Source organism: Jaculus jaculus, chromosome 16 (assembly GCF_020740685.1).
Source record: "Jaculus jaculus isolate mJacJac1 chromosome 16, mJacJac1.mat.Y.cur, whole genome shotgun sequence".
Lineage (NCBI taxonomy): Eukaryota > Metazoa > Chordata > Mammalia > Rodentia > Dipodidae > Jaculus > Jaculus jaculus.
In genome coordinates, this window is record NC_059117.1 from 10,042,808 (window position 1) to 10,164,703 (window position 121,896).

General features: G+C 39.1%; 2 protein-coding genes across 3 annotated transcripts; one reads left to right on the forward strand and one right to left on the reverse strand.

Annotated features, from left to right (window-relative positions):
* Window positions 1-16,260: 16,260 nt before the first annotated feature.
* On the reverse strand, window positions 16,261-54,565 carry Spata48 (spermatogenesis associated 48). Its single transcript, XM_004652712.3, has 9 exons — window positions 53,620-54,565; window positions 51,171-51,268; window positions 43,809-43,885; window positions 42,139-42,277; window positions 40,545-40,612; window positions 38,307-38,348; window positions 37,262-37,369; window positions 23,249-23,356; window positions 16,261-16,384 (listed from the first exon to the last, which is right to left on the reverse strand). Exons 1-9 carry the CDS (start codon window positions 54,185-54,187, stop codon window positions 16,261-16,263), a joined length of 1,332 nt encoding a protein of 443 aa, XP_004652769.3. The 5' UTR covers window positions 54,188-54,565.
* A 2,149-nt stretch (window positions 54,566-56,714) lies between these two features.
* Window positions 56,715-121,674, forward strand: LOC101611450 (zona pellucida binding protein). Of its 2 annotated transcripts, XM_004652711.2 has the most exons (8): window positions 56,715-56,850; window positions 59,260-59,340; window positions 75,516-75,641; window positions 81,670-81,819; window positions 88,281-88,499; window positions 93,077-93,153; window positions 109,065-109,242; window positions 118,979-121,674. In XM_004652711.2, exons 1-8 carry the CDS (start codon window positions 56,730-56,732, stop codon window positions 119,071-119,073), a joined length of 1,047 nt encoding a protein of 348 aa, XP_004652768.2. In that variant the 5' UTR covers window positions 56,715-56,729; the 3' UTR covers window positions 119,074-121,674. The 2 variants fall into 2 exon arrangements, with proteins under 2 accessions (XP_004652768.2, XP_044991380.1); XM_045135445.1 differs by lacking the exons at window positions 93,077-93,153; window positions 109,065-109,242; window positions 118,979-121,674 and adding an exon at window positions 97,626-98,167 and having other exon boundaries at window positions 56,730-56,850.
* The last annotated feature ends 222 nt before the right edge of the window (window positions 121,675-121,896 follow it).

Below are 121,896 nucleotides of genomic sequence, written 5' to 3' on the forward strand. Positions count from 1 at the left end.
ACCGGGCCCCATGGTGGATGCGTGAGACAGAGAGTTCCACATCGGGAGGAAAAAACCCAAGGACCACCCAGAGAAGGCTGTCTTTGACTAGAATCTTATAGCTTGACTAAGAACTTGCCAGGTGGAAGAGAAGACATGAAGTTCTGGCTGAGGAAACGGTATGTGGCTAAGTCTAGAGGAGATCGAGGTCATTTCATGCTGTGGGAACCACCTGTGGTGTTACTCAAGAAGTTCCCGGGAGGGTGAGGGTGGTGAGGAGCCAGAGAAGGGAAGTGGCAAAGCTGAAGTTGGTGCATGTCCCAGAGCGCTGTGAGGGCTGTGCACAGGCTAGGGATCTGGCCTGTTGCTAATAAGAGCCCTTGAGACCCCTCAGTTGGGAACCTAACTCTCAGGGGATGGCAGGGGGCCGGCTGTGGACAATAGTCCTGCGTGTGAAAGGAGGCAAGATGAGAACCTGAAAGAAGCAAGGGCAGGAAAACAGGTCAATTTGCAGAGCGAGTGCACTGAGCAGGACGTTGTGAGGCAGTGGGCTCCGGCGTGGTAGGAGCGTGACAGTCGCGGGGCTACGCGTGGTCAGGGGACGCCATGGGCACACGTACGCAGGCAAGGACTTCATGTGAGAGGACACTTACTAACACAGCTCACAGAGGCGAAGAGTTGCCGTCCCTGCTTCAGGAGGCTATGGCCCTCAGTAGCCAAAAGTCACCTGGCTGGGTGAGGGTGAGCATTGTCCTTCGAGTCTTACTAATGATGATGGGTCTTGGGTATCACACACAACTTTGCTGGTCTCTCTTCAACTTTCAATACAGCCAAGTGCAGGCCATGTTACCTTCTGACAGAACACATAGGTCTAGTTTTTCAGGAAGCCAGGGGTAGATGGACAGGCACTGGGTCTGATTTCATGCAGGGTGAGGTTGAATCTACCAGTGTCCTTCAGAGATGGATGTCCACTCTTCCTTGTTGAAAAATCATAAGATGAGGGGTGGAGAGATGGCTTAGTGGTTAAGGCGTTTGCCTGCAAAGCCAAAGAACCCCAGCTGGGTCCTGCAGGTCCCAAAGTAAGCCAGGTGCACAAGGTGGCACATGCATCTGGAGTATGTTTGCAGTGGCTGAGACCCTGGCACATTCATTCTGTCTCTCTCTGTCTCTCAAATAAATAAATAAATAAAATGTATTTTAAAAATAAGATGAGCTATACATTTTTAAAAGAAAATGGTCACTTTGTTAATGTGAAACCAACTTATTTCAAGAAATAACTCCTTATGCTTTAAAAGGGTGTTTAGTAAAATCAGTAGTTCTATCTGATAGCACTGGGAATATGTCAGCTGTCTGTGGCCTGTACCCTGAGTAGCCTGTATACCCACGGTTGGGGTCTGGGCACTACAGGGTGAATTCTGGAAGTCTAGGGTAAGAATTCTGTGGATTATGTGAATATTTGGAGGCAAAGAGATGGGACTATAACTAGCAATTGCTAGTTATCTGTCTTGAGACAAAAATCTACTTAATTCTCAGAATCTTCATTTCCTTAAACCTTTCTGAAAACACATCTGTTCTAGAGTCACTTCTCTATACTGAGATCCCAATTCAATAAGTCTGAGCTCTTGCAAACTTCTATAGGCCATGGGATGAAGATTCAAGATGGAAACCGGATCTGTTGGCAGTTCCTGGTGGGTGTCTGCTCCTGGCACTGGGCAGAGCAGTCGGCAAGGCAGAGGGCTTTCCTGCTTCATAGGCTTTGTGCTCTGTGAAGGAGTTTTCCATAAATTAATCTGACAAGAAAAAAGAACGTCACGAAGAGTGCAGGAGTGGCCCCGGATTTTACCTGCTTGGAGTTTCTTGAACTCCTTTACCTCCCAATTTCTAAAAAAGAAGTTTTATTGGCAGTTATAGACAAGGGAAGATTTCCATTCTCTGGACTCAGGAATTCAGTTGCCAATAAATATCCAAGCAGCTTACCTTAGGCCTCAGGACACTTAGTGTGGGGACAGGGAATAAGAAGAGTTTGGGCCTGATGTGATGCTCTGTCTCTAGCCCACTATCCCTTCTAGGGTACCTGGGAGAACGTTTGTGCTGTTTTTTGTGAGTAGAAGCTGAGTGTGTTTTACTGAGCAAAACTGTGAACCTCTGACATCATGTGGCTGCCGTATGGGGAATATCTGTTCCATTCTCTGTGAGTGGGTCCCAGCCAGAGCAGGAGTGTATCTCTGCCCATCCCACTTGCTGGCCTGAGAATGAAAATCAGCTGCAAATGCAGTTCAGATGCTGCAGGCCACCTCTTGGAACGCATCCGTGTGTAGCATAAAGAACAACCTTGCCACAATTAGGGGATTTGATGGCAGCAGATTCAATTCAGAAGCAGTCCAGCGGTGTAATGGTTGGCTTGAAGTGTACCAGATACCATTTCCTTGGGAGCAGGAGTGAGGACCCCACCCTGGAAAGAGCCTGCTTGGTTTGTAAAGAGGAAGCTCTGGCTTGGGCTGGTGTGCTCAGGATAGGGACGCATCCAGCGTGGAGCACTGAGGAAGGACATGGGTAACCCTTGTTAATATGCTATGATGAAAATTAAGGAGAGTTGGGGAGCTGGGAGTTTAATTATGGGTTCATGAAGATGTGCGCATTACCACAGACATTGATTTCTATCTGGCAACCCCAATGCTTCTAGCATGCTTAGTGCCCTGCGTAGCCACTGTATGGGGCAATTGTTGGTGGTTTGTTCATAAGCAGACTGACTGGCTAATGAAATAATTGAAAACATTCTACAGTCCATTCCAGTCATCATAAAAGGCAGCAGTACTTGTGCCCCAGTGGGTTTTGGGGAGGTATAGGTGGATTTAGGCTTGCAGGAGGGCATGGCTCTCATTTCAGCACAGACTAGTAAGAATAATGATGCTCAGCCTCTCTCTATTTTGGTTTTCTCACAATGAGCAATGGAGGGTAATAGTGCCTGACTGTGTGTGTGTGTGCGTGTGCATCTGTACATGTGAGTCACAGAACTCTGCTGGCACATAGTAGGGTCTCAGAATTTATTAATCGCTAGTTGTAAGAGTAACTGTGTCTGTTTGGCCTTTTAACCCAAGCCTTCATTTCCACATCTGTAGAGTCTGAACAGGAACAGGTCTATCTACCTCACAGAACGCTCTAAGAGGTTAGTGGGATTTTGGGGTAACCTTATCTGACACCGAATCTCAGTTGAGCCCATATCACTGGCCTTTGTCTGAACTAGAATGCCCGGGGGTGCTCTGACACTGCAGCCTCACTTCCTTTTTCTTGTTTACTACTTAAAAATGGCACGTCTATGAGCATATTCTCAATCAAATTGTATTTAAGATTTCAAATCACCGAACAACAACAGAGCCAGGGAGGGAGGGCGATGGTCCGGCAGAGCAGAATGCGCTCCTTTGGTCCGGCGGGGCGGCTTTGCTGTGCTTTCTATGTGGGATCCTGATTTTCCTGTGTGTGAGTTGCCCTCATCCTCGGTCAGACTCTTCAACAGCTCTCACCAAACACCATTTGCCGGGACTATTTTGAAATGGAAATGACGAAGCTGGCAGACGCTACAGACAGGGAAGGAAAGGCCTAGTGGGAGCACACTGTATGTATTCAGAAGCCCCTGCAGACCAGGACCACCACAACCCCCAACTTCCGCATGAGGGGGCTGGGGAATTCTAAATGAGGACCCTTGGGCAATCCCCTGACACCGTCAAACAGTCACAGGGTCTGCAGAGGGCGCAGGACAGCAGGGCTTCTCCTGAGAGGAAATGTGACCAAGGAGAGGCGCTGGATAAAGGGAACTTCGGGGCTGGCTTTGTCCAGAAATTTCCTGTTGAGTGTTTCACTTCACATTTAGGAAAGGATTGAGGAACTCTTGGGAATCAGTTAACAGAGGGTCAGAATGCAATGAATGAAATGTTGCCACATGTTTGGTTCTAGGTCCTGGTCACACTAATGTTGCATGGGAAAGCTAGAGTGCTGAATTTCTGACTTGGGCCTGACTTAGATCTGGAGTCTTGGTCTTTCAGCCTTCTGGTGGTTCTGAGCATGTTCATGGCATTGGTGTGTGTGTGTGTGTGTGTGTGTGTGTGTGTGTGTGTGTGTGTGTGCGCGTGCGCGCGCGTGCGCGCGCACGCGTGCACTTTTCCCTTTAGGCTTTTAAAGAAAGAATCAGGAAACACCAGAAGTGCTTCTCCTCTAATGCCCACACATTTTGCCTTTGCCAAGTGCAACAGAATATCCATCATTTCTTGATCCACTCTCCACAGTGCTTTCCATTTCTTTTGACCTTTTACACCAAAAGCCTTGCCTGAGACCAGACCAGTGAGATTTAAAAAATAAAACAGGCCAGGCTAGCAAATGTAATACTTACATTAAAGTATGCATTAAAACGTACAGAAAAGACCCTATATCTTTCAAAATGAGATCATCGCCGTACTGCTTCGAAATCTTAAAAGCAGTTTTTGGAAGACTTGAGAGGAAAAGAAAGAGTGCAGGTTTTTCTTTTCATTTCATGGATTCTTACCCTATATTTAATGCAGGCTCTGGATTTTAGACACAGCAAGTGGGCTTGTAATTATTTCAAACAGTTAAAAAAGCTAGTTAATGATGTTCAACATAAGTAATCATGTTAAATAGTAAAATTTAATTTCTTAAAAACTTAAATCCTCATATCTTCTGGAATGCATTGTACTGGAGGATGTCTGAGTAAATTAAATTCTCTCCTGCACACTAAGGCATCAATTTCCTTATGGTAATTATCTGCTAGATTGGATCTGTCAGAGGCCGGGCAGCAAGCCTGACATTATACCCTCTTTACAAAAAATGATTACAAAAAATTAAGACGAATGAGTAAAATTAAGGCTGTGGCTGGTAAGCCTCTATAAAGCTCTCATGGACCCTTCTACACAAGATACCATTGTACAGGGGACTAAGCTTTTAATGACTACCGTATAATCAGGTGAAGTCCATTAAAGCACAGCAGAGGTAACCGATTGCAGAGATAACAGTGAGAAATGATTTTCCACCAAGTAGAAGCAATTTATTATATACAAAAACGCGTTTCTAATGGAAGTGTCTGGATAGATGAGAAACTTGGCAAAGGTGACAAGATTTCTTTCCTGGAAAGTTCCCTCCCCCTTAGTGGTAGCATTCAAGATTATGTGGACTTCACCTTTGGGACTCTGGGAGGAGAGCCACGTGGAATCCCCATCTCTGGCTAGGCTGGGTACAGCACTGGGTGCCCCTCACCCCTGCCAACCCGCTCCGGGTCACACTGCTGTCAAAGCTAGGTCCTCTGGTCTAGTTTCCTCAGTTCTGTGCGTGGCATTGTCTGATGGCCGCATGGATAACTGAACTGTTAATCTGTCGTCGCCGAGCTAGCCATGTGTGAAAGCACATAGGGAATATAATTACTTGGTTATTGGGGCTAGCAAATTAGTTTAATTAACTCTAAGGTAAAGAGAAAGCAGAGTCCCCATGTAGTCATGGGAAAAACTGGCATAAATTATCATGAAAAAAAACCTATGTGCTGATGTTCATGGCCCAGAGTTCCTCCTGTCCAGGCCTCGTCTGCCTTCTCCTCCACGGTGCCCAGTAAGTTCTCACCTCACTAGCCTCTGTCCGTGACTTTTGTCTCGACTGTTCATGTCCACGACCTTTTCTCCTCATTGTAGTCACTGAGACCACTGGGTCACAGACTACTCTGCAACAATCTCCTCTTCCCGAGGTCTCTGTTTCCTGACCTGTAACATGCGATTGCTAACAACACCACAGGCTTTGATTTACTGTGGGCAGGACAGGAGCCACGGGCTTGGTGAGCTGCCATCAGTGGTTGCATGATAGATGCGTCAGATGGCTTCACTGATGGCTCGTTGTCCCTGCTCTGTGAGCACGATGGGAGTCGGGAACAAAATATAGTGCACACTGACTGCTCCTGTACAGTAAGGTCTACAATGACTGCTCCTATGAGTGCTGGCACGTGACAGGAGCTTTCAAATGACTGCCAATGACAATGGTGAGGAAAAAGCTAGAATGCTTCTAGTGCTGAGTGAAAGCAGGAGCTCGAGTTTTTATTTTAAACCCACGGTTTACTACCGTATCAATGCTGTGGAGATTCTAGTCTGTACCTTTCTTGAGTCTCTGACACTCAGCACGACAAATACACTGTGAAGAAGCTTCACACACTCACCCCACTTTCTTTGGACAGCATCACTGTCAGCTGAGCTCATGCCTTGCAGTGGAGTACGTCCTAGGACAAGTAGAAGTAGTATGTACGGGAGAATCTTTTGGGGGAAAGCCGGGAGCTCTGTGGTCCTTGGGAGCAAAGACAGTCTTCCCCCGGAGGCCATGGGCAGTGACAGTGCCAGACAATGGCAAGCTGGGGTGGTCACTGCAGTCACCTGGAGACTCAGCTGTCCCCACAGAATTCAAGCTCTTCACTTTCTGTTTGCATTTCATCCTTGTGGCCTGCCTCAGCCACACAGACTGGGGTACAATTCTCACCCCAGAGCGCCAGCTCAACCTACCTGTTGGCACCTCATCTTCTTAATTATCCCTGCTATTTCAAAATCTTTAATTTACTTTTCACTGAGAAATTATAATTTTGTATGTCCAGATATCTACTCTATTTCACATTCACACTTTACTGTGCTAAGTTAAAAGTCATCATCAACACTCATAAACATTTATTTAACCTTAGTTTATAGGAAGAACTCCAACGTTCTTATGCTACATCCAAGGATCCTTTAAAATGTGACCCCAGAAAGCCTCTTAGGATTTGTTGCAAAAACCTGATGCCAGCAAGAATGAAGAGTTGTCTGAAAACACTCAGTAGTGCCCAGTCTCTTCTAGCTGTCTGGGAGATCAAATCATGGGTGGGTGAATGATCGATTTGAACTGAAGTCTTGGCTACAGAACTCAGCCACAGAAGGAACATCAGTAATGCACACTTGTGTGTATTTGTCTATGAATAGATATGTATACACATACATTTAGATGAACATATGCACACATACAAACAGATTAGCGTGTTAATAGAAACGGATCCCATGGGCTGGGCTGGGTGAGGAAGGCCTGTCACAGACGTGGGCAGTGTACACAAATATTGAAGGGGCTGATCTACACCCCTACGTGCATTGCTAATGTTTACTGAAGGCTTTTCTTCTGCCTGCAACATACATATACAACAGACCTTCATTTTTTTTTTCCCCAATGGGAAACGGGAGCAATTCAGACCACACAATCCTTCCATAAATGAGAGTAATTACCAGCTTCATTCTGATGGTTTCCTACATTGACCTAGGCCAAGGATGTTTGCTTTCAGAACCCAGGAAGCAACACCTGTTTCAAAGAGAATGGGACACGACATTGATGGCATATCTATGTAGATTTTGAAAGCTTTCGAAAGTTAGAAAGTTAGATAAAGGATTATTAGCTGCAAATTTCAACCACAACTAGGCCAAGGCTTTACCCTGCACCCAGAAAATACAGGAGTAAGCTCCTCAATTACAGGGGTGACCCTTTCTACTACAGGAGCGAGCTCCTCAGCTACATGCACGAGGCTCCTGAGTTATACTTTCTGTGAAACCCTCTTCCTTCCTTGCTGTCCTTTGGCTTAAAAGCTGCTGTTTCTTATTACAGGAAGTGCATCTGGTGGAATGGCTTCCCTGTTGGCCGAGTCGTTGGGACAGGAAAGTTTGTTGTCACTGTGATCCGAGTGGGTAAAGCCACCTGAAGAATCACACCTTCTCTGAAGAGCTCAGGGGCCTTCATAGACAAGCCATGAAGAACTGAAAAAACTCAAGTTGCAGCCAACATAAACAGCACCTTGGCTAACTCCACCTGTTTTATTTGTTGTTGTTGTTTTGTTTTTGTCCAAAGGAAGGGTGGGTAGACCCCTGTGCTTTGGAGAAACATCAGGAACACTCATCCCCGTTGAGCTGTGGAACCAATGCAAGGGCACTAACATGCACAGTATTTGGATGTCAGGTCACCATGGAGACATGACAAGGCACAGACTTGGGCAAGACACAGCCTCCCTGGCCATTGCCTCACTGGTTCTGTAACTCCAGTCCAGGAGAGAACACCTTCCCAACTTCCCACTGTTCTCTGGAGTCAAGGACTGACTTCATAGCAGAAATGGCTGGTCACCTCAAAGAAATATCTCTCTTTTTGGGTTGCAAGGTGCTTCTGTTTGTGGCTTGAAGGACAAGCACACTCTGACATATAGTCTATGAAAGTTCTTTATTCAAGATGGCTCCTCAGCAAGCTAGAGAGCAGGGACCTGACCTCCCTGGTTCCCTGTCCTTGTGTTCATTCACTGTGCTGGCTCCTCACCAACTACCATGTTCTTCTTGGGATCCTTCACTGAAGTCACCTCACTTCAGCTGGGCCCACATCATTTCAAGGCCCCTGGGGGCTGATCAACACTACCCTTTTATCCTTCTTGGAGTCTCATTGCAAACATAGCATATTTTTCTATCCCTGTACATGTCTCAGGTGTTTGTGTATATGACCTACTCAAGAGAAGTACCTGTATTTTCCTGTAGCAAATTCATTATTAAGTAACTTGTGGAGCGCTATAGGCCATTCACTTTCCGCAATTTGTGTCACCACACTTCAAGTTATATTGAAAGCTGAGCTTTTTGGCCCTTTTGTTTTATAAACATATTAATATTTCTGTGATCTTTAACTAGAAGGCAGTTGAGTTGTATTCTTTTATATAGAAAGTTAAGGGGCTGGAGAGATGGCTTAACGGTTAAGGTCCTGGCCTGCAAAACTAAAGGACCTTGGTTGGGTTCTCCAGGACCCACGTACGCCAGATGCACAAGGTGGCGCATGAGTCTGGAGTTTGTTTGCAGTGGCTGGAAACCATGACATGCCCATTCTCTCTCTCTCTTTCTCTCTTTCCCTCTCTCAAATAAATTAAAAAAAATTAAAAATTCTTTAAAAAATAAATAGAAAGGTAAGAAAGTCAATGACCTAAAATGTATATATTTGACTTTAGTTTGATGAAAAAATTTGGAAAAATAAGTTCTTTTTCCAAAAGACAAATTCTTCTTACAAGGGAACTTGTGAAGTCAAAGTGTAAGGAGAAGCTCTCTCTCCTCATTCTCTCTTTCTCTCTCTCACCAGCACTTTCCAAAAGTGGGCTCAGACAATCTTTTGATATGCTATAGCACTTTATTTGTCTTAAATTCCACACTGTTGCTTAAGTGGTGCATTTACACGTTAAAGGATTACATATATGGTTGATATTTGGAAATCAAAGTAGAAGATAAGGCTTCTGTGCAGAATGTGCACCCTCTGCACTACTGCAGAGTGGCTGTAAGCTCTCTATGCCTTTCCTTGCTTCTCTGCTCAATTTTGATCTGTGCTAATACAAACTTTATAGGACTCAATTTGTCCAAGAGACCTTTTGCAGCCATGACCCTGATATCTGGGGTATTTGGATGCTTAAGCAGTGTAGAAATGCAACCATTTCTTCCACTAGTAGCTGTGTGGCTAAAAAGAGAAAATGTCATATCCTGAAATCAGAGCTTCTTACAAAGTCCCCAGCACCCTGAATGCTGGAGCCAGGGAAGCAACGTGAAAGTCAGAAATTTCCCTGGAAACCGGCCGTGGTTCTGCTGCCATCATCCAGCACACCTGTTACTCCTGAGGACGCTTTAGTCTAGACTTAGATTCTGAATGAAGCGTCTGTGAACATCAGTATTGGTCTTAGAAATATGTCAGCAATAGACTTTGAAACACTATAATTTTTTCAATGAGTGCCCTCTAGGGTTTTTGCTTACATTTGTCCTTGTAGATAACTAAGAGTGGACAGCACAGTCCTAAGCTGTAAAATGGTGGGGAGATAGTTGGCCCCTTGCAACTATCAGCCTGTTCTGCATTGATGGAGACCAACAACTGTGGATGGAAAATATTCAGGGGGAAAAAAAAAAAAAAGAAGCACTGTGTCTGTGCTGGATGCATTGACTATGTTTGTTCCATTATGTAGATATTCCCTAAACACAAATTGTTAAGGCAAGCCATATGCTACTTGCAAAGACACTTGAAAGATTTTGCAAAGGTATGATGGTAGTTATGTTGCCGATTTGATCAGATCAGGAATTCAAGAATCACCTCTTGAGCAGATCTGCAAGGGAAGGACTGACGGGGGAAGGAGTGGTTCGCCCTAGAGGTAGTGTTCAGGAGAACACGGAGCCTTTTGCACAACTGCCTATGCTACTCGCCAGAGTGCGCACCTACTCTGTGGCTGCTATTGCTCATGGGCTCCTCAACCTTGTCATGTGGACTGAAGACGAGCGACTCTCCAGGAACCCTCCAGACCTCCAGTGCTGTACTGTGATTGTTACATCCTTGTGCACTGAGCAAACCACCAGGTTCTCTGTTGGACTTCCCAGCCCATGTCCTGTAAGTGAATTTAATAAATTCCTTTTAGAATACACAGTCTGTTAACTATGTTCCACTAAAGGCCCTAACTAATGTAAAAGGCAATGTCCATGTCAACTGCTATGTATACAATTAACATGCCTGTGTGTGTGTGCGTGTGTGCATGCCTGCTCATGCACATGTTAGTGTGTGTGTGGTGTGAAGTGTGCAAAGCATGGTGCATGAATGTGTGCATGCACGTGTCTGTGTGGGTGTGCTGTGGAGGCCAACGTTTTTAATTTTAGATGAGCCAGGTTCTTGGACTCTAAGCAGTTAGGCAAGTACTCTGCCACTGAGCTGATATCCCCAGGCACTTACTTCTTCTTTTTTTTTTTTTTTTTTTTGAGGAGGCTAGAGAGATGGCGCAATGGTTAAGGAAATCGCCTGCAAAGCCTAATTGACCCGGGTTCAATTCTCTAGGACACATGTAAAGCCAGATGCACAAAGTGGAGTTTGTTTGCAGCAGCTACAGTCCATAGCATGATCATTCTCTCTCTTTCTCATTCTGATGCTCTCTGCTTGTAAATGAATAAACAAATAAAATATTTAAAACAAACTTTTGAGACAAAGTCTTGATAAAGTCTAGGCTAACCTTGAACTTGTGATATACCTGCCTCAGCCTCCAGGCTTGTATCACCACTCTTGGCTTCAACACTGTGATTTGTAGCCATACCTGACAATATTTTCAGTGAAATAACGTTTTTCATTTTTTAAGTGGAGGTTCTCCTTTTATGTATTAGCCACAAGGAGACAGAAGCTGACATTGTAAGGGACCCTGAGAAAAGGGAAAGTGGTTAATTTAATGTGTTGGTTCCTGGATCTAAATAAGTTAAGATGAGACTTCAGAATTTGAGAAGCAGATACATATTCCCGTAACTCTCACCCTTGGTTTTTGTGGCTTTCGCTTAGACTGTTAACCACAGAAGCCCTAATACTTCAGCTCACATGTACAGGCTGGGGCCAGAGACAGTGGTATTCCTCTGCTCTTTGTGTTGTGTCTGGCCCGTATCCCTGGTCTGTGATGAGAAGAATTCACATTTTTGTCCTCAAGCAGGAATGGGTTATGAAGCTAGTGGAATGTTCCCATCTTTCTTCTCTTGAGGGTCCATGGAATGCTACAGATAAAGGTAACATGGTCTGAAAGTAGCTTTGGAAGGGCAAATGCACCCTGATGATTCTACAGAGAATGGAAAGGTGTCTATGCTCACAATGTTGCAATCAGGTATTACTGCTGTTTTGTCACAAAAGGTCCTAAAGATAAACAGATGACTCCGGGTTGGGCAGCAACACACCAAGGAGTCTGTCCGGAATGTTTACTGGAAACGTAGCCTCAGGCACCCGCATTAACCTACTTGCTGGAGGAGCCAATACTTCCCAAACTGTGTTTGCTGAGATTCACCCAGGGTTGAAGGTTTTCATTTTTGCCTTATGTTTTTTTTTTTTTTTTTTTAATATTTACAGTTACTTTTCTTGTGGCTGTGATAAAATACCTGAAAGAAGTAACTTAATAAAGGGATGTTTTGGGGGCTGGAGAGATGGCTTAGCGGTTGAGCGTTTGTCTGTGAAGCCTAAGGACCCCGGTTCAAGGCTCGATTCCCCAGGACCCACGTTAGCCAGATGCACAAGGGGGCGCACGCGTCTGGAGTTCGTTTTCAGTGGCTGGAAGTCCTGGCCTGCCCACTCTCCTCTCTCTCTCTCTCTCTCTGCCTCTTTCTCTCTCTGTCTGTCACTCTCAAATAGATAAATAAAAAATAAATAAAAAAAAAGGGATGTTTTGGCTCACAATCTGAGGAGATGCAGAAAACCATGAAGAGGAAGGTATGGAGGCGGGGGCACCTTGGTAGTGAGGTATGAAGCTACTTGCTTGCCTTTCAGTGGATCAGGAAACACCCCAGGCTTAATCCAACCTGGGTCAGGCTAAGGTGCACAGGGCCTGCCTGTCTGTTACCTACTTTGTCTAGCAAAGCCCCATCTCCTAATGTTCTCTGTGACCACTCTTTGGGCTAGGGAGCAAATGTTCAAACACAGGAGCCTGTGGGAAACATTTCATATTCAAAGCAACAACAGGCTCACTATTTCTGTAAATAATTAGGCTATATAACCTGGGGTCAGGTGAAGTTGGGTTTTTTGTTTGTTTGTTTTGTTTTTGTTTACTTTCTTATTGCTTTGACAGAAGGAACTTGAGAGTGGCAGGTTAATTTCAGCTTAGGTTTGAGTTTTAGCCACTCATGATGGGGAAGGCACAGCAGAAAGAATTTGAAGCTGCTGGTCACATTGTGTCCACAATCAGAATCAGAGAACAACGGATTCCACTACTCAGCTAGTGTCCTACTTTTCATTCAGTCTAGGACCCAAGCTCATAGAATGGTGCCATCCAGATATGGTTGAGTCTCCTTACCTCAATTAATGTAATCTAGAAAAACCCACACAGGCATGCCCAGAGGTTTGTTTCCATGGTGATTTAAATCCCATCAATTGGACCACCAGAAATTAACCACCACAAGTCCACTCCTAGTCAACTTGACACTTAATCTTTTAAGCAATAATCTTTCACTTGTTGACTTCATAGGGTCATGGAAATCTCATACTATCAAATGCATTCAGTCCAATCCCCAAATGCCCATATTCTTTAACAGTCCCAACACTGTTCCTAAGTGTAAGTCCTGAGCTTCTGAGACACAGGCAATCTTAACTCTAAGCCCTTATAATATTAAAAACCAAGGTACATACTTTCAACATAGGAGGGCAGAGTAAACATTCTCAAACCAAAGCAGAAGAAGAAGGAGGAGGAGGAGGAGGAGAGAGGAGGAGGAGGAGGAGGAGGAGAGGAGAGAAGGAGGAGGAGGAAGAGGAGGAGGAGGAGGAGGGGGAGGAGGAGGAGGAGGAGGAGGACAGAGGCATAGTGAGGAAGAAGCCAAGGCAAGATTGAGACCCATCAGGGCAAACTCTAAATCCTGGAACTCTGCGTTTGGTATCAGGGGCTTGTGCTGGAATCACCTGGGATCCAAAGGCTTTGAGGAATCACTCACTACAAGATATGCTGCCTGTAACACTCATAACCTCTATTTAGCCAACGCCATGCTCAGCCTGTGGCTTCTTCATTGAAATTTTGGGTTAACTTCATAGGTTCATGCAGCGACTTCCCAGGGCCATCCTTCCAGGATTCCAGCTGTGCCATGCACTGCCCGGACTCAGAACCATGGCATAATACTCCGTGGCCCCTTGCCACTTTCACATCCACAATGCCAGTAGTGCTTCGATAATACTGCCGACTTCTGCTGCCAGCTTTGGCTGAAACCCGCTGTTTGGTCCATAGCTCGGGTGGCTTAGTATGCTTTCCAGGATAACCTTGGCCTTGCATTTCCCTGGGAAGTTGTTTTGAGCAGGGAACCCCTCAGCTTAGTTTTTCTTCCTTCAAAGATTAATATATTGACAATGCTGAACCTCTAATGTGAGGGTTTAATTACCCTCAGGACACTTTTCCTATTGTTCCAGTGCAGCAACAAGTGATAATTTTCCAATAGTGCTGCCCTGTTCACAATTACAGCTGCTTTCTCGATACCAGCCTGAATGTTATCCTGTCACAAGATTTCCTGCACCAGACAAGTTAGTACATTCCCTCTGTGCCAGCATCATTCATATTCTCAGGACACATGTAAAATACACCTAGTTCTCTAACAGCATGTAACACAAACTTCCTCTACCCAATTCTTAATAAAGACCCTGATCCCCAATGAAACTTTATGAGCTGAGTCTTCAACATCTCTGTTTCTCTCAGCATTACTGTTTCTTAGGCTTCCACCAGAATGGCCCATTCATTTCTGGTTACAGTATTAAGGTGGGTGCAGGGGGGATGTAGCTCAGAGTTCCAAAGTCTTCCATCACCTGGTTCCAAAGGCATGCAAACCTTTTGTCATGTTTACCGCAGGGGGTGGCCTCACTTCTTGGCATCAATTTTCTGTATGAGTTACTTTCCTGTTGCTCTAACCGAATACCCGACTAGAAGCAAGTGAGGAAGGAAGGTTTTATTCTGGTTTACAATTTGAGATTAACGTCCATCCTGGTGGGGAAGGCATGAAAGCAGAAATTTGAAACAGCTGGTCACAATGTGTCCACAGTCAGGAAGTCGAGAGTGACAAGCGCTGCTGCTCAGTTCTGTCTTTCATTCAGTCCATGACATGATGCCTTCCGCCCACAGCTAGGGTGGGTCCTTCCACCTCAATTAACCTAATCTAGAAAATCCCTCGTGGATATGCCCAGAGACTTGTTTCCATGGTGATTCTAAATCCTGACAAGTTGACAACCATCGATTGGCCATCACAGGTTTTGTTTCTCAAGCCGGTTTCTCAGTATGAATGGCTGCCCTTCTTCTTCTTCCTCCCCTTCTTCTTCTTCTTCTTCTTCTTCTTCTTCTTCTTCTTCCTCTTCCTCTTCCTCTTCCTCTTCCTCTTCCTCTTCCTCTTCCTCTTCCTCTTCCTCTTCCTCTTCTTCTTCTTCTTCTTCTTCTTCTTCTTTTTCTTTTTCTTCTTCTTCTTCTTCTTTTTCTTCTCCTCCTCCTCCTCCTCCTCCTCCTCCTCCTCCTCCTCCTCCTCCTCCTCCTCCTCCTCCTCCTCCTCTTCTTCTTCTTCTTCTTCTTCTTCTTTTTTCTTTTCCTGGCATGGGAGTACATATTAAAGTCTAATTACCCATGCACAGAGACAGCCCATTGTCCCAGAAAACACGCACGTGTGGGCACACACACACACCTGAACTTCCCCTTTTTTGTGATGGAAAGGCATTCTGTAGGATTTCTCCTATTTTATAGTTTTATGGGAGATATCACATAGTGCCCTGAAAAGCACTTTGGACAACTTCAGAAACACAGAGATATTTCCTTTTGCTGTTGTTTCTATTTTATATGATCCAGTGAAGTTTTCTAATCTGCAGGGAGGTAAGAAGGGGTGAATGTAATTATCTAAACTTAGGAGGCCTTAATCCCAGATAAGCACCTCACTCTGGGTCTCTACTTCTTCCATAAAACAGCAATAAATGGACAATGGGAAATGCATGCTGCAGGAACTTATTATGGGCTGCAAGATCAAATGAGCTAAAATGATGAAACTATTTTATGAGTTCTTATGGGGCTACACAGATATACACACAGAAATTTTCATACATTTGTCATACATTGAATAAAACTATTGGGAGGGCTGGATAACTTTCCCATGGCTCACATATGCACTGGTGGTGTTCGGTTTGGAGAAGGAACAGTTGAGCCACTCTGATCTGAGACTGGATGTGAGTGGAGCTTCCTGCCTGAGGACCCTCAGGTAGCCTGTCACTGCTTCTATCTCTAGAAGAGAAACGCTGAAGCAGGCAAGAGTGAACTTTGCCTCTCTGCCTCTAGATGTTGCTCCCATGTGTGTTGGCCCCCACATGACAAGAATGTTCCTCTCTGCATAACTCAGCTTTCCTGATGAGAGCATGAAGACTCTGACAAGATCATTCTCGATCCTTAAAGCTGTGATCTATGCTTTGCATCTACAACCTGCATGGATGTGGAAGGGACCGAAGAGCTCTAGTAGGACTTAGTGTTCTAATATGGAAGAGTCATTCGTACAATGAGACCTTCTTGTTGGAGCTCCCAGGGTCTCAGCTGTCACCAAGGTTCCAGGGCCAGGCTGTATAGCCACCACAAGGGGAAGGAGAGTTCCTGAGGCTCAGGACCAGACACACTTCCCATCTGGTCACCCCGACTCATACAGACACACTTCAAACATCCTGGGCTCTTTTATTTTTCCATCTCTGTGCAATCCCAGCTCAGGGCTTAGACGCCTGTCAGGGATGGAGTCTCCTTCACTCGTCTACAGTTTCGTTCTTCTTCCTGTTGAAGGGGTTGTAGGGCTTCACAGTAGTGACCATTTGGGACAGTGGACCCTGGTGACGAAAGAGGTCAACTCTCATTTTCTCCAGTAAGATGCTAAGATAAGAGTGAAGAGGGAAATAAGAATGTTATAAATCAACATGAAATCACATAATTTCATCTTTTCTCCAAATAATGATACACAAAAATGAAGAGGAAATATAATGAGGGAGGGCAGGGGTAGCAATAATAAAAAGGGAGACTGGGAGTGATTAACCCTGTGTTTCATTAGCTGTTATTGAAAAGTCTCTGTGCCTAGAGTGATGGCAGGTGCTAATAAAGGACATGAACACAGTGAGTAACTCAGCAGGTGCTGCAATAAGTCTCTGGGAAGATAGACCATCGTGCTGAAGGACTCAGGAGATATGTCCACTTCAGGAGGAGGGCATCACATGGAGCCCACATACAGGAGAAATGTCCACTTCAGGAAGAGGGCGTCACATGGATCCCACATACAGGAGAAATGTCCACTTCAGGAGGAGGGCGTCACATGGAGCCCACATACAGGAGAAATGTCCACTCTAGGAGGAGGGCGTCACATGGAGCCCACATACAGGAGAAATGCCCACTTCAGGAGGAGGGCGTCACATGGAGCCCACATACAGGAGAAATGCCCACTTCAGGAGGAGGGCGTCACATGGAGCCCACATACAGGAGGTGGTGAAGGGATATGAAAGGACATGGGCTGTCAGGCAACTGGGCCAGAGGAAAGACTGGTGGATGAGGGTGAGGAAGAGTAGGCTAGGCATGCATCGAGGTACGGAGCACAGCACAGTTGTTTCCCTCTGCCCCGGGCTGATGCTGTCTGCTTTCACAGCTGCAATGTGTATTAATTTCCTGGTCTGCATAGAAGGAATGACCCTAATTTGCCAAATTTATGTGAAAATTAAAGGAAAGACAATAACTGAAAACATGGAATGCTACCAGATGAGGTTACCAACCCAGAGAAGGCAGTCCTAGGGTTTGCACACATCCTATTGGTCATTATGAACAAGCCCAGGAGCTTCAACCTTTAGTGACTCCTTAGTGAATGTGCTGCAAGGTCAGGCACATACCTACAAAGGAACCGTTGTGTGAAGCAGCGAGTCACAGAGCTGATATGGGCTGGTTATCCCCATGCAGTCATATAATCCCAAATGGCTTTAGATTTGTGTTGTGATTCCTGTGGGTGTGCACATGTGCACTTGTGTGTTTGCATGTATTCTTAAAAAATATTAACAGGAAATGTCTACTGATGCAAGGATCCCTGCGTCTCCGCAGTCAGCATTCTGGTGAGAGGAATATGCAGAAACTACTGAGCAGTCATGGAGGTAAGAGTTGGGAGTAGCACCCGCATCCTTGTTCCCTAACAAACCTGGAAATCTGCACCATGACCCTTTATCTACCCCACGCATGGCCCCATCTCCTTCCTGTGCATTTCTTCTGCATTCTAGTGTATTCTGTGTTCTGTCCCCATATGAATCCAGAGGCATTGACTCACATGGAGTATAGAAACCTTTTTGCATTCACACTCAGCACCTAAGCAACTTAAAAAGTCAATCCAGCCCTGAAGTCTTATCTATCACAAAGATCCTTGGCAAATGCACCGCCCCTGCCCCATGCATGAAGAGATGTCAATGGTCCCCTCCCCTGCCTCCCTATCAGTGCTCAGTCTGGCAGGAGTCACTCACTTTACTGGTGCTACCAGAATCCAGATGGCAGGAGGTTAGGTTAGAATCCAGGCTGGGAGGAAGTGGAGGCAGGATATGGGGAGAGACTGCTTGACTCTTTAAGAAGTGTAGAGGTGATGATGGGAAGGGACAGAGGGAAGGAGGTCAGTTTTCAGGGGCAGTGAGGAGAGTAGGTTTTCCATAAGTGCCTGGTCAGGCAGAAGAGAGAAGCCAAATGCTAAAGAGTAAACAGTGAGGGGCAGGATTGAAGCAGATCCAGTTCTGAGGCATGGAGGGGCCTTTTGCAAGGGAGGACTGTCTCCCTGGGAAGGATGGACACAAGCACTCAGAAATGTGAGGTGGAAGCCGAGTGGCAGGGAAGTGAGGCAGCCATCTCGGATGACCCAGGTAACCTTACAGGAGCATGGGGAGGGAACAGATTATGTAACTGGAAGGCTTGGAGATGGCCATTTACCAGGCATTGGTCTAGGTGGTGGAAGTGGGAGGAGTACAGAAGAGCAGAAAGCGTGCAACAGAAGTGAAGACACAGGAGTTCCTAGGGAATGCCATGTGGACGAATAACAGGAAAATGCATCAGACCAGTGGAGTTAAAAATCAGCAGGTAAGCCAAACAGCTCACAGAGTTCTTACTATACAGAGCAGCCAGTAGACCCTGGATGCCACTTTTGATAGAAATTTTTAGAAAAAAAATACTACAAAAAAGTCAGAGGTGGATACTTCATGGAGGAAAGCCTTCATTGCCCAACATTCTGCCCCTAGTAGCCCTGTTAAATGAAAATGATTGGGCTTCCCATGAGGGATGCTAATTTTATGTAGCACAAGAATGTTTTAAATTTAAATGCTTCCTGCACCTTGCCATTGTGCTGTCTTATGTCAGACCACCACACCTCTGACAGGTCTATGTGAAGAGCGACTACAGGGTGCAGGCTGGGCAGAGGAGAGCCAGCACAAAACACTACTTAGTGGAGGGAGAAACTCTTGTTATCACAATTTTCATGTTTATCTGCACCCTCTGAATAACAGTCCAAGAAAATCCACCTCATCGGGTTCCAAGCCCTGTCTCTGGGGCAACAGATGATAGGATGTGTGGGTTATGTGTGTGTTGGGACAATTGTAGAGGCAGGAATGGGCAAGATCTGGATATACTGTGGAAGCAGAAATCTGGCTGTGAGCATCCACATGACAGCTTCGAGTTTTTCTCTCTGGTTGGAACATGAATGGAAGTTTCTCTCTCTCTTTCCCTTCTTCCTTTCTTCACCTCTCTGACAGGGTCTCATGTAGCCTTAGGTTGTCGACCAACTCTGTATGTTGCTGAGGAGACTCCTGCATCTCTTATCCTCCCCACCTCTGTCTCTAGAGTGCCAGGGTTATGTGATGTGTCACCATGGCCAGTTTGTGTAGTTTTGGGCACCAAAACCAGTTCCTCATCCATGTTGGCAGGCACTCTTCTAACAACCACATCCCCAACTAATGAGAGGACAGTTAGCCTGCCACTCAGAGATTGATCTGAAAGACAAAGGGGCCATTTTTCTCAACACTCCGTGCTCTGTGTAATGTGACAATGAGCATGACGGTGGGGCCTCAGGCTTCTGAGACAGAACGTGTACCGGAGGTATTAGGAACGTTTGCACTTGCTAGGAAAAGGAATTTGAATTGTGCCCTTCCTCAATCACGAGCACTCCAACTAGAGGATTTTATCCTTGGCATTTTTCTGCACACAAAGACTAAATAACAAATACCAAATATTTCTTCATGTCCTTCACATGATATGTAAGTTTCCAAATGTCTACTGGTCTTGCCTTTGGAAATGAGTTTATAACGTTTCAAAATGAGTCTGACACTGACCCTGGCAGTGGCTTTTTGGGCATCATACCAAAGCAAAAGGCATAAGTGAGAATAAATAAATGGAGATATGTCAAACTGAATAGCTTCTGCATAGCAAAAATAATAATAAGTAACATGGATAGAAACATAGGGATTAGAAAAAAAATCTGTAAATTATGCAACTTGTAAGGATCTAAAAGATAAGGTTTATAAAATCTTGTACAACTCTTCAACAGAAAACTGCATATAGCCAAATTTAAAATCTAAAAATGGGCCAAGGACCTGAATCAACATTATTTAAGGAAGACATAAGGATGTTCAATAAGCACACGGAAAGTGCCTGGTATCACTGCAGAGCAATGCCAGTAAAATCTCAGTGAGTCTTCATAGCACATTCATTAGGACAGTTCTTATCAAAATCAGGGAAGGTAAGCACTACTAATAATGTAGAGAAAAGCAAAGTCTTTCCTATGTTGGAGAAAGTGTAGATTGGTGATATCATCATGGAAAACAGTGTGGAGACCCTCAAGAAACAGGGAACGCAGCTGCCATATGAATTCCTTTGTCAGGTACAGTATGCATCCAGAGAAGACGAAAAGTGACTCCCGAGGACACCTTCATCCCTGCGGTGGCTGCACACTGTTCACAGTAGCCAGTGTACGGAATCAGCCACTGTGTCCATCGATGGGTGAGTTGATTCTGTTACTCTGCTCTCTTGCTTTAAAAAGAGGCTGAAGGACACAACAGGAGGTCTTGATATTTGCCATACCATGGGTTACCAAGAGAGTAAGTGAAATAATCCATACAGAAAGAAGAGTATTGCATGATCTCAATGTGAAATCTCTTCTTTGCAAGTCAAATGTGTGGAGACAGAGAGCAGAACGGTGGTGATAACGGATGAGCTGTTGTGGAGGAAGTGGAGAAGGACAGCTCGAAGAGTAAACAGTCTAGAGACCTACTGTGAACATGAAGACTATAGGCAGTAATAGTGTATGTGATAAAGAATGTTTTCTTCAAGAGTATATTTTAGCTGCTCTTGCCACAAGAAATTGATAATTAAGAAACGATGGGTATATTTATTTTACTATAGTAACTATCTCACTCTCATTATGCATATATTTTAACCCATTATATAATATTACTTTGTATATGCAAATAAGTTTATTTACTTTTTATTATACATGAAAATAATAAGATAGGAAAAATGTCTTGAGTAAATAAAATTAAATTAAATTTTAAATATTTTCTGGAAAGCCAGAATTGCAGTTACTTTCACATGCATTACCAGACAAATGTCCAACCAGAAGCAGCTTTTGGGAGGACAGGGTTTATTTCAGGCTTACAGAGTCCAGGGAAAGTTCCATATTGCAGAAAAGGCTGCCTCACTCCTGCATGTATCACAGCAGAGAAAAAAGCCAGAACCATCAAATACCAATACCAGAGCTCAAACTGCTCTGCACACACCTACTGGGGCTGGACTGAAGACCTGCTCCCACTGACACACCCTCCAGCAGGCGGAGACTCAAATCACTCTTAATCAAAAGCACATCTGCGTCTATGGGACCATGCACTCAAACCACCATCGCCAGTGACCTTCTTTCAAATGTTTAGCATCAGAAGGCTGAGGATTTTACAAAGCCGTCAAACCAGAACTTTGGATATGGTAAGCAAGCCCTCTGCCTATTGCACCTGTAAGCCTTGCCTTTACAGAAGGGCTGTGTGATGTATGGTCATCTATGCAGCACAGCAGCACACAAAATGCTTAAGGTGGCCTTCATCCTCACAAGAGTCCTTTCCTACCTTGAGGGCTGTGGCTGACTAGTCCTCCACTATGAAGACAGAATTTCCCCCTCCAAGAGTCATCCCTTCAGATAGTTCCACTCTGAGGTCTTCCTTAGTCTCTCCAGAAACCACTCAGTGTGTGTGTGTGTGTGTGTGTGTGTGTGTGTGTGTGTGTGTGTGTGTCTGTCTGTCTGTCTGTCTCTGTCTGGGGTGCTTTATGTGTAAAATCTGATGGTGACAGCCCCATGTTTACTGGACAAATAGACAGTGACACTTGTCAGTGAGTTCTTGGTGTCTAGAAAGCACTCTGTCCAGGCAGTGGTCATGATTGTTACATTGCCAGCTGTCACCTGCTGCCTGAGATATTTCCTGCTCAACCTGAGATGGCTAGCTCCCTGTAAACAGGCTTAGTTCCTGAGAATGACTGTAACACAATCAGTGTTTGTTGCCTAGATCAAAGAACATATGGATAAAAGAAGAAATGGAAGAGAGTGAGGGAAGGAGCAGCGAGGTGAAGTGAGAACTGCAGCTCGAGAAGCTTGCTCAGGGGAGAGCTCTCACCCACAGCTGCTGCTCTCCCGGGAACTCCAGTTCTGCAGGTGCAGTGCCGTGTGATAGTCATTTCCTAGTCTCGGTTCTTAGAAGCCCCTCCCTGGTCATGGAGAACAGCCTCTATGACATCAGCCCGTCTTTCCTCACGGCATGCTTTAGCACCCTAAACATTTTATTTCTTCAGTTGTACATTTCTTCAGTCTGTGTCTTTCAGCTTAGGAAGCTAAGCACCTGAGAGCTGGGCTCTGTTCCGTCCCTGCCTATGCATTCAGTGCCTTGGTCAGTCTGGCCCAGGGATAATGTTAAAATATAAGGGAAAAATGAAAGAATCCCTTACTGAGTGAATGTGATCAAGGAGAAAAAAGTAATGAGGGCAGAGTGAATGTGTCTGCTCCCAACCCCTGGCCTCTTTTCACCACGGCTTATCCAGCCTCAGATTCAGAAAGGGTCATCTTTTTTCTTTTCTTTTTTTGCAAGTCCAGAACCTCTATCAAATGCTTTCAAATTTGGGTTATAATAAGAAGAATGGGCTACTTCTTATTGTTGGTCATCAGCAAAGCACTCTTCCATTCTTTCCATTTGCTGCCTTCTATTTCAATTTGCAAAACCGAGGATTAAAATTTACTTAAATTTCAACAGAATTTTTTCTCTCATACGAAGCTAGTGGTTATTCAGAAGAAGTAAACATATATGTCTCATGTCAGTATATTGCACATACTAGGTGGCATGCAGCTTTGATGATGCAAGAATAATGATGTGTGTGCAAACGGAGTTCAAAAAGCAAAGACACCTTCTGCCAGTAGTCTCTAACTATCTTGAGATTCTCTTTCAGTAATGCCAATAGGAACATTAACTTGCATTTGTTTTTTGATGTAGTTTTAAGAAACATATAAAGAGGAAATGTGCAGCAAGACTAATACATTTTCCCTTGGCAGGAAAATTAACTTTTTGCTTTTCTGAACTTGATGCCTTACTTTTCTTATACATTGTAAATTATTCTTGGTATTTAATTGTTCCTTTAATGGAATAACCACGATTAGGATTTCTCCTACTAGTGTATGTGAGCAAATTGAATAATAGTATCTCAACTTACCAATTCACTTCTGAATCTTGTTCTGGGATTGTTGGTGGAATATTAGAATTTGCTGGGTGGGTAGCTGTGAAATGGACCTTGCCAGTATATCCCGGGATATTTGCAGCACTAAAGTGAGGAGTTAAATAGGGGGCACAAGAGGAAATTAAAATAATTATTTGTGAAATATATGCTGTAGCTAGAATTAAAATATAAAGGAAAATGCAGTTTATTTATTTTCTATATAACGTACGAAACTTGGGCTGTTCAAAGAAAGTACTATATACATATGGGCAGCCCATAGATATTTTGATAATGTTTGAGCTCTAGGTTCAAAAACCTTATTTCAAGTATGTTTTTTGATATTATTTTAAATTTTTAGGTTTTCACATCCATAACTCACTACTGAGATCAGTTTACTAATAAAGGAAGACAATGATTCTTGTTTTCCCCACATGCAAGTTTATAATACTGCCTCTAGTATTAACAAAGATAAATGTTATATTTACAGCCATGTTATGCTTGTGACATATCTTTCTTGCAAGGATTAATGCCTCATATACCTGACTTCACATGACCTACAGAAACTGAACATTAAAACACATAAAACCCAAGCATCACTTCCACACATGGGAACCACACATCACCTCCATATACACACAAACCCAAATATCACTCCCCACACCCAGGCAAACCCACACAGCCCCTCCAAACACGTGGAAACTCATGTGCCACACACATATAAATCCACACACCACCTCCACACACAGGCAAACCCACACATCACCACCACAATGACTTGCTTGTTTAATTCCACTGACCTTTCTGCTTTCCCATCCTTCTTCCCACCAGAGGCAGGGGGAGGGCACAGGGTATTGGGAAGGGTCCTGCAGTATGCAGAAAAGTCCTCTCTAGAAATGGCAACCAGTCATTCAGAGTGATTGAGGTCAGTTCAGGAAAAAAAAATGAAAGATCATCAATATGACTTCCATGACAGCATCCAAAACAGGAAACCCAGATTGTTCCTAGGAAGAGGGACAGGCTGAAGCTCACAACCAGGTGCTGAGGGAGGCTCAGGCCTGGGTGCCACTTACCACATGTTGCCTAAACTGCAAGGGGCACATGAAAAGAAAAGTATTTGTGTGCCAGGGAACACAGGCATAGTCTACAGATCCCAGCCCAGTGCTGGTACAAGTGCATCAGTGGTCTCAACTTGTTGCTGACCTCTTGGGGAGGGGGGAAATGGGGGACAGCTGCCGCTAGTCTGTGCTTTTCTTCTTTGACAGCATGACATCCCCATGGTGGGTTTCTTTTATTTATTTTTCCTGTGTGTGTGTGTGTGTGTGTGTGTGTGTGTGTGTGTGTATGTATTCACATATCATGGCACACACGGGAAGGTCAGAGGACCACTTTGTTTGAGGCAGGGTCTATCATGTTTCACAGCTGCATGTGCTAGGCTTCCTGCCTGTGAGCTTCAGGCGGTTGTCCTGTCTCCACCTCCCTTCTCTCATGGCTATGCTGGAATGACAGATGCCAGCTACAGTGTCTGGCTTGATGTGGATTGTGGGAATCCACACATAGGTGCTCAGACTTGCCTGGCAAACATTCTATCCACTGAGCCATCTCCCCAGCTCTGCCTGGTGGGTTTGGTTGTCAAAAGTGACACTCAAACTAAATGCAAGATGGCAACAGGCAAAAAAAGGCAGCCGACTGCGTCTTCTGTGGCTATGTTGACTATAATAACACTCTTGCCTGGCGTGGTGACTCAAGCCTTTAATCCTAGCACTTAGGAGGCAGTGGTAGGAGGATCTCTGAGCTTTGAGGCCACCCTGAGACTACCTAGTGAATTCTAGGCTAGCCTGGGCTGGAAAGAAACCCTACTTTGAAAAACCAAAAGAAAGCCGGGTGTGGTGGCACTCACCTTTAATCCCAGAACTCGAGAGGTAGAGGTAGGAGGATCGCCATGAGTTTGAGGCCACCCTGAGACTCCATAGTGAATTCCAGGTCAGTCTGGGCTAGAGTGAGACCCTACCTCAGAAAAGAAAAAAAAAAAAAAACAACAACAACAAAAAGAAAAACCAAAAGAAAAAAAAATAACAACACTCTTGCTATGAGTCCAACATGCCAAACCAATCCCATCAAGTAATCATTCTACCTTAGAGTAATTTTGTGAAGCACATCTGAAGGAAGGTTGTTCTGTGTTACGTTTGAATCTTAAATGTGCCCCAGAGGCACATGTAGCAATAGCTTGACCCCTAGCCTCTGGTACTGCCAGAGGTGGTGGAACTTCTGGGAGGGAGTCAGGTCACTGGGGACTGCCCTTGAAGCGGCACATTGATAGGTGGTCCCTCTCTCTCACTACATCCCAGCTACAATGATGTGAACAGGTTTTTCCATTGCTCCTGACACATTATACTGTGCTACGAAGGTCAAAGTGACAGGGTCAAGTAATTATGGATTGACATCGCTGATGTTGTGAGCCACAATAAACCTTTCTTCCCTGTGAGTTGATATTCCATCCCTAGGCATTTCCTCATAGCAACAGAAAGCTGACTAATATACTTCTTAAGATGTTAGGTGATTGGCAGGTAAGAGACATTAGGAAGTCAGAGTTAGAGTGAAGATGCAGGCCATGTGACTTCCCATATCAGCTCTTGGCTCTGGATAGAATCTACTGGCACCTTATTATCTCAGCCTAAAGGACTTACATGAACATGGAGTAGAGGAACAGTCACAATCCATACTGTAATTTCTTGGTGTTCTTCCTATACTGATTATGTGTTTGTATCAGAATATTGGGGAAAATTGTATATCAGGCAGGGAATTGTCCCAATACATCTCATACTTGCCTTTCAAGTGTGTCTTTCTAGGGCTATTGATGATGGCTTACTGGCTGAAAGCCAATAAAATCAGAGACACCATGACACTAACAAAGTGAAGAGAAACCACAATAAGCTCACACACAGAATAAGTGGTACGAATTAATGACTTCTGTGAAGCTGAGAAAATGAGGTTGCTAGTGACAGGGCAGCCATACATTGAGAGTCAGGACTTTGACTCTGCCCCTCCCTGGCTAGGAGCTCTTCCTGCAGTGGAGCCAGTTCCCTAGATTAAAGCCCTGCTTGGAAAGTCAGCATTTTGCCATGGCTTCCTTCCCAGCAGTGAAGAGAACTCCCCCCGCCCAGCATAGCCAGCGCAGCCCAAAGATAGTCACAGGAGCCTCTCAGGAGTACCCTGGGGACTGAAGAAATTAAGTGGACATGAGGCCACTAGCACTTCCTTAGCACTTAGTAACTATCCAACTAACTTTATCTGAAATGCAAGACTTTAAAGAAATAAAACAGTACAAAATTGAGGTAAAGACTGTAAAGTTTACACAGTATTCACAGCAGCAAAGATGTGAGAAAGACGTTTCCAAACGGGACATCATGTGGGAATCTCACTGGGATGTTTACTAGGTAGCAGTGCCTGGCTCCCACTCTGAAAGATTAGCAAAGGGAAGGACCTGGCATTCAGGTTTCAGTAGCTGTCCATGGTTCCAGAGTGGGGAGAAGATCAGGTGCCTCTTTTAAGACAAAGGTGTCAAGTCTGTTGGAGGGAACTGGATGAGCAAAGTAGAGTTCCTGGGCAGTGTGCTGTAGAAGTTCTTGGGATTTTCTTAAAAAGGGGTAGCTGTAAGTCAGAGAATACCGAAAATGAGGCAACATTACTGTCGTGTTTCCTCCCAAGCACTCACTGAAGCTTCCATGCATGGCCCCAAGGAACTCCCCTCCACACATGTGACAGGTTTTGCTCACTGCCTCTAAAACACCTGCAACTTTAAGATATTTTAAATCCGCAGCCTTCCAAGCAAGCAGCTGGGAAGCCAGAGGGATGGGAGCACGGGCTGTGTCAATCCACCGCGGCTTGATGCAGGCCTTCTGTGGCTGTTGACGTCCGCTGGCAGCTTGTTCCACACTCTGAAGGGTCTTCTGTGGCACGACACTGGTCTAGTAATGAGGTGCCACGGAATAGCACACTGACTACCTGCCAAGCTGAAGGGCACATCCAGTTACCTAGTGAACTGACAAATACCGGAAAATGAAGCATCACCACACTGCTTCTAAATCTATTTCCTTTAACCCTTGCCTGCAGGGACCGCACGGTGGGGATTCTCTCAGAAGCACAGCATTGTTGCTTTCAGAATACTCAGCCTGCTGCCAGAGGTGGTGGTGTTCAGCTGGAGGAAATAGCTGTGAAGGAGACGGAAGCACCCAGGGAAATGGACCTCTAAATCCACCATAGGAAGTTGGTGCTGGAAGCCAGTAGCCCTTTGGGCATGGCAGCCCCTCATTTGTTGCCTTGGCTCCAAATGTTCTCATCCTTTTGTGCCCATACCATGCCCATACCCACTTTCCGAACGCTTTCCTTGAGGGGTGCTGGTGCATGTTTGAGGCATGTCTGCCTGGCCTGGACCTAGCTATAGTGGGTGCGGAAGCAACAACATGGGCTGGAGAGACGGGAAGAACATCAAGGGTCCAATGTGGGCTTCAGACAGTGTGATAAGGAAGGTCCCATAAGAGAATTCCAGGAGGTAGATGGGGTGGGAGGAGGCAGGGACAGGAGGTCTGTCTGGAATGTGATCTGTCTGATGTCACTGTTCATTACAAATACAAATAACCTATGGTCACTTCACAATGGCTTCTGGTCACTGTACACTGTGTCTGTGTATTCTAAGAGAGCATAGCCATACAAAGGTTTCAGAAATTAGTTATATTATCATCATCCCAGGAATATTTCCTCCCCCCTGTCTCCTTAAATTTTCATATCTCCTACTCAGGAGATGTAGGAATAATATAGCCCAAAGATTTTATTTAGGAAACCATGAAGCCACAGTGCCAGGCCCGTCAAAAGCAGGGGTGGTGGACATGGGTTAGAGCCCCGGGGATTAGGAAGCCCTTTTCTGGACTTCTTTTGGTGCTCATGAAATGAGCAATTTGGGCTCCTTATGTAATTTTCTCTGGCCTAAGTTTCTGCATCTGCAGAATGGGCACAGAACTGGTTACTGGTTCCAGCCTCCTCAAGTGGTTCTGAGAAGCAGAGTAGCCATGAAAGTGCTCTGAGCAGGCAGAAGCCAGGCTGATGGAAGGTGCTACTTACTATTCATAGTAACACACCCAGTGAGCTGCAGGTAAAACTCCCTCTGATGCCTCAGACCATGCCTGGGGCTGCTTGGGATTTCATGTGAGACAGCTCCTCTTTATTTGATAGTGTGTCCTTACAGAAATCCCTGGGGCAAAAAGCCCAGTAGGTGTGGAATTGTGTGACCTGAGATAGAAGGTGAGAATTCAGGGCTGACTGTAAGCACAGGTGTGGAGGGGATGACCACATTCCTGAATATCACTGATATCCAGAAAGTGGTTGTTTCTGTGCTAAAGAAAAATCCATTTAGCTATTCTGAACTCCAAAAAATCCTATTGAGTTTGCTGGATAGTTTAGATTCTCCTAGCTCCTAAAGTAGTTTCAAATTGTAAGTTTGGAAGAAGTTGAGTTCCTTAACTTTAAGTGACTTTTAAGCTCTAGGCATGATTACTAAATTAGGAAATTGTTATTTTTAATGAGAAGGCTCATGAAATAATTCCATGTTTTGAATGTGGTCAGTAGGCATATATGCAAAATTGTGTAAATATATAAGGAATTAAGCTTTTATTGTTTATAATAGGAAAAATTCTTTGATTGGAACTTATAAACTTGATTTTGTCCTAATGGACTACTATGTAGCACCTAGATTTTTACTATGGAGAAAAAGACCAATGGATGGTTCATCCCTGTACACATATGGATTCCATATGCAAAAGAAAAGCTTTCCTTGATAAATACAGCTATGTGATTATATGAGCACTAAACCAAGCTTACAGAGAATTTTACATAGAATAACACAAACTGAAGCAAAAAACCAAGAGTCTACAGGACGGGAAAATAACAACCATGAGTAAAACATACATAAAAACTTATATAGCCTCCAACTGTTAAGGGATTAACTTTTACTTCACAGTTATAACTATAAATAGCAATGACCTCAATGCCCCAATCCAAAGATAAAGGCTTAAGAGATGGATCAGAAAAATATAACCATCCACTTGCTGTCTGCAGAAAACTCACCTTACCAAAAAAGATAGATACTACCTTAGAGTGAAAGGATGGAAAATATATATTCCAAGCAAATGGAAATAAGAAACAAAACATTCCATCTAACTTAACAGAATGCACATTCTTTTCAGCAGCTCCTGGAACCTTCTCTGAAATAGATCATATACTGGGACACGTTGCAGTCCAGCTCACATTGCTGTGGAAATCACCCAATCAAGAGCAACTTCTGGTCAGTCTTGATCCTACCCTCTCCAGTGTCTTGTGGTTCAGGTGTTTCCTGTAAGGGTCTAGTGAAAGTTCAGCCATTTGGTCTGTCTTTTAGGAAGTAGAATTTTATGGTACCATTGCCGTTTGGGTCCGGATTACTGTTTTCCACCCTTTGATTCCCTCCTCACCCTCCCATCCACCTTATTGTCTAGTCCATGAGGTGCTTGGTGGATATGTAAGGCATCTTGGGCAGATTCAGGTTAGGTGTTGCAGATGAGTGAGACTATGTGTCGATTTTTTTTCTGTGATTGGGTAAGTTCGCTGAGAATGATCTGTTCCAGGTTCAACCATTTTTCCTCAAATTTCTTTATGTCGTTTTTTCTTACTGCTGTATAGAATTCCATTGTGTAGATATACCACATCTTTGTTATCCATTCTTCTAATGATGGACATCTGGGTTGATTCCAGCTTTTAGCTATTACGAATTGAGCTGCTACAAACATGGGTGAGCAAATCTCTCTGGCTTTTGGTTTGAAGGTTTTAGGGTGCATTGCCCAGCAATGGTATAACTGGGTCTGTTGGTATTTCTATAGTCAGCTTTTTCAGGAGTCTCCATATTGCTTTCCAAAGTGGTTGTACCATCCTGCATTCCCACTAACAGTGAATGAGCTAATTAAAAGACTCCCATCAAAAAAGTCCAGGCCTAGGCCTAGACAGTTTTACTGCTGAATTCTACCAAACCTTCATTACACTCTTTGATTTTTTTTCTACAAAGCTAGTGTTACATTAATACCAAAACCAGTTGGAGACACAACCTGATAAAGTCAGTATACCACATCCTACAGCCTGTATCATCCTAAATGGGGGAAATCACGGAGTATTCCCATTAAGGCCTGAAACTAGGCAGGGGTGTCAACTCTCACCACTACTTTTCAACCTAGTACTTGAAGAGTTAGTTTAAGTCATAAGACAAGAAAAGGAGGTAAAGAGGATACTAATTGGAAAGGAAGAATTAAAACTAGCCTATTTGCAGATGACATGATTTTATACTTAAGAGATCAAAAAAAAATTACAAAACTCCTAGAAATGATAAACACTTTCAGCAAAGTGGCAGGATATAAAATCAACACACAAAAATCACTGGTCTTTGTATATCAATGACAACAGTATGGAAAAAGTAATAAGGGAATCTATAACCTTTAGAGTAGTCACAAAAAAATCAAATAACTTGGAATCTCCCTATCCATGGCAGTAAAAGCTCTATAAAATGAAAACATAAGAACACTGAAGAAAGAATGGGAGGAAGATGTGAGAAGATAAAATGTCCTTCCATGCTCATCGATTAGAAGAACTGATATTGTTAAAATGTCCATCCTGACAAAAGTCACACAAAAATTTCATTCAATTCCAACCAAAACCCTAGAAACATTCCTCACAGAAAAAAACAGTCTCAAAATTCATATGGAAGCACAAAAGGCCTCAGATACCCAAAAATGTAAACAGCAAAAGGACCACCTCTGGTCATATCATCATACCTGATTTCAAGCTGTACTAAAAGGGGATAGTAAGAAAAACAGCATGGTACTAGCATCAAAGCAGGCATATTGATCAATGGAATTGAACTGAAGATCCAGGTGTGAGTAACTACAGCTACCTGATCATTGTCAAAGTGTCCTAAGGCACTCACTGGAGCAAAGACAGCATGGTGCTAGAGAAACTGGATAGACACATGTAGAAGACTGGATTTGGACCCTCTCCTCTCAGCTTACACACTAAAATCAACTCCAAATGGATCAAGGACCTCAACATCAGACCTGAAACTCTAAATTGATTAGAAGAGAAGGCAGGGATATAGACATAGGGAAAGACTTTCTGAGCAAGTCTCCATTACCACAGGGAATTAGGCAAACACTCAACACCTGGGACCTCAGGAAAACAAAAAAGCTATTGTACAGATAAGAAAAACATCAACAGAGTCAATAGACAACCTAAATAAAGGGAGAAAATCTTCACTAGCAATACCTCTGACAAAAGTTTAATATCTAGAATATACAAAGAACTAAAAAAACTAAACAATAAAAAAATCAAGCACTCCACTCCAAAAATGGGGCATGGAATTGAATAGAGAGTTCTCAAAGGAAGAATTTCAAATGGATAATAAACACTTAGAGAGATGTTCAACGTTTCTACTCATCATAAAAATGCAAATTAAAACAACTATGAGATTCTATCTCATTCCAGTCAGAACGGCAGCCATCAAAGAAAATCACATGAAAGCACACGCTGGCAGGCTGTGGAAAAAGAGGACCCTCATCCACTGCTGGAGAGAGTGCAGACTTGTACAGCCTCTATGAAAACCTGTCTGTAGACTTCTCCAGAGGATGAAAATAGGACTACCATTATATTCAATTTTACCTCTTTTGGGCCTATATCCTAAAGACTCTACTATATACCGCAGAGACACTTGCTCAGCCATTTTTATTGCTGATCTATTCACAATAGCTAGGAACTGTAAGCACCCCAGGTGCCCATCAGCAACGGAATTCTACTCAGCTATAAGGAAAAGGAAGCAATCAAATTTTCAGGAATATGGAGGAACTTGGAAAATCATGCTGAGTGAGATCACACAGGTTCAGAAATCCAAACACTACATGCCCTCTCTCATATGCAGTTCTCATCCTGGTCCAGGGTCAGCTAATTGTTAACCAAGATAAAAATGCACAATATGAACATGGCATTATAGTGTAGATAGGAAGAGGGGAAATAGTAAGGGGAGGGAGGAAGGAATACTGGACAAGTCAATGATCAGCAAAAAGGAAGAAAGGAAGGAAGGAGGGAAGGTGTAGGGGGTAGAGGGAAGGGGTGTGGGGAAGACACACAAAACTAATGGCAACAAGAATCTATCCTGTAGAAACCTTCTTCTGGATACTACTCTATAAGTCATTACATCAATAAGGGATGGCGGGGGCTGGGGTAAACAGATGAGCTGTGTAAAAGGTGGAGAAAGCATTAGCCTAAAACCATTCCTGCTGGCTGGCACTTCCTCGGGCCAGAATTGAGTCACCTGCCACAGTAAGCTATTGGTCTGGGGAACACGAGGTCCCTAAAATAATACAGGCTATTGCCAAGACATTTGGTTACCTGCAAGAGCTGAGAGATAATTCCCTATTGCTGAGGACACCATAGCTTGTAGCCACAGGCTATCAAGCGATCATACTGCAGCAAAGAGAGAATTCAGTTATTTCCCAGCTAACCCTCACAGTGCTGAAAAGTGCTATGAGAGCAGCTAGAGACTAACAGTTGCCAACTTATTGACTAAACAGGAGTCTTGCCAGTTACAAAATCGACCAGCCAATCAAGAAGCACACACTTGTGCAGTAGTGTCACACAGCTCATGTAGGTAACCAACTGCCCACAGACTGGACATGAGACCCCCACTTAGTGGGGGTGAACCAATATCTGGCTCTGGCAAGCAAGCCAGATTCCCTAGAACAGGAAACCAAAAGGCTCCAGAGAGAACCTCCACTGCTCTCTAACTAAGAAGAATGGATGTACATATAAATACATCTTTCTAATGACTAGGCTTATGCCATTTTATTCAAACTGTTCTCACTTTTGGTTGGAAAATCTATTCTATTTTACATATGGAGGAGAATATGCGAAAGAACAAGGATACATCAAGAAGAGAGAGAAAGGGCTGGAGATATGGCTTAGAGGTTAAGGCACTTGTCTGAAAAGCTTAAGGACTCATGTTTGACTGCCCAGATCCCATGTAAACCAGAACCACAGGTGGCACAAGCAAGCAAGGTCTCACATGCACATGAGGTTTCACAGGCATCAGGAATTCAGTTAGAGTGGGTGCAGTTCCTGGCACAATTCTCTCTTGTTCGTTCTCATTCTCACTCTTGCTCTATCTCATTTAAAAAGGCCAGTCTGTTGGGCTTGCTTGGTGGGGGGGGGGGGAGAGAGAGAGAGAGAGAGAGCTATCTACTAGGAAATGGGTCACCTCCACCTCATCTGCTGAGGCCCATAAATCATTATAGGTGAAGTGGAGGCATGAATACTGCTCTCACAGCTAGCCTGAAAACCAGTTCCAGGAAAATGGTGACAGACACTGGTCACTGAAATCTCAGAAAAACAGAGATCCAGAGTCTACAGAGAAAGCAACAGTAAATCAGATCTCTATCTTGCTCACCAAGGCTCAGGAAGTATGAGGAAGAGGGGACAGAAAGGTTCTAAGAGCCTCAGAGTGGGCAGGAAGAGCCTGAGACACCACGTCTCCCTCATTCCAGCAGAGACTGACCAAGGCCTCTTGGTCCCGACAATGAATAGCAATAATCCCACTGAAAACCCTCAGCAGAATTGGAGCAGGGCAGGAGAGGGGGTCTATGTGTGCAACTTTTGAGTAAAATTTAAAAATCCATCTGTATTTGGTCAAAGTACAAAGCAGAGCAAGAGAAGGGTCAGCATAAGGTCCACTGCTGAGCATCTGGGTTAAACCTTCCTGGCATCCAGAAGCAGGAGGTTTAGTTTAAAAATTACAATACAGATAAGGTTCCTAAGCTGAGTGCGGAATGCACAGGCATATGTTACATCCATAAATATTTCATAATAATGCATTGTTGCGTATGTTAAAAGGTAAAGATTCTGTTCAAAACTGAAAATGAATCAGGAGAAGAAACTTTGTAACCTTGGAGGCCCTCTAGTGCCCATATTAGAGAACAGTTAATATCCAATTTATTTCCAGTATCTTCTTCCAATGTTGCTTCCTTATACCAGAAGTTCCTAGCAAGGTAAAGAAATAGCCATAATACCAAATTATTCAAGTGGAATGGTATGTTTTGACATCAAAAATTTTTTTTTGGTTTCTGAAGAATAGTTCAAAAGAACATTTGATTCTTTAGCAAGAATGCTTTATATTTAAAATCTAAATACATATTTCAATAAAAAATGTTAAAATTTTATGCCGTATGAATGCTTAAAATTGGCTTTATTTTTATATTCTTCGCTTTTGGTTTTAGAATTATTGCTTAATAGAGATAAATTTTCTTACAGTGGCTGAGTGCATGGCCAAGGGGACAGGCTTGTCTGCGTAAGCATGAGGACTTGTGTTTGGATCCCCAGCAGCTTTGTAGGATGCTAGGCACAGTGATATGTGCCTGTAACACCAGAGCTGAAGGGGCAGAGAGGGGCTGGAAATATGGCTCAGCAGTTAAGGTGCTTGCTTGCAAAGCCTGGCAGCCTGGGTTTGGTTCCCCAGTACCCATGTCAGCCAGATGTGCAAAGCATTCATGTATCTGGAGTTTGTTTGCAGTTGCAAGAAGTCCTACTATATAATTCTCTCTCTCTTTCTCTCACAGGATACAAACAGAAACAGAGGCAGAGACAGGAAATCCTTAGGGCTTGTTCACTAGCTAGTCTAACAAAATCAGTGAGCTCTCGTGAGCTCCAGGCTCTAATAATAAGGTGCAGCATTACTGAGGAAGACTCAACACTGACCTCTGACCTCTACATGCATGCTCACACCTGTGCACATTAACTGTCACATATACATGCTCCCACACACATGAACACATGTGTATGCACATATCACACACACACACACACACATAAAATTTCATCGCAGAATTTATAGAAACATCATAGATCTGATTCCTTCTTCAGGATGTGGTACAATGGGACTATCCTCACCAGCATTCAGACCTCAGAACACAATTTCTCTAACCACTGTGCTTCAAAACACAGAGCTGAAATTCTTATGAGACTGTCTTCCAAGAGTTTTAGTTTGTTTGATGCAAATCATTTCCTTTTACATCATTATATTAGCATAGTGCCTTGACTATTTGATTTTTATTGGTAAGTTTGGTAGATATTGATTGTATGTGTGCGTGCATGGTGCTGGAGGCAGAATCTAAAAATTTCCACATTAAACAAACTTTCTAAGTGTAAGCTAAATCCCAAGTTCTACTTAGGTAATTATTTTAAATCTCTGATGAATTAATTTACATAAATATAAAGACCAAAGTCATTTTCAAACATTTTGTATAGGTTAACAGAGTAGTTGAAATACTTGTAATAAATAAATTGTTTCTATTATAAATTATAGTAAGAGGTAGTGTAATTAACAGAAGCATAATATGTTATGGGGGAAGTGAATGTGAAATTCATCCAGCTTGGTTTATGGGCATAATTTATATTTTGAAAAAAAAAACAAATTATTTAATTAATTAGAATTTATAAAATGATGACAATTGATGCTATGACTCAGAATGGTGTCTTTGGCAACATTTGTTATGAATCTATAAAGACTTGCCATCATTATAGAAACTGATGGTAGGGGCTGGAGATATGGCTTAGCAGTTAAGGCACTTGCCTGTGAAGCCTAAAGACTTGGGTTCAATTCCCCAGTACCCACAGAAAGCTAGATGTACGAAATGGCATATGCATCTAGAGTTCCTTTGCAGTGGCTAGAGATCCTGGCATGACAATTCTCCCCCTACTCTCTCTTTCTCTGTATCTTCTTGCAAATAAATAAATAAAAATTTTAGAAACTGATGTTAGAATGCCCTTGGTATTTGGCAAGTCTGTGACATAGTGGAAAGAGAATATAACTTCAACTTTAACTGCCAGCAGATAGGAATAGTCCTTAAATTATGCTCCATAGCTTTATAAGAATATCATTATCTCTAAACAATACAAGACAACTGATTACATCCATGTGCAGTGAATGAAGCATCATAAGTTACGCAGGGAGATGTGTGCAGCAAGTTCTAGCGAATTCCAAGCCATTGTATTTGTGACTTGAGCATCCTGAGGTTTCAGCATCTTCAGGGTCCTGAAAGTAATGACCCTCCCCACACCAAAGGATAGCTGTAATGTAATGTATCTGAACCTTGTTATTCCCATTTGTCAAAGTATACATATGTGTATGTGTTTTATTTTGGTATGGCATTAGCATAGATTTGCAGCAATTTCTAAAGTCACCTTAAATTTGTTTCTGCAATTTTGTGCTGCATTCTTGTGTGAAGCCACATTATCCATGATGACAATTTGAAAATCAAAAATTAATCAACTTTGAAAAAACTTAATATGCTTTACATTCTGCAGTATCAAATATTCAGCCAGGATTTAATTCTTTATGTAAAAGGCAAAAAGTGTTTAAGAATTTCTATTTGATAGAGAAAGTTAGATAGCAAAGCTTGGCACTGATTGAGTCATGAGCATCTTCACCCTAAGGTGACAAGTGTCTTTCTCACATCCCTATACCCTCTTACCTGTGGAAGCAACCTCTCCCCCAGCTAGCCATCTGCCTATTCTAGAAAGCAGTTCCCTAACACTAAAAGACTTGGTGCTTTTTTGAGAAAGAACCCAGCTTCCCTATGTCAGTGATAAGCTGTTGCTGGCTAGCCATGTCTCTGATACTTTTACTGATGTGGCGAGTCCCTCACAGTCCTCTTTCTTGGTGGCGCTTTGTGGCACAGGTTTCACATAAAAGTACAGAGGTCACAGTGATGAAGTGTTTGCTCAATGAGTCCCAGATAAGTCCCCAAAGCTGTTGTGTCCTGAGTGGTGGAACCACCTTCTGTCTGTCACATAAGTTATGACCAATGACAGGTTAAGCCACAGTTTTCCTTCCACTTGTTATCCCTTCACCATGTTTTCTTGTCAGCAAAAGTAAAATAACTGGATGTCACTCACTGGCTCGTGTTTGTATAAAGCAGCTTAGAGTGCCGAGGCTCTGCTATGCTTGCTCTGTCTCCACAAGGGTTGTCGGTGTCATCTGCATTGGTAGTTTGTACGTGGCCACTGTAGAGTAAAAGGAAAGGAGGAATACCTTGCTATAAGAAACTTAGGAGAAGTAGTTAAACAAAGTTCTCACTCTAAAGGAAATTTTATTTGGCAAGCAAGACCAAAAGCTAAAGAAATTAAAAAAAAAAAAAAAAAAAGACTCTGGAGCAAATGTCCTGATGTCAGTGAAGGTGGCACTTTTTCTCTCCAGAACAGGAGATGCTGTACTCTCTGATCTGGAATTTGAGCTGGATTGAGTGAGTGAGAATAACAGCCGACTTATGAGAGCAAATGTGGTGTGTCTGCAGTCCCAGAACAAACCCTTTCCAGACATACTGGGGAAGTGATTTCCCAGGAGGTTGTATCTGACTGAGATAACATGGCTCGTTGGTGTTCGGGCAGGTGCTAGAACCAGGCCACAGTGATGAGTCTCTGGGGCAAGTGAAGGTCAGAAGTCAGAGCCACGTCAGTAAGTGAGGGTCCAGATGACATACGGGGCCAATGGTATAGGTACTCATCTGCTCTATTCTGGGCAGAGGAGAGGCAGTAATGGGAGGGAAGGCATGATTAAAGGCTGGGGCTCTTTCCCTGTTCTCTCATTTCTTTCATTTCAACATGGTTCTTAAAACAAAGAAGACCCCAAAGGCAGACAGTGCACTTCCATGACACTGTGGAAAGCCAGAGTTCATTGTGGAAAAGTGCTGCAGGGTTAATGAACAAGGTACGACCTCCTCATCAGTAACCAGCCTTTTCTGATTGATAGCACTAGTAGTAGCAACCAAGATATTCTACTTCATAAGACATTCGGTTATGGAAAACAGAAAATCTATCTTCTCCTGTCGTGGGTGAGAACAAAAGTAGTCTTGAAGTAGACATGGCCAACACAAGTGAGCAGGCGGCAACTAGGCTTGAGATATAAATCTGGCATCTCCTGAAACAGAGAAATATTACTTACGTGTAGAGAGGAATGTATTTGCTTCTAGAACTTGGGCTTACACTTCCAAAAAAAAAAAAAAAAAAAAAAAAAAGGAAAAGTCATACTCAATTTTGTTATTGATACTGCCAATAAATAACATTACTCCTGTATTTCTCTAACCAAAAGGTCTCTAGAGATACTGAAATGACCTTTAAATTTTACCTTAGGAATTATGATTTTAATTATCTTTGTGTATGTAGGTATGATGCGTGTATGTACACGTGTGTATTTGTGTCTGAGTGCAGGTGTGTATGTGCTGTGGGGGCACGTGTGGAAGCTAAAGGTCAGTTTGAGGGCTGGTCCTCACGTTCCACCTTGTTTGAGGCAGGGTCTCTTGGCTGGCTCATGAGCTGCTGGCATTCTTCCTGGAGCACTGGGATTGCAGAGGCTTGTTATTGTGAACAGCTTGATGTAGGTTCTGACACTCTGAATTTAGGTTGGTACATTTGTGTAGCAAGCATGTTATTCACTGAGCTATCTCCCCATCCCTAGAAATAATTTACTGATGTAGTTTTGCATTTTCCAGAATGTTACATAAATGTAATCGTGCAGTACATGCCCCTTTGGGTCTGGCTCATTTTTCTGACCAAAACAGGCTGAGGACTTGTTCCTAGCCAGGTGTGGTGGCTCCTTAGGCTGTAAACCTAGCACATGGGGAACTAAGACAGGAGGATTGTGCAATGGTAGCTATCCTGGGCTGCATAACAAAATTGTTGGAAAACATCATTCTCCTACTTCTCTGTAGAGCAGTTGTTCTTTCACTTTGTATTTCAGAGGTGGAGAGTATAGCTGTTATCAGCATTTATTTCCAGGTTTCATGAAGGCTTCTGAGACCAAATCTCCCAGCACAAAGCTGTAAGGTGAGCTCCCTATAGAATTCTGAGACAGCATCGTGCAACACTTCACATGCACAGAGAAATTCCAGTGAGCCACAGTGAATTCACAGAAGTTGAAACAAGTATTTATCATCTGTGTGTTGTTTGTTTTTAACCACATGACACCGGCATAAAAAAAAGATGTAAGTGAAGTATTTTAGTTAACATTCAAATAGTACTTAGATTTGCAAAAATAATTATTTATCACCAGGTGGACTGAGCTGAAATTATAAAGAAATACAACTTCAAACTGATAAGACTGAAAATCATTTTCTTTTGATCTGAAAAACAGAAATATTGCACATACTGTGCCATTATGGAGCTGAAGTGCTGCTGGTGAGATAGCCCACCTGAGAAGGTTCATTTGGAGAAGCATATGGAAATAGCTAGAAGGCAAGGAATATACCTCTCTTGAAAAAAGAAATTATGGATGTATATTCATAGGGGTCAAATCTAGAAATACTTTTATGTTTGGATATGTGAAGATAAGTAGAGGTTATTCCAACTGCAATTAAAATTAGAAAACAATATATTATGAAAATGGGTGAATGAATTGAGGTACTCTGTGGAACATTATGTTGCAAAGAGTTACAGAGGTGACTGCATATTCACCTTATAAGCACAACAAATGGAACAGTGTTAAATGGCATAATATATGCCTGATAAAACTTACATTGAGCTAATAAAAGTGAAACCAATGCTATACTGACTCACATTGAAAGGTTTTACAAGGCTAAAAGAATGCTTGGGAATGGGAAACATCAAATTCTGAAGGCTAAGGCTATGGAAGATTTACTTGATTAAGGGCACAGAGAGTCTTCCATTGTGTTTGTAATATGCTTCTAAAGCCAGGGAGCACACACATTGCACATATTGTGAATATAAAATATTTAAAAAATGAACTCAGAAAGTTAACCTGGGTTGTGGTAAGTACAAAAAGAGATAAAATAGTGACAGAATTATGCACTGTAAAGCAAGTTTTAAGCATTAATATAACAGAAATTGTGTGATTAAATTGATATACAATGATTTTCAGTGTCTTTTGTATGAAGTTCACAACGTACGTTAGTTTTGTCGCTGTTGACACTACATTGTATGTAAAGCACCCCCTGTGTTGAGATGGTGGTTCATTTAAAGAGGGTAAAGAGAAAGCTTTTGACACTGAGTAACTGAACTGGACTTGTGTCCTCTTCCTAGTGCCAGTAATGTTGGGCTGAGAATCTCAGGAATACTCTTCATCAGACCTTGGGCCCCTCCTCCCCTGGGTGAATATCAGGATTTTAATGACAAATACACGGTGGGGAGAGATCTATCAAGTAAAGCCTTAGGAGATTGAACTTACAAGTTGACTGGTTTTTCTATTGCTGAGAAGGATCTTGTTTGAAACCTGTCCCAGAGGCCACCGGCCATCTAAAACAATCATCAAAAGAAAACAGGCATTTTTTTATGATCCCAATATTCTAATTTCAAGGACATATGCTTTGGTGTCCTTATCAGGCCTCTCATGTCATGCTGACCCTAGACTCTGTGAAAACCTACTGGAGGCATCCCAGCAAGTCAGGGCATTGCTCCCGATGGCTTTAGGTCTTGGTTTTGCTCTCAGATTTCCATTCCCTCCATGTTCTCTCCTATTGGAATCTGCCTCTTATCCAACTTCTCTTGATCAAGTCCATGTGAAATACTGACCCCAGTTTCATGACAGACACTGCCCTCTTTCAAACATACCAGAGCCTTCTTTTATAGCTCCTCCCAGCTTCTGACCTCTGTTATTTACATAATTTAACACAACAGACATATAATGGTATAATAGATATCAAAATATTTTAAATAACTGAGAGATCTTCAAAAATAAATGGAACTATATACAACTTCTGTCCTTTAATCAGTTAATAGATAAACCTGTGTGGCAATGCTGGATGTGAGTCTTTATGATAAAGCTGTATTTTTCCTCTCATTATTGTTTTCTCTATAAAAGTGGAAGAAATTATACAAGACAACTGTGTAACCAGCTTGCTGTTTGATGCCATGGCTCTTGTGTGGTCCAAACTTCACCATGAGAAGCAGTCCAGCAGATGAACCATCCTGCCATGCCTTGAACTATGGTTCAGAATGAGGGATGTGCAAAGCAGAGCATGTTATCAGTGTTCTTAGTGCTGGAGGCCTAATGTCAGGGCCGAGACCTGAAGAATCTGGGATTGATCTTGCACAGGTAGCAGGTCTTTACTAAGGATGGGACATGACCGGGAGCATGATGGACTTGGGAAGGAATGGAACACAGTGTTGCTATACATTTGTGCTACAGGAGGGAAGAGATCGGGGAGAGGAGACAGAGGAGAGAGTTGTGAACAAATGGCACAGTACTGGGGATCTGTCTGATCAAAAAGCATGGATTTCATTTAATAAAAACCGTGGGCTTACTAAAGGGAGTAACATGAACAGATCTCACTATAGAAAAAGGACTCCAGCTGTAATATAGACACATAATCCACGTGACAAATTATTTTTGACATTCAGAAGTGAAAGGAAAAGATATCTATGCCTACAGCTTCCTGTGACATGAGAGCAGTCTATGTCTCCTGAATCTTCCATTCCGCCTTAAGAGTCTAGAACCAGGTTCTAGATCCCATCGCCAGAACTGCTCTTGGCATAGGCTATTGAGTGGAGCCAAGTTCATTGTGTCTCTTACTGCTTACCGTTCTTTGGCAATTTTCAAAATGAACAGTTACTACAAATGACTTCGAGAAAAAAGTTGTTAAGTGACAAACACTATTAGTGTGGATAATATGAAAATAGTTGCAGTTACCAATAACTCATGGTTACAGCACATTTAACTCCATATATAATTTTAACAATAAAAAAATTAATGCTACTTAAGCTTTGAAGTTGAGTTCAGAACTGGAAGAAGCATGCATCCCAGTGTAGGGATGTTGATTGACCTGGGTTATGGCAGGCAGCCGTTCATATCTCTTCAGGGAAAAGCACTGTGAGATTAGGTCAGCAGCTTTCTCTACTGTTGTTTCTTCTGGATCTAGTTTTGGTGGTAGCATCTTATCCCAAGGAACAGCTTCATAAGCTCTGGGGAATTATTAAGTAAAGGCAATTAAAAATTATGTATTTTCATGTGTGTGTGCATTGTGATTACCAGGGTCTCTTGCTTCTGCAAATGCATACCAGACACATGTGTCACTTTGGGTCTAGGTTTAAGTGGGTGCTGGAGAATTGAACCTGAGTTGACAGGCTTTGCAAGCAAGGACCTTTAACCACTGGGAAATATCCCCAGCCCCAGGTAAGCATATGTTCACAACAGGGCAGTACGACCACTGATTTACAAATAAACTATGACTTTGAAAATTGCTTTGGGCTCAGTTCATAACAATGCCATACTGTTACTAGGCAGACTTCGGTGACCTTCCTGACTCCTTGCTCTTGGTGTTCCTACTCCACCCTACTCTGTGAATGGTCAGCAAGTGAAAACAATGAGAAAGAACTCCTGTTATCTGTTATCTTGTATAATGAAAGGGACCAAGCACCCGTTATTAAGGCCCATAGTCAACTGAATTTTAAGTAATCTAAAGGTGGGATTTCCTAGGTGGGACGGCTAATAAGTGAGCTGAAAATTTGGCATAAAATAGCCCATGTGGGTTTTCCATTGCCCTTAAAGGACCAAATCTCATGAATCTTACAGCTGCCAAAAATTTATTCCACCAGGCATGGTGGCGCATGCCTTTAATCCCAGCACTCGGGAGGCAGAGGTAGAAGGATTGCCATGAGTTCAAGGCCACCCTGAGACTACAGAGTTAATTCCAGGTCAGCCTGGACCAGAGCGAGACCCCACCTTGAAAAACCAAATATAGATATATTCCACCAGCACTCTGATTTTTAGATGAGAGGAATTTGGCCCCTGTTGGCACTTCCAATGTAGCCTGGGCTCTGAGAACAAAGCTAGCTGGGAATTCCTGGGTTCCTGAGCATGAAATGAGACAAGGACATCTACTGACTGTGTGTTCATCTGTTACACTGCAGAACAGAGTACATGCACTATGTACATCTTACAGCTTGTAAAAGAAATCATTTGACTTATACATTAGGGTAGGAAGACCATCAATTTATAAATAAATTATGCCTTTAAAATGGCTTCCTCTTGCTTAAAGTCACTAAGTTAGTCATGATCAATGTCATGAATAAAAATAAAATTATAGTAACACATGTGTTCTTTAAGATCTTGCCCTGTTTGCTAGTCAGTCAGTGTGTATGAGAAAAATGCCTGCTTACTGTTTTCTGAATCATTCCCAAGATCTAGATCATTGTAGGCACAAAGTCGTTGTATCATTGAGGATTAAGAAATATACCTTGGATGGGAGAGCTGGCTCAGTGGTTAAAGATGCTTTCTTGCAAAGCCTGATTGCCTGGGTTTGATTCCCCAGTACCCATGTAAAGCCAGATGTACAAAGTGGCACATGAGTTTGGAGTTCATTTGCAGCAGCAGGTGGTCCTGGCATGTCTATTCTCTCCCTCCCCCTTCTGTTTCCTTTCTTAAATAAATAAAAAAAAATATTTTTAAAAACCAGAAATACACTTTAAAATTTCATTGGACAAAGGACCTTACTTTTGTGTGGAAGACTTGTAAAACAAATCCTTGGCATTGTATTTCTTGTTTGGTTGGACATGTGTTCCATCATTATCCTACAAGACATAAATAATAAATTAAAAGACACAGTGTAAATAAGAATCGCTACATTTTCCTATCTACAGTGTTTTCCATTTCTTGTATATGTATGATAGGCATATGGTGGACATGCACTGTATGTGTGTCTGCATCTGTGTGGGAGCACATATGTGCACAGGCGCCTAGGCACAGTCACATTGTGAGCGAGGAGGCCAGAAGTCTATGTCAGGTATTTTCCTCAGTCATTCTCCACCTTATTTGTTGAGACGTGTCTTCTGCTGAACTTAGGCTCACCACTTTATCTGGACTAGCTCAGCAGCCAGCCTCAGGCATTTTCCTGTCTTTTTGTCAGTATTGGGATGACAGGAGCCACTCCCATGCTCAGTATTTAAGTGGGTACTGGGGATCTGAAGTCAAGCGCCCATGCTTGCATGCAAGCATTTTACCCACTATCTCCCCAGTCACACTCTGTTTACTGCTTGTGCTTTTTCTTCATTTCACTTCTCTCAATCTTTGTTTATTGCCTTCCTGCTTTTCCTCCTTTGTTTTGTTAATTTGCATTCTCTTTATATTCCCATAATTGTTACATTAAGTTTACATAATGCTTAAAAATTGCTTAAAAGTTCTCTATTAAAAGAAATCATAAGTTTTAAACATTGGCAATTAGTCTTAATATACCATATTAAAAACATTAAAATACAATTGTCTGGGAGATTGGTTCTGACATATTTCGCTCTCCTTCTAGCCAGGGCACTTTCCTTTTATTTTGGCCACATTAGTTAATAATACTTAACTAATATTTGTCATCTTTCAAAATATTTTTGTTTTATGCTGATGTATGTAAGAGAGAGGGAGGGAGAGAGAGAGAGAGAGAGAGAGAGAGAGAAAGAGACAGAGAGACAGAGAAAATGGGCAACTCAGGGGCTCCTGATGCTACAAACAACTGTCACTTTGCACATCAGCTTTCTGTGGTTACTGGGAAAGTGAAACCAGGCCAGCAGGCTTTGCAAGCAAGTGCCTTTGACTGCTATGCCAGCCAATAGATTTTTTCTAATGTTTTACCAATTTTTCCTTTCTTTTGTTTCTTTAAAAATATTTTATTTATTGATTTGCAAGGGGAAAGAGAGAGAGAGAATGAGTGCACCTGAGCATCTAGTCACTACAAATGAACTCCATATGAATGCACACTTTGTCATCTGGCTAATGTGGGACCTGGAGGATCAAACCTGGGTCCTCATGCTTCACAGGCAAGCACCTTAACTGCTAAGCCATCTCTCCAGCCATCTTTATCCTTTTTTTTTTGAAATTCCTATCAGACAAGGTTTTCTCATTCTGTCCTCCTAGTTTCTTAATTTGTACACACTTCTTAACTTCCACCTTTATTTTCTATTCTTTGGAATTTCTTATCACTTCATTTTCCACATTTTTTTAGGTTGCATTTAAGCCTGTAAACTATGCTTTTCTAGAACTTCATCCAGATCATATTTCTCTTTTATTTTACCAACATTTAGTTTTACATTGATTTTTGAACACACACACACACAGATATATATATATATATATATATATATATATATATATATATATATATATATATATATATATATATACACATATCTCCCAGAAACATGCACCATGCATAGGCACTCATCTGGCATCTGGATTATGCAAGTACTGGGGAATTGAATCTGGGTTCTTAGGCTTTGCACGTAAGTATCTTAACCATTAAACTCTCTCCCTAGCCCTTTAAAAATATTATATTAATTATATTATATTGTTCATATATTTATTTATTTGAGAGAGAGAGATAAAGAGAGATCTATTACTTTTTGAAACTGGGTCTCACTCTCTAGCCTAGGCTATCATGAATTTATTATGCAGATCAGACTGGTCTTGAAATCATGGTGACCTGCCTGAATCAGCCTCCTAAATTCTGAGATTACAGTTGTGAGCCACCATGTCCAGCTTAACATATTTATGTGTTTGTGTATATATGTGTGTGTGTGTGTGTGTGTGTGTGTGTGTGTATGTGTATTACATATGTACATATATATTATATATATGTATATAATGTATATATATATCATATATAATTTATGTGTGTGTATGCACATGTGGAGGTCATAGGACAACTCCAAAGTGTCTGCTCCACCTTCTTTGAGACAGGGTTTCTTGCTGTCTTGCTGCTGCAAATGAGCTGGTAAACTACAAATGAACATTGGACTCTACTGTCTATGAGCTTTAAATGCTCCTGGTTCTGCCACTTATTGTCATAGGCATGTTGTGATCTAAGATGTATGCACCACTTTGCATCCATCTTTATGTAGCTGCTGGAGAATTGGCACTGAGCTGGTAAACTTTGCAATCAAGTGCTTTTAACTGTCGAGGCATCTCCTTGGCTCAACTAATTTATTTTTTTATTTTTTATTTATTTTATTTTTTTTTTTTGGTTTTGCGAGGTAGGGTCTCACTCTGGTCCAGGCTGACCTGGAATTAACTCTGTAGTCTCAGGGTGGCCTCGAACTCATGGCGATCCTCCTACCTCTGCCTCCCGAGTGCTGGGATTAGAGGCGTGCGCCACCACGCCCGGCTTCAACTAATTTATTTTTTAAGATTGATTTGCTATTTGTGTTTGATTTGGAATAGTTTCTCTTACTGTGCCACCAATTTCATTGACTTTGCAATTTCCAACGTATCTTTCATTTTAATTTTGGTTTTCATTTATTTTATTTTATTTTTATTTTTTTAAAAAATTTTTATTTATTTTTTTGAGAGCGACAGACACAGAGAGAAAGACAGGTAGAGGGAGAGAGAGAGAATGGGTGCGCCAGGGCTTCCAGCCTCTGCAAACGAACTCCAGACGTGTGTGCCCCCTTGTGCATCTGGCTAACGTGGGACCTGGGGAACCGAGCCTCGAACCAGGGTCCTTAGGCTTCACAGGCAAGCGCTTAACCGCTAAGCCATCTCTCCAGCCCTTATTTTATCTTTTTATTTGAGAGCGACAGACACAGAGAGAAAGAAAGAGGGAGAGAGAGAGAATGGGCGCGCCAAAGCTTCCAGCCTCTGCAAACGAACTCCAGACGCGTGTGCCCCCTTGTGCATCTGGCTAACGTGGGACCTGGGGAACCGAGCCTTGAACCGGGGTCCTTAGGCTTCACAGGCAAGAGCTTAACCGCTAAGCCATCTCTCCAGCCCCTTGGTTTTCATTTATAGAAGCTCTCTTGAGACTCTGTATCACCCTTCTAATTATGGTTATGGTTCACACTGCCATCTCAACCATATTTATAATAGCTGTCCTCACTGACTGCTAGACCTCACTTCTAATCATGGTTATGGTTCACACTGCCATCTCAACCATATTTATAATAGCTGTTCTCACTGTCTGCTAGACCTCACTTCTAATCATGGTTATGGTTCATGCTACCATCTCAGACATATTTATAATAGCTGTTCTCACTGTCTGCTAGACCTCACTTCTAATCACAATTACGGTTCACACTGCCATCTCAAACATATTTATAATAGTTGTTCTCACTGTCTGCTAGACCTCACTTCTAATCACAATTATGGTTCACACTGACATCTTAAACATATTATTGTTGTTCTTCTGATCATGGTTAACACACTTCTTTGCTTCCTTTTGTAGAAATTGATGATTTTTTTTTTTTTTTTTTTTGGCCAAGAAACTGTTTTGCTCTGTGCAGTAGTCTTTAGTGTTGGATTATTTTTAAATAGCATTCCACTAAGAATATTAATGACCTGAAACTTGTGATGTCTGCTTTAAATTCTTGATAAAGTCTGAAGGAACCTTTCCATAGTGCTACTTAATCCTCAGTGCAAGGTGCTATCCTCCAGAAAAACCTTCCTGATGGTCTTTGCACTGCACAGCTTTCCATGTGCTTTGTAGAACCTATGCTCCTCTCTGTCCTGCTTGCATTTTAGAGGATGACAATGCTTCATTCCCCAGCTTCACCACTTCCACGTTGCACACGCGATGATCAGTACAGCCAGAGACCTGCCCTGGTTCTGCTTCATGTCTCCAGGCGCCCTCCCTTAGCCTCCTCTGCGGAGCTCTCTTTCCTGGTTCTCTAGCTTGCAGACTGGCTGCTCTAACCTCCCAGAACGTCATTATCTACCTTTTGAATTTACAAAGAAAGTAAAAGTATGCTTAGATTTCCCCCTTCTTTGACTGGGTTTTAGAAAAAGTCTTCAGGCAGCTTAGCAGGATAGTTAATATTCTTTTTTTTTTTCCTTCAATTTACTGATAAATACTGGAGGAGTTGTATAACTTTCAATTATTTTATTCTCCTTGTGTTGCAGGATTTGGAATATTCCTCTTTTCTTTCAACTGCTTAATCTCTTGACCACCCTCTCCAGTAGTCAGCAAACACCTTTCAATGATTGTCATCTCAGTTCTGCAGACCTTCCCTACAGACTTACAGTCTGGTTTCCCAGTGGATCTTACATCAGTCATAGGCTGATGGTACGAGCTCTTCACATAATCAAGCAATGTTCTTGTTTATCACAGAGTTTCTTTTGAGAGCTAAAGATCTAACTTTTAGAACTTTTCCCTCCAATTTTTTCCTTACTTGTAGTAATTTGAAGCTTAGAATGTCTCTGACTTCTAGCAAGGCTGAAGGTGTCTTTTCTGAATAGCGTTGTCTTGTTTGGCACTGCTTTCAGGAGGAATTGGGAAGCACATGTTCATACAGATGGCATCATATCTGGCTCACTCAAAATTTAATATACATATTTCTCCAGACAGTCTTAGCAGATAATTATCAAAAATATTTTTGTCAAAGGACTTGCTGTGGTCTTTGTTTTCCATTTCCTTAATTCATTTAACTTTTCCTGTGCTTTGCTTTAAAAATTGATCTTTTCCATTTTTCCAACTTCTGTAGATGTTCTAGAATTGTCAGGTTACTGTCTTCCAGAATTCATTGTATTGTGGTCCACACATCATTAGTAATATATTTACTATAGCCAGTCTCACTGTCTGTTGGATTTCACATCTGATCAGAGTTGTGGTTCACACTACCATCTCAAACATACGTGTTGTTGTTCTGATATAACTAATACACATTTTTGCTTAGTAACCACAGCTATGATATGATCAACCTAATGTTCAAGGTACTGTGTTACATGTGCATTTGTCTACATTTGTGCTTATGCTCTAGGAGTAATTTAAGTAAATCATGTTCAGTTCATTGAGGTATTTGTAAAAATATTTCTAATAAGCTAAATAAATATAATAAACCCTTCAAAATTTATGTTTTGAGGTATGCTTGCCTGAAAATAAATACCGCATTTATTGGCAACAATAACAATGCAGAAATAAATAAAAGATATAATTTTCTATGATGACTTTTTAGTATTTTATTTATTTATTTGCAAGAAGAAAGGGAGAGGAAGAGAAGGGGGTGGGGAGAATGGCCACACAATGGCCTTTTGCACCTGCAAAGGAACTTCAGATGCTTGTGTCACTTGGCGTATCTGGTTTTATGTGGTGCTGGGGAATTAAATCCCGGTCATTAGGCTTTGCAGGCAAGCTGTTGAGTCATTCTAGCCCCCTCCTAGGATGACTAATCAGTAGGAGTTATCAACTTTATACTCTTTCTATCAATAGGGCTCCTCAAAGACTAAATCTGTGTATTTTCATCATTCTTCATTAAGGAAACAATTACTTATTTGACACATGTATTTAAAATTTCTCTATGAGTATCCGAAATTTATATTTGTTTTTTCCCTATAGGCACATATGCTTTTTGACATCTTGATAAATCATTGGTATTATGAGAATATTTTACTGGAATCTAGATTTTTTTCTAAAACACCATCCTTCTACTTCCTCACTATAATCTTATAAGTTGTTACTTCTATGTGGCAAGCATCTTAGCTTCTTAATAAAATGTCTTAGAATCTGTTCACTGACTTATCATCTACATTGCTCTCTTCATGGTGAGCTCCTACTGCTGTAATCTTCATGTGCTTCAACTTAATTTCATGGAGAGCCTGAGTCTAATCTCTTTTGTACCACCAACTAAGTTGCTTGCTGAGTTTTTCAATTTTGAAATACTCTTCCCTGTAATTTTCTAATTTCACAAGGTTTTCTTCCTGTATATATGCATGTGTGAGTGTGTGTGTGTGTGCATGCATGTATGGTGGTTATAGGTTGATGCCAAGTATCTTCCTTGGTTGCTCTCTTCTTTACTTTACTGGGGCAGAGTCTTTCACTTGAGTCAGAGCTCACCAATTCAGTCAGGCTAGCTATGCAGCCTGCAGCATGGGTTCCTCAGCTGCCTCTTGTGTGCTGGAATTATAGGTGGCTGCCATGCTCACCTGGAAATTGTGTGGTTTTTGGAGTCTAAACTCCAGTCCTCACAATTATGTGGTGAAAACAAATAAGCCACATTTCTACCCCTAGTTTCAAAGTTTTAAATATATCATTTATTCCTGAAAATTATGGCATCCTTTTTTTAAAAAATCATGTATATTTCCAATGTTTGGAATCAGTATGTATCTCTGCATTTTCTCACTTTTTAGAAAACTGTATTTTTTATTTATTTGCAGGTAGAGAGCTAGAAGAAAGAGAAAATAATGGGTGTACTAGGGTCTCCAGCCACTTTAAACAAGATTTTATTCTTATGCTAAATGTTATGTTGCTGGACTTTTTATTTTAAGGTTTACTCATGGAAATATTTTGTGGCTCAAGAAGAACTGTCTTATGAAAAACTTTATTTGGCTCTACCTGGCCTCCTGCCACTGTGAAGAACTTCAGACATAGGTGCTACTTTGTGCATCTATATGGGCACTGAGGAATGGAACCTGGGCTTTAGAGGATTTGAGAAAAAAAGCACTCTAACCACTGAACACTCTCCCTCTGTTTCCTGAAATTGGTGTAAAGATAGCCTATATGAACTGTGACCCTCCCTAGGTGAAGAATTTTTTTTTTTTAAATAGAGTCTCACTCTGGCTCAGGCTGACCTGGAATTCACTATGTAGTCTTAGGGTGGCCTCGAACTCATGGTGCTCCTCCTACCTCTGCATCCTGAGTGTTGGGATTAAAGACATGCACCCCCACACCTGGCTAGGTGAATAATTTTAAGATGGCTTTTGTATTATTTACAATATTCTATACTATTTAAACTTTTAAACAGATATATAGGAGATTTTGCTTTAAATCTGAAAAAAAGAGCAAGCATTTTCAAACAGTAGCTACTTTTTGGAGAACAAAATATTCAAAGCACAGACTATGATGTAATCCAATCATGCTGCACAATGTCTCCTGGTAGTACATCTTACTGTGTGAGTTGCCTCCTCATCAAATGCATACATGTAATCGAGTGAACTCCGTTCATGAGGAGATGGGGAAGTAGCAACTTTCTGTGGGCTGGTCCAACCTGAAAATCAAAATTTCATGAGCTTTCAGTTAAAAACACATTAATAAATGCATTCAATAGAATCTGTTCCTACTATAAAGCTACACTATATGTTATTAATTAATTTTTAGTTGACTATCTATTTTTCTGGATTTTCTGAGATGTGAGGAGGGTGGTCTCCATTCTATGAACAGCTGTGAATATAGTACAGGTGTGGCATTTATATGTTAGCATAATTATGATCATGCAAAGGTTATTTGGATTTTTTTTTGTTTGTTTTTCAAGGTAGGGTCTCATTCTAGCCCAAGCTGACCTGCAATTCACTGTGTAGTTTCAGGTGGGCCTTGGATGTACATTCACGTACATTGCAATGAGCACACAGAGGAGAAATCCTCAGGATGCAAGCAGTATAGGAAAGCCTTCTGTCAAGATATTTTAAAATTTTATTTAAGGGGAGATATACAGTAAGTGAGCATGTGTATGGGTGCACCAAGTCCCAGATGCTGGCACTACCCCATGAACATGACCAATGTGGTACAGTGCTCAAAGTTGATTGAGAAAACAAGAAAAACTCACTCAGGTGAGAAAATTTATGCATGGTACAAATTTAATGTCCCTGCAAAAATTCTTCAATTTCCCCCCAACAGCCTACAATTACTCACAGCAGAATGTAATAATGTGTGTAAACTATGTGCAAGAGCCTTTAATCAGTATAGTTCCCTTCAAATACACAGAAGAACATACTGGGCAGAAACTTATTTATGCACAACATGGTAAGGACTCAAGTTTTCAAAGTTTTCTTAACAGATGTAAAAGAACTAAAGAGTAACCCTAAATTCAAAATATAGAAGCACTTTATTATCACCTTCTTTACATTCACAGAAGTTCTACAGTGAAGAGGACTTTTAATGTAAAGTGTGTCCAAACTCCTCAACCACTTATTTTCAGTTTACAGATATAAATTAACATGGTATGTGAGCAATGTTTGACTAGAAGGGTATCCAAACGTTTCACTGGCCTTCCAAGTAAGAATGCACATTGGATCAAATCCTATTAAACTAAAAAACCCAAGAATGTTGTGAATTGTAAAAGAAAATATTAAGGTCTTATGAAAAATCCTTCGTGTACTATAATCTATGTAAATGTAGTTATCATGAAAAATGATGTAGAGTGATTTGAGTAGAATGCTCTGGAAAATATAAAATGATAAAAATGTACTGGAAGATAATAACTAAGAATACTGTGTTTATTGGGAATTTTGGGTATATTTCATTATTTTTCAAAACGATCTCATCATGTTGCCAAGACTGCCCTTGAAATCTCTGTAAATTTGAATGACTCTGAACATAAAGTCCTTCTGCACGTGTCTCACTTGTAGTTAGCAGATAGACATGTGTCGTCATGCACATCAGGACCTCATTGTTAAAGTCGGTTTTTGGACTTTATTCACTATGTAGGGCCAGACTAGCCTTGAACTCATAGTAATACCCTTTCTTTACTTTTTTCCTGGTCCTGAGTAACCATGGCCTTTCTTTGGGGAAAATTTTTAGAAACCACATATCTCTCCTGCTCCAACCACATGGTGGCCTCATCTTCCCTTCACACATTGTTACTTCTTTGTCCTCTAGACTATGACTGAAAGCTGTAGATGGGCAGTGGATGGTCCTGGACTGTCTGTTACTAAAGCAAGCCAAGTACTTTCTGTCATGGTGTTTGGTGTTTTCCTACCCCATACTCAAAATATTAGTCTTTTATCACATCCTGTTTGCCATACGCACTTCTATTCAGGAAAAAGTTGTGGTTTCCCTTCGTATGTACCTCTCAGCAGTTCTGGCCCAGGTGTGTGGACCCTGGAGGGGCACTTACAGAGAAGACACGTGGCACAGACCAGAGTCGCACTGCCAGTGCTGTCTTCCAGACTGCACAGCTGTGTATGTGGGCGTTGATCCTCTAAGCTCCTGCTCTTACTGTATCCTCAAATTACTTTTATCCTCATTCCCATTTCATTTTATTTCCTGTACCCTGTTTTATAATCACAAGCAGATTGTTCTCAAGGGAGTTTACCACACAACTAACAAGGTGGTACATGTATTTTCTTTTGGTAAAATTAGGGTATCTGTACCTACAGAATAAATTTTCCATTACTTTGTGTTGGTCATTTAAACTAGTAAATTGTGTTTTATTTTTAAACTAAATTTTGTTTTACAAGCAGGTTTATAAATTGCATCAATTTTAGTATGGCTTTCTTTTAAAACAACTCATTCACTGGTCAATGCATAGTAATTTAAGTGCCAAATTCTAAATCTCATACTCATGTTCTTCCTCTTCTTCAGGAATAGATGGGACAATAAAGTTCATGTTGCTTTACTTACCTCCAAGTCTTGCTCTGATGGAAATGTCTGGAACTTCCCTAGAATTCCACCTCCTGTCCTGTTGCAGTTCTTCTGACAGAATTGTTTTTCTTTTCATTCTTTGAAATCCTGAGTCTGGTCCAGGAACTCGTTGTTGAGGTTTCACATCACTGAAACTCACTAGGCTTGGTATAGTCCTGCCAATGCCAGGCTTTAAATCAGCATCACTACCAGGACTCATCAATCCAGAACAGGGGTCACCCAAGGGCACATCATCACGAAGTGGAAATAATGGATACTCCTGCCCACATGGTGGTGGGTAAGGGTAGTATGAATGATAATGTGGCAGCACTGAGGGAGGGTAAGGATGAAACTTAAGGAAAGTAGGGTTGCATTTCTTTTCAAATCTTCCATAGTCATGTCTGTCCTCTAATCCTTTCACAAATGGCATGTTCATTTTTCGTAATAGATCATAATAGTGTGGGTAATCTGTATTTTCAACAGCCTTTAATCCTGAAAAGATGAACCTTTTAGGAATACTTATGTTTCCCTGTTTGCACTGAACCTCTACATCCATGGCTTTTCTCATAATTTTTGAGGTTTATAAGTTAAACTCTCTGACAACTCTTTCCTCTTTAAACATCAAAGACTCAATGTCCAACTACTGGAGTTAAGGTTAATCTACTATAATGTTATTGATGCAATTTTCTAATAGCTGCTCTTTTTTAAGGAAAATTTTTTTTCTACCAAGGAATGATGGGGTAGTACAGGAACAGGATTGAGTAAGAAAATTAAATAAGCTTTTGTTCCTTAGCAACAGGTAGAACTCTAACACATGGAACTGGTTATTATGTTAAGCAACAATGCTATTCTTAGGAAAAAAAAATAATTTTCTTCCAATACTCAGAAAACTATATTCCTTTATTTATTTTAAAAAAAGAGTTTCCCTAAGTGGACTAGAGACATGGCTTAGCAGTTAAGGCACTTGGCTGTGAAGCCTAAGGACCCTGATTCAATTCTCCAGTACCCAGGTAAGCCAGATGCACAGTGTGGTGCATGTGTCTGGAGTTTGTTTGCAGTGGCTAGAGGTACTATAATGCCCATCCTTTCTCTGTCTCTCTCTCCCACGCTCCTTTTCTCTCTCAAGTAAATAAATAGATAATTATTTTTTAAAAGTTTCCATAGGTTGATATTTCATAGTTAAAATGATACTGCAAGAGTATAAAGTTGATCTAGTGACAATATATTTTAACATCTTTAAAGTTTTTGTTATTTGAGAAAGACAGACATATGTATATGTATGTGTATGTATGTGTATGTATGTATGTGTGTGTGTATACACACACACACACACACATATATGTATATATACACACATATATATAGAGAGGGGGGAGAGAGAGAGAGAGAGAAAGAGAGAGAGAGAGAGAGAAATGGGCAAGCCAAGGCCTCAGGCACTGAAAATGAACTCCAGATGCATGCACCACTCTGTGCATCTGGCTTTATGTATGTACTAGGGGACAAAAACCTGGGTCCTTAGCCTTTGAAAGAAAGTTTCTTAACCCCTGAGCCCCTATTTTAATATTTTCATTTAACTAAAATAATTATTTACCTGACAGTTATAATGAATAACACTTGCTACTTAAGTAACTATCAAAAATGTTAAATGTAAATGTACTGCATAAATGAACATTAGACTAAAGTTGATGTATATGATTTTTGAGGAAAATGGTTTACAAATATTAGTCAAGTAAAAATTCTTCTTTATATGCCCTACATTATCCTTACTTTTCTTAATTCTATCATAATGTTTAAGATAAGAGAAATGAAGGCATTTAAGTCACTTCAAGAAAGGACAAAATAAAAAGCAAGGTATCACTTAGATGATAAATTATCAATCCACATAAGAACACTTTTCAACTACAATCCGGTCTTGCATAAACACTGCAAATAAAATCCAATTGTTAGAACTTGGTGCTAACAGTTCACATCTTTTCTTCTTGAAGTAAAAATGCAAAGCCAGTGAAATTCTAGAAGAGCTAGGCAAATGATATATCAATCAGACTAATTGTACAACAGTAGACAGTGCAACCAAAATGTGGCTGTCCCCACTTACGACCATTAACATTTTGAGATAGACTGCAAAACAAGAGGTTATATTAGAACAGATGGTTGGAGTTTCAGTTTGTAATCCCTTACACTTTCAAAACACAAAAATCTCGGTTGACTTTTTCAAAAGATAAAGTATCTGGTGACCTTTTTAGTCTATTTAGTATCACTTGTTTCTTCATACTTTTTTGAGTTAGTTTTGATTGTTGAAGCTTCATTCTTCTATATATTTGCACCCAAAGTACAAGAATTCTATCACAGCTTTTATTAAATCCTTGCAGATTCTAAAACGTTGGAGCTAAGATTTCCTTTCAATTTCTATAAAATACATTCTCATTATAATGCATCATAGACTGCAAACTATGTGTGTGTGTGTGTGTGTGTATGCATGCATATATGCATACATATCTGTGTGTGTGTTTCTGAATTGAGGTAATGGTAAATGATGTCCCAGTGTGAATACTTCATCAAAATCAATTTTGTCTATGGTCATTTCTTTCATTCTTCTATCAAGTAGCTTTATTCAGGCAGTGTCTTTAATTCTTCCCAGGGTTACACTTCCATTAAGCTGCAGACATTGACAATGTATTGGTTGTAGAGTCAGGAAATCTATGAAATCTAAGATTTATAGGTGATAAATCCTCACGATCCGTCGTCTGTGAGAGCCACCCTTGGTATAGAGAGGGCCTTGCTGCCCGCAGTCGCCACGTAATGGCCAAGCAAGGTGCGTCCTTGGAGGCCCCAGACCCCTCTGGGCTCCAGAAACTTTGCCAGGTCACTTATGTCCTCCAAGGATTCCCAGCGCGCGGGCGCCGTGTCAGCGGCACAACAGACGCCCATCGCCAGCGGCGAGGCCGCCGCCCTCGTCCACCGCCCACGCCGCACCAGCGCCGCGGCCGCCGGAAGTGGCTGCGCGTCCGTCGGGGTCCGTCCTTCCGGTGCTCCGCCCGCCAACTTCCGGCGGCGGGTGGGCGCGCGCCGGCAACGGCCTTCTGGCTGAGGCGGGCGGGCGCGGCGTGTGGATGGAGGCCGTGGCCCCGGGCCGGGCGTGGCGGGGCTGGCGGCGGGCCGCGGCCGCGGGCGCCCCGCGCTCCCTGGCCGCCCTGCTCCTCCTCTCCGCCCTCCTGCGGGCGCCCCTGGCAGGTGAGCCGGCGCCCGGGCCCCGCCGTCCGTGGACGGGGCTCCGTGGTTCCCCCGCGTGCCGAGGAAGAGGCGTCCGCACTGGAAGTGCCCACCTGGGCCGTGCTCAATAAATAGGCCTTCGCCCACGGCGGTGGTTTGCATCCCCAGCCGCCCCGCCGCCCCGCGCACCCCCGGCTGAACCGGGCGATGAGGTCTACCGGCTGTGTCCAGCCTGTCTTGCCGTAACCCGGGAAGGCCTGGTGCTGGAGCACCCTCTGTTGGTTTGAGATGAGACATGCAGGTGTACTCAAAAATAATTATTTTTTATGGGCCATCTCCATAATTGTATATGATAATCCATGGTAACACCCTCTCTCCCCCCACTTTCCCCTTTGCAACTCCACTACCCATCATATCCCCTCCCTCTCTCAATAAGCCTCTTTTATTTTGGTGTCATCATATTTTCTTCCTATACGATGGTCCTGTGTAGGTAGTGTCAGGCACTGCGAGGTTATGGGTATCCAGGCCATTTTGTGTACGGAGGATTTCGTTGTAAGGAGCCCTACCCTTCCTTTGGCTCTTACATTCTTTCCGCCACCTCTTCTGAGATGCACCCTGAGCCTTGGAAGGTGTGATAGAGATGCTTCAGTGCTGAGCACTCCTCTGTCTCTTCTCAGTATCATGATGCCTTGTGAATCATCCCAAGGTCATTTTTTTTTTTTTTGGTTTTTTGAGGAAGGGTCTCACTGTAGACAAGGCTGACCTGAAATTCACTATGTAATCTCACAGTGGCTTTGAACTCACTGCGATCCACCTACCTCTGCCTCCCACCAAGGTCAAAATTGTTTAAGTGTAGATGCTCACTGAGGAGCTAGGGCACTTCATGCTGCTTACACAGTCGAAAGCTGAAGAAACAAGTGCCAGTGGAGTGGAATTGAGTTTTAATTACGAGGGTTTGGCTGCATGTTCATGTGCAAGTTCTAGACGTTGGAAATAAAATCTGTCCTGGATCTGATAAACTAAATGCACAAAAGATGCTCATTTGGGAAGTAAAAATTTGTTCAGATGATGGTGACCATAAAGATAAATTCACCTAGGTTATAAATGTGGAAGTATGTGTGGCAAGAACTGGACAGGCAGGAGAGCAGAAGGACACGGGAGAATGTGATTACAGATTAGACAAAGCCCAAGCATTTGAAATCCAAAGACAAATTCCAAAGATTAACCAAAATCTTTTAATTCTGTTCAAGAAAGACGCTTTGCAGTATGAGCAATGGACTTTTACCTAAGTAAATTAATGCCTGGATTACTTTTTCTTCAATAACAGTATTAGACCTATGAGGATATGTAAAATAGGAATAAGCAGTCAATATCATAACAAAAAACATGAATAGTAATAGAGTTTATATAAAATTTTATTGTATGTACAGTATTCCATTCACTTACAATCTCTAAGGCTACAATTATTGTCAGTCCCACGTTGAAGATGAGAGAGCAAGCTTCTAAAGTGACTTTCCTAAAAACTATGCAGTAGAATTTGGATTTAAGATCATGTCTTCTAGGTTTTAATACTGTGTCACTTTCTTTGCATGTTCTTGCTGCCATGCTACTTGGGTATAATGCTTAGTGTTGGATTATCTCCTTCATTTGTTGCTTTCATAGTATTATGCCCACCACAGTTGCTCATTCAACAGTAAATAAAAATATTTCAAAATTATTTTAATAGTTTTTTTATGAGAAATGTATATTGCTTTCTGTTAATTCTTTTTTTAAAATATATGGTTATTTATGAGAGAGAGAAGGGAAGAGAGGAGAAGGGAAAGAGAATATAGATGTGCCAGGGCTTCTTGCAGCTGCAATTGAACTCTAGACGCATGTAACACTTTGTTTTTCTGGCACATAGGTATTGGGGAATCAAATCCAGGCCAGCTGTCTTAGCATATAGCACCTTTAACCTATGAGCAAACTACCCAGCCTACTATTGATTCTTAGTAGTTGACATAAACACCAAATGCTTCCATCAAGGAATTTGACAATGAGAAAATGGTATATGTGTGTAAATATATTCTGTTGTTTAAGTGTTGTAAGAAAGGTGCTGATTATATAACATGCTAGGTGAGCAAGACAAGAGATTTGAAGGAGGAAGTAGATGTGATTTGGGTCTTGTAGAAGATTTGTGGTTTTTTAAAGTAAACAAATATTCTAAATAGATACAGAGAAAGCTAAGAGTAAAATTTTATACTAGAGAGAAGTGATAGATTAAATTCATCAAGGCACATGATTGGGAACAGAACAGGAACAGAGATAACATGCATGCCAGAGGAGGTTAACTTATTATCTGTAGAGGCAAGGTCAAATATACTATTTGAATATTTTGGAAATTTTTCTGAGGAAAATTTTAATCATTTGTATTCTTTTTGTTTCTCACAGTTGGATATTTGGTTCGATTACCAAGAAGTTTTCGCTTGACTCAAGATACTGTGAAAATAGTGGGATCACCACATTTTCCTGGTATTCATAACTGTTTAGTAATTTAAATAAAGTTATTACATTTGTTTATAATTTAACACATTTTACACAAAAGAGTCATGTTTCTCATTTACCCTAGTCTCCTAAGGTTCTTTTCTTTCTGTAAGAATGAATTAAAGTTGTTTCCATGTACTTAGAGTCACCCAGGTCTAATTCTGTGCACTCTGCTTAAGTGAGCAAAGAGTGATTATTTCTAAAAGTTGGCTTATTTTGCTTATAGTACTTTTGCTTGTAATAATATAATACTAGGTATAATGTGAAATGTGGGTAATGTAAAGTATGCTAAAATCATAAACACTTGTGTGAAACAATAGATAATTTGCATTTTGAATTGTATTTTTTCAATGACTAATGATGCAGTTCTTTTCACATATGCATGCATGTATTTACTATGTGTGTATGTTTGTGCAGAAATGCATTTCAAGTCTTTTGTGTGTATATTAATTGCTGCTGCTACTGTTGAGTTGTAGAGTTTGTTATGTATTCTGGCTGATGGACTCTTGTGAGATATACAACTTGCAAATATATTTTTCCCATTGTGTAATTATATTTTCAATTTCTGAGTGTATCTTTATTATTTTGTATATGTATATGCATATATGTACATATCACCACACACATATGATCTAAGGACAGTCTTGGGGTGCTTTTCATCTCCTTTCACCTAGCTTGAGACAAGGCCTTCTTTGTTTTCTCTACTGCTGTGTGTCCACCAGTATAGCTGGCCCATGTGCTTCAGAACACTCTTGGCTTTGCCTCTTGCTGTCATAGATATTTTGGGGTTTCAGAAGTATGTGACACTTGGCGTCTGGGTTTATGTGTTGGGGAATAAGTCTCAGGCCAGCAAGCTTGGGAGCAAGTACCTTTAACGACTGAGAAATCTCTCCCCAAATCCTCTTAATGTGTCTTTTGAAGAATATATTTTAAACTTTTCTAAATTCTCATTTTTTCCAGGTGAATTAGGTGTCATATGTAAGAAATTAGCGCTTCATCAGTGATTAACAATGTTCTATTTTCCTTTGTTTAATTTAATAATCTCACAGTGTTTACTCTTACATTTATGTATTTGATCCATTTTGTGGTAATTTTGCTTATCATGCAAGGCAGAAATAAAACTCATATTTACCATATGGCTTATCTGTGGTGGTTTGAATAAGATGTCTCCAATAAACTCATATGTTTTGAATGCTTGGTCCCCAACTGGTGGTGTTTGGGAAGTAGAGCCTTGATAGAGGTGTGTTGCTGGCAAGATTAGGCCTGTTGTAGCCAGCACCTTCTTGTCAGCCTTCAGCTTACTCTCTTCTCCTTATTTCTACCTGCTGTAGCAGAAGTGCTTGTGCCAGGCTATCACCGGCCATCATGACGCTTCCCTTTAAAATGGTTTTAGTCAAAATAAACTCTTTGCTCTCATTAGCTGCTTTTGGTTAGGAGCTTCCTCCCAGTAATAAAGCAGATGCAAGAGAAAATTTGTACTAGGATGGGGGTCATTGCTACTAGAAACCTAAATCAGTGGCCTTGGTCTTTTAGATCTGATTTGCAAGAGCAATGTGGAAGGATTTTGAAGGTTTGTACTAAGAAATGTCTTGAAGTGCTGTTAGCATGCTAGGAGAAACCATTCTGGCCAAACTTGGAAGTTCTAAGTATAGAAAGAACTGTGGACCTGTGGACTGCGAAGCTTGTCTTGTGAAGGGAAGAAAGAGCTCTGTTTGGACTGGAGTAGCACAGCTCATGGGAGAGGCTGTCTGTGCTCTTCCTGTGTTCTGAGAACCTGAGCAAGGTTGAATTTAGAAGAAATGTACTGGGGTGAGCAGAAGGCTATGGCACAGAAAGAAAGTTTTAGCTGCAGAGTACAGCCTATTCAACTGAAATATTTGACCAATTTCCACTATTGGGATTGAGCCAGCTGTTCTGGATTGGGAGAGCAGCAAGAATGTTGACTCTTTAGAAAGTAGGGAGTCTGAAGACAGAATGCTGAAGGGATCTTCCTTCTGTTCAAGTTGACGTTGTTTCCCCTGGATTACCACATTTTGTAGCCTACCTGATACTATGGGACTTTTGTTTGAGGCAAGCCCAAGAGACTGACCTTTCTATTTTTAATGAGAGAGGGGTGGGGAGAGAATTAGCACACCAGGGCCTCCAGCCACTGTAATCAAACTCCAGATGCATGTGCCCCCTTGTGCATGTGTGACATTGTACACTTGTGTCACTGTGCATCTGGCTTACATGGGACCTGGAGAGTCAAATAGGAGTCCTTAGGCTTTGCAGACAATCGCCTTAATTGCTAAGCAGTCTCTCTAGCCAGATACTATGGGATTATAATAACTGCAGGAAATATGGGGTCATTGGATTTGCAAAACATTTATTATTATTATTATTATTATTATTTTAGTTTTTTGAGGTAGGGTCTCATTCTAGCCCAGGCTGATGTGGAATTCACAATGGAGTCTCAGGGTGGCCTTGAACTCACAGTGATCCTCTTATCTCTGCCTCTCAAGTGCTGGAATTAAAGGCATGCACCACCACACCTGGCTACATTTTTTTTTTTTTAAATGGCTACTGGGCAATGTGAGGCAGGGTATTGAAGCTGTGTGAGGGCTGATGGAAGCTGTGAGCATGAACCATGAGTTGCAGTGGATACTGTAGAATTTTTGAGGTTTCTGGACTATAGAATGGCTACCAAGAGAATTGATAGTTTGGCATAGAGATTTCCCATGCTTTGGGCAACATAGCTGGAGTGGTAGAATTAGAACCCCAGAAACTTTGTTACTGGTTATAGTTGTAAGGTTTGGAGTGACAGGGTTTGCCCTGTTGGTTTGAGATCTTACATTGGTTCGGTCTTTCCTTACCATGCAATCTTTTTCAATATGAATATGCTATTATGTGGTTTTGGTTTTACAGGCTCACAGTTAAAAGGTCTTGAACTTTGAGGATGCTTAGATAGTGGTGGAATTGATAAAAATAATGAGGACTATAAAGTTGGACTGCATGCATTTTACATCGACATGGTCATGAGTTTTAGGGAGACAGGGCTGGAATGTGGTAGTTTGAATCAGATGTCCTCCATAATATCTTGTGATTTGCATATTTGTTTCCCAGCTGGTGGCAAGTTGGGTGGTGGAGTTTTGCTGGAGGAGGTGTGTTGTTGGGGGTGGGTTTTGGGGTGTTATAACTAGCTTGCCTTTGCCAGAGATCGCCTCACTTTCCTGTTGCTACTTTGTACCTGCTGTGGCAGAGGTGATATCCAGCCTGTGCTCATGCCATGTTTCCTCTGTCAGCATGGAAATTCCCCTAGAGGCTATGAAGCCAGAATGCTTTCTTTTCATTAGCTACTTTTCGTCAGGTGTTGTGTCCCAGCAATGCAAAGGTAGCTTCAGTAGGCCTCATGAGCTCCTTCTCCATCTATGACTGAAAGCTAACTGGCCCTGTCTTTTGCAGGTAAACACAGTGGCTATGATTCCATGAGTTCAATCCCTATGTCATGTCCAGATGACGGAGTTCCATAGAAGTCCTCCCATCCTTCTGCCCTTACATTGGATCTCATCCTTCTTATATGATTTTCCTTGGGCCTTTAACAAAGTACATATGGCCTATATAGGGCTGAACACTCAAAAGTCACTTATTTTCAGAACTTTGACCAGTTATTAGCCTCTGCATTAACCTACTACATAAAAGATGTGTGTATGTATATGTATATGTATATATATGTATGTATGTATGTATGTGTATATATATATATATATATATATATGCATATGTATATGTATATGTATATGTATATGTATATGTATAAATATGTATTTGGGAGAAGTGGTATGCCAGAGCATCAACCATGTAATTGTACTCTAGTTGCTTGCATCACCTAGTCAGCATGTGTGACCTTGCACATGCCTCACTTTTGTGTGGCTTTGGTGGGATCTGAAGAGAGATCAAACATGTGTCCTTTGGCTTTGCAGAAAAGTGCCTTAACTACTAAGCTATCTCTCCAGCCCCCAAAGCAGTATTTTTGACAATGGTTGAGAATAGCACTAATCCGTGGGTGAAAACATGGATATTTAGAAGGAAGATTGACAGAGCATCCATTTAGGAAAACAGTAGAAGTAGGATCCTTCCTATGGCCCATGGCTTCACCAGCTATGGATTTTGAATATGGGTCTGGGATTACAAGAGCAGGCATGCATTCCCTCTGTGGAATGAACCTCAAATTCCATCATAAAGTGGTTACTTATCTCCATAACAGTCATGCCACTATTATTCCAATGGGCACATCTGAACTGGCATGTCAGTATTGTACCACACAGGGACAGCACTTGGTGAGACCATTGACTCTTTAGTAGCTGGCATAGTGCCCTCAAGCGTTATAAATGCCAGCCAGGAGGGAGGAATCTCCCCAGCTCCGTTTCAGCTTGGCTTCTCTGTTTCTGGTAACCCAAAGTATGAGGTGTTTCCAGCAGCAGGGTTTTACCTTTTAGTTCAAGCTGGCAAACAAGAGCCGTGGCTACATCCTGAAATGTTTTGGGTCTTTTCTGACCAATACCTCATAGGAATGAATCCCACATACTCTGGTATTTTCTCTTAGTAGGCCATGGCTTCCGGAAACAGTGTTATTCATCCATACACTTGTACCTCTGTTTATTCTCTTATTTTTTTTCAAGTATATTTTTAATTAGTTACAAACTAGTAGGCTTTTTTATGAATTTTTTTTTGGCTCCTAAGTTTTGGTTAATCCTATTCCCATTTTCTCACCTCCCATTCTCCCTCCTTATTTCTGCTTAACCTTTTCCAGTATTAGTATTTTCCCCAACTACTGTGGCATTTTTATTGATGTCATTAGCTAGAGCTTTTGAATTTAGATTATAAAAGTTTTATTTAAATGATAATTTTATCCTTTCATTTTATTGGAAAACATTAAAATGGCTTAATATTTGTATTCAGCAGGTAGTATTTATATAACAAATAAATTATTTAAATCCACTTTTGAAATATTTAATTTATTTATTTGTTTGAGAATGAGAAAGAGGTAGAGAGAGAGAATGGATGGGTCAGGATCTCTAGCGACCGCAAACGGATGTCAGGTGCCTGTGCCAACTGGTGCACCTGACTTTTACATAGGTGCTGGAGAATCGAACCTGGGTCTTTAAGTTTTGCAGGCAAGTGTCTTTAACTGATAAGCCATCTCTCTTGCCCTAAATCCATTTTATACTGTCATTTAAATCAGAATTTTAATATTATGGCTCTATAACAGTTGGATATCTGGTACTTTTAAGCCTGGAATGTCTTTAGTTTCTTATATTGTGTGAGGTCTTTCAGTTTCTATACATGTTGACCATTTTTTGTGGCCTATGATTCTCCTTTATGCTTGTTCACTTTTTACTTAATCTGTTAAGTTCAGTTAGTTTTCTGTTTTGGTTCACTCATGTATTATTTTATTCCATTATCATTCCTTTACATTTTTTAAAATTTAATTTAATTTAATTTGTTTCTCAATTTTTTAAACATTTTCCATGAGTATAAAAAATATCCCATGGGAATAACCTCCCCCACTTTTCCCCTTTGAAATTCCATTCTCCATCATATCTCCTCCCCATCTCAATAAGTCTGTCTTTTATTTAGTTGTCATGATATTTCCCTCCTCTTATGATGGTATTGTGTAAGTAGTTTCAGGCACTATGAGGTCATGGGTATTGAGGCCATTTTATGTCTGGAGGGAGCATGTTGTAAGGAGTCCTACCCTTCCTTTTGCTCTTAAATTCTTTCCGCCACCTCTTCCGCATTAGACTCTGAGCCTTGGAAGATGTGATTGAGATGTTACTTGGTACTCTAGTCACTTCTTTCCAGCACCATGATACCTTCTGAGTCATCTCAAGGTCACTGCCATCTGAAAAGAGAAGATTATCTACCCAAAGTGAGAGTAGTGTTAATATAAGGGTATGAATATTAAGAGAAGTGCTTACTGGGCAGTTTGATAAGCATTGTATATACATTTATCCAGACATCAGCAGATGTTGCACCCCTAGCACTCATGACTACCCCTGTTTTAAGTTTTTAGTATCAGGGATGTATTCCATCCCTTGGAATGGGCCTCCAATCCAACTGGAGGGCAATTGTTTTCCACCATGACAGATGTGCCACTATTGCACCCGTTGGCTCATGTGGTCTGGCTGGCCAATTATAAGGCTTGCAGTGTCCACTGTTGAGTATCTTCACTGCTGGTATCTCTTTTTCCCATTGAGCTACATGTAGTATGGCTTCTTCCAGCTTTCTTTTAGTTGGTCTACATGGAGGAGGTTACCAGCTCAGTTCAGCAGGATTTCTCAGTGGCCTTGCAGCCCAAGTATGTGGAGTCTTCAGCAATAGGGTCTTACCATCTATTCCTGGTAGGAAACCAAGGGCCTCGGCAGTGGCGTATAATGTTTTGGGGGTATCAGGGACCTCCCTGGCCAACAACTCACTGGAAGGTATCTCATCCCTGGCACTGAAAATTTACTACCAATGACCTATGGCTCCTGAGTGTTCCATTGTCCAAAATTAGATTATTCCATATGATTTATTTATATCCTCTTAGATTTTGATTAGCCCTCTCTCCACCTTTCCTTTACTCAATCTCCTCCCCTGACCTCACTTTAGGCCTTTTCACCCTCATTAATCTATTATTCTACTTACATATATACTATACCAACCTATTAAGTACCCTCCTCCCTTCCTTTCTCTTACCTTTGTATTGACTTTTTAGCTTACTGGCCTCTGCTACTGAGTTTTTTCCTTCTCACACAGAAGCCCAATCATCTGTAGCTAGGTCGACATATGAAGGAGAACATGTGGCACTTGGCTTTCTGGGCCTGGGTTACCTCACTTAGTATAATCCTTTCCAGAACCATCCATTTTTCTGCAAATTTCATAACTTCATTTTTCTTTACTGCTGAGTAGAATTCCATTGTATAAATGTGCCATATCTTCATTATCCATTCTTCAGTCGAGGGACATCTAGGCTGGTTCCATTTCCCAGCTATTGTGAATTAAGCAGCAATAAACATGGTAGAGCATGTACTTCAAGAAATGAGATGAGTCCTTAGGATATATGCCTAGGAGTGCTATAGCTGGGTCATATGGTAGATCAATCTTTAGCTGTTTTAGGAACCTCCACACTGATTTCCACAATGGCTGGACCAGATTACATTCCCACCAACAGTGTAGAAGGGTTCTTCTTTTTCCACATCCCCACCAGCATTTATGATCATTTGTTTTCATGATGGTAGCCAATCTGACAGCAGTAAGATGAATCTCAATGTAGTTTTAATCTGCATTTCCCTGATGACTAGGGACGTAGAACATTTTTTAGATGCTTAAATGCCATCTGTATTTCTTCTTTTGAGAACTCTTTATTTAGCTCCATAGCCCATTTTTTAATTGGCTTGTTTGATTTCTTATTATTTAATTTTTTGAGTTCTTTGTATATCCTAGATATTAATCTTCTATCAGATTTATAGCTGGCAAAGATATTTTCCCATTCTGTAGGTTCCGTCTTTGCTTTATTTACAGTGTCCATTGCAGTACCGAATCTTTGTAATTTCATGAGGTCCCAGTGGTTAATCTGTGGTTTTATTGCCTGAGAAATTGGGGTTGTATTCAGAAAGTCTTTGCCAAGACCAATATGTTGAAGTGTTTCCCCTACTTTTTCCTCTAGCAGTTTTAAGAGTCTCAGGTCTGATGTTAAGTTCTTTAATCCATTTGGACTTAATTCTTGTGCATGGAGAGAGAGAAGAATGTATTTTCATCATTCTACAGATACATATCCAGTTTTCCCAACATCATTTGCTGAAGGGCCTGTCTTTTCTCCAGTGAGTAGTTTTTTCATTTTTATTGACTATCAGGTGGCTCTAGCTACGTAGACTTACATCTGGGTCCTCTATTCTGTTCCATTGATCTACATGTCTGCTTTTATGCCAGTACCATGCTGTTTTTGTTACTATGGCTTTGTATTATATGTTAATATCAGGTATGGTGATACCACCAGCTTTATTTTTTGTTGCTCAGTATTATTTTAGATATTTGAGGTTTTTTGCGATTCCAAATGAACTTTTGGATTGTTTTTTCTATCTCCATGAGGAATTCCTTTGGAATTTTGATGGGGATTGCATTAAATGTATAGATTGCTTTTGGTAAGATTGCCATTTTCACAATATTGATTCTTCCAATCCAGGAACAAGGGATGTTTTTCCACTTCCTAGTGTCTTCTGCAATTTCTTGGTTGAGTGTTTTAAAGTTTTCATTGTAGAGATCCTTTACTTCCTTGGTTATGTTTCCTCCAAGGTACTTTATTTTCTTTGATTCAATTATGAATGGGAGTGATTTTCAGATTTCATCCTCTGTGTGTTTGTTGTTAGCATATATGAAGGCTACTGATTTCTGTGTATTTATTTTGTATCCTGCTACATGGCTGTAGGTTTTTATCAGCTCTAACAGTTTGCTAGTAGAGTCTTTAGGGTCCTTTATATATAGAATTATGTCATCTGTAAATAATGATAACTTGATCTCTTCCTTTCTAATTGGTATCCATTTTATGTGTTTCTCTTTCCTTATTGCTGTGGCTAAGATTTCCAGTAGTATATTAAATTAAAGTGGGGACACTGGACACCCTTGTCTTGTTCCTAATATTAGTGGAAAAGCTTCCCGTTTTTCCCCATTTAGTAATATGTTGTCTGTAGGCTTGTCATAAATAGCCTTTATTATATTGAGATATGTTCCTTCTATTCCCAGTCTCTGTAGGACTTTTATCATGAAGGGATGTTGGATTTTGTGAAATGCTTTCTCTGTGTCTAATGAGATGATCATGTGATTTTTGTCCTTCATTGCATTTATGTAATGTATTACATTTATCAATTTGCATATATTGAACCATCCCTGCATCTCTGGGATAAAGCCTGATTGGTCAGGGTGAATGATCTTTCTGATATATTCTTGTATTCTGCTTCCCTTTTGTTGAGAATTTTTGCATATATGTTCATGAGGGAGATTGGTCTGTAATTTTCCCTTTTTGTTCTATCTTTGCCTGGTTTTGATATCAGGGTGATGCTGGCTTCATAAAAGGAGTTTGGTAGAATTCCTTCTTTTTCTATTTTATGGAAAAGATTCAGAAGAAATGGGGTTAGCTCTTCCCTGAAGGTCTGGTAAAATTCAGCAGTGAATCCATCTGGGTCTAGGCTTTTTTAGTTGGGAGATTTTTGATAGCTGTTCGGATCTCCATGCTTGTTATAGGTCTATTTAAGGGATTAATCTCATCTTGATTTAATTAGGTAGATCATATAAATCAAGGAAATCATCCATTTCTTTCAGATTTTCATACTTTGAGGAGCATATGCTTTTATATTATGTCCATGTGAGTTTTTGAATTTCTCTGGCATCTGTTGTGAGGTTACCTTTTTCATCTCTAATTTTATTAATTTGTGTCTCTTCTCTCTTTCTCTTGGTCAGATTTGTAAGGGTTTATCAATCTTGCTTATCCTTTCAAAGAACCAACTCTTTGTTTCATTGATTCTTTGGATTGTTTTTTTAGTTTCTATTTCATTAGTTTCTGTCCTAATCTTTATTGTTTCTTCCCATCTGCTAATTTTGGGTTTGCCTTGTTCTTCTTTTTATAAGGCTTTGAGGTGAAGCATTAGGTCAATTACTTGTGACCTTTCTAATTTCTTAATATAGGAACTTAAAGCTATAAATTTACCTCTTAGGACTGCCTTCATTGTGTCCCAGAGATTTTGGTATGCTGTGTTCTCATTATCATTTGACTCTATAAATATTTTGATTTCCCTCTTGATTTCTTCATGGACCCATTCATCATTTAGTAATGTGTTATTTAATTTCCATTATATTGTGTATGCTCTATAGCCTTTCTTGCTATTGATTTGTAGGTTGATTCCATTGTGGTCAGACAGAATGCAAGAAACTATTTAAATTTTCCTGTATTTGTTAAGATTTGCTTTGTGTCCTAATATCTGATCTATTTTAGAGACTGTTCCATGTGCTGCTGAAAAGAATGTATATTCTACAGCATTTGGATGAAATGTCCTGAATATATCTGTTTGGTCCATTCCTTCTATGACCTCATTTAGTCCAGATGCCTCTCTGTTTATTTTTTCCCGGGATGACCTGTCAGTTGATGAAAGTGGGGTGTTGAAGTCACTCACTACCACTGTGTTTGGTGTTATCTGTGACCTTTGTTCTAATAGTGTTTGTTTGATGAATTTGCGGGCCCCCATGTTAGGTGCATATATGTTTAGGATTGTAATATCTTCCTTTTGGAGGGTGCCTTTAATCAATATAAAGTGGCCTTCCTTATCTTTCTTAACTAATGCTGGACTGAAGTATACCTTGTTAGATATTAGGATAGCAACCTCTGCTTGTTTTCTAGGTCCATTTGCTTGAAACACTGTTTTCCAACCTTTCACCCTAAGATAGTATCCATCCTTTGTAGAAAGGTGGGTCTCTTGGCAACAACAAATTGAAGGACCCTGCTTTCTAACCCAGTCTGCAAACCTATATCTTTTCGTTGGGGCATTATGGCCATTGATATTAAGAGATATTTTTGAAAGGTGTGGATTCATTTTTGCCATTTTTTTGTAGTTCTTCTGGTTTTACCTTTGCTCTCTTGTGTTAACTAGTATTTGAGTATTGTTTGTTTTTTCCTTGTTCCTTGTATGTGTGATTTTCTTTTTCTTCAGCATGGAGGATTCTTTCAAGTATTTTCTATAGAGCTGGTTTGGTCTTCAAATAGTTCGTTAGCCTGCTTTTGTGGTGAAATGTCCTTATTTCTCTGTCTATTTGGATGGATAGCTTTGCAGGATAAAGTAATCTTGGTTGACAGTTGCTATCTTTCAGAACCTGGAATACATCAATCAATGATCATCTGGCTTTTAAAGTTTGTGTTGAGTAATCTGCTGTAATCCTGATAGTCTTGCCTTTGTAGGTAACATGATTTTCTCTCTGACTGCTTTCAATATTTTTTTATTTCTTTTGTATGTGTGGTAGTTTGATTATAATATGGCAAGGAAAGGTTCTTTCCTGGTTTTGTCTGGCTGGTGTTCTAAAGGATTCCTGTATTGGCATTGTCACCTCTTTTACAACTTAGGGGAAGTTTTCTTCTATGATTTTGTTGAAGATGCCAACTATGCCTTTGGAGTGAAATTCTTCTCCTTCTACTATGCCCTGAATTCTTATGTTTGATCTTTTCATAGTGTCCCAAATATCTTGAAATTCCCACTCGTACTTTTCTATAAGTTTGTCTTCTCTTTGTTGGATTGTATTAAATCTGCCACCTGGTGTTCTAGCTTAGGTATTGTGTCCTTCCCTTTATCCATTCTACTGGTGTGATTTTCTACAGAGTTTTTTTATTTCATTAACTGTGTTCTTTATTGCTAGTAGTTCTGACTGGTTTATCTTTATTATTTCTATTTCCTTATTTATATCTAGTATTGACCTCTTTATTTCATTAAATCGGAGTCCTGTATCTTCTTTGCTGCCTTTGATTTCTTCTTTGAGTTCTTTGAACATATTTATAATCATTCTTTTGAAATCTTTCTCAGGTATTTCCTCTAACTTGTTCTACTGGAGGTCATTTCTAATGCATTAATGCTTTTTGGTGGATTTATGTTGTTTTGATTTTTGTTGTTTCTTGTGTTATAATGTATATATTTTTGTGACTTGGATTATTTAATGATTGGATTTTCCATGTAGCTTGGTATTATGAGATGTATCAATCAATCTGATATTATATATCTTCAGGATAGGAGCTTAAGGCACTAGGTGTGGCTCTGAAGACTCTCAGAGTATCTACAAAAGTGACTCTAGGGCTTGGGTGTGCCTGCTATGAGAGTATTCACGTAGGCTAAGTGGAACAAAATCCAGGCAGATTCTAAAATTAACTAAACAATGTACACTTACAATGAAAAACAGCCCTGGTATTTATCCAATAATAGGTATTTTGACAACCAGATCCTCTTTCTGTCCCTTAGGCTGTGTGGTGCCTTACCCACTCCCTTAATCCTGACAACAAGGTGGTTAAGATTTATGGTCTGTAGAGGGTTCCAAGTTAACTTGTGACCAGGTGAGACCCTTCTCTGATATATAACAGAAGAGTAAACAAAGCCACTATAATTCAAGAAGCAACAAATAACAAGCCCAAAATACAGCTTATTTAAGAAAGTCAAATTTGACCATCCATCCGATTTAACATATAATTTATCCTGATATGGAAGATGCAATTAGCACTTCTAGTTCAGGCATATATAACCAGGTTTATTAAGTGGATACTGACCTGGGGTACTCCCAGTTACCTTCTGGGTTGATTTTGGTTTCAGCTGTGCTCTTGTTTGGGTCCCTCTTTGATGCTCTGTCAGTTCAAGTAGGCATGGCTGGGTCCCTGGATTGCTGCTCTGTTCCAGAGGGCTGGCTGTGGGGAATGGGAGGGAGTCAATGCTGCTCTAGTTTGCCCGTTGTTCCATGTGTTCTTCTTCCTTGTGATCTGCTCCTCCATTGTTCACTGCCGTTCTCCCCTCACATTTCTTGAGTTTGTGGAGATCTCTGGTGTGAGTGAAAAATCCTCTCACTCGGCTTTTCCTGTGGCTCAAGCCGAGCCTGGTGGCTGGCTGACGCATGCACCTCCTGCTGGAGCAGCTTCTGCTGGCCTGTGCGGGTTCTGGGTGCTCTGGATCTCTCCTCCTTCTCTGGTGCTGTTTCAATTTCCTATACACCACACATTTTAGTAAAAGTGTGTATTTTTCTGGGTTTTTTTTTTTTTTGGTTTTTTTTTGGCTTTTCCCCCCTAGGCTTCTTTGGTGTGGTACCTATGCAGCCATCTTCACCAGAAGTCCCTCCTTTACATTTTTATTGTACTGATGGTTCATTTCATTTTTGGTGTGTATGATGTGTATAATACAGTTTTATAAATCTGTCTCTGTGCTTATTGAGAAGATTTTTATGTTTGCTACACCCTGCTAGTTGAGGTTCATATATAGATTCTGATTATTCTTTATGTCACAAGATCCCATGTGTCCTTCAGAGTAGCCTTCATGCCCACCACACCTGAAGCAGAGCTTCCCATACCCTCACTGGCAGAAATGTGGCCCATGTTTTCATTTTTCCCAAATTGAAGGTTAAGTTGCCTTCTAATTATAAATCTCTCATGGGCCATCTTTGTTGCAGGAAGTTTTTCCTTAAAATTAAATGTGTTAACTTAGGTTGTGTTGTTTGGGCTTAACAGAAACATGTTCAACTCTGTATATATAATGAGCTAATTTTTTACCTTAGTTTATTAATATTTTATTTTTGCCCAATAAGTAAAGGTACTATTTCTATTATATATATGTTTTTTTCCTCTAGATCCACTATTCTTTGCTTGTATGTTTATCTTTGTAGTTTATTTAAAGTAAACTTGTAGTGCATTTCAATAATTTTTACTGTTTCTTTATATTTTAAAAATATTTATTTGTTTATTATCTATTTGCGAGAGGTTAAAAAGGTGAGAGAAAGAGGCAGATAGAGAGAATGGCCACACCAGGGCCTCTAGCCACTGCAAACAAACTCCAGATGCATGCACCACCTTGTGCATCCAACTTTAGATACTGGGGAATCGAACCTGGGTCCTTTGGCTTTGTAGGCAAGTGCCTTAACTACTAAGCAATCTATCCATCCCTGTTTCCTAATACTTTTAACTTGATGTGTTTTACCTATGTATAAAGCTAGAGTCTAAATACATTTTAAAATAAGTAGTCAGGAGATTCTTGAAATATATTTGAGATGTTGCTTGAAACTGTTGATCATATGACAAATGTGATGATAGGCAGAAAGAATGTCACAGACACAGGTTGGGTCATGATATGCAGAGACATTTATCTTACCCATAACTGTGGGATAACTCCACAATGCATGACCCATATACCTCAACAAGGAGGGGCTAAGGGGAGGAGGTAGATCATGAATGAGCCAAACTGACTGTAATTACTGAATACAAAACTATTTAATAAAAAAAAAAAGAAATTGTAACTTCATAGTCCAATTATTGTAATAGTGTGGTCTAATTTTATATCTTTTCCAGAATTATCAAATATTTCACACAATGGACATTTAATTAGGGGATAAATCTCTATTTAATATGTAAATGTGCATTCTTTCTATGGCATGGTTAGTGTTAATCATTTTTATGTCCAGGAAAATTATTTTTTTGTCTGTTAATGTGTTGGGGAATTTTCCTAACCTCTATTTTGCTTGCTAGGATTGAAATATGTATAGGAATTAGTGGGGGGTGTTAAAAGGAGGGCACAATAATAGCATAGGTTCTTGTCAAGACATCCCAAATAGAAGGGACAAATTTGTGATGATTTCTAAAACTGAAAAAGCATTGAGTAGTCCTTGGATTAAATGAGAAAGGCAAGGTGCTGAATACTGCATTAGCCTAGTTGGAGCAGAAGGTATGGAAAGAGGTGTGGTGAAATATGCAAAAGACAGATCATGGAGAAGACAGCAGCCAGAAAGCTATACAAGGAGTGAGAATGTATGGGTTACACCTTTATTTGAAAGGTAGGACAAAAACTTATCCTGAGACAAGTATAACATAAATAAGGAAGAAAGACCAGGAATTAGTGAAAGGTGTTAAATGGAATTAAAAATTGTTGGAAAAATTAGTAGATCAATTTTTGGTATTTTCATGAGAAAAGAATCAAAATAAAAATCTATTAATAAAGATGACAAAATAAAAACAATTTAGTCTGAATCATTTTATATTTATAATGTTGAAAAACTACTATAATATAAATTTCTAAAATAGACTTAACTAAATTATTTAGCAGACTAAAAAATAATTAAATTTAACTTATTGGTAGTCTAAAATGTATTCTCTATTGTCCCTTTGGCCAAAAATGAGCTTGAAAAAAATTATAGATTCTTGAAGAAACAGTTTGTTGAAGGGACTATACCACATCTTTTTGAAGTGCCATTTTAATTTTAGATATTTACCTAAGTATTAATAAATATTAAATAATAATGAATAGTAAACATATAATTATAATACTCAAAATGGAAAAGAAAAATAGTAGTATAAGAAATTGTACATCATTATACTTATGAACATATTTGCAAGTATCCTAGTTAAGAAAATATTTGCAAATTGAATCTAAGGTTATTCTAATGATTTAGTAACAAAAAAGATGACCAGTTAGATTTATTATAGGAAAACAATCTAGTAGTAGCAAATATTCAACTAAAGTATTCAAGAATAAAAAAGTAAATGATCAACTTCATATAGATAGATAAAAATTGTTAAAATTCAATACTAGTAAGAACAAATAACAAGAATAGTGATGAATTTTCACAACCTGTGGAAGGTTACACATGTCTTGGTTACCGTGCTTCATGCTTTAATGGTTCAAACATTTAGATTGTATTATGTTAAGGAGAATTTTGCTTCTTAGAAACAATTATATTTTACAAAAGTGACTGTTGCTCTCACAATTTACAATTCACAACCCCATGGTGAATATGAGCAGTCCCAGTGAGGAGAACCCTCAGTGGAATTGGAAATGTTGGTACAGACACAAGATGTGTCCATACAAAGTTTCTAGTTAATAAAAAAGAAAAGTGACTGGTGAATCAGTGAGGAGTTGGTGTGTGATTGTGAGGTCTTTGGAACTTTTATCAAAACTGAATTGTGAGTACACTTGTAATGACAGAAGTTTTACTCTGTTCCTTGTGTAGGTCTTAAAGAATCCTAGTTTTATCACAATCCTTCATGTTTTAGAGAAGATTGACAAGGTTCTCTTAATATTTAAAATCAACCATGGTGTGTATTGGTTGTCTTTTAAATTACATTTTACTTATGCAACACCATTCTAAATAATACATTATTCCTCTAATCTCAAAAACTTATGTATGTGTTGTTTTCATATTTGTATAAAGCAGGTAAATTTAAATACAGAATTATTTTAATTCTAAAGTTGCCATTATAGTCTAAGAACAAAATAAGTCTAAGAATAAGAATAAAAAGCACCAACACACTGTGATCATGTTCAGGACACATACCTTCATGCATTAATATAAAATATATTGTATATGTTTTAATGATAGTTAAAGAAAGAGCATAACATTAATGTAACATTTAAATTGTGTATTTTTAGTGAGCGTCTATGTCATGCTCCACCAAAGAAGTCCGCATGTGCTGTGTGTTACTCAGCATCTGCGGAACACTGAGCTGGTAGATCCATCGTTCCAATGGCATGGGCCAAAAGGAAAAATTATATCAGGTAAGATTTAGGTTCAGTTATCAAATGTGAACAGATATAATTAAATATACTTAAAACTAAAATAATATTTGCATCTCGTACATTTATCTACTTGCTTATCTTTTGCTTATAATCCATTTCTCAAGTTAGATACACCAATATAGATAGTATTACCATTTCCCAATTATCTTTATTCAATGTTAGAGTCATACTAGAAAAATCGAACTGTTTGGAAATTTCTAGAAGCATCTCTATTCGACATATTGTTTTATTTTTTATGTCTTTGGCTTTTCAAGGTATGGTCTTGCTCTAGTCTCTGACCTGCAATTCACTATGTAGTCTCAGGCTGGCCTCAAACTCACAATGATCCTCCTACCTATGCCTCTTGAGTGCTGGGATTAAAGGCATGAACTAACTACCATGTCTGGCTAACACAGTTATTTTTATGGGAAAATTTGTTTGTATTATTGACTTATTTTCTTGTACCTACATACCTATATTATTTTGAAATGTTTATTTATTTCACCTTTGTTCTCATTTTTAAAATTTTATTTACTTACACAGGTGTGTGTGAGGGGATGTTGGTATTCCATAGTCTCTTGCCACTGCAAATAGATTCCACACACATCTGCCACTTTGCATCCAAGTTTAATGAATGCTAGGGTATTGATCCTGTGATGTCAGGCTAGCACCTTTAACCACTGAGCAATCCTAATTTTGCCAAATCCCAATTTTATAGTATATGTTAAAAATTATAAATTAACTGGCTTTGTTTTTATTTCTTCTAGTAATATAGACTAGTGAGTTTTCCTATTGAACATCTATTCAAGGGAAGACCTATTCATTTTTGGTATACTTAGAGGAAGTGTTTTATTAAAATTTTTTCTTTTATTTTTTTGAGAATCCTTATTTGTATTTGAGATAGTTGTTTGCAGATTAGAATGTGCAGGCTTGAATAAAGTAAAGTATGTTTATACAAAGATATACTAAAGAAAATATTATAGAAAATAATTGTTTCATAGTGTTTTAATTTATATTTCATATACTTGAGTAATTTCCATAATGTTTCTGTTGCTTCTAAATACTGCAAATGTTAGAGTTAACATGTATTTTAGATGAAGTGTTAAAGAGTTAGCATATGTTTTAGATTCTGGTTCTTTTGATGTGAATTGTCTAGTTTTCATTTAGTTACTGACTGATAAAAACCATTGTGGTAGGTTTTCAGGGAGATAAAAAGAATAGACATAGCCTCTGCCTCACTACATTTGATACAGGAACAATTGTGCCATGTGTTCATCAAGTATAGAAGTCAATAAAAGACATCCAAGAGACTTGGAGATCTATCTGTCTTATCTATCTGTCATCTATCTATCTATTTATCTGTCTATCTATCTACCTACCTACCTACCTATCATCTATTTATTTAACTATCATGAAGTAATCTAGGTGTTAAGTCACTTAATACTGTAAATGTAATAAAATTGCATTTCTGTTGTTTTTTATTCCATCACATAATATATTGCAAACATGTTTTAAGTAAGTTTTAATCTTCTATTAGAGATTTATAATTTGAAAAACACTGAAACATTTAAGTATTGAGTTTTCCTATTGTATTTGTTGCACTTTTGATTTCAATTTTTTTTTAAATTTTTGTACTCAGTGAATACAGTCAAGTTGGTATCATGGTTAGCCTCTTCCCTGTCCTCCCCCCCTCCACAGGGACTCTCCTTCTTAGGGTATATGGGTTGTGTATTGTGGGGTTAGCCTTCAGTTTGGGGTAGAATGAAATGTCTCTGTGTGTCATGACCCAGTGTGTGGCTCTGACATTCTTTCTGCCCCCTCTTCCACAAATTTCCCTGAGCCATGTTGGGTTCATTTTACGTCTGCTTCAGTGTTGTGATCTTGGGAGCTTCTGTGTCTCTGGATATCTGATTTGGTATGGGTTGTTTGTTTTCTGTGTCTATCTCCTTCATCATTGTTCTGGTTCCTGGTTTGCCAAGAAAACAGCATTCTTGCATGTTTCCCCAATTATTATTCTTAGTTTCAGCTAGGGCCCTTTTGAGGTATGATGGAGGGGGCACGGTTCTCTCCTTAGGATCTGCATCTGTCTGAAAAAGAGAAGCAGATTCTGTGACGGAGACTAAAGTTAGCAGCAAATAAATGTGATAACCATTATTTTTTAGAGAGAGTTTAATAGATGTAGGCCCACTTGTAGGACACCATTGGTGGGAGCTTGAGAGTGGATAGCGGGCTCATTTTTGGATATGGTTCTGACTTGTTTCCCAGCTCCAGCTATGAGTTCTGTTTCGTTAGGCAGGTCAGTTAGCCAAGTCAAGAGCAGCTGGTTTCCCACCATGGCTGTGCGCCACTGTTGCATTTGTGTCAGCATCATGTCAGTGAGGGCATGCCATGTTTTACAGTTCATGCGGACAATTGTAGAATATAATTTAATTAATTCTTCAAATAGGAGCAGTGTTTTATTTTATTCACTTTCATAACAAAAAGTTAGTTACACAAATGTGATTATTTCCAGGTAAGAATAAAATGATATTAATGAAATATTTTTTCATATATAGAAACTATTTCTAGGACATTCCAGTAATGTGAATTCATTATACTTTGGTTTTCATGCAATACACTTTCATATACTTCATTGTCTACCAGCTTTAAAGCTTATGGATCACACTATCTACTGCAGAAAGAGTTGCAAAAGTTCTAATGTTCTTCAAGTTTGTAAAATAAAGAGTTGCTTTGGCTCCTACCTTAAACTACTGTGGACTTTAAGTATCTGAGCCAGATAATTCTGAAATCATTTATATTTTCATTTGGAAAAACATTCACATTGTAAGATGTATTAGAAAGTGTAGAGGATAAATCTTAGATTTGGTCAGTCTATATGTTGTTTATCATTTTTTACTTATGAAAATAATACACTTATTACTCTTTAGATGTTAAGAATTTGGCCAATCATGCCGCTCCAGTTCCTCCTCCAGTCTTCATTCTGGCTGGTGCTTTTTAATTGTCTGTGAGCATGAAGCACTTTCTTATTCTTTCCTTCACAATCTGCAAATCTAACTACACACTAAAGCTTTGTTCCTGTAAGAGGTTTTGGGGAAATGGGTGAGGGCTGAGTTTCTGTATGGCTTCTGGACCTTTTGTCTTTGGAAACGTTGCCCAGGATCCTAGGATGGATTTTGTTGCAGTCACCTTTGTGTTGCTGACAAAGAGAACCAGACCAAAAGTAGCTTGTGGGAGGAAAAGGTTTAATTTGGCTTACAGACTCAAGGGGAAGTTTCATGATGGAGGGTGAAATGTGGCATGATCAGAGACTAGGCATCACTTCCTGTCCAACATCAGGTGGACAACTATAGCAGGAGAGTGTTACAAACACTGGCAACAGAGAGCTAGCAGTAACACCCATACGCACCCCCCCCCCTTGCAACAACACACCTCCAACAAGGTTCCAGTTCCCAATTTTCCATCAGCTGGGCAACAAGCCTGTAAGACACTTAAGTTTATGGGGGATGCCTAAACCCATCTAACACAGATCCTTATTGTCAGTGCCTTGAGGTGCTTGTGAATGACTCACCTGTAAAAGATGGCCCAGCTCCTCCCCAGTAGTGCTTTGGTTACTCATTCACATGCTTGAAAGGAGTCTTTTCCCTGTCCCATAATATGGCAGCTCATGCTAATGTTCAGGGGCTGGTTCTACCCACTGGTCCTGTCCCAGAAGCCTTCTCTAGAGTCTTCCTTAGTGCATGGTTGATTGATTTTCTTATATCCACCTTATAAATCCCAACTAAAACCAGAAGCGATAACTTGTTTTGTAAAAAAAAAAAAAAAGGACTAATTATACTGCCTTTAACTTTTGTCATATAATGTTAGAAGTTTAAGGCATGGGCTTCTAGAATAATCCAAATCTGAATTTTCAGTAAACCAAGTTAAGAAGAAAGAAGTACCAACTTTATTCACTGAATATCTATTGTTGCTTGAGTTCTTATTTTATCTTATGTTACAAATGCTAAATACTTAATCTTTGGCTGTTTGACTTGGTCACTTAAGGATTTATGAATGATCACTGCTAAGTGGTATAGAATGAATTCTTACATTGAATATGAAATTCTCTAGATAAATTTTCAAAATCTTTGTTTGAATCTTTTAAAGCATATTGTTGATTCTCAGTTTTGTGGTTCTCATATCTAATATTGCAGTAGGCATTTAAATTCACATATTCATATTTATTGATGCTTCTTGCGTAGCAATATTTCTATTCAAATTTTGCCAAGGAATACATAGCCTTGTTGATGTCATAATATTTTCAGATTTCTTTTAAACTTTTTATTTTATCAATATGAGGTATTTGTCTCTGCTGAAAAACCCACTTACAAACTATTAATCTATTCCAAAAAACAATGCACCTGTTCAGATAAATGTATAAACTTATATCCTAAGATATTCATGAAGCAGTAGCATTACAACAGAAATCTGTTCTAAATTTATATCACATTTTACAGCTTCACCCAGGAATATAAGTAGCAGATCTCAAGGCATAATTCTTTGTGTAAATCCCTTGAGGGTGGGTATTTCCATCCATTCATTTCTTCTTCAGTATGTGAAACAGGGCATTGTATGTGCTAGAAACTCAAGTAATATCTTTAAATAAAAATTTCAGTACTAAGAATACACATATCTTTTGTCTAGGTTTGATGAATTATTACAGCTTAAAATTTATAATCATTAAATAACATATATATAAATAACAGCATAAGATAAACTGTCATTTTCTGACATAAGACTTCTATTTCTAATGAACAGAACATGAGTTTATTAAGAAAATTTTAATGTCTAAAGACTTTCTGATAGAAAACTGTAGCTTTAAACTTTCAAAATAACTACTTGTCTCCTTAAAGGTAAATCATATTTTTCTATACTGAACAACCCTGTGAGATAGGCTACCACATATTGTGATTCTTCATTGTACAAATGAAGGAACTGGACTTTAGAAAGACTAAGTGAAATCCGATGTGCTGGCACACGCCTTTAAACCCAGCACTCGGGAGATAGAGGTAGGAATATCACTGTGACTTTGAGGCCAGCCTGAGACTGCATAGTGAATTCCAGGTGAACCTAGGCTAGAGCAAGACTATGCTGAAAAACCAAAAGGAAAAAAAAATAGACTAAGTGATTTCTTATGGTTACACAGTTTGTGAGCTGGGATATACATCTTAATGACTCAAAGGTATCTTTACTTTCCTTTTTATCCTTATAGTTTTCTTCCAAAGGGATACCTAATAAGACAACTTGAAAAAAAAGAGAGCTCCCAACATTGCAACTTTTGTGATTTTTTTTCTTGAGTTAGTGTGATTACGTAATTTCCTTCTTTTTCTTCTATAACCCTCAAACTGTTGTTTTATATATCATTCATTCTGTGCAGTAACAAGAATCTGTATCTGTTAGTGGTCATATTGTAATTGCCTTTCCTCTATTTACATTGTTTTATCTATTCTACATGCAGATTTTAAGATTATTGATGCCATGACTCATACTTAAAATATATCAATATTTTGGGGTATTGAAATATATATATATATATATATATATATATATATATATATATATATATATGCACATTATATATATAATGTAAAACATTTGCTTGGTAAAAAATATATGTCTTAGGTATATGTTTATATATACATTGCAAATATGTATGTTTATATTTGTGTGTGTGTATATGTGTGTGTGTGTGTGTATACATATACATGCCATAATTCTGATACCATCTCTTACAATGCAGGGAGAGTACTAGAAGCATATATGTCATTCTTGGTTTGTTTCCCTCTAAGGCAGCCATATAATTAATGAATTCTGCATAATGAATCTGACTTAGGATGCTCATCCTGGCATCCAGTGATAGTAGGCATCATATAACAATGGTTGACTGTGTATCTGATGCCTTATTGTTAACTTTGATGGTTTCAGTCTGCTTTAAATACTTTGATGTCTTTTCTATTGTAATTTATACAACTGTATATCATGCCTTTATTAGAAAACAGCACTGCACAAGTGACATCCACAGGAAGCCTCATATTTCAGAACTTTCAGGAGAGTATGAGTGGAATTTATACATGTTTCCTCCAGTATAGACCTACTGTGGAAGAAATTGTTAAAAATCTTCAACTAAAATATCTTATTTATGGTAAGGAGGATTTGTATTTTAATATTTCTTAATGTTTTAATATTAAAATATTTTAACAGGTTTGTTTTAAAAGTGACTAATTTAATATTTATTTAATTAATATTATAAATATTAGTTTAATATTTATATTTGTTGTTTAAATATTAAGTTAATATTACAAATATTAATTTAATATTTAAACATTTCCTTTAAAAGAATTGTGCCAAAATATTTAATTAAAAATTACTACTTTTATTTTATATTGTTTAGTTTAACAATGAAGCCACAAACTGGTTTACAAGGCATAATATTTTATCTTCAGTGGGTACTAGCATGTCTCCAGAACAGTCTACATCCATGAGTGGAATCAGGGATGACCACATCATGTTTGTGAATGACAATGATTGTGATGATGATATGTAGATTATACTGTTTTACATTCAAAATGTAATAGTTTATAGCACACTTCTCCATCTTCTTAGTCAGCACTGGAACATAGCATTGAAAATCCTTTTCTAGCACTTGACTTGAGAGTGCTGATGCACTAGGGAGTGGAAAGAATAGTTTGAATAGAATTTTGTTACAAATTTAATCTCACAGGGTGTGAGGAGGTGGGTCAGAATTTATCTTCAGAACCTGTGCATATATACCCTACATAGTTAAAGGGACTTTACTATTGTTGTTATATCATAAATGTATTGTGATGGAGAGATATTACTGTATTAATATTCTCTTTTCTGTGAGATGATAACTTAAAAGAAGAAAAAAATTATTTTGTCTGACAGTTTAAGAAGGGTTTTAGTGTGTCATGGGAAGATTGTATGGTGCTGGAAGTATAAAATGGCTGGTCATATTGTGTCCACATGCAGGCAGCAGTGAGATGATTTCCCCTCCTTTTCTTTACTCTGGAACCCAGTCCATGGGATAGTGCCATCCACATTCAGGAAGGTCTTCTCTCCACAGTTAAGCTTCTCTGAAAACATCCTGACACCCATGCCCAGAGGTGTGTTTCCCAGGTGATTATAAATCCACTCAGGTTGACAGTGAAGACCAAATATCACAATCCTGAATTAACTGGTATCCTAGGTTTGATTTAACTGAATTAACTGGTAGGCCCAATATAATCATAAAGGACTGATTTAACTGAATTAACTTGTGGGCCCAATATAATCATTAAGAACTGATTCTTTTTTAAGACAGAGTCTTACTCTGTAGCCTAGGCTGGCCAGAAACTCATGCAGTTATGCCTCACACAGTTCTGCTACAAGCCTAGCTACAAAGGTTCTTATAAGAGGGAAGTGAAAGAGGCAAAGGTAGCAAGGAGATAGAAAAGGAGAGATGTTGTAACAAAGGAGAAGTCTGAGAGGTTTTCCTTGAAGTCACAGTCAAGAGTGCCATGCAACAAAGGTCAGACAACTTCTGGTAGGAATGGTGAACAGGTGGAAGTTCCTTTAGAGTCTATAAGGGATGTGTCTTAATTTTAGCCTCATAAGAGCTTTTAGATTCTGTTTTCTAGAACTGAAACATAATAAATATATGAAATCACCAAATTTATGATAATGTGATAGTAGCAATGAGAAACCTATATACCATTGTTTTCACAGTAAAGATGACAAACAGATGTCCAATTTTTTTGTGGGGAGGTTCAAGGTAGGGTGTCTCTCTAGCCCAGGCTGGCCTGGAATTCACTATGGAGTCTCAGGGTGGATTTGAACTCACAGTGATCCTCCTACCTCTGCCTCCTGAGTGCTGGGATTAAAGATGTGTGCCACCACGACTGGCTTTATATGTCCAATTATTAATGGATTCTTCATGATTTTTGCTTACTCAAAATAAGTATTCCATATGTATAGAGAGATATTTTATGGGAAAGTACAATAATTTTTATGTTATTTATTTAGACATTTGTCTCAAATACTTATGTTTTATTTTTTATGTTGCAGTTATCTACATATTTTTATTTGATACACCTAGCTTATCACAAATATGCTTTAACAGTTATTGTAATACCATAATTGCATAATTTGAACAGCCTAATATTCACTAAGCACCTGTTATATATCAGAAAATATTGTATTGTTACTTATTAATTTTTTGCTTAGTAATTTTTAAATACCAACAGAACATGTATTTACAACAGTGCATGTATTTATATAGTACAGCTGACAGCTAGGGCTAAAGAAGTGCTTCTGAACTCTGTCTCCTTGAGAGAATCCACTGCATAAGGACTACAGTATGAAGCCATGTTTAACAAAAGTTTACTATAGATCCTATTTGTCTTTAATAGTCTTTGTGGATAAAAGTAGGCAAAATTCTATTATCACCATTGTATATACTTCTATTTCTTTTATGTTTCTCATTTTTATGTGCTTTTAGGTAGCATACAAAATATTACATTTTATTATGACTTTGTATATACTTTGTTTTTCATTTCATTTTATTTATTTTAGGGAAAGAGAGAGAGACAGAGAGACACAAGGAGAAAATTCACACCAGGGCCTCAGTGACTGTAATCGAACTCCAGATGCTTGTGCCACCTAGCTGGGATGTATGGCCTTGCACTTGCCTCACCTTTGTGCATCAGGCTTACATGGGATCTGGATAGTCAAGCATGGGTCCTTAGGCTTCACAGGCAACTGTCTTAACCACTAAACTATTTCTCCAGCCCTATACTTTGTTTTTGTTGATCCTGTTTCTTCATTCGTCTTCCCCCTTAACTTTTACCCTTTCTAATCCCTTTCCATTTTGATGTCTTATATACTTTGTTATTCTATTTTTAATCCACCTCTTTTTCTCTCTCTTGGTTCCCTTTCTAGTTTCATGATATAGACCCACAGCTACACATACACATACATATACAAACATATAAAAGTTAAATTCTAACATCTACATGTAAGTGAGATCATGTGGTGTTTCTCTTTCTGAATCTACATTGTTTAGGTTATTTACTTAATATAACTATTTCTCAATATATCCATTTTCATGAAAATTTCATAATTTCACTTTCTTTATGACTGGATAAAGTTCAATTATCTTTATGTTCTAAATTTTCTTTTTTCATTCATCTCTTGATGAACATCGAGACTGGCTCCTTTTCACTGTGAGTAGAGAAGGAATAGATGTGGACATGCATCTGTCTCTTTGTCAGTACTTAGAATACATTGGTTATATTCCCAAGACTGAGAGAGATAGGTAACATGGTAATTCCCTAAGTGATTTCTATAGTGCCTGCACAAGTTTAAATTTCCAGCAGTAGTGAATACAGTTTCCTTATCCCTGCATGCTCACCAATATTTGTTATTTGTTTATAAACTTTCCTTTTTTTAATGTGATGTGTGTGGAGTTGGGCTGTGGGGTGAATGACTGTGCATGCATGTGTGCATAGGCATGTGGAAGCAACCTTATTTTCTGAGACCCGGTCTCTCATTAACCTGGAGCTTATAAGCTGAGTAAGACCCAAAGATTTTCCTGCTTCCACCTCCCCAACATTGGAATTACAGGCACACATTGCTGGACCAGCTTTTACACAGGTACCAAACTCAGTATTCACGCTGGCATGTCGTTTAACTGAGTGAGCCATGTTGTCATCAGCCCTGTGGTCACTCGTTTACTTGATATTAGCCAACCTGACTGGGATGAGGGGAAATGTCAAAGCAATTTTAATTTGGGTTTCCCTAGGAGCTAAAGATGCTTAAGACTTTAAAAAATTATGTATTAGCGATTTGTGTTTCTTTTTTCTTTTTGAGAATTATCTGTTTAGCTCATTAGCCCATGTATTGATTATTGATTGGCAGTGTTTGTTTTTACAGTTATGTAAATATTATTGTTATTAATCTATGTCCAAAATATAATTGTCAGTGAGTTTCTGTAGGCTGCCTTTACTCACTACTGTCAGTTTTCTTTGCTTGTAAGCTTTTTCATTTCCTTTACTTACAGTTTTAAATCTTGGTACTATAGCCTTGTAAAACTCTAGGTTTTGTTGCTGTGTTCTTTTATTTTATCCTTATGTTTTATGATGAATATATTGGTCATAAATCTTCCTATCTAAATATGATGCTTTTAACTTTTCACCAATGCATTCCTACTCCCATCTTTTCTGTTCTCTTTCCCTCCAGTCTCTACTGGTGTTAACTCTTATCCTTTATGTTAACTGTTGAGTTAAGCAGCTCCTTGCTTCCTGTTTCCTTTGGTGGTAAATATATTTAAGCTATGTATTTAGTTAGCATTTTAACTGTGCTCTGTAATTCTTAATTTATTCATCACTTTTATTTCTAAATATTTAGTCATACTTTAACATCTTTCTAAGCTGTTTGTTTGGTTTCATTGTCTTCTGAGTGTTGGGAACACAGTTACACACCTCTATACTTGGCTAAGAATACTTTTCTCATTTTCTAATCATTTATAGTGGTTTTATGAATATATTTCTATGGTTTTTGTTTTTTGGTATTTTGAGGTAGGGTCTCATTCTAGCCCAGGCTGACCTGGAATTCACTATGTAGTCTCAGGGGGACCTTGAACTCATGGCGATCCTCCTACCTCTGCCTCCCAAGTGCTGTAATTAAAGGTGTGTACACCATGACCAGCTTGCTGTTTTTAAATTAAATATATTTCCTATATTAGTGTTTCTTTGACTCTTTACCTTTTTTTTTCTAACTTAGGACTCTTGAGTTACCTGGAAGTTGGAGTGGGAGAATCTTTGTTTTTTATTCCCATTTTTTAAAATTAATTAATTTATTTGAGAGAGCGAGAGAGGAAGAGAGAGGGAGGGAGGGAGAAGAGAGAGAGAGAGAGAGAGAGAGAGAGAGAGAGAGAGACAGACAGACAGACAGACAGACAGAAAGACAGACAGAGAGAAGGGTGCACCAGGGCCTCCAGCCACTACAAATGAACTCCAGATGTGTGTGCCACATTGTGCATCTGGCTTATGTGGGTCCTGGGGAATCGAACTGAAGTCCTTTGGCTTTGCAGGCAAATGCCTTAATCGCTAAGCCATCTCTCCACCCCTATTCATATTTTTCATTTGTTTATTTATCTGAGTGAGAAAGAGGTGAGAGAGAGAAGGAGGGAGAGAGAAAGTGAATGATTGGACATGTCAGAGCTTCTAGCCACTGCAAACAAATTCCAGATGCATGAGCCACCTTGTGCACCTGACTTTCACATCGGTACTGGGGAATTGAACCTGAGTCCATTCACTTTGCATGCAAGCACCTTGACTGCTAAGCTATCTCTCCCCAGCCCCATTCCTATTTATTTTTTTAAATTTTTATTTATTTATCTACAAGGACAGAGGAGGGTCTTGCCACTGAACTCCAGATGTATGCACCACTTTGTGCATCTGGCTTTATGTGGGTACTAGAGAGTTGAACCCAGGCTGTGAGGCTTTCTTAATGGCTAAGCCATCTCTCCAACCCTCATTCCTGTTTATTAGTGAAACTTATAGAGGTTTCTTAGCAATTAGAAGCTATGTTTTCTCTGCCTTAACTACAGAGTTTTGCAGTAGTTACATAAATTGGCAATGGCAGCATTCATGTTGGTGGGAATGAAGCCTGTCCGTCAGTCTGTGCTGGGAAGAGGTTGGAAGAAGGGCCGTCCTGATTGGCAGGAGCAGCAGCATAGTATATTGCCTTGCACGATGCACAATGACCACTTTTGACTTTTGGTGTTTATTTTCATTTTTATATTTATTGTGTATTTCCAGTGAGATTTTGGAATATAGTTTAAAATCAATTCCGGTTCTTGTACTGCAACTGAGTAGAACTATTTGTGGATTCCTTAGACGTATGTTTTTGACTTATTATTGTTAGTTATAATAATTATAAATCTTAGAAATCTTCCCAGGGTTAATATTTAGATGCAGAACAGTGCGAGTTCTTCTAAGATTGAATATTTACCTTTTGAACTGTCTCATGCTTGAGTTTGATCTGCAAAGTGCACTGGGATCAGACTTTCTATGCTCCTATCTTAGATTTACTAGCATAGACATTGGGTACTTGACATCATCCCTGTATTCTCAGTTTCTTCAAGTGAATATAATGATATTAATCTTAAATAACTTGAGCTTTAAATAAGTAACCATTGTATAATTTATTTATTTATTTGAGTGAGCGCGCGAGAGAATGGGTGCATCAGGGCATCTAGCTATTCCAGATACATTGCGTCACCCTATGCATTTGGCCTACATGGGTACTGGGGAATCAATCCTGGTTCCTTAGGCCTATCAGGCAAGCACCTCAATTGCTAAGCCATCTATCCAGTCCATAAGTAGCTATTTTTAAATCCCTGTGCTAATTGTTTGTCACTTAGTAACTGTTAGATGATGATTTGTTAATGAGATGAATATAACTATACATAATAACATGAATGATGAATTTGAATTTACCTCAAATAATTACTTCTTTGGAATAGTTATGATGCATATTTAGAATAATTATGACATATGTTTGAATTACTTAAAAACTGTATTTTTGTCTCTAATTTTATAGCTTATCGTGAGCCTCGCTTTTACTACCAGTTCACAGCTCGTTATCATGCAGCTCCCTGTAATAGTATATATAATATCTCCTTTGAAAAGAAACTTCTTCAGATTTTAAGTAAATTGGTTCTTGATCTTTCCTGTGAGATCGCCTTGCTTAAGTCTGAGTGCCACCGTATTAAAATGCAAAAAGCTGGTTTGCAGAATGAATTATTCTTCACATTTTCAGGTAAATATTTGAAATTATTTAAAGTAAAACAACTTGGGAACATGAGCAGTTTGAATACAGCAACATTTTATAATGTAAATGTTAAAAATTTAAATGTGCTTCCTGTTCTCTACTTTGACTAACTGCTAATAGCCTCCAATAAAAATCCTATTGATTCGTATATAAATGAAAAGTTTTCTCTCTTAAATAAGGTTTGCTATAGTCATTTACTATAGAATGAAAGTTAGTGTAAAGTTTTATCATATTTAATTATAATGATTCAGTTTGTGAAAGTACCTACTCAGTTTTTTTATTTTTATTTTTACTTTTTAATAACTTAATTTTTTGTTTTATGTTTATTTATTTATTTGAAAGTGACAGACAGAGAAAGAAGCAGAGAGAGAGAGAATGGGTGCGCCAGGGCCTCCAGCCACTGCAAACGAATTCCAGATGCGTGTGCCCCCTTGTGCATGTGGCTAACGTGGGTCCTGGAGAATTAAGCCTCAAACCGGGGTCCTTAGGCTTCACAGGCAAGCGCTTAACCACTAAGCCATCTCTCCAGCCTTTTTAAAAACTTTTTACATTGTTTTTGTTGTATCTTGTCATTAACATTTACCCCCTTTGTAGTTTGAGCTTTTAAATTTAGTTTAAGATTCACTTTGAGCTCATTTATGTGCCATAGTCTGGGTCCAGTTTTACTCTTTCAGGTAGCTGTTGAATTGAAGAGACTATTTCTATGTGTTATAGTCTAAGCACCTTTGCTGAATGTCAATTAGAGAGACTATGTTCTGCACTCTCAATTCCAATCTATTGTCGAGGATGTTTGTTGTTACGAGCACCATACTGTTTTAATTAGTGAGGCTGGGTAGCAAGACTTAGAATTTGAAAGCAAGAATCTCCCATTTGTACTTCCTCTTCAGTGATTTTACTGAAATTTGAGGTTGATTGCAATTCCCTGTGAATTTTACTATCCAATTCTCCATTTGTACAGAAAGTAATGGTCAGGTGCTTCTGGACTTCTTATAAGGATCACATTAAGTTTGTATTACCCTAACAATATTGTTTTCCAATGCATAGCCGTAGAATATATTTTCATTAATCTTGGGTTTATTTTCTTTCTGCAGTGTTTTATAGTTTTCAGAATAGCAAACTTATTGGCAAATTTATTCCTAAATATGTTCTTATTTCTGATACTCTTGTAAATACACTTATTTTGTTGTTTTTCCTTGCCTATTGTTCATTTTCAGTTTATAGCAGTGCATTAAAGTTTTAAATGAATCCTGCATCTTAGTAGAGTTCCTTTATTAGCCCTAACATTATTAGTCTTGCTTTTGTGAAACCTTTAGTTTTTTTTTTTTTTAATGGAAGTGCATATAATTTGTAGATAGACATGGTTTTATTTCTTCCTTTGTGCCTTGGATGCATTTTACATCTTTCAAGTTTTTTTTCTCTAGATTTCTGATATAAAATTTAGAGAAAGTAGTGAAAGTATGTGTGCCTATATGTATTTAGATGATCATGTGATTTTTGTCCTTGAGTCTGTTAGTATGATGTATTGATTTGCACATGATGATCAATCTTTCAATCATTGAATTAAGCCCACTTTGTTATGGTGAATGATCTTTTTGATCTGTAGTTAAATTTAGTTTACAAGTATTTTATGGAGAATTTTTGTATGTATGTTTATCAGGGAGATTGGCATTCCATTTTTCTTTTTGATGTGTACTTGTCTAGTTTTTGAATCAGCATAATAATAATAATAATGTTTCATAAAATGAATTGGATAATTTTCCTCCCCTTTTTGTTTTATGTAATAATTTGAAGAGCCTAGTGCTTGTCTTTCTTTATAATCCTGGTAGTGTTCAGCCCTGAATTTATCCAACTAGAATACTTTTTTTACTGCTTTATCCTCCTTCTTATTGACATGTGTTAAGTTGTTCATATCTTCTAGATCTTCCAGCTTATTATAATTATATTGGTGTCTATTGTAGTGTATACCTTTTAATTGCTAATTTTATCAAGTTAGGTATTTTCTTTCTTTTGGTCAATTTGGCTAAGAGTTTAAAAATCTTGTTTGTCTTTTGAAACAACCAACTCTTGTACCATTGATTACTTTGTTCTTTTAGTTTCATTTCTCGTTAATTTCTTTGTTCATCTTTATTATTTATTTCATATATACTGATTTGGGTTTGACTCTTTCTTGTTTATTTTTCCAAGACCTTGAACTACATTACTAAGTTATTTATTTGCACTCTCTGGCTTCTAAATGTAGGAAATTACACGTTAAACTTTACTGTTAGGAGCACTTTAATTGTATCCTACAAGATCTGACATGCTGTATTTTCATTTAGATTTATTTGAAATTTTTAAAAAGTCCTCCTGACTTGTTCATTGAGTGTTCATTATTCAGTAGTCTTGCTCCATCTGTATAAGTTTTCTATGTTCTGTAGTTTCTCTTGCTGTTTATTTCTCATTTTATTCTATTATTTCAGAAAGGATATTTTTAAAATATAACTTAAATATAAATAAAAATATAAATTATTTTTATTTTCTTATTTTTAAAGCATTGCTTTGTTCCCTAAGATGTAGTCTACTTTATAGAAATTTCCATGAGCCCCTGAGAAGGATGCATATTCTGCAGTGTTAGTGTAGAATGTTCTATAGATGGCTGTTACATCATTTGTTTTATAATGCTATTTAACTCTCATGTTTCTTTGTTAGTATTTTGTCTGGACGACTTGACTATTGTTGGGAGTAAAGTGTTGAAGCCTCTTGGTATTGTTGTGTTGTAATTATTCAGCCTCTTTATATGTAGTAGTGCTTGTTTTATGAAATTGAGTGCATTGTTCATGTTGAAAAAGTTTGCCTGTGTTATTAGTTTGAAGAAAGCTTTTATCAAGAATAGATCTTTCTGTTGTCAATGTGTTTTGATTTTTACACATGGAACCTGGATCATGGTGTATTGTTTCTTTTTTTTTTTTTCTTTTTATACTTTTTCAAGGTAGGGTCTCACTCTAACTCAGGCTGACAGGCTGACCTGGAAATCACTCTGTAGTCTCAGGGTGGCCTAGAACTCATGGCGATCCTCCTACCTCTGCCTGCCAAGTGCTGGGATTAAAGGTGTGTGCCACCACACCTGGCTATTATTTCTTTTAATAGGTTATTGAATTTGCTTCTTTATGATTTAGTTGAAATTTTTACTTGTTTTTATTAGTGATATTGGCCTACAGCTGTCCCCTTCTGTGCATTTTCATATGTATGCATACGTGTTATGTGTGATGTGTGTGTATTGTAGTGCATACACATATGTTCATAGATGTGTGTACACAAGCTTGTTGCATGTGGAGACCAGAGCAGAATGTTGGGTCTTATCCATTACTCATCCACATATTTCCTTGATATGGACTCTCTCTGAAACTAAAGTTGTACTTTTTTTTGTGAACCCAGTCATTCTGTGTTCTCTGCTTCCACTGGAAATGGGATTAAAGGCACTCATGGACATGCTCAGCTGTTGATACAGGTTCTGAGGAATCCACTTCAGGTGGTCTCCTCCTACTTGTATGGCAAGTGAATTTATCCACTGAGCTATCCTCTCAGTCACTTTATGTGAATTCATGTGAAGTACATATATATATATATGTCTAGTTAGCATAATTATTTCCTCTTAAGATAACCTCAGATACATAGTTTCCATATATATTCTATTCTGGAGAGAAAGCATCCACTTTCTGGAATATAATGTTAGGTACTGCTGTAACTTGTTCTTAGCATTTAAAAAAATTATTTATTTATTTGAGAGAAAGAGGCAGATAGAAAGAGAGAATGGGCACACCAGGGCCTCTAGCCACTGCAAACAAACTCCAGATGCATGTGCCACCTTGTGTATCTGGCTTACTTGAGTCCTGGGGAATTGATCCAGGGCCCATAAGCTTCTCAGGCAAGCACCTTAACCACTAAGCAATTTCCCTAGCCCTTGTTCTTAGCTTTTTGAAAATATTTACTAATAATAGCATTTGTACATGCTTCTGTGTTTTTTATGTCATCCAAAATACATAGATTTACCCATAGCATAGAATTGGCTCCAGTTTATTGTTAAATAAATGAGTGCATATGTGCATGAATATGTCATGTCAGTCATAACAAATGACTCTCTAAATTGTCCCTTTTCCACTTGCATGTCATGGACTAAGGCCTCATAGTCCATTCTCATTTTCTTCCCAGTGTTATCATAATTTATAATACCTTTATCATAATATATAAGCAAAATTTAATAGAAAATTTAACAAATATATGTATTCAATTATAATATATCTAATAATTGGTGAAATAATTCTGTTGTTAAATTTTATAAAATCAAAATTGCCAAGCATTAATTATTAATACATTTAATTCTTAAGATTACTGTAGAAGTGAGGGTTTCCTTATTTTTATAAAACAAATATTTGTATTAGGATTTTGCTAAAGCTATTTATCAATACAAAATGATTAAATTTTAATGCACTAGAAATATTAGACAAGTGTTATATTTCATTTTTAAAAAATTAAATATTATGATATAGTATGTCAAACCAATTATAAAATAGAATATATCTTCTCAGTCTCATCTCAAGGCACTGAAAAAGGATCCAAGCCATGTACAGATCATAGTTGTGACTCTTCCAAAAGATTATCTAAGGTATGTTATGTGTTTGTGGGAAAAGGGAGAAAAAAATTGTCTGACCATAACCACTACAGAAGGATGTATCTTAGCTATTAGCAAAATACATAGTCAGTGCTTTTAACAATAAAAATAAATATTCACACATTAAAATAAGAAATCAGTATGCTTGATATGACTTTTTAATTTATTTTTATTAATTAGTTTTGTTTTCAGCAAATACACTCAGTTTGGTACCATTATTAGGCTCATCTGTGACCTACCCCCTCCCCATTGGCCCCTCCTTGTTGAGGTATATGGGTCGTGCATTGTGGAGTTAGCCCACAGTTATGGGTAAGATATATGTCTCTGCATATCATGACCCAACATGTGGCTCTGACATTCTTTTCGCCCCGTCTTCTACAAAATTTCCCTGAGCTATGTTGGGTTCATTTTTGGTCTCCTTCAGTGATGAGGTGCTGGGGGCCTCTGAGGCTCTGGCTCTCTGATTTGATAGGAGTTGATTTTTCTCTGTGTTGGTCTCCTTCCCCCTTGTGCTGGTATCTGGTTCATCAGCAAATCAGCACCCTTGCTTGTTTCACCAATTTTTCTTAGTTTCAGCTGGGGCCCTTTTGAGGTATGATGGGGTGGCTCTCTCCTTAGGATCTACATGTATTTGAAAAAGAGAATCAGATTCTCCAACAGAGAGTAAGTTAGCACCAGGACAAATGAGATAACCCTTACTTTTTTTTATACAGAATTTAATAGGTGTAGACCCTCTTGTAGCCCATGATTGATGGTAGCTTGATACTGGAGAGTGGGCTTATGTTTGGATATAGTTCTGACTTGTTTCCCAGCTCCAGCTATGGGTTCCATACCACTGAGGGTATCAGTTAGCCAAATCAAGAGCAGTTGTTTACCTATTTTCTTTTCTGTCATGTGGCTTATCTAAGAAAAAAAATAAACCTTTGGTCAATTCAGTCAGAAGCTAGTGTCTTTAGGATTTGTTTCTGGAAATTCATTTTAATTCCTTTAGTGTGTCATATACCCTATTTCTTTACCCTCCCTTTATATACCTGTTCATTTGTTGAAACTTAAGTACTGGGAAATTTTCTTTTCCTGTTTGGTTGGGTTTTTGTTTTTGTTGTTTTTCAACACATTCTTACTATGCAGAGGAGACTGATCTCAAAGTTCTGATCTCCCTGCCTCTGAGGCCCAAAGTCCTGTACAACTGCTTTCATCAGTTTTTGGTACACTTTATAAGTCCTCTTGAGCTTTGTTCCAAAACAGAGATAAGTTACTTGGAACCTATATTGATCCTTTTTCGTGTTTTCTATGATATGGGAATTTGGGATATCTTGCAGATTGACAGAGCCCTTCTGCACTCTTGGTTCGGCTGTCAACTGAGGAGTTAGAGTACTGGGAACTCATGGCCACACAACACTTTTGCTGAATCGGTTGCCTCAAGGTGTTTGTTTTGTGAATCTGACAAATGAAATGTGTAGACCACAGAGGGTGAGGTTTAGAAAATTTTTTATTATAAAGCTTATGAGAAGGAAAGAAGAAGGCAGAGCTCCTGCTGGAAGGAGGGATCCCAAGCAGGCAACCTCCCTGGTGACTCACATTGATGTTTTTTTATAGGAATTTACTGGATGGGGTCTGAGCTGACAACTACTGTTCCTATGGCAGGTATCTAAGCATCTTGCATTCTTACCTCTGGTTTGTAAGGAAGGGGATCTTCTTTAGGAAAAAGTGTTAAGATCAGACCCTTCTGTAATTTCTGGCCTCTAGAAAGAGGGAGGCTATGAGGACTCCTTTGAGGAAAAAGAATAAGGAAAAAGCAGAGTCCCTCTTATAGCCCCAGTATATTTCTTATAAACTGCCTCAGTGATATTTTTAATAAATATTTGTGCAATATGCCTCAGCTAGATCTAAGTATTTCTTATTACCAAGACAAGACTTTTGTGAATGTCTTTTCTAAGACCTTTGAATGGTCAGGTTTCCTGACAGCAGTCACCCAGCACCAGAGAACTCTGATGTGCATAGGCGATGGCATTTCAGAGGAGTCACTGAGGTCATGGAGGTGAACAGATACAGGCCTGCCACATCTTACATGATCTGCAGAAGCAGAAACACTCTCACTCACATAACAAAAGCAGAGCCATGGTCCATCATTTACTTCCTGGATTTGATGTACATTATAGAGCAAACATACCTTGAATAAAAGAGAAAGATCCTGGTAAACTACTGAAAATTCCTATACTTTTTTAATGCAATTTTTTAAAGCTTTTTACTTTGTTTTATTTGAAATAGGGGGAGAGGGGAAGAGAGAAAAGGCACAAAGAGAATGAGCATGCTAGGGCCTTCAGCTGCTGCAAACAAACTCCATATGCATGCATCACCTTGTGCATTTGGCTTATGTGGATTCCCCTTGCTTTGCTAAGCAGTCTCTCCAGCCTGAAAATTCCTGTTGTTAATCCTCCAGCTCTATGCAAATGGACCAGTAGACCTTTCAGAAACTATTGGTTCCCTAGCTCTGAACTAATGACTTTAGGAGACACAAGACATTTCCTTGATCTTTTAGCTAGAGTAGAAGTTTCTTAGGGGATCCTTCAAGGTTTAGTGGTGACCTCTATCAAAGTAGATATAGTTGATCTGGTCTCTAAATCCATTTTGTGGTTACTTCTCCTATGTCTAGTTTATTTCAACTGCAGTGTCTGACAGAAATCCTGATTTGGTTTCTTGGCCAGGGCATTGTGGTGTGAAAGGCAAACTGGGGCCACTAAAACTGACTCTACCTTAGGAAAATACGTAGAACTGTACCCAGGTGGTTCTGAAAGTATGCAGGGGATTAATACACCTTTATCAGATGGTGCCAGTAAGTCCTTTTATAGTTGTTGTAGAGATTGGATTTGTTGCTTGTGAAAATTAACACATCTCTGGATATCTAGCCTGCAATTTCAGTTATTGATTGGCAATGCCTTGTTCTTAATCCCTGTCCATAAAGCCTGCCAGAAGAAGTTGTTTTTCAGTTGACAATGGACAACTGTCCTACCTCAGGGCTGTGTCATTTCTTAGGTCTATGACCTAATTTAGACCATGGAGCTGACAGCATTATGCTAATTAGACCTCTTCCACTCATGTGCTGAGATTATAATCATGTGCCAACATTCTTGGCATTTCTTGCATGTGCATGTGTGTATATCTGCATGCTCATATGTATGTGTGTACATGTGCACATGTGTATGCTCACACATGTGGAGGCCAGAAGTTGACATTAGGTGTCTTCCTCAATCACTGTTCACCTTATTTTTGGAGACATGGCCTCTCCCTGGTGTGAAACTCACCAATTCATACTAAACAAGCTAGCCAGCAAACCTCAGAGATTCTGTCTCAGTGCCTCAGTGCTAGGACTGCAACTGAAGGCATGTACAACCACACGTAGTTTTTAATGTAGTGTTGAGGATTCAAGCTCAGAGCCTCATGTTTTGCGATACGCACTAGCGCGTGTGATGAGTACGTGTACGGACACATGCCTGCCGAGGAGGTCAGCGGGCAACTTCAGAATATTAGTCTCTTTTACTTTGAAACAGTTATTTTTTTCTTGTTGTTTTGGAACAACCAGCTGGGAAAGCTAGACTAGCTGGACCAGTGATATTTGGGTTTTCTGGGCTCCACTTCCCATTGTCATACTTTTATTGAGATTACAGACATGGGCACCACTTTTGTATCTGGTTTTACATGGGTGCACAGTAAACACACATGCAGAACAAGTGTCTTTAGCCACTAACCTATCTCTCTAGTCCCTGTCATTTTTTGTGAATGTAGGAGTTTTTGGTGCTTTTATTTCATCCATACCTTTTAGCACTTCTAGGTTGCCACTACCTTAGCTTCATGCTTGAGATATAAGAACAGTATATAAGGTAGTATTTTGTGAGATAGGGTCTTATGTAGCCTAGGGGGCCCTCAAATTCCATGTAGCCAAGGATGACCTTGAGCTTCTTATCATCCTATCTTTACCTCCGGTGTGCTGGGATTATAAGTGTGTGCTGCTGTGCCAGGTATATGTGTATGTGTATATACACATGTATATATGCCAGGCATCATGAATGTTAGGGAAGTAATCTGCAGGAAAGTGCTATAACCACCGAGTTCTCTCTTCAGCTCCCTAGGGCAGTCCTCCATAAACAGCTCTATCTCAAGTCCCTAAGGAAGTCATTTCTGAGCCTTTCATTAATTGTAACATTTTAAGCTCAGCTACTTTCTTCTTTCTTCCTTTAGGAATCATCTTAGTTTTGATCTGTATATGATGAACGTCGTTATTATTCTTAGTAGAATAAATAGGGAAAGCATACAGATTCTGTCTTCCTGGTAGCAAGAGTAGAAGCCATGACAATTTTTAAAAATTGTTTTGAAAGTTGTGATTTGTGTCAGCTACTTTCTCATTGATGTGAATAAATGCACAACCAAAATCAGCTTATGAAAGGATGAGGGTTTTATTCTGCTTGCAGTGTTGAAGGGAAGTTTGATGAGAGATGGCATGGCAGCAGGAGCAGCTGGGGTCACATTCCAGAACCACCAGCAAGCAGGCAGAGAAGAGCAAGTGGGGTCATGTTATCAAACCTCAAGCCTCATCCCCAGTGACATGCATGGTCCAGCAAGACTCCACCTCACCAAGGATCCTCTACAGCCCCAAGCACGCCACTGTTCCGGGACTAAGTGCTGGAACACATGAACTGTAGGAGGCAGTTTCCATTCAAATATGACTAAATTTAAATGTTTGTGATTATTGTTTATTGTTTTCATTATGTGCTGTCAGATTTTCTTCTTAATTTTTAGTTCCTAAATATTTGCCAAAAATTTGGTTCTAAGTTTCACCTTTTGTTTTCATTTCCATGGACCACAGGCATGTTAGTGTTTATAATGATTACTAGAGGTTAATTAATTTTCCCTCACGAATTTCTAGTTTTCCAAGTATCATTGGTTGAAAAGTCCTTTTCTCAATGACTACACCTCAACAGCTTTGTTGGCAATAAAGTGAGAATACAGTCCATTTTTGACCTCTGCTCTGTTCCTTTGACCATTTACTACAGTACTGCAGCTGTTTGATCACTACAGCTGTGTGCCAAATCCATTCACAAGGTGTCCTTCAACATACCCCATACTAGGATTTACATTAAGAGCATAGAATCTATAAATACCTTTGTTGAGAATCAGGATTATAAATATGTTTATTCTGTTTATCTGTGAATTTTTTGTATCTTTTCCATTTATTTATATCCTCTTTAATTACTGTGAACTACACTTTAGCTTTTTTGCTTGTTTGGTTCATATATTTGGATTTGAATATGTCATGTTGCAGTTTATTTTCTATGTGTTCCATCTCTTTGAACAAGTTTTCTCCTTTATTTTGTCATATATATATATATGATACATATATATATATATGAATATATATGTACATGCACACACATACATACATACAAACATACATAGCACATATTTAAAAGAGATTCTATTTCAGGAGCTGGAGAGATAGCTCAGTTGATAAAGTTATTGCTTTGTAAACATGAGGGCCTGAACTTAATACCCAAAACCCATATAAAAAATGCTAGATGTAATAAAACATGTTTGTAATTCCAGTGCTGGGGAGGTGGAGATAGAGGGATCTCTGGGACTCACTGGCCAACCCACTTAACTGGCACATTGAGGGTCAGGGAAAGACTGTCTCCAAAGAGAGATGGGCAGAGTCTTAAGGACACCCATAGTTGTCCTTTGATCTCCACACTTATGTATAGGCACATGGACACATGTATGCATGTGTGTGTGTGCACACACACATACACATTTTAAATTGTGACTCTATTTCATAACCTGACCTTGGTTGCTGCTGTGTTCTTTTGGGCATGCTTTCTGCTCTGGGCCGGTTTTGCCATTGTATTACATGTCACTTACCAGAGTTTTCTGTTCTTTAGGTATTCTTCTCAATCATTTTTAAATTAGTAAAAACATTTCCTTATTTTTATACATTGTTTGGATGGTGTACTTTTTACTCTTTAAGTGGTTTTGCTTTGAGTTTTAGCATACACCATACCATAATGTTGAAAGTGGTTATACTTTACCCTACTAAACATTGAAGGGCCTTAAATAACTTTAGCTCTCATAATATGCTTTCACCTGTCACAATTTTATTTTCCAACAGTTTAGTTCCAGTATTCTTCCTTTTCTCCATGTGAAAGTTGTTTTAGAAGATCAGTAATGTTTTAGTTTAAACCATAGTTTTATCTGTGTCTTTGCTTTCTCTTCTTTCTTACATCTCAGTCCTTCTATTATTTTTCTTCTTTTAGAATTTATCTTGTCTGCTATTTCTGAATATCATTGCACTCATTATTTAAGTAAGGTTTTTAGTCAGGACTCTTTTGAAAATATTGTTTCCTCATTTGCCTTTGTGGTGTTGCTATTCATTGTATTTTGAGTTCTTGAGGATTCCTTTCTCTCTTATTTTGTCTTATATTTTTCTTTCTTCTTATGCTTTAGCCCTGGAACAGTTTCTTCTCTTCCTCTCCCTCTCTCTCCCTCCCTCTCTCTCTCTCTCTCTCTCTCTCTCAACATTTTGTTTTCCAGCTGAAGGTGGGAGATATACTATTATTTAGTCTGCCCATTGAATTTTTCCATACACAATTTATAGTTCAAGTAGATCATTTCTAAAGATGATTTCTGTCTTTTTATGGTTTTACTGTCCTTTCTTATGCTCTTATTTAATATTTACCTCTATATATTTTAACCTTGCTTTATGCTAATTTCAAATGGTTGGTATTCCATTGTGCAATCGTTCACCTTGGCTCTTTATTGATCTCTAATCTTTCATTTTACCATGTGCATCCTAGTATGGGTAAGTCATGAACATTGCACTTTCATTGGCACATAGCTCATTTTATCTGTGTAAATTTGTTTCAGGAGGGTTTTAAAGAGTGTCTGTATTCCTTTTTTACCTAACATATTTTCAAGCAAAGCTGAGTTTTATGTCAATTTTTTTGGTAGGATTATTTTATGCAACATAGACAATGCTGTGAAATCTGTAAATTCCTGTGAATGCAGACTATTCTGTAGGAATTTATGAAAGCCTTTTTGGTCTTTCATCCTCTTCATCCTTCACCTCTCAACCTTCTATTCTTTGTACCATTTGGGCTCCTACAGATAAGCATTCTCACTTCCTACTCTCTCTGTAGGCTGGTAAATTGTAACACCTATAAAATTTAGATTTTTACAAAATTACTGATGGAAACACCTACATACTTACACAACACTGTACTTTATTTCCCCTCCATTGCCCTTACCTCCTTCTGCCCTCCCTCCTTCCTCATCTGCTTCCTTTATTTTCTTTCTTATAAAAATACAACTACATTGTATTTATATTATGATCAGTAGGTGATTTTTCACATGAGAGTCCCCTTTAGTACACTCTATGGTCAGCAATTGAAGTCTTTTCCTGTATTTTTATATGACATTTCTTTCTATTTACTCCCTGTCTATCTTCCAATTTCTTTGGTGAGAAATACACCACTTAGAAAAGTCACAAAAGAAAGATGGGGATTAATGGGGAAGGTTTATCGTTTTAATGGGAGTGAGAAGGGAATAAGAAATGTAAATGGGGAGAAATAATATGAACATTAAAATGATAGAAATGGAGAGAATAAGACAACATGTCACCTTAAATTTCCAATAATTTTAAAATAGAAATTATAATTTTTCCCCAATCCTTCTTCCAATATACCTAATGCTTTCCATACAAGCTAATTTTCTTGTGGAGCAAGTACTATTTCACTGGCATCACAGTGAAGAACAGGTTTTTTTCTTTTGGCTTCAGGATTGACTTATACCTTACAGTGAAAAGAGAAAGTTGTATGTTCTACAATCCTAAGATTTATAGTAATTAGGAGTGGATTCCAACTTTCACTGAAGGCAAATTACTATAAGACACTTTTCCTTTTTTCCCCCCTCATTTCTTTGGTTCTGCTTTTAAGTTTAGCTCTGACTCCCGAATCTTTGCCAGACTCCTTCGTACCACAGTACATTAGTCCTCTTTGCTATTCCCAACATGATAAAGCCAGTTTTCAGTTTTTGATGATCATTTTCTACAGTTCTCTATTGAGACGTTCTATAAGATTGGACACCCAGCCTCTAATGTGTCACCATTCCTAGGTATCAAAATTACTAATTTCTCTAGGACAATTTGTGTTTTTTTGTTCGCTAAAGACATCTTTAAACTTCTTTCTCACTTAAAAAAAATCAATCTTTTCATGCTTACTATTATCATTTCCCCAGATATTCTCAAGTATAGGTGTTATCCAAAATTATACAAAAAACTTTCTAACAGTTATAAAATACATAATCCCCATGACATAATAGTTCATTAAACTCTGACCTTCTTTAGTATATAGAATTTACTGTTTATTCAGAAACCAACATGAGTCTAAGTAATTGTTACCTTCTGAGTTTGGTGGACAAGCCTAGAACAAATATTAAATCCTTTCCCGTTAATTATTCACAATCATCTTGTAAACTGTAGAGGAGGAGAATAGGGGGTTTTTAATAAATTATTCAACTTCTGTCTGCAGAAGTTCCTGTATTTTATAAGTTGCTTATTGTTGAAATAGTAAGGATTGTTTTTCTATCTTATAGCACACATTCCTTCCATATTTGCTTAACTAGCCTATAAATAATTTAAGGGGCTGATAAAAGGAAGGGAGCAAAGTTTCTATGTATACACTTCCATTTGGAGTTTTCTCTTATTTTAGTTTTTGGATTTTGTTATTGTCATCATTCTTATATCACTCGCCTAAACTGGTTCAAAACATTTTACATATGTATTTATTACACAACTCAGAATTCACCAATGGTGCACACCTTTAATCTTAGAGGCAGAGGCAGGAGGATCACCATGAGCTGGAGGTTACCCTGAGACTACATAGTGAATTCCACGTCAGTCTGGACTAGAGTGAAACCCTACCTTGGAAAAAAACAAAACCAAAAACCAGGAAAAAAAATAATAAATTCCTCCATGTCGCTTTTATAAATTTCACACCGTACATTTGCAATCAGCATACACAGTAAAAGGAAGTGTTCACTATTGCTGTAGTTACTGTTACATTACTGAGATGAAATATTTGACCAAAAACCTCTGATGAGTATATTTTGGGAAGCTTCAAAACAGCAAGAGAAAGCAAGGCATGAATAGAGGCTAAACAGTACTCCTTGCCACAGTAGGTAAAAGAAACAAACAAAAGAGAGTGGGAGAGAGAGAAGGCATGTGATGATGTCAGACAAGGGGAAGCTGGCTATAATACACCAAAGCCTGTCCTATGCCCCATCAAGATATCGCTTCCAGCAAGGGCCCACCTCGCAGATTGCCACCAGCAATTCTGAAAATCTGATTCAAAGTACCATAATCTGCTCCTGATCCCCATAGGCACAGGTCTGTCTTAAAATGTAGATGTACTTTTAGTCCAGCTTTAAAAATACCCATCTTTTTAGATCAATCCCCACTCTGTTCAAAAGTCCAAAGTGGATTGGAGAGATGACATAGTGCTTAAAGGTGCTTGCTTGTAAAGCCAGAAGGCCAGGGTAGGATTCCATAGTACCCACATAAATCCAGATGCACAAAGTGTCACATGCATCTGGAATTTGTTTACAGTGGCAAGGGTCCTGGGTGTGCCTGTATGCTCACTCTCTCTCTCTCTCTCTAAATATATAGAAATAAAATTGTTACAAAAACAAGTCCAGGGCTGGAGTGATGGCTTAGCGGTTAAGCGCTTGCCTGTGAAGCCTAAGGAACCTGGTTCAAGGCTCGGTTCCCCAGGTCCCACGTTAGCCAGATGCACAAGGGGGCGCACACATCTGGAGTTCGTTTGCAGAGGCTGGAAGCCCTGGCGCGCCCATTCTCTCTCTCTCCCTCTATCTGTCTTTCTCTCTGTGTCTGTCACTCTCAAATAAATAAATAAAAAATTAAAAAAAAACAAGTCCAAAGACCAAGATCTTGTCTGAGCATCAAGATAATTTCTTAACTAATCCTACAAAATTAAAACACAATTTAAATATACATAATGGCCCACAATAAACAATAATATGCCAAAAAGAAGGTATTGAAGCAGAAAGATTGTTAGAGCCACAAGTTGGGACATTATGCACAGAGACATTGCCTCTCACCCATAACTGACTGCTGCCTTCACAATGCATGACCCACAATCCCCATGGGAATGACCTGCATCCCCAGTGAGGAAAAGCGGCAGGGAGGAAGGAAAGCATGGTACCAACATGTGTTGTTTATATAGCAAGTATGGCTGCAACTAATTAAAAAAGAAGGCTTACAGTTAAAAAAATCAGCTCAACTTAAAAAAAGAAGATATTGAATATATCAAGAAAAGATTGACCAATGCAAGGTAAAAAATATACAGAGAAAGCATTAAATCCTACAGCTCCAAGTCTGATAAGTGGGACTTGCAAATATGTCTGCTGTCTAAATTCTAACTCTCCAGCTGGGCTTCTTACCACATAGGAAAAATCTATCCTGACCCAGCCATTCTGTAATACTGGCATTTCCAAAATTCTGGGGTCTCCACTGCATCCCGTGGATCATTCATGCCATAGCCTTACAGGGTCTCCACACAGGGACTTCAACAAACCTGCCTCACAATGCCCAGTGGCCATCTCTAAAATCACTGTGTTATAAACCCCATGACTGTGTTTTTTCCTGCATTTGTTGTATTTCAATAGTATCAGGTGTGTTAATCCAGAGGGGAATAAAGCCAACTTTGAACAGCAGAAAAAGTCCTGCATTCTTCCTTCAGGCCCCTCCTGAAGTACAGGAGAGCTGGCACAATCTCATTGGTGGTAATCTTTCAAACAATTGCACCTGAACTGGGCATACCCATGTGCTCATACCTGTCTATTTCTTCTAAACTCAACCCTGTGCATGTTCTCAGTACAGAGGCAGAATGCAGCCAGTGTTTCATACAAACCATTTCTAGCCCCATCTGGAGAAAGCTCACTTTCCCTCATAATCCAAGCCTCAGAGTCCACAGTTCTTTCTGCATTTAGATCTTTTAACTGTCAAAAGAATAGTTTGTCAATCACTACTTATACTAGAAATTGTTGATTAGTCCAACATTTCAAATATCTCCATATTTTTCCCACAAGTCAATTCAAAAATATTAAGATCCACACAGTTATGATTCTGGCAGCAGCACCCCACTCCTCTGATACCAATTTTTTTGTTGCAGTTACCTTCATCTTGCTAAATGAAACACCCAACCAAAGGCAGCTGATGGGAGGAAAGGGTTTATTTTGTCTTACAGTCTCTAGGGGAAGTTTATTGATGGCAAGGAAAGGATTGCGGGAGCAGAGTCTGGACCTTTGCCATAGCAGGTGCAAGAAAACAGCAAGAGAATGAGTTGAGCTCTGGAAAGGGGGAGCTGGATATAGTACCTCATGGCCTGTCCCTAGGAGTACACTTTCTCCAGCAAGGCTCCCAGACTGCCACCAGCTGGGGACCAAGCATTCAAAATATATGAGTTTATTGGGTACATCTAATTCAAACTACCACAGCTCTTCAGTTTTTATTAGATATAGACATCTATCTTTGCTTGTTAGAGGGAAAATTGGAAACAGGAATCTGATGTGTATCTGCAAGGTTTTCTCAGGTCTAAGTCATTTTCGTTTTTGCATAGGATGTTAGGTAGCTGAGTGATTATAAATTTGTCTACTGAAACTTAATTGCAGTTCACACTTAAGTTTATGTAGTTATCAGATTGTACCTAATTCTTAAATAATTAACCAAAATTTGTGTTTTGAGCAAGTAAGAAGTAACAAGTTCACCTACATTTATCAAAAATCATAAAACATCATTTAGATTATGAACTGTTAATAACTGAGTAATTTATTGAGTGCAGTGCTTGAAAAACATATTTATAATAATTTGTACTTTTTCATGGGAGGAGTATACTTTAGAAGATATTTGAAGAAGTGAGAGAAAAGTTGTGGTACAATGTTAGTAGTCAGATCAGCATTTATCTTTATTCCTGATCAGACTGGAGGTACAGGTTGGTGAGGCAGAATGGACTAGAACTAACTGGCTTACAGACTATGAACTCATTACCATGTTTGCTCTTATCACTCATATTACCAGCCAAATTAAAATCATTACTCCATGCAATAAGGGAAATAGATGTCAATATGACACCTTATTTTAGAAAGTTAGGTTTTGGAACACAGCTAGAAGTTATAAAATGTGTTGTATTTTTTACTTTGTTTTTATTTGTTACTATGATTATTTTTCCTTTTTATTGATAACTTCCATACTTAAAGACCATAAGACCATAAGAATTCCTACTTCTCCCCATTTTCCCCTTCACAAATCTACACTCTATCATATCATCTCCATCTCTCCATTAGTCACTCTTTTGTTTTGATGTCTTCATCTTTTCCTCCTATTATGAGGGTCTTCTGATGGTAGTGTTAGGCATTGTGAGATCATGGATATCAGGGCCAATTTCTGTCTGGTCAGTTGCATTGTAAGCATCCCTACTCTTCCTTTTACATTTTTTTCTGCCACCTCTTCCACAATGGACCCTGAGCCTTGGAAGGTGTGATAGAGATGTGTAAGTGCTGAACGTTACTCAATCATGTCTTCTTGGCACTCTGGTGTCTTTTGGATCATCATAGTGGTTACTGCCATCTGAGAAGAGAAGCTTCTCTAACCAAAAGTGAGAGTAGCATTAATATATGGGCATAAACATTAAGTGAGGGCAGTTTTGTGAGCATAATATATGCATTTATCCATACAGGAGTAGGCATTATATTCCTAGAGTCCATGACCTCCTTCACCATAGGATTTTGATTTCAGTACTAGGCATATATTCCCTCCTATAGAATGGGTCTCCAGTCGAATTAGAAAACAGTTGTTATCCCCCATAACAAACATGCCACTATTGTACCCATTGACTCATTTGGCCTGGCTGGCCAAACTTGAGGCTTGCAGTGCCCACTAATTTCACTACCGATGGCTTCTTTCTCCCATAGGCTGCATGCAGTACAGCTTTTCCCAGCTTTATATAAGCTGGTCTACCAACAGAAGGTTTTCAGTTCAGCTTCAGTGACCTTGCAGCCCAGGCATGTGGAATCTTCAGCAATAGGGTCTTATTAGCTATTCCTGCTAGGAAACCAAGAGCCTTGGCAATAGCCTGTAATGCTTGGGGGGGGGGGGGCATGAAGGACCTCCATGGCCAACAACTCACTGGAAGGTATCCCATCCCTGGCACTGAAATTTTTCCAGTAATAGTCTGTGGCTTCTGGGCATGTGATTATCCAAAAAAGTAGGTTATCATATGGCTTATTCACAATGTCCTGACATTCCAAACAAAACCAAGCTAAAGGAATTTATGACAACTAAACAAGCTCTACAGAAAATACTTGAAGGAATCCTAATGCTTAAGAGAAAGCCAAGCACACACATGGGGGGGAAAAAAAAAACTATACTCAAATAACAAGGATAGGTGTGTAGGATAAAGTAATATTGGCTGACAGTTGTTATCTTTCAGAACTTGGAATACATCATTCCAAGCCCTTATGTCTTTTAAAGTTTGTGTTGAGTAATCTGCTGTGATCCAGATGGGCTTGCCTTTATAGGTGACTTGCTTTTTATCTCTAACTGCTTTGAATATATTTTCTTTGGTTTGTATATTTAGTAGTTTAATTATAACATGGTGAGGAGAGGTACTTTCCTGGTTTTGTCTATTTGGTGTTCTAAAAGTTTCCTGTGTCTGCATTGCATTTCTTCCTCAATTTGGGGAAAATTTTCTCATATATATGTGTGTGTATGTGTGTGTGTGTGTGTGTGTATATATATATATATATGTATGTATATTTTGCAAATGCCTACTAAGCCTCTGGATTTAAATTCTTTTCCTTCCACTATACCCTGAATAATTCTTATGCTGGACCTTTTTGTAGTATCCCAATATCTTGAAATTACAATTCATGCCTTCCTGTTAGCTTGTCTTTCTCTTTTTTTCTACTGCTGAGACTTTCCACAGAGTTTTTTTTTATTTGACTGACTATGCTTTGCAGAGCTAGAATTTCTGCCTGGTTTTTCTTCAGTATTTGTATTTCCTTAGTCATGTATTGTAATGACCTCCTTATTTCATTAAGCTGGTTTCCTGTATTCTCTTTTAGGAGTTAAGTTTTCTTTAATTCCTTTGATTTCTTTGAGTATAGATAAAATCTTTATTTTAGAATCTCTGTCAGGCATTTCATGTAAAACAGTCTCATTGGGGGTCATTTCTGATGGAATTTTTGGTGGACTTGTATTGTCTTGATTCTCAGTGTTTCTTGTAGTATAATGTAGCAAATTTTGCATCCTGAGTTGATTTGATGCTTGGGTTTTCTAATTATCTGTGATGGTCTTGGTCATGGAAATCCAACTTTTTATGTACCTTCCAAGTAGGAGTGTAGGGTGCCAAGTGGAGGTCTTTAACTGCAATACAACTGCAGAAGGAATCCTAGGTGTTGAGTTTGCCTGCTATTCAAGTATTCTACTCAGCTGAGTAGTGCAGTTTATTGGCAAATTCTAAAATTCAGCTGAGCATTATACACATTCAATAAAAATCAGTACAAAATGCAAGTGTGGGGATTAAAACAAACACACAACCGTATAAAGCCAAAATCCCTGAGGTTTGTATTGCTGTGCACCCTTAATCTTGTCAGCTGAGAGGTTAAGATTTCTTTTATTGAATGTATCCAAGTCAGCCTGGGTCTGAATCAGATCCTACCCCCAATAATGACAAGAAAAAGACAAAGGCCCTATGAATCTGAAAGCATCAAAGGCAACACTAGTCAACCCCAAAATACAATTTAACTGAGACTAGCAAAGGCAACCAAGAATATGTAACCCACAGTTTGCTCTGACATGGAAAGAGAGATTAGCACTTCCAGTGCAGGCCTATGTACCTGCTTTTTTGTCAGTTGGCCTCTTTACCTTTGGGGTGCCTTCCAGTCTCACCAGTGCTGAGTGCCCACCTCAATCCCTCTGTGTTGTGCTGTGGAGCTGGTGTTTGGATTAGCTGTGCTGGATGCCTTGCCACTGGGGGCTGAATGAGTTCTCTGGAGGTTTGCTGTTCTGAAGTGTGGGAGATGGGTGAGTACAGGAAACCTGGAGTTGTACTGGAACTGCTCAGCTGGTCTTGCCTATGTCCTGTTTAGCAGCTCCTCAGCTGGTCTTCTCTCACCTTGAGGTTTCTTGACTTTGTAAGGAGACTGATAAGGTTGGAAAATCCCCTTTATTGGTCTCTGCTCCTACAGCTCAGAGCCAGGCTAGGCAGGCATGCAGATCCACACGGATTGGGGCTGCAAGTGCCTCAGTGGGATTGTGCTTAGTTTCCTCCTTTCTGGTAGATCTTAGTCTCTCCTACTTCTCTGCTGTGGCAAATAATAACCTATATACCTTCACTTTCCTGAGGAGCTTATTTTGCTGCGGTTTTACTTAAATCCCTCCCTATACTGATTTGGTGTGTGACTCCTATGTCTTTATCTTGTTTTTAAGCTTAAGTTTTATTTCTAAAATTAATAAAGTCAGTACCTTCAGTCATATTTCTTGGTGATTTTTAAAATACTTTAAGTAATTTAGATTTCATAAAATGAGCTTAAATGACTTCCCTGCTTTGGCTTAGGTTCATTTCTACATGTTATTCACAATCCAATAGGATCATAATATTTAGTTCCATATTACATATGAATTAGAAGTATATTTGGGAATAATTGAGGTATTTTGATAAATACCATCTTTTATTTTTGCATTTTAAAACCTGTGAATCCAAAATAAAGACTTTTGTTTTACATTATTTGTTCTAGATTTATAATTATTTATACCTTTTTATTAAATTGTGTTTCTAATTTAGGCTAAAAATCTTATAGAGAGATTTTTTAATCAACAAGTAGAAGTTCTGGGCAGACGATCAGAGCCACTCCCAGAAATATACTACATTGAAGGTACACTCCAAATGGTGTGGATTAATCGCTGCTTTCCAGGATATGGAATGAATGCCCTTCAACATCCAAAGTGTCCTGAGTGTTGTGGTATGTGCTAACTATGATTTCATTTTTATACTGATGAAAATTTCCTTATTGTCATATGTCTAAGTGAATTTGCCACTTATAAATTGTAGTTTTGCATTATGTTACTGGAAGTAGTATGTTGAAAAGACTATAGTATAAATATGTGAAAGAAATAAAGGTGACTTAATTTTGAGCTTAATATTAATATTGCCTATAAGGGTTTGGAGCATCATTAGTCAATTGTCAAGAAGAGACTTTTTTAACCCCCTCCCAAAGAGCCAAATGGTATACCTATAATATCAGTTATTGATGAGTTTACATTTGTAGTCCAATATGGTATTCAATACTTTTGTTTTCAAAGTAAGTACTTGATTTATGTTACCTTAGTTGTTTTTCTGACTTGATCCTAGCACCACAGAATCTGATCCATCTTTGGACATCGTCTGTCTTTCCTCTGTTCTATTAGAATTCCATAGAGGTGGATGGCAAGATTGAATGCATGGAGTCAGAACTCTCTGTGTTTCTAGTTTTGAGAGTTTAACAATTAGTTTGAGAGTTTAACAATTAGTGTTTTGTTGTTTAAAAAAAAAAAAGACTGTGTTGGAGATATGGCTTAGTGGTTAAGGCACTTGCCTGTGAAGCCTAAGGATTCATGTTGTCTCTCTAAGTCCCATGCAAGCCAGACAAACAGTGATGCAAACATACACTTGCACACAAGAGGGCATACACGTCTGGAATTCGATTGCAGTGGCTAAAGCACCTGGTGCAATAATTATCCCTCACCCTCTTTTTCTTTCTCATCAAAAAGCAGTCCATTGGGCTTGCCTCAATAAAGAAAATTCTGTTATAAATTTCAGAAAGTTGATATCTTTAGTCAGTCCCCACCTTTTTCTCTCTTCATCCTATTATTTGATTAAAAACTTATACCTTATGGTTTTGTATTGTGTAAATACATAAAATTTGATAAACTGTAGTAAAAACTTAATTTAGGAAATTAAATAGAAATTTCACAAAAGCACTTCCCAACTCTCAGTATCTCTTGGTACTGGCTGGATGGTGATGTACATTTCCCTCACTTGGTGCTGGCAGGGAGGAGGTCCAGGCTTGAAATACTAAGTAGAGAGCAGACCCAGTCCTTTAACCATTTATTTTTATATATTTGTATTTTACTCAGTAGCAACTGAAGATAAGTTCAGATGGTTTAACTTAGTGGATCTCATTAAGAATATTGAAGTAAACATTGTTTTAGTGAAATTGTAGTTTTGAAACTCAGAGAATTACAAATAATATCACCAGGACTTGTTTTTAATTCATGAAAGTTTGGAAAAAACACAACTATCAGGTCATTTAATTTATTATATAGCATATGATTTGAATATCCTGATTAATTTATTTTAATCATCAAATCCCTTGAAAATATACAAGAAAATATTTAAATCTTAAAAATATGTTCTGCCTTTGAAATACTATTTCATTCTTTCAAATAAATGGTTTCTGCTCACACAGTTTAGAAACCTAGAAGATGAATTTATGAACAAGGAACTGCTAAATGGCAGAAGAGAAGGAAAAGGGAGTTGCATATAATCATCACAAAGTTCATTATCATTGAAGTATATCTATCTTGGAGGGTTTGAAACTTGAGGTGGTTACTTTGAAAATACTGGATTACCCTGAAACATCCAAAGTTGAATGTACATGTGCATCCGGTTCCTGGAAAACTTTTATGCTGTATTGCATCTACAATATTAGGGATATCTAAGGAAATGAAAGAGCATGATAAGACTCAGAAGTAAAACTTAAGAGTTGAAACTCAACATGGCAGCAAGAGAAATATACACAAATAAAACAGTGAGAGGCAAAATTATTTTTTGTCTTTAATTTGTAGACACATTATCATTCCTCAGTGGACTTATTAGCTAGTAACTTGCCAAATTCATCTCTATTACCAAATACTATATAAATATTTTAATTTAAAATTACTTTCGTGCTCTAATTTTCTTGGTATGCTATAAACAAGACTGGGCTCACTTTTTAAAAACAGGACTCATAAAACATAATATTCAGATTTTTTCTGTAACATTTTTATCAAAGGACAGAAGAATTCTAATTTTGAAAAAACACATTCTACTAAAAATATATTTAAATCATTCTCCCAGTTTCTGTACCTTACTTTGCAGCATTTTTGTTTTTTAAATTCAGCTACTTCTGTGATACGGACCTTCTTTCTTTAAATTATTCTACTTGTTTTAAAATTCTGATGTATATTAATTTTTCTTGAAGATTTTTAAAAATTTTATTCAAGCTATGAGTGAACACGTACATTTATATTGTAAGCTTCCTGGGTGACTCTGAGGAGCACAAAAGTTAGCATTGTTAGGGTGGCACCTAGGTAGGATGCCTGTCTTACTGAGGCAAAAGGCCGTTGGTCGTTGATTGTTGCATACTAAATGTTTATCTACATGTTATGTAGCATTTTGTTGTTCTTTTTTTCTATAGAAATGCTACCACTGTACAAGTCCTTTGGGAGTCATGTACCATATTCAACAGGAACTCTTTCATAGTGGTATTATAACCAGGATTTGATTCATGCTGCCTATTAATCCAGAAGTTCAAGAATTCAGAAATTAAATCCTAGAGCCGGGCATGGTGGCACATGCCTTTAATCCCAGCACTCGGGAGGCAGAGGTAGGAGGATCGCCATGAGTTCAAGACCACTCTGAGACTACAGAGTTAATTCCAGGTCAGCTTGGACCAGAGTGAGACCCTACCTCGAAAAACCAAAAAAGAAAGAAAAAAACAAGAAAAAAGAAAAGAAAGAAAGAAAGAAAGAAGTTAAATCCTAAAACTGCCCTCTATCTAGAAATCTAGTGATCTGAGAGACAATGTATTAATATCCTAAAAATATATCTTACACCTCATCTTAGCTAGCAAGCTTTATAGGGGATGGGAACAAAAGCTGTCAATCATTCTGAGGTTCAGTCTTGCCCTTCTTGTTAGGGGTCAGTCACATTTTTGAGATTTGTGATGTCTGCATTTCTGTTTTTATTACCCCTTGACTCTTCCCTCCTTTTGTGGATGCCTGGGCTCAGGAGCTACTTGAAATGTTGGGTCAAGTTAGTTTCTACTGGCATTAACCTTGTATTCCTTTAGGGGTATCTGGACCATTTCCCAAGCCTTGTGGGTATGTTGAAAATATTTTCTATGCTATATTCTAAAACCATGACACTTTTTTCTTTTGCATTTAGGCCAATAACATTTGGAGGGGTTTTGGGTTTGGGTTTGGTTCTATGTGATAATTTTATTTCATATATTTTAAACTTTATTCTTAAGTATTAACAAATTTAGAACTCTTATAGTACTAGATATTCATGGTATTTTATCCTTTTTATCATAATGTAATGCCCCTTTATGTATATAGAAACATTTCTGCCTTAAAAGTTAGGCTCCAAAATAGGAGTTTTACAGGGACACCAATTATACTTCTGAATTCCAAGTGATGTTTTTATATGCTTTTATACCTTTCATTATTGATAATGAAACTTCATCAAAACTAACAAAACACATGATCCAATTCCTCCTTGTATGTTATAAACTCATTAATGAATTAGTTATAGTATTAATATCATTATTTTATGTTTTTATTAAATCATAAATGTATTAGTATTTTGAAATTTATAAAGTGCTTACTATATGTCATCCACTACGGAAACCCTGATAAAATGATATGAAAAATTTAGTGCTCTAGTGTTGATATTTTACCTGGTCACCTAGTTTATAAATGAATAAGTGATCAAAATATTTTGCATGATAATATGCACAATAAATAACATGAAACAGGTCGTGTGTTATTCTCCAGTATAATGTAAATCAGAGATCAGACAGTACATGTGCTGTTCTCCAATCTAGGGTAAATTAGGGTTCAAACAGTGCACATGGTATTCTCCAACCTAGTGTAAATCAGAGCTCAGACATACATGATGTTCTCCACTCTAATGTAAGTCAGAGCTTGGACAGTACCTGTGATTTCTCCATTCTAATATGCACTCAGGGCTTGAACAGAAGAAAGGGGCTCCAGTAACTAGTATTTTATATATAGTTTAGTGATACAGGAGATGTGGAACCACATTGTGGAACAGTTGCCTTCTCTGAGCTTGAAGGAGAATTATGAGGGCTATTGATTCAGGAGTCATTTTGAGAACTGGAGCAAGGCAAGTGGCCACACTCTTGCCAGGAGTCTGGCAGGAAGGAAGAGAGAAAGAAATTCTGTGTCCTAATATCTTCTAGTGGAGCTCCTCTTGGCCAAACCCAGGTACAAGAGTCTGGATGGTGAAATCTGTAAAAATTAATCACTTATTTTTATGTAAAATTTGATCACTTATTCATTCTGAGTGGCATAGAGAAAGAAAGAGCAGTGGAAATGGAAGATGTCATGGATTGAAACAGAAATTAACCGTGTTGAAAGTAATTGGGATGAGGATGAGGACCTATTATTTGTATTGTCAAAAGAGACTTCTGTTATGGTTTGAATATAAAATACGCCCTGTCATGTTTTGAATCCTTGGTCTTCAACCAGTGGTGGTGTTCTTTGAGGAGGTGGTAGGAACTTGGTAGATGTTGGCTAACTGGAGGAGGTGATTAAGCATGCATGTTATACCTGGTCCCCAGTGGTCCCTTCCTCTTTCATCACTTCCTGTCCACTATGGGACTCCCAACCTTTCCATCACCATGTGTTGCGGTCCGGTTTGCATTGCTGTTAGAAATCACCCAACCAAGAGCAGCTTCTGGGAAAAAGAGATTTATTTTGGCTTACAGGCTCGAGGGGAAGCTCCACGATGGCAGGGGAAAATGATGGCATGAGCAGAGGGTGGACATCACCCCCTGGCCAACAGAAGGTGGACCACAGCAACAGGAGGGTGTGCCAATCACTGGCATGGGGAAACTGGCTATAAAGCCCATAAGCCCGCCCCCAACAATACACTCTCTCCAGGAGGCATTAATTCCCAAATATCCATCAGCTGGGAACCTAGCATTCAGAACACCTAAGTTTATGGGGGACACCTGACTCAAACCACCACACCATGGTTTCTTGCCTCAACACATAGGGCCAAGCAACCATCAACTGACTTTTCGGAAACCATGATCCAAGATATATCTTTCCTCCTGTACTTATGTAAACAAGATTTGTGGAATGAATTTTCTTGGTCAAGACACTGTATGCAGAAGGAGACTAAGAAGAGCATGTTTATGAACGGATTTATGGGCTGAGGAGATTCCTCAATGGTGAAGAATGCTTGCTGCTCAATAATAAGGACGAGTGAGACTTACCACGTCAGTTCAGTACCTCTAGAACCTCGGTAGAAATATGCTTGTGCCCTTGGACATTTGTAAGCCCAGGCTGTAGGGGTCAGAGATTGAAGTATTACCAGGATTTGATCAAAAATATCAGCTGTAGGTTGAGGGAGAGATGGTGTCTCAAGCAATTATGAAGTGAGTGGTAAAGAAGGGCACCCGAAGTTCTCCTGTGACCACAGCACACACATAACGGCATGTGCATCTGCTTACAGAAATGCATGTACCACACATCGAATATTGCTACACACATATTCTACATGCACACAACTTTACAAAAACACGTGACAAACAAAAACAGAACTGAGTCATGGTATGAGCAATTGACAAAGTAATAGTAGGGAAGATTTAAATGTGATTCATATGTTTAGGCATGGGTATATGGTGCATGTTGAGATACTGATCTTTTATATGATAAAAAATATTGTCTATATTTATTACAGTACCATTTGTCTGAGTACAATTTATTGAAAACATAATCTATAAGGCCTTGTTTCACTTGTGTTTGAATTAGTAGATGCACTCCTGTTCACTCTTGCTTTCATTTTATGGCACCATGTGGCGTTCCCTGCTTGCCTTCTGTCCTGTTGCACTGAACTAGCCATCAGTATACATGTATAGTGATGTACAGCTTTCATGTAAAACTTCCTGAAAACTAACAGTGTGGAACTGATTCAAACTGAGAAAAAGATGTGAGAAAATCCTATAGCCAATATCATGTATATGAATTGTGTCTGATAATTGTAAGAGGGCAGGAATGACTTCCTTTCCCAATTTACAGAACATTCTATAGAAAAGGTTAAAGGTGTGGATAACAAGTGAAAAAGCAAAACTGTTTGTAAGTGATATTTTGTGAAAGAAAGAGTCTACAAAAATTATTCTGAGCTTAAGGGAGTAAAGGCTTATTTTGGCTGCTGGTTTCATAGTGGTCTCGGTCCATCATGATGGACAAAGGTAGAAAGTCCTCTGACCAGAACTCCTCATAGGGTACAAACTACAGGCAAAGAACACAGGCTAGAAAAGCAGTGGATATAACTTGCAGAGGCTTGGCCCTAGTGAACTACTTATGCAAGCCAAGTTCCACCTCCTATAGGCTCCAAGGCCTTTAAATAGCACACCATCTGGGAGAGAAAAATTCAAACATGAGCCTGTGGGAGGCACTCCAGGCTCAACTATAATATCACTTAAGAAAACGCATGATGGAAGAATAACAACTCACTTCTAAAACAGCAGTGTCCTAAAACTGAAGTCTCACAGAATATTTGTAGGGAAAGAAATCTAGAGACAATAGTTCCTCATGAAGGTAGAAATTAAAAAAAAAAAAAAAACAACCTTAAGGAAACTGCTAGTAGATTGAACTCACTCATATATAAAAGAGATTTTAAGAAGTTGATGATGTTAGGAATGTAACTCAGTAGATCCTGGGTTTGTTCATGTAGCCTAGTAGGGCTTTGAACTTGCTGTATAACTGAGCCTGGCCTTGAGTGCTGATCTTCCTGCATTCATTTTCTGAGTGACGAGAAAAAAATGTATGAGCTGCCACACCTGATATGTGGTTATTTTTTATTTGCTATTATTTTCACTGTTTAATTTTCTAATGTTGTACCAAGCTCATATTTGTGCAATAAAACTAACGGGTATAACTTTTTTTCATTTACCTTGTCAATAATTATATCTTTTACAAAAGGGGAATTTGTATTTTTTACAATGTCATTGAATTTTTTTATAATGGTTTTGGATTAGTTTGGCATTGGCTTCATGAAATTGCTTGGGCATTGCTTCCTCTTACTTGAGGATCTTAAGAACATTTCTGTATTATATTGAGATTATTTTAATCCCTTAGTACCTGATGGGATTAACCAGGCAAGGAATATTTAAACACTCATTTGTGCATTTATTTGTTCACTAATTACACTCTTCATTATGTTATCTAGTAAGTCTCAAAATAAGTAGTAATTTCTCATTTTTCTTTACTCATAAAGCTGGTTTGGCTTCTCTTTCTTTGGCCTTTCCACAAAAGAAGTTTAAAATAAGCTTGCCATATTGCTATAAAAATCTTTCTGAAATTCTGAGAGCATGTGTGTTAAACTGTATCTGTTTAGGATTTGGAAAATCTTGATCATTATATTAGTTGAAACCATTAGAATAATATGTCTATTTATTTAGATTTTTTTCCTTTGTTTTGTTAGTAGTTATAGCTCTCAGAGTGGTTGTTAGATTCACATCTAGTTATTTAGTTTTGTGGATAGATGCTGTGATAGTATGGTTTTACCTTTAGTTTTCAGTTGTTCATGCCTATTATGTAGGAACATAATTGTTTTATTTCAGTAGCTTTACCTCCTTTTTTTTTTTTTTTCAAAACCTGTATACTCGCTGCGCGTGGTGGCACATGCCTTTAATTCCAGCACTCTGGAGGCAGAGGTAGGAGGATTGCCATGAGTTTGAGGCCACCCTGAGACGCCATAGTGAATTCCAGGTCAGCCTGGCTAGAGTGAGACCCTACCTTGAAAAACAAACAAACAAACAAACAAACAAACAAAAACCCTGTATACTCTAGGGAGAGTTTAATGTGTTAGCTATTTGGAAGATTGCTTAGATTTTTCTACAACAGCATTGATTTTTAGATTGTTCTTTTTTTAGTAAAAGCTATGTTTATAAAGATATAAATAGTGCTGCTTTTGATTCATCCTATTAGTTTTCATAAGTTACATTTGTGTTGAAATTTTTTGCATGTGTGTATTTCTATTATGAGTCTGAATGTCGTATGGTGTGTGTGATGTATGCACATGTGTTTGTGTAGATATCTGCCCCATGAGTGTGCAGAGACCCAAGGAGAATGCCAAATGTTCTCTTATCACTCATCTGTGTATTTCCTTCACAGAGGGTCTGTTGCTCAAGCTGGAGCTTCTGTCTGTCAGTGAGCCCCAGAGATTCTCTGGTTTCCTCTCCTCCCCATGTAGACTGTAGTTACTGATGTGCATGACCATGTCTAGCTTTTTATGGGGGTTCTTGGGAGTCAGACTTGGCAGTCTCAGGCCCAAGAGGCTGTCATGCTTAAGTGATAAACACCCTTATCTGCCAAGTCATCTTTCCAGCCCCAATTCAAAGAATTTTTTAAAAATTTAACATTTTTCTAAATTTTAGTACTTTGGAATTGAATTTTGCCTTTTGTGGGATTTTTATTTGCATCTTGGCATATTTACATATAAGAATGAACAAGTCTAAACACAAAATGAATTTGTGTTCCATATATAACTTACATGAATGTACTGATGGTAATTTTCATATTTATTTGTTTACTTAAGAAACAGAAAGGAAGGAAGAGGGGGTAGAAAGAGAGAGGGGGAGAAAGAGAGAATGGATACACTAGCGCCTGTAGTCACTGCAAATGAACTCCAGATACATACATGCCCTACCATGTGCATCTGGCTTACGTGGGTTCTGGGGAGCTGAACTTAGGTCCTTAGACTTCACAGGCAAGCACCTTAACTGCAAAGCCATCTCTCTAGCCTGTTAATATTCATGTTTTTAGTCTGTCTATTATTTCATTATTACTTGCTATGTAAGGTCAGATATAAAATTTTCTACTTAAGGCATCATGTTAATACTCAAAATGTTTTGGAACTTGCATATTTAAAGTTTCTCATCCTCTCACTTTATCTTAATGTTTGACTTTCCAGAACCGATGTTAGAAAGCTAGGCATTGCCACACACCAGTAACCCCATTCTGTAGGGTCACAGAGTAGAGAACCACTGGAGTTTGCTGAGGGGCAGCAGCTCTGGGTTGAGGGAGAGACCCTACCACTCTGGCCTTTGCACACATGCTTTTGGCTTGCGTGCACCTGCACACACTCATTCATACAACACTTGCCGCACACAAATACTCTACACATGCCAAAATAAAGGCATTAAGATGGTACGTTCTGGGGTGGGGTTTAGGGAGGAGGCTTAGGGGTTAAAGTGCTTGCTTGCAAAACCCAAAAGCCGTGGGTTTGATGCTCCAGTATCCATATAAAGCCAGATGTACAAAGTAGTATATGCCTCTGGAGTCCATTTGCAGTGGCAAGAGGCCCTGGGGTGCTGCCCTTCCTCCCCTCTCTCTTTCTCTCCTTGAAAATAAATAAAAATATTTTATAAAAAGATGGTCAATTATGTTATGTGTGTTTTGCCTCAGTTATAAAGAAACAGCATTTTCCAGGCATGGTGGTGCACAACTGTAATCTGAGCACTTGATATGAAGGCCAGAAGATCAGGAAGTCAAGGCCTGCTTCAGTTATATAACACATTGTCTCAAGCAAAACAAAGCTACAAGAACACTTAAGAACCTGGGTGACAACTTATCCTGGAATGAAGTTAACTTTTGTGGCTTCTTAGGGATTGTTACTTATAATTTATTCTTTCTTCACAGTGATCTGCAGCCCTGGGTCATATAATCCTCGGGATGGAATTCACTGCCTCCGGTGCAACAACAGCCTGGTGTATGGAGCAAAAGCATGTGTGTAGGCCAGTGGCACATGTGGACCAGTGGTTTATTCAACAAAAAATATTTTTAAATGGTAAAATAAGTCACTGTTATGCAAAAATTAAATAATCAGATTTTACAAAGAAATGGTATTATTCATTCCAACACTGTATATCCACATACTTTAAAGTTGAGCAGCCTGTCATTTTTATCCACTAATACCAGACCTACATATGACTCATGTATGTATCACTGCATTTTAAAAATGGTTTCAGATATACTACATCAGGTTAGGCCAAGGGATTTTATAGGCATTTTAGAGAATATACCATTTTATTTACACTATACCATCCCTGCCATCATCCAGAATATGCTTTTATATGAATTTTATTTCATCTTTCTGTATTGATTTGATTTGACTTGATGAAATTTTAGCTATTCTCCCCTGACCCTTCACTCTTTGAAACCTGGCTTAAAGTGGTGTCTGATTCCTATTAGCCTCAGTAATGTAAAACCCAGCCCCAAACATACTTTTGGATTTTAATATAGCTCAGTCAGTGTGGCTATCTTAAGCTTTCAACTTAAAGTCTTTTAAGGTGGGCATGAGGATCCAAACCTGCAGATCCAGCACATGGAGGATACAGGCAGGAGGATCATCCTTGGCTACATGGTAAATTTTAGGCCAGCTTGGACTATGTTATACCTTGTCTCAGAAGTCTCTTTAAATTGCCTTCCTGACATTTTAGAATGGAGTGCTCATTATAAGTCCATAGACTAATGCTTTTACTTTCTCACTAGAGAGACTAAGACAATTTAGTTCCTTGATAATATTTGTAAAAGAAATTAACCATCACAATGTTATTTAATTTCCTTCATAATTAAAATGTATATGATGTGCAGAAAATATTGCTACATCACGGATGCTTATTCTCACAGAGGTTGGGGTACTAAATTTGAATATGAGGACACATAAGATTTAAGTACCAGGAAAGCACATGAGTACCCTGAGAGTAGTGTACTGTTTCTACTTTCCATGATCATCCAATAGGTATTTGTTCCTTCTTCCCTCTGGGGGGGGCATTCCCTGTTTCTGAAAAGGACACAAACATTTGTAAGTGAGAAACCTAACATGGGTGGATCTAGGCACAGCAGAGCAGCAGGTTGACTAAGCAAGGGTTTCCACTAGTTACTAGCTTTTATAAAGAATCTACTGAGTAAGTCTCATTATTGGTCACCATGTAGACAAACATAACAGAAATCTCCCATACATGCCAAGAGAAGATAAATGGCCTGTGGCTATATTTTGTTGGCCTTACTGATAATTTGTTTTACCCATTTGGGATCTCATCATCATGATGTAATTGTTTTCTTGTGGATGATAGAGGTTTTCTAAATGCCCCTACCCCCCCCTTTTTTTTTTACTCTGGCAAGTAACACATTAAGCTTTATACTGGGTGAATTACTGTAAGTTCAAGGCAGGGTTTCTTGCCAAGCTATATAGGCAGACTTTCAAATGAAACCTTGCAAATACTATGGGGTTGAACAAGGTAATATTTAAAGAGCTAATGAAAGAGAAGAGTTCATAAGAATATAAACAGAGGACAGAACAGGAAAAACAAGGAGACACGAATTACTATTTTTTCTTATTTCACATTGTGAAATACTCGTTTCTGTGTTTTGCTGTATTTCTTATAACATTTATTATTGTATATTTGCTTCAACATTAAGTTATACCAGAGTTTTTCCATATATCACAGGATATAACTAGGTTTTTATACCACTTCAAGTTCTATGAGTGAAAATATTTCATTAATACGACAAAAGTTGTTCCAGATATAATGCCAGATAAAATATGCAACATTAGATACTGTTTATATTGACAGCAATGTGTATGCTAAAATATGAACTCCCTGGAGTGGTGACACACATCTTTAACCCTACCACTCAGGAAACTGAGGTAGAAGGAACACTGTGGGTTTGAAGCCAACCTGAGACTACTTACTGAATTCCAGGTCTGCCTAGGCTAGACCTTACCTTGAAAAACTATATATATGTATATACACACACATACATACATATACATGTAACAAAACAATTTCAAGTGGTTTTGTTTACATTGAAATAATTCCTCACTAGATCCTGCCTTACTTTTTACTGGTTTTTAAAATATGATCTTTTTCCTAAACTCTAAAGAGGGCAAATATTCCTATTTTGTATTTCTTAGATTTTTGATTTTTTTTCATAACAATGTATTACGTGTTCATTTGGCAGTATATAAAAGAAGCATTAACAAATTTGGTCAGGTAGTCTCATTTCATAGAAACTATCATAAAAAGCAATTAAAAATCCAGTGAAATATTGTGTCCATTGTTATTGCCATGGTATATATAATAAAGAAAAGGGAATGCACATGAATGACTAAAGAGAAAGGAATGATTGAATAAATTAAACTACTCCCACATGATAGAATGTCACTGAACCATCAAATTAAGTCACATTTTCAAATTTACTAACTTAATTAGGATTCAATATATATTTATCTCTATATATTTATCTTTAGTGTTGTTATCTATATTGTTTAAATTTTTAAACAAATGTACCAAAATATTTGTCTCATGTAATAGGTCCATGTGTGAGAATTTGATGCCTTATGTTCTCCAAATTTTATTGAAGGAAATAAATTACTTCAAAGCTTGTAAGCAATAAACATACTTTGAAAAGTTGAAGTGGTAGCACTTAGAGAAGACATTATTGTTATCTTTCCAGCGCCAATTGACTTACCCACATCTTCCTAACAAAACTCCAGGTCTGCTTATCCCAGAATACAAGCCTTTCTAGACAGCCAGCAATGAGGTGGACCATCC

What these genes read in the sequence shown, in the direction of transcription:
- Spata48 (XM_004652712.3), bottom strand. Translation starts at nt 54,187, where the DNA reads ATGAGAAAAGCCATGGATGTAGAGGTTCAGTGCAAACAGGGAAACATA. An exon ending in CATCAGAGCAAGACTTGGAG is followed by an intron (nt 51,269 to 53,619) that starts GTAAGTAAAGCA and finishes TTTGATTTTCAG; the next exon opens with GTTGGACCAGCCCACAGAAA. An exon ending in CTTTATACAAACACGAGCCA is followed by an intron (nt 23,357 to 37,261) that starts GTGAGTGACATC and finishes TCCTCACTTTAG; the next exon opens with TGCTGCAAATATCCCGGGAT.
- LOC101611450 (XM_004652711.2), top strand. Translation starts at nt 56,730, where the DNA reads ATGGAGGCCGTGGCCCCGGGCCGGGCGTGGCGGGGCTGGCGGCGGGCC. An exon ending in AAAAGGAAAAATTATATCAG is followed by an intron (nt 75,642 to 81,669) that starts GTAAGATTTAGG and finishes TGCCTTTATTAG; the next exon opens with AAAACAGCACTGCACAAGTG. An exon ending in AAAGTGTCCTGAGTGTTGTG is followed by an intron (nt 109,243 to 118,978) that starts GTATGTGCTAAC and finishes CTTTCTTCACAG; the next exon opens with TGATCTGCAGCCCTGGGTCA.